Here is a 123015-nt window from a genome sequence, read left to right as displayed (position 1 = left end):
ACCTGCGCCTACGCATGCACCTTTCCTCCACACCTTCCTTAGAAGTTTTGTGCACTGGCAGCTCAGGTAGCGGGGCATATGGCAGCAAGGTGCAAGAGGGTCGGACAGAGAGATCAGTGGGCCGTGGCTAGCAGATTTTTGGGTTATTTTAACATTTTAAAATCAAGTTTCAAACTGCTAGGAGTTGACTTGTTTAAAAATGAGCAAGAGAAAGAAGCAAGGTATACAGTTTTAAGTTTCTAATGCCAGGGAGCAGGAGAGAAGAGAAGCCAAGTGGGTAAGAGACAGGAGTGCCGAAGCTGGGGCCTCCAGGCCTAGGCAGCCATCAGCTGTCAGCTGGGCCACACCCGGGGCCTGAGCTGGCTGTGGATGAAGAGTGGCTACAGGGAAAACCGGCCACTTGATGAGCAATCTTTGCTTTTTAATCTCCATTAAATATTGTTACCAGTTTATGGTTTGCAACATAGGTGTTATTTTAGATAGTATTTGATATAACTGCCTTTCTTTACATTTTAAAATGTATCCCTAGACTCGTGTTGTATTTGTTTCTGGCAACAAGGTCTCTAATAAGTGTTTCTGAGAAGGAATCCTCTTTATTTTTTATTTATTTTAAATATATTTTTATTGATTTCAGAGAGGAAAGTAGAGAAAGAGATAGAAATACCAATGATGAGAATCATTGATCGGCTGCCTCCTGCACACCCCCTACGGGGACCGAGCCCACAACCTGGGCGTGTGCCCTTGACCAGAATCGAACCGGGACCTCTTGGTTCATAGGTCGATGCTCAACCACTGAGCCATGCCGGCCGGGCAAAGGTATCCTCTTTAGACCTGTTCTTTTCAGTTGGGAAAGGACTAGGACCCATTCCTTGTTCCCCAGATGGGGTACAGGTTGCAACAAGATAACATAGTGCCAGTTTCTGGGGGTCCCGTTGTATTCCAAAGTATTTGGAGGGAATGCCATTATATTAATGGTAATATTGAACCAAATGGAAGGGAGTGTGAAGTCCACAATAGTTAACAAGATAAAAAAGATATCCTTGCCCTGACTGGTCTGGCTCAGTGGACAGAGCATCGGCCTGCAGACTGAAGGGTCCCAGGTTCAATTCGGTCAAGGGCATGTACCTCGGTTGCGGGCACATCCCAGTAGGGGGTGTGCAGAATGCGGCTGAGCGATATCTCATATCAATGTTTCTAACTCTCTATCCCTCTCCCTTCCTCTCTGTAAAAAATCAATAAAATGTATATTTTTAAAAAAAGAAGATATCCTAGAAATAAAGCAGCAGCAGCACTTTAGGCTCCACCAGGTGGTCCCCAGGGAGTGCGCATTCACTCTCAGAAAACAGAATGACTGCCTACCCACGACCCCCAGCGTCCAGGCGCCTGCGTCCCCTTTGGGACTAACAGCGCAACCTCAGGCAAGCTGCTTAATCACAGCTTCGCAAGTGGGAAGGTGAGAGTCGAACTAGATTACATTTCCTGGATCCTCTAACCTCCACACCTTTGGGACCAGAATTCCCCAGGAAGTAGAATCTGACCCTGCAGTGCTGTGGTCTGCTGTTGGGATGGATGAAAAGGAATCTTGCTATAATTACTGTATCAGTCTGCCCGTGCTGCCGTAACAATTGTTTTCTCACAGTTCTGGGTCTTAAAGTCCAAATTCAAGGTGTCATCAGGGTTAGTTCCTCCCGAGGGCTGTGAAGGAAGGACCTGTTCCAGGCCACTCTCCTTGGCTTGTGGATGGCCGCCACCTCCCTGTGTCTTCCCATCGTCTCCCCGTGGAGGTGTCTGTGTCCAGGTTTCCTCTCCTTGTAAGGACACCAGTCATACTGGATTAAGGCCCACTCTAGTCACCTCATTTTAATTTGCCTCTTTACAGGACCCTAGCTCCTAACAGTCACATTCTGAGGTACTAGTGGTTATTTCTCAACATATTGAGTGGGGAGGTGGGGGCACAATTCCACCCATAACACAGATTAGAATTTTTTTAAATTTCCACTCTAGGTCACTTATTTTGGGGGAGCAAGATAGGGGGTAAGTTGCAGGGACAGCCCTAAGGAGAAACCTGAGAGAAGGGAACCATGTGCTCAAGGTTAAAAGTAGCTCTCAACACGGGAAGGTGTTGCTGAGGAGACGGGTGGAGGCGTGTGCTGTAAAACCAGGTGTGGGTGATGCTGTGCCCAGGCTTGTCCCAAGCACCCGTCTTAGCGCTAGTTCTGTCATTGGCTTTGAAATGATGTGATGCTACATCCCACTCACATTTGTCAGCTGGCAACCCCAGTGCCAGATCCTGGGATTTCAGAGAAAAGGGCAAATTGTGATAGCAAGCTCACACCTGTGTGATTCAGTCACTGTCATTGACTCATCCGGAAATACCATGACATGGCCGTGTGTCCTAACATGTTCAGAGATCATCCCCCCACCCCACCCCCCAGCTTGCCTTTTTTTGTCCTTCTAGGTGACTTCTTTGGGCTTCCTGCAAAAGTGAGTCATTAATCTAAGGGTTGACATTCTATACCCGGCGGAGGCTCCTGAGAGCTGTGTTGTCAGGAATGTGGGATTAGATAAATGGGGCAGATAAGGCCGTGCCAGGCTGCCGTCCTGAGTGGGACTGGGTTGGCTTGCCCAGGAGACGGCTGACGCCCACCGAAGTATGTTGCCTCTGATGCAGACCGCTGGACTTGTACATCTCATGCATCATCAGTAAGTCTACATGCATGGTAGAAGCATGGAGCGGCTGCGCTTTTAGTGGAGTTAGAGCAATCGAATTTGGTAACCTAGGGGAATAGCTCGCCTGGGCAGTTACATTACTTTGATACAGAAATAAAAATGGAGGAATAAACTTCAAAGGTGTAAATGCATTTGGTTTTGAAACACTGTATTCCTATGTGGGGGTGAAGACCAATGAAAAAGGGACCCTTGAAGGTTGTAGAGTCAAGAGTGAATGTCACATCCCTCTGTCACACATTTATCTTTCCAGGTCTGGTTTTTGTGGTGTTTGCTTTTTTTTGTAAATCTCTGTATCCCCGGGACCTAGCACAGTACCTGCCACTCAGATCTTGACCCTCTGTCCCCTTCTCCTGAGACAGATTTAGAAGGCAGAATTATCCCTTTGGTTTGAACTATTTCACTATCTGAATTTAATTCCTGTCTCTTTTTCCCCCCTTTTTTAAAAAATGTTGACCTGAAACAAATTCCGGTCACTATTTTTTAAAAATATATTTTTATTGATTTCAGAGATGAAGGGAGAGGAGAAATAGAAGCATCAATGAATGATGCGAGAGAATCATTGATCTGCCTCCTGCACGGCCCCTACTGGGGATCGAGCCCGCAACCCGGGCATGTGCCCCTGACCAGAATCGAACCTGGGACCCTTCAGTCTGCAAGCTGATGCTCTCTATCCACTGAGCCAAACCAGCTAGGGCTCCTGTCACTATTTTAAAAACTGCATGTGTCAGATTGAATTGTATATATCAGAAACTTGTTAGAGCCAGGAGTTAATAGAATTGTGGCTGTGTTGTTTTCTCTGAATTGTCTCAAAATGGACTGTGGGTCTAGTAATTGGCAAGTCCTCTATTTAAAAATTTTAGGAAGCTGGTAAGAATTAACCCTTTATCCATTATGTACACTGAGCTGCATAAATTGGGATGTTTGGAGAGCAGGACCAACTTGTAAACCGTCTTGATTCTTCTCATTCCTGGGCTCAAGGCTGTCACATGACCTCCTCACTGAAGGGTTCCCAGAGCACCTGGCACGTGGAACTCAGTAAACACCTGCCATTCACTCATGTACAAAAGACACTTAAGACTAAACGCAAAGTCTAATACCAGCTAATATTTACTGAGCACTTCACTTACTATGGGATGGTATGGGCCTGGTACTGTGCCAAGCACTCGGCCCACATTAACTCATTGGAATCCTCCCGTCCCTGTGAATCAGGGGTTAGTAACACTTACAGAAGAGACACTCGGGGATCAAAGCGATTAAGGTGTTTGCCTAAGGTCCCACATTTGGTGAATGAGAAGTGCCCAGACTCGGGACCACGCCTGTCACCATTACACCTCACTGCTGCCTCTGGAAGGCACTCAGAGGCTCTGGGGAGACAAAGGGAACGCCAGGTATCCGGGCTTGGCTCAAACCTGCCTCCTTCCGGACTCCCCTGAGGTCCCCAGACCCAGGCCAAGGCTCTCTCTGCCAGAGTGCTCACCTCAGCCTTTGCTCCCCACGGGACCTGAGCACCTGTCCCGGCTTTCCTGAGGTGTGCTGCAGTTGCTGGTGTTTCCTCTGCAGATTTCAGGTGAAATGCACGCGGAGCCCGGTTTGCGATTTGTGTTTTGGCACCTGGAGAGGAGGATGCCTGGCCTGATGGGAACAAGCGTGCTCTCCAGCTCAGAGCTGTCACGGACACTTCCGGCTAGATTTCCCCTTCTAAGTGGACTTCCCCATCCCGGTGGGCTTTCTTGTAACCGAAGGACAGGGTCACGGCCCACGTACGATGATCAGTGTTCATGAGGAGACTTCTTGATGCAGGTCCTGAGCTTGGCAGGCTCAGCTAATCCTCTGAGAAGGGCTCGGAGGAAGATGAGCTACCCCCGCCCAAGCCCAGGTGAGGGAAGGGCGGGTGAGGCTGGCCGGGCTCCCCGGGACGGGATCCTGACCTCATTCCTGTGCTCGCAGGCTCTGTCCTTCGCCCTGGGGAGGGAGCCCCTCCTGACCAGAACGGCTGGCCCTCTAGTGAGAGGAGTGGGGCGACCAGCTAGAGGCGCGAGGGCTCTGCAGGGGGCGGCGGGGGCGGTCCCTGGCGGTCAGGGAAGGCTTCTCGGAGGAGGAGGACCGCGGGAGCAGCTTGGATGACACGGAGGGGCTCGCCAGGGGGCGGGGCGGGAAGGACTCTCCGGGAGGAGGGAGCCGTCGGCGAGGCTTTGGGCCCTGGGAGACCCCCACCCAGGAAGAGGTGCCCTCGGGGGGGGGGGGACTCTACCCCCAACCCCCCAACCCTTTAAGGCGGGGTGCCGGGACGCGACCGAAGGGGGCGGTGCCAGGGCCCCTCGCGGCCGCTGATTGGGCGCTGCGACCGAGCGGAGCCGCTCTACGGGCGCTGATTGGCGGGCGAGGGCCGGGCTCCGCCGCCAGGTGGTCCGCATGCTGGTTCCTCTGGCCACGTGGGGGCTCCGGGGGCGGCGGGCGGCGGGCGCCGAGCGGGAGGCGGAGGCGCGCGGAGCTGCTGCGACGGGACCGAGACGCGGCGGCCGCGGTGAGTGCGCGCCTGGGAGCCGGGAGCCGGGAGCCGGGAGCCGGGAGCCGGGAGCCGGGAGCCGGGCCAGGGGTCGGTGGGTGCCGGGCTCGGTCCTCCAGCGCAGAGAGGGGGGAGGGTCTCCGGCGCGAGGAGCCCCTCTGCTCCCTCCCTCCGTCACCTTCACCGTCACCTCACCTCTGCCCCCTCCCAACACCATCACCACCCGTCCCCCCGCCGTCCTGCCTCGCTCGCCCCTCGGTGGGTCCGGGGAGCCCTCGCCGCGCTCCCCAGGAATCCCACCATCGTGGGAACCTTGACCCCGCCTTGGAGCCCCCGCCCCGGCCCCTCCGTGTCTTGGCCCCACTTCATCCTGAAAACAGCGCGTTCCGCTCAGTGTCGTGTTTGGAGAGGCCATCCCCGACCCCCCGGAATTAGACAGCACCCCCTCCACCACACCCCTCACCTCCTCCTCCCTCCGCTGTATTTCCCTCTAATCATCACCCCCCCCCCCATGTTGTTGGTTTCCGGCCCCGGCCCCCACCCGGCCTGAGCGCCCAACCAGGCTGGGACTTGGTCCCCCTGGCCCAGTCCCGCTGGGAAATGGTCTCAGAAGAAACCATTGCACCCCAGGAGGTGGCTGCCATTATTTCCCCCGATTTACAGGTGAGGGAGGGAGCGGGGGCTGCGAGGTGAAGTGACTTGTCCAAGGTCACATCAGCCAACCTGGTGGGACCCATAATCCAGGGTCTTGGCCCTGCCCCTTGGCGGGGGGTTTCCATGTCTCCCCTCGTGGCCCAGGGCAGGTGGGGGGCTCATCTGGGCAGCTGAGGCAAAGGCAGTGGGGGTGAAGCTAGTGACTGAGGGGCCCTGGCAGCCCCAGACCATCTGGCAGTTAGAGACAAAGCTGCTTTTTTGCTGATGCCATCAGCCCCCCAGCACCTGAGGTGTTACAGCAGCTGGATAGGCTGGGACCCACCAAACCTGAAGGGGGACACCCTGCTCGGGGAGGGGAGTCAGAGAAGGGCACTGCCGGGGCCGTGAGGAAGAGCTCCGGAGACCTGGGTTTGCTTCCACACTTGCCCCCCCTTGCACCCGAGACCTTGGGCAAGTGACTTCACACCCACCCCCCCACCCCCCTCCGAGTGATCCTTTGCTAAGCCCAGACTTGGCAGGCTGAGGAGTGTCCCAGAATGCTGGAAAGGGGGGCCCTCCATCAGCGGTGGTACCGGGGAGCAGGGCCTCTGTCCTTGAACCCTCCGGGCAAGCCAGCCCATCCAGCCCCGTCTCCCAGCAGGGCCCCCCGGAACACCTCGGAGCAAAAGAAGAGCCCCTCCTCCTCCCAAAGGTGTCCCCTCAGAGAGGTGCTGGGCCCCCAGGCTCCTGTGCAGAACCTCAGAGAAAGCAGGTCTGGTCCAGAGAGGAGTGGGTGTTTGTGCCTGGAGCCCGCCTTGGTCCCCTGGACAGCCCCCAACTCCAGGCCTGAGGCTGACGTGCCCCTCAGGCTCGGAAGTGAGGGAGAGGAAGGGAGAAACGTCCAGTCTCCTGGGCAAGTTTCCAGGCGATAATGGATGGGGTGGGGTGAGAGGGCCAGTGACCGCCCCATCCCACTGCCTGGAGTGGGCATCCCCGAGAAAGCTACCGGGGGACGGAGGCTGTTCCCAGCCCAGACAGCCGTCTCCGGTGTGTGGGAAGGTGCTTGTCATAACCCACGTGGCTCCTCTCCATCCTGCATTGTCTGAGGGGCTGCTCAGCGCAGGAGAAGCGTGCTCCGTGTCTCTCCCTCCTCCATCCCGCCTTCATCTCTTCTTTTATCTTTCTTCTCCCTCGCGCTCTCCACTTCGGCAGCTGCCTTTTCATCCTTGTTCTTTCTCTCTCCCTTTCCCCTGTTCTGTTTTCGTCTTTGCCTCCTCCCATCCTCACGCCTTGGGGTACAGGGCATCCCAGCTGAGGATGAAGTTGAAAGACCAGTTAACTGGGAGCCCCCACCTCCCCACCTGGAATGGGAGCCACGTAGCTTTGGTGCCTGTTACACGTCTAACTTCGCTTTACTTAAACGTAAAGGGAACAAGAGGTCATGGACATGATGTAAAAGATGACCGGGATCAAAAGCGTGAGGATGTGCGGCCCGGGAAAGGGGCGAGCCCCGGAGGGAGGAGTCAGGGGGCTTCCCGGGGATGGCGCAGCTTTGTTTTCTGGCTCTGATTGCTGCCGGTGCCTCCATTCTGGCCTGAGCCTGGGGCTGAAGGTCATGGGCAGGCAGAGGTAGGGGCTGTTCCCCCGCTCCCAGCGCAGGGTGGCAATGTCAGTTCCAAAGCACCCGAAGCCCCTTTCTCCAAGGACCCCTGCAGGTCGGTAGAGCACCCCCAGGACGCACCCATTTCCTGCCCAGCACCCCGTCTGATCCCTCCTTTTTCCTGGCTGGAATTTGGCCCTCAGGCAGGCCTCTCCTCCTGCCACGCCCTCCCGGACTGGGTGACCTAGATCAAGTGTGGCCCAGTGCGAGGACGGCACTGCCAGTGGTCCCACCTCACTGTCTCCCAGCTCCCTCCTGAGCCTCAGGCCGTGGGGCCTCCATCCCGTGAGATGGCGCTTGCTGAGCATCAGCTCCGAGCCTGGCTGGCATCACCCGCGTGCCTGCTCCTCCCTTCAGTCCTCATTGACGCCTCACTTCATTCCAGGTGTGGGGATGAGGAACAGAGGCTCAGAGAGGTGAGGGGGCTTGTCCAAAGTCACCCAGGATTTGGACCCATCACTCTGACCCCAAGCGCAGTGATTACAAGTAGGCCGGTGACGGCCAGCTGGGATCGTCCCAGGGAAAACGGTGGGGCTGAGGCCTCAGGGACCCAGGCAGAGGCAGGCAGCCATTCCCGGGGTGCCTTTATTCCGTGCTCACCCAGCACCAGCTGCGGTCCGGCGCTCTGGTGGGGAGTGAGCGCTCTCCCTGCCCCCGGGGGCCCCCTCCCGGGGGTTTCCTCCTCTCCTCCACGGGTGGATCTGGGAGAGGGACCCCAGGAGAGACCAGAACCTGGGCTGGGTTGGGGGTGGGGCTCCTCAGTCCCCCGGGCACTGTCCACCTCCCCTGCCTCCTGACCCAGCATCAGTGCACAGCGTGGTGGGGGCTCGGGCAAGGGGCTGGAGTCAGGCTGAGCTGATGAGCCAGGGGCCTGTGAGGCAGCTCTAGGCATCCCCCCGAAGGCTACAGAGCTCCTGTCCGGGAACCTCTGTGGCTCCCCACTGCCACAGGACAGAGCCCGAGTTCCCTGGTCCCAGCCTGGCCCCCGCCACCTAAGGGCCCAGCTGCTTCCACTCTGTGCCTTTGCAGACTGGTCTCCCTGCTCTCACACCCCTCCTCTCGGCTGGTGCTACCCCCTCTCCCCCCCGCACCCTGCTCTTTGTCCAAGCCCAGCCCAGAGCACAGGGGTCAATGTCTGACCCAGGGCGTGGGCTGCCGCACCCCTTCCTTTAGCCGTTTCCCAGCCCTCACTCCTTTGGCTGCAGTCCGCTCCCCACCTGCGTTTCCCACCTTCCCCTCTGCTGGGCAGCACCCAGCATAGCCCATGTCTGTCTTATCTGATGCCTTTCTCCCCCTCGAGAATGTTGGCTGCGTGGGGGCGGGCACGGTTATTCTGTTCGGGTCTCTGTGTCCCCGGTGTCTCCCGTGCCCAGTCCTGGCCTGACACTGCACGTGCTCAGTAAGGGTTTGTCCAATGAAGGAGCTCACTGGCAGCCAATGAGAGCGCGGGCTCCACTGCCTGGGAACCAACCCTCTGCCTTGCCCTTTGCAGCCTTCTCTCCCGTGGGGCTTGAAGCTGAGCACCCTGGGCGCCATGCAGAAGGCCGGGGCGAGGGGCCGGAGGGCCTCTGACTGCGGCCCTGCCCCTCACCGACCCAGGTGCATCACCAAGTTTGCCCAGGTGGGTCTCTCCCCCTTCTCCCATGGGTGCTCTGGTGGGCGGAGACTGGGTAGCAGGTCCTGGGGCTGAGGAGGAGCTATGGGGAGGGCCTATCCTGTGTCTTCCCTGCCTGACCCAGGCTCGGGAATGTGTGTGTCGGCACAGATGAGAGGAGGCTTTGGGGGCTGAGGGGCTTGACCCAGACCACCTGCTGGGAAATAGCAGAGCCTGGACTCCGAGCACAGTGCCCTGTCACTGCCGCAGCTTACCCAGCAGAGCAGTGTGCGCTTGGGGGGGAATTTGGGGATGGGGGTCAGGAGCCATGAGCTTGACTTCCCTCCCTCCCTCCCTCCCACCCCCACCCACGCCCAAGCAGTACGTGGGTTCCTTCTCCGTGGATGACCTGGACACCCAGGAGGGCGTGTGGCTGGTGCAACAGCAGCTGTGGGCACTGAAGGTAGGAGAGCTGGGGAGGGCACTTCGCTGGTGGGGGTCCCGGCCTTGGAATGGCCCCTGGGACCATCCATCTGATCCCCACCCCCAACCACAGAGAGGGAGCAAGTGAGGCCCAGGGAGGGAGGGCCAAAGCCATGCTGAGCCACACCCAGGCTCCTGGAGCCACATGCCCTATGCCCAGGGACTCTCTCCCTTCGTTGTCACAGTGTCCCCAGGGTGGAAGCCACAGGTGGGAGATGCGGGGGATGGTCCTGGCTGCGGGGAGGTCTGCCAGGGTCAGTCACCCTGCCCTGGCTCCTGCGGGTCTTGTCCAGGGCTCAGTCCCCTGGCAGGTGGGAGAGTTGGTTAACCACCCCTAGTGACTGGTACTGAGGCTGGGCTGGGCAGGGCCTGAGAGGTAATACCTGCCCCCCAACAACTCTCTTCCACCAGGACTGTCCCCGACGCCGGGCCGTCATCCTGAAATTCAGCCTTCAGGGCCTCAAGATCTACAGCGGGGAGGGTGAGGTAGGAGCCCGGGGGGTGCAGGTGAGGACTGGGCAGGACAGGTGTCCTCCCTCAGGATGTACTTGCCTCCACCCAGGCCCTGCACTGCCCCTGGAGCCTCCCAGCTTCCCAGCCTGCTCAGGGCCTTTGGAGGCCTCTCTCCAAGGAGCCCCCCAAGGCAAGCTCAGCAGGCAACAGCTTCTCATCCATCTCACCCCTAATCCCGGCCCTCCAAAATCTCCAGGCAGTACCTCCTGGCCTGAGCATCAGGAACGACCCATGAGGTTTGGGCAAGTTCCTGGGCCCCTTCGTAGCCTGCCCAGTGGGCTGTGGCCAGCCTCTCATGACGGTGGAAGGGGGGCCAGACTCAGGCTGGAGGCTAGGGGGCCCCTGTTCCTTCGCCCAGCCTCTCCCGGTGCTAGCCAGTGTTTGTTGAGCACTGCAGGCCAGACAGTACACACTAGGAGGCTGGGTGCCACTTCCTAAGAGGGGTGCACGTGGTGTCCCCGAGGTGGGCACCGAAGGGGCCCCGTGTGCACCCACAGCCCCATCACAGGGGGGCTGTCTTCACCTGCCCAAGGCGTGCAGAGAGGGACGGTGGCAGAGCCAGGATGCAAACCCAGCTCATCCACCTCCGAGACCAGGAGTGCACCCCAGGGCCTGCGCCACTGCCTCTGCGGCCCTGCAGGCGGGAACGCTCTGCCCCTCGGGTCCGGCAGGTTGGCAGCGGGAGCAGGAGGTTTAAGCCCAGTGGCCAGGGAAGGATGAGGGTTTCGATTTGAGGCAGGGTTTGGGCAGGACTGGAAGGAGGGAGAATTCTTTACTCCCGGAGCTGGGTGGGCCCTAAACTGGGCACGCAGGCTGGAGAGCAGGCCCGGAGGCCTGCCAGCAGGTGTGGGGGGCACGCAGGGCTGGCACACACTGGGCTGGCAGCTGCAGGCCCGGTGGTGGGTCTGATGGAGGCTGTCATGCCCGCTGCCTCCCCAGGTGCTCCTGATGGCACACGCCCTGAGGCGAATACTCTACTCCACCTGGTGCCCAGCCGACTGCCAGTTTGCCTTTGTGGCCCGAAACCCACGGAGCCCGGCCAGCAAGCTCTTCTGTCACCTCTTTGTGGGCAGACAGCCTGGAGAGGTACCTGGGGCCCAGGCAGGGAACCACCACTGAGGCCGGGGTGGAGGGGTGCTGTGCATCAGCATGGGGTTCCAGGGACCGAGAGGCCATGGAGGGCTTGGCCATGCTGTCCTGAGCCCCCTCCAGACCTGGACCCATGGCCACACAGGCTCCTTCTATGGCTCTGCCCAGTGAGGACTCCACAAATCAAGTCAGTGGCCTCAGTACGCCTTGAAGACTAGGCCATGCACTTGGGGATTGAAGGTCCCCCTGCCACACCTTTGCTCCTGCTGTTCTCTCTCCCTGGGTGCCCCTCACCTTCTCATCCTGGCAAATTCCAACTTGCCCTTCAAGGCTCAGCCCATGTGTCTGTGCAGCCCCCTGTGACTCCTGTGGCCTGCCACTCCCTTCTGGGACCTCTGACATAAACCACACCCTGTCATCATTGGGCCTGTCCCTAATTACAGACACGGGAGTTCTTCCAGAGCAGAGGCTGGACCCAGGCTCCAGTGTGCGGCTCCATGGAGCGGGTGGGCGGACAGGTAGATCCCGGAAGTCAAAGCCAGTGTGACCGCCGTGAATGACAGCCTTGGCAGCCAGTTGTTCGGCCAGCTGAGGCTGGGTCTGGTTCCATCCCGCAGCAAGCACTGGCCATCACCCTGTATGCCCAGCCCGGTGCTGGCTCCTGGAGAGTGGCAGAGACATGGCCTTTGGTCCGGAGCTCACAATTCCAATGGGTGGGAATGTGTGCGGTGGGTAGAGTGCTGGGCCTTTGCCCGGGAATTTTTGTGCTTCATTTTATTAAAGGAGCACACGGAGGTGGGGATGAGGAAATGAGACCAGAGGTGCCATGCTCTGCGCAGGGTCACACAGCAGCTCCTAAGGGACAGAGCCCGGATCGGATGCCCGGTTCTGTGACTCCAAGGCCTGGGTTCTTAGCCAGCCCTCTAAGAGGGTACTGACCCAGTGCATGGGGTGGGGTGCATTTAGCCCAGGTATTCCCAGCTGCAAGCATGATGCCTGGAACAGAGTAGATGCTCAGGTAGGGGAGCTGCATGGTGGTGAGGTTTTGAGGGATAAGTAGGTGTTTTCCCACTTACGGGGAAGAGCGTCCCCAGCCAAGGGGTGGCATGCCCCTTTGGTGAGTGGGTTGATGCCTAAGGTGTTTGCCAGGAGACCTCCCTCAACTGAGCCCTCCCCGCCCTCCCCTCCCCTCTCTAGGTCCAGATCCTGCACCTGCTGCTCTGCCGCTCCTTCCAGCTTGCTTACCTCCTGCAGCACCCTGCGGAGCGGGCACAGCCTGAGCCCTGCCTGGGGCCCGCAGGGGATGTGCCCCTGAAGCCGCTGGCCAGCCCTGGGAGGCCCCCTGGCCTAGTCCGGGAGCCCTTCGTCCGTGACCAGCTCTCACAGAACGTGCGTGCACTGGTCTCCTTCCGGCGGCTGCCAGCAGAGGGGCCCGTGGGCAGTGGGGTATGCAGCACCCCAACCCCAGCCAGGGAGTGGGCAGTGGACAGGGAACTGGGTGAGGTTTGGGGATTACGTGGAGGTGGTTGCTGGACTTCAGAGGGAGGGGCTCGCCTGACCGGACATGGCTAGACCTGACCTGCTAACCCCTCTGGGCCCCTCTTGGTCCCCTAGAAGGAGCTGCTAGAGTTGGAAGGCTGTGGCAGTGCCCGCCATTTCCGCCTGGGGAATCCCTACTGCTCCCCCACTCTGGTGCGCAAGAAGGCCATCCGCAGCAAGGTGATCCGCTCCGGGGCCTACCGCGGCTGCACCTACGAGACCCAGCTGCAGCTGTCGGCCCGGGAGGCCTGTGAGTAGCCGGAGCACGCCTGCCCCTTGCGGGCCTGGGGCACGGCCTGTGCACCCGTGTGAGTCTGCAAGGCCTGGCCGGCGCCTCCGAGCAGAGGCCTGTGCTGTGACTGTGTGTCGTGCCCACGTGAGTGCGCCCCCGCCTGAGTGCCCGGGGCTCGCGGAGGTGATGGCGTGGCTGTGGATGTGCTTAACTGGTGGGGGGTGTGCTGGTGTGTGGATGTGCCTTTTGGAGGGCTGGATGTGTGGCTGCTGGTGAGGAGACAAGTGTGGGGTCGGAGGGCCTGTGGGGGTGAGGTGGGCTGGGTTAGGACGAATCAGTCCCTCCCTCTGACTTCTGGATGGCCTCCATAGTTCCTGCCGCGTGGGAGGCGTGGCCCCAAGGCCCGGGTGGCCCCGCGTGCCTGGTGGAAACTGAGGGCAGCCTGACGGAGAACATCTGGGCCTTTGCTGGCATCTCCAGGTAGGAGGGGCCTGGCCTGGCTGAATGCCCGGCCCCTTGGGGTGAGCAGAGAAAGAGGCGTGTGGGCCCTCTGCCCCTCAGGGCCCTGACATGTAGGTGCATATTCCTGTGCAAGGGCAGGGCGTTCCTGCTCTCGGGCCAGAGTCTCCAGCATCTTGGGCCTCAGTTTCTCAGCTGTAAAGTGGGGATAATAAGAGGACCTTCGTGGCAGGGCTGTGGGAGGATCAAGTGAGGTCATTCAAAGGACTGAAGACCTCAGCACCAGGGGCCAGCTCCCTAAATGTCAGGGCTTTAAAATGCTCCTGATCAGGTCTTGAAATTGCCAGTTAAGGACGCCCTAGAAACCTTTCTGAAAGGAAGGCTGAAAGCTTCCTGTCTGGAGGCCCTGTTCCTGGCAGGTACTTTGTTTAAGACGGTGTGGGCCCAGCCAGGTGGCTCAGTGGCTGAGCGTCGACCTATGTATGAACCAGGAGGTCACAGGGCATAAGTCTGGGTTGCGGGCTCTATCCCCCACTGTGGGACTCGCAGGAGGCAGCCGATCAATAATTCTCCCTCTCCCTTCCTCCTTGAAACCGCCAAAACTATATATGAATATATTTTAAAAGATGCTATGGGGCTGATACACCATTGCCTGGGAGCAACCTAAAGCAGTCCAGACGAGCGGTCCCACCTTCAGCCTCCCCCTCTGCCATCCCAGGCCCAGTGCCCTCGCCCTGCTGCGGAGAGACGTGCTCGGGGCCTTCCTGCTGTGGCCCGAGCCGGGCGCCTGTGGCCAGTGGTGCCTGTCGGTGCGGACACAGTGCGGCGTGGTGCCCCACCACGTCTTCCGGAACCACCTGGGCCGCTACAGCGTGGAGGTAGGGTGTGGGCAGTCAGCCCCCCACTTGCCCTCAGGCCCCTCTCCCTTTAACTGCTGAGCCCGCCTCACCCTCATTCTAGTCCCCCATTGGCTCTCTCTGGCCCCATCCCTTATTCTTTCCATCTAGCTCCTTCGTCAGTGTCCCTGCTGCCCCTGCCCCACTGGTCCACTCAACCCCGCCTCTCCCTATGGGCTCGCCCTCGGCCCCTCTCTAGAGGCCTTGGGCGGGTACCACGAGCAGAGCCTGGGGCTTCACATGCTTCACATTCTGTGGGAATCCCGGCTTTTAAGTCTGCTTTCCCACACCCTCACCCATCCCTTAGCAGAGGAGGAAGCTGACTCAGGGTAGGGGCTTGCTTAAGCCCAGACAGCCTCTGAGTCTCCAGGTGTGGAGTCTTGGATGATCACAGGTTTCCAGGGCCCAGGGTGGGCGGGGCCTTTTTAAATGTGCACCCTTACCTCCATGCTAAGTGCCTCCGTCCCGGCCAGGCTGGGAGGAGAGGAGGAGAGGAAATGGTGCCTGGCTGTGCTGTGAGCAGCATGGCGACCTCCCTGAGCTCGAGTTTCCTCCTCTCTGAAGTGGGGCAGGATCCCAGGTGAGGGGTTGGTTGGTGCCCGGCACCAGCCATGGGGAAGGGGACGCTGGGACTGAAGCCCCTCCCTCCCCCAGCACCTGCCCGCTGAGTTCCCCAGCCTGGAGGCCCTGGTGGAGCACCACGCTGGGACTGCGCGCAGCCTCTTCTGCTCGCTCGACATGGGCCGCCTGAACCCCGGCTACGAGGAGCAGGACTGTGGGCCCGAGGGCAGGCCTCCCCGGACACTCCGGCCCCTTGGCCATGCCAAGTCCGAGGCAGAACTGCAGGGCCTGGGCTAGGAGGCCGGGCCCCGCACCAACAGGCCTTGCCTCCCCCTGGTCCCTGGGCCTCAGCAGGCCACTCTGCCCTGCTTCCACCCCCCTGGTCAGTTCCATCCAGTCTCTCAGCCCCTTGGACCGGCCTTCCATCACGTCACTGACTGTGGCGGAGCCCTGAGATTGGGGGTTCTCACTCGACATGTGACCCCTGAGTCTGCAGGGGTGTAGCAGATCTCCAGGCTCCTGTGAACTTGCTGGGTGGCTTGGTGCTTTGCCCTCTGGGCTTCACTTTAGCTTCCTGGGGGGGGGGGGAGGGGAAGGTTTATTCCCAGTGGAGGGGTAGCCTGTCCTAAGGAGGGCAGGCTGGGGGGCCCTGACTGGGAGTCTCTGGAGAGCTCCTGACTGAGGCAGCCAGACACGGCGGGTGAGGTGCCTGGGGAGGCAGGAGGAGTGAGGTCTCACTTTGGGCAAAGGCCTGGGGTGAGCCACCCTCTCAGGAGAGACACAGAGATGACTCAGAGGAGCCTGTGGGCCGCCCCCTGGCTGCGCTTCTCAAGTCGTCTGGGGTGAGGGAGTCTTCCCTGGAGTTCTGAGGAGCAGGGTAGGAGGGTGCAAAGGCCAGGGTGGAGGAAGAGCCTCCATCTGAAGCCCGTGCGCGGGGTGGACACCTGTGTGCGGAGAGGGACGTGAGCCATCAGGGCAAAGGGTCGCAGTGCACCGCTTGGGAAGGCTGGTCTGGACTCAAAACCACAGGGTTGTGATTCCCGCTCACGGGGAAGGTTGCCCAGCCTCACCCACTCCCCCATGACACACACACAGTGCATTTCCTTTTGCCGGTTGACTAGGGGGGATAGCAGTGAGCTTAGAGGGCTTAGAGCCCAGCTCAGCTTGCAGGCCGCAGTGGGTTTGGTGGCTGCCTGGGAAGTCACCTGATGAGGGGATTGCCCTTAGCGTGGCGCTGACCGGCTGTCAGGAGCCGCCGTGCCTCCCTAGGCTAGTTCCACTGGGGAGGGGGTCAGAGCAGAGCCATCCAGAGTTAGAACTGGTGTGGGCTCTGCCAGGGGGGCTTGGCCTCAATGGACAGAGGGAGTCACGGACATGATTGTAGTCTACAGGACGGATCCCGTGCTGATTGGCAGGTGGACACAAATCTGCCAAGTTAGGGAGGAAGTTCACTGTGGGTGAATTTCTGTGTCTAAGGCGGAGGCCTAGTCATGAATCTGGGGCTGCCCTCTCCCTCTCCTGGGAGTTGGGTGTGACTGTTCGGTGCCTTGAAAGTAACAGATTCTGACTCCTCCCACGAATAGCAGCCCCCGCAGAAGAGAAAGGGAGGGAGGGTCCCCACATTTCCCTGGGAAGGAGAGGGGTTTGGTGACACGGTGCCCAGGATTATGGCACTGGAGTCGCACATTGAAGACCTGGTAACTGGCCCAGGCGGAGGGCAGAGCTTTGCCTGGGTGATAGATGTGCTTTGTTGTGCAAATTATCCATGTGGATAAGGTGTCAGGGATGTCCCAAAGCACTTGAACATTCCTCTTCACAGCATCTATTGTTCACGTGGCACCCACAGGGCAAGGTTTTAGACCCGTGTGTGCAAACACGTCCATGTCTTAATTGTAGATCAGTTTTCTCTCTTCCAACCAGCGCCACCTGGGTAGCCCAGTTCTCTGTACTGTATGTACTTGAAATAAAATGCATTTCTTCGGGTTGTCTGGTACAGACTTTTCCTTTGAAAGGTGATGTCTTTGTTCAGTTTTCCTGTTTTGTTTTTGTTTGCCAACATACCTTCAGATGGTGCTGAATGCAAACAAGACAGGTCTTGTTCTCAGAGGCAGAGAGAGGATGTCCTGAAGGGATCAGATCAGTATTTTCAAATCATCTCTCTCCTGCTTAAAAGCTTCAGTGGTTATTTCCTATGGGAAAAAGACCCAAGTCCTGTGTTCTGGTATCTTGGGCTTTCCTTCTGCTCCTGCACCATGCCACAGGACCTTTGCACAGCCTGGACAGGTCTTGTCCTCCCTGCCTTTTGCCTGGTGAGCGCAACCTTAGCATCTCAGCTCCTGTCACTCTCGGGAAGCCTTCGGGAGAGGGGTGCGGGTAAGGTTCCCTTGTTGGATGTTCCATAGAACTGATCCTTTAGTTTGTAATGACTAGTTCATTGATGGGATTTTTGTAGGTGGGAGGTTTGTTTTTGATGTCAGTCTCCCCCACTAAAGTAGACTATGGGCGCCAGGAGGGCAGGGATTGGGCTGTCTCCCAGCGCCCACCACGATGCCTGGCAGGTAGCTGATAGGACTGTGCGGAGTGGAGCCTCGAGGCGGCTGTTCTGGCTGGAGGGACTTGTGCCGAGCCTGGCAGCCTCTACAGCTAAAAAGATTTTGGCTCTCAAAGTGTTTTGTTTCTTAATCTTGAGGCTTAGAAAAAACGAGGGCGGCATTAGGACAATTTGCCTTGTTCCAAGGACTCTAGGGATGTGAGAAAAGCAAAATCCTGGTTGCCTGTCTCAGTAGGTAGGAGGGCGAGCGGCCCCTCCTCTTCTCTCTCTCAGAGGTGGAGTCAGGCCTGGCCTCCCGCGCTCCGCTGGGCAACCTCGGGCCAATGGCTTAACCTCTGCACCGGGGCTGTGGGCAGCGGAAGCGCCTGGCGCGGAGCAGGCAGGCAGCCCGCGTGCAGGCTTCTGGCCGGGGAGACACCGGTCCACACTCCCGGCGGCGGCAGAGCGCGGACAGCGCGTGCACGTTCTCGCGAGCCGCCACCTGTGACGCCACGTGCGTTGCTATGCAACCGCGAACGCCGCGGCAGCTTGAGGGCAAGCGGGCGGCTGGGAGCTTGGGTCCTGCGGCGCCTGCAGCGCGGATCCTCCACTTCCCCGCCCGGGCCGGGCCTCAGGGATAGACGAGCCCGGCCGCGGAAGGAGCAGCGGCCCCGGCTCCGGTCCTGCGACTCCCTCGCCGCCCCCTTCCTCCTCTCGGAGGCCCCGCGAGGCGTCCAGCCCTCCCTCCGCAGCCCTGTCCCCGCCACGAGGGCCCGCCCCCTGCGCCCGGCTCTCGCCGCGTCCCCCGCTCCAGGCGGCCCCGGGTCCCCTGCCGGGCGGTTGTCTGTCCCGACCGCGAAGTCCGGGCCGGCCCGGGGGAGCCCTGCCGCGGCGCGATGGCCTCGGAGTCGGTGAAGGTGGTGGTGCGCTGCCGCCCCATGAACCAGCGGGAGCGGGAGCTGAACTGCCAGCCCGTGGTGACGGTGGACTCGGCGCGCGGCCAGTGCTTCATCCAGAACCCCAGCGCCACCGACGAGCCCCCCAAGCAGTTCACCTTCGACGGCGCCTACTTCATGGACCACTTCACCGAGCAGATCTACAACGAGATCGCCTACCCGCTGGTGGAGGTGAGGGCGCCGGGAGGCCGCCCCGAGGACTGGCTGGGCAGGACCTGGGGCCACCCTGAGGGGTCCTGAGGGACGGCGCAGCCCCCACGCCGCCGGAAGGCCCTTCTGGACACCAGCAGGTTGGTCTGAAGACCCCTGCAGGCAGGAGAGAGCAGGAACCCGCCCACTGGGTCTGTGCCCAGGTCTCCAGTGCACCCAGGGCCAAGGCCGCCCGCACCCCATTCCTTACAGCCCCTTGCGTTCCTTCATTCCCACAAGAATCCAGCCTGCACGACCACTTGCCCCCACCCTCACCCGAGAGCTTCAGGCTTCTCCAACCCCCCCCTGCCAGCCACTTCCTCCAGCTTCCTCCTCCTCCTCCCTCCTCCTCCCCATCCCAGGCCTTGGCCTCTGCTTTCTCCCCTCCGCACTCAGAGCCCCTCTTCATCCTATGGGGAGGGAGGAGCTCTCAGCAGTCCCTGCTTCTGCTGCTTTGAGCTTCATAAGGGGGGGGGGGTGGCACTCACATTTCACAGATGGGGAAACTGAGGCTGGGTGGGAGGAGAATGGCCAGGCCCCCACAGGGCGTCTGATAGAGGTGGGGCTGGATCTGCACCTGCTGTCCGCCCAGCAAGGGCTCTTCCCTTTCTACCAACATCTCCCCAGCTGCCCGCGGAGCACTGGTTGAGATGTGACAGGTGGTTCCAGGTAAAGAGGGAAAGTGTGGGAAATGCTTTGTGCACTCGCCCTTGCTTGAAGACCCAGGAGGATGCCCAGAGGACGAGGGCCGCTCTCCCCAGGGGTGGTCCCAGGCTCTGGGGATGGCAGGCTGTTCCTCTCTGTCCCGGATTTCCAGGCTGAAGGGACCTGAGGGGTCATCTCGTCCAGTCTCCTCCCCATCGGATCCTTGTCCTTGACTGTCCACCCAGTGGAAGGGGCTCACTTTCCCCACAGCTTCCCAAAGCCCCCCCTTTGCTGCCGGGCTCCCAGAAGACCCTCGTACACTATAGCACATCTCAGTTCAGATGCACAGGTGTCCCCGGTAAAAATGAGGTGAGGCACACTGAACTGTGTCTAGTGGGAGAATACTTCATGCTGCTTCAGCTTTTAAGTGTAAATTAATTAAAATAAAGTAAATGCAGTATCTCATTTGCCCCAGGCATGTGTCTAGTGTGGCTGGTAGCTACCCCCCTGGATGGTGCAGGGGTATTTATGTTTATGCGGACTCTTGTCGGGGTCTGGGTTTGGGTCGATACGCGGGGCGCTGCACCATGTTCCTGGGACTTCGGGTGCCCCTGGCTCTGAGGAGCCCAGCTGTGGCCCTAGTTGGGTGATGGGTCTGCCACAGCCTGTCCCCCTCCGCAAGGGACCCATCCCTGTGTGCAGCCCTCGCAGTGGTCAGGGTTTCCTCAGACGAGGCAGAGCTGATGCCTGTCCAGTTCTGCCCATTAAAATGAGGCCTCCCTCCAAGGAACTGTGACTGGTGGCCGGTCTTCCTTCCCCAGCAGTCCCCCGGGACCGGAGCCCCACGCGGTCTCCGGGGCGGGTCTGTGCAGTGGAAGCAGGCACAGATGCCACGTGGGCCCTTGGGGTCCGGGAGCAGCTCTCTGGCCCAGGTTCTGACCCTGGGTTCCCCCCTCCTCACACGAGGTTCTAGAATTTGTGCCTCCTGTGTGAGGGCGGGGACTGGGTGTCCGCCTGAGTCATTGTTCTGTCCCCTGCCAGAGCCAGTGCCTGGCACGGGGAAGCCGGTGCCTACGGAAGGAATAAATGCATCTGAATGAAGAAGGACTTCAGGGTGCCACCCCGTCTGCCCTACCTTTCTTCTCAGCTGCTGCTTCCATCCCCCTCGCCCCAGCCTCTCTCCTCTCTGTCAAGCTGTCCCCTCAGCCTGGAATGCCTTCCTCTTCGGTCACCTGTCAAAACCCAAGCCTCCCCTTCAGTTCCCCCAGTTCCACTCACCCAGGAGGCTGTGCCTGGGTCTTCCCACACCGTCCTGTCCCCTCCCCCACACTCCCTCTCCTCGCCCAGGGCCTGAACTCCCCACATTACACTCCCCTCCACTTGCCTGTATGGGAATCACTCCCCCACAATCCAAGCGACCCAGGTGGACATTGAGTGAGCACCTCTGTACCCCAGCACCCCCTGCCAGTGCCTGCAGTGCTTCTCGGGTAACCCTCACTCAGCCTTGCAGGCGGTGCTGTTCTGACCCTTCGTTTCAGAGGAGGAAACCGAGGCTCCACGTGCCTGCGTACCAGCAGGCCAGGGGCACGCAGTCAGTAAAGGGGGGAGACTGATGTGAACCCAGGTGGCTGGACTCCAGGGCACACGCTCTTAACCTCACACAGGGACAGTCTCCTACCCCAGCAGGCACTGAACTTGAGGACAGAGCTGGGCCTCATTCGTGTCTCCCTGCCCACCCCCAGCCCAGGGACATCGAGGTGGGAGGCCCAGGAGGGGTCCCGGGTCAGCCCCTCAGACCTGGCCCTGGCCCTGGCCCTACACCAGGCCGCGCTGGGCCTGCTGAGCACCGGGTTTGGGTCCTCCCCCGCAGGGTGTCACTGAGGGCTACAACGGCACCATCTTTGCCTATGGCCAGACGGGCAGCGGCAAGTCCTTCACCATGCAGGGCCTGCCCAACCCTCCCACCCAGAGAGGCATCATCCCCAGGGCCTTCGAGCACGTCTTTGAGAGTGTGCAGGTATGGGCTCGGGCGGGCAGGGGCAGGGCTGGTGCCCGGGGCGGCGGGTCCCAGAGCACTTGTCACCGTGGGATGAACCGGGGCCTCTACAGCACGGATGAGCGGAGGCAGGCTCTGGTTTTCTAAATGTGATGGGAGAACTTAAAACTGAGGCAGTGACACCTCGCGGTTCCATGTTTTTCTCTTGCTATTTTTGGATTTTTAAAAAAATTTCATTTTAGAGAGAAGGGGGAGGAATAGAGAGAAACATCGATGCGAGAGAGGAACATCCATTGACTGCCTCCTGCACGCCCCTTACTGGGGATCGAGCCCACAACTTGAGCACGTGTCCTTGACCAGAATTGAACCTGGGACCCTTCAGTCCGCAGGCTGACGCTCTTTCCACTGAGCCAAACCGGCTGGGGCCAGCTTCCCTTTTTATTGAGCAGTTGCTACAGACCAAGCCTTGTGCAAAGCCCTTTAGTATCCTACTGAGCCCCCACCCGGGTCCTGCAGGTAACCATCGTCCCCATTTTCAAGAACAGGAAGCTGAGACTTGGAGCCTCTATGGGCTGGCTCAAGACCAGTCATCCCAGCCCTAGCTGGTTCGATTCTGGTCAAGGGCACATGCCCGGGTAGCAGGCTTGATCCCCAGTAGAGGGCATGCAGGAGGCAGATCAATGATTCTTTCTCATGATTTGTTGATGTTTCTATCGCTCCCTCTCCCCTTCATCTCTGGAATCAATAAAAAAATATTAAAACAACCAGTCCTCCCAGAGTCCAGGCTGCAGGTGAGAAGTGCAGGTGACATTTGATGCGCAGAGATTCCTGCACCTGGGAAATGGCAGCGTGGGGACCGGGACCCTGGTCCGCTGCAGAGCCCTCTGTACCTGCACCCGGGACTCATCTGGCGAGAGGGCTGCCAGGGATCAGCCCAGGGCCAGTGCGTGGTCCAGGCCTTACCTGTGGCCTCAGTTTCTCCACCTGAACAATGGGGAGGCCTCTCCCGTTTCTTTTCCTTTGAGGCCTGTGGAGGGAGCATTAGACAACAGCAATATGAGAATGATGTGACTCTGTGGAGCCTGGCTGCCCCCCGCCCGCCCCGCATTGCCGTGAGGCCGGCTGCAGGGGCTCAGGTTGCAGGGCCAGGTGAGGCAGCGGGTGCTCAGGTGTCTGTCTGTGCTCTCTGCCCACGCCCTGCAGTGTGCGGAGAATACCAAGTTCCTGGTCCGGGCCTCCTACCTGGAGATCTACAATGAAGATGTCCGTGACCTCCTGGGGGCTGACACCAAGCAGAAGCTGGAGGTGGGTGCGGACCTGGCATAGGCGGGCGGGGGCCGGTGGAGAGGGGAGGTTGGCATCAGGTGGTGGTGGTCCCTCAGAAATACAGGATAGGTGTCCTGAGGGCACAGGTGCTGGTTCAGACTGCGGTGAGGACTTGTGACCCACGAGGTGGCTGTGAGATTCAAGAGGGTGATGAGGGCGCGCTGCTCAGCAGAGCTGGCGTAGAGCAGGTGTTGAGTGTGTGAGCGGTTCCAGGCCATTGCGACTCCCAGCAAGGACCGTGGGTGTGACTGGCGGCTGCACAGTGGAATCCCAGGAAGGAGGCAGGGCTGATGCGCACGTGTTTTGTGCATTGTCCTCGGTCTCCCAAAAGGCTAGAACCGGAATGAAAGAACATTCTTTCCCAGCACATGAAGCCAAATTAGATGCTTTGGGGGTTCCATCAAGATGACAGAACTGCCCTGGCCAGTTTGGCTCAGTGGATAGAGTATCGGCCTGAGGACTGAAGGGTCCCGGGTTCAATTCTGGTCAAGGGCACTTAACCTCGGTTGCTGGCTGGATCTCAGGCCCTTGTTGGGGCGGTGCAGGAGGCAACCAATTGATGCATGTCTCTCCTCCGCCCTCCCACTCTCTCTAAACATCAGTGGAAAAGTGTCCTCAGGTGAGGATTAGCAACAATGACAAAAGGGTCCTTGCAAGATGACAGAACTGATCCTCTGGGCTCCTTAAACTCTGAGTGGGCCTGGGCAGGTCCAAGGAGGAGAGGCCAGTGCGGGGAGGTGCTGGCGGCTGCCCCCCAAGTCTGGTGCTTCTTATCTGACCAAGCAACCAATGGGGTCCAAAAGACCCACACCCAGCGTCGGGGGTCGGGGGTCGGGGGTCGTCCCACCTCCCTCAGAGGCAGAATGTCCGAGTTGGGGGAGTGCCAGTCATTAACGAACATCAGCCCTGGGAGGTTGCTATGGAGATTCCCATGTTACAGGCAAGGAAACTGGCCTGGGAAAGAGGGTCACTCGGTCCCTGGGTAGGAAGTGGCAGAGTCAGGGTTGGACATTTTCCATGACCCAAACGGCTTCAGTCTCCCCAGGCCACGTGCCTCCACAGCCATGGGGGTGAGCAGAGCCTGCCTGTCCCCTCGATGGCACAGGACCCTGGAGCCACCCATCGGGGGGGCAGGGTGTTTCTCTGCTCGGCCCCAGAGCCTTCTACTGGCCTCCTGACCCCCCGCTTGCCCTGGCTTCATTGGCGGGGCTGTGAGGGCCTCTCCGATGGGGGCCACTCCATGGCCCCGTGGAACAGTCAGACTCGGGAGCAGCTGTCATGCCATGGAAACGTGCCAAGTCTCTGAGCCGGAAGGACCCTGAGAGCTTCTAGTCAGCCCTGTCCTGGTACCGATGAGGAAACTGAGTCCCAAGGAGAGGCAGGGGCGTGGCCAAGGTCACATGGCAAACTGCTTGTTGTTGTACCTGAACTCGTGGGATGTGCGTGGTCAGGTGCTTTCCTCCCAGTGTTTTGGGGCCAGCAATATAGGAAACCCCTGGGGCAGTTAAGAAGCCAGAAGTTAGGTTCTAGTGAGGGAGGGGCATGTTGATTCACTCATCCAACAAAACCTTTCTGGGTGCCGGCTTCCCGCCCCATGCAGCAGGTCCACACAGGTGTGCACTCTCTCCCTCCCTGCCAGTCCCCACCCAGACCAGGACCCCGCCCCGCCCTCCTCTGCTCCTCCCAAACACAGCAGTGCGGTGCCGGTCTGTGCAGGAGCTCCAGCCGCCCACCTGGATCTTTTATGTCTTTTCTAGCAGCTGAGTCACTCCTCAGCCCCAGACAGGGGAGGGGGGAGAAGCAGCACAGGGAGTTGCTCCCACTGGTCAGCCTGAAAGGCCAGCCCTGGGACACGGCACAGGGGCCCTCCTCCCCTTCCTTGAACCCCGGCCCCTAGACTGGCTTGGTCACCAGGCCCTGAGAGGCCGGGGCTGGCAGCTACATGCGCTTGCCCCAGCTGGGCCAGGGGCCTCAGGCTTGGGGAGCCGGGCCTCTGGGGGGCCGCCAGGGACAGATGCGCTCCAGGACACGCCCCAGGGTGCTCTGAGCTTTGACCTGGTGCCTCGCAGAGAAGGCAGAGGGTTCTCATGTCCCCTCACAACAGCCTTAGGAGGAGGGGCCGCTCGTACCTTTATCACAGACGGAAACCGAGGCTGGTGCCTGGGTGAGAGCGGCCACCGGCGCATCAGTAAAGGGCGGAGACCGGACACGAACGCAGGTGGTCGGGCTCCACCGCACCGCGCGGGGCCTGATCGTTTTGGTAATGGGGGTTATTAGATCAGCGAGGGCCAGCAAGAGATTTTGGGGAGCAGAGTTACACCTCCTCCTCCCCAAACCATGAACTATCATGGAAACAACCCGGCAGTGGGCGGAGGAGGTCGGCCTCGGCGGGGGGGGGGCCCTCCGTCAGGCCCTGTACCCCGTGTCCCGGCAGCGTCAGGACCCCTCCTCCGTGGGGGTGTTTCCTGGCTCCGGATCCGGATCTGTGGCCCACATGTCCTGCCTGTGCGCCAGGCCCAGCCATGCCACAACCCAGCTGGTTGTCATGGCGACGGGGCAGCCCTGCAGCTGTGGAGCAGTTACCAAGGAACCGGGCACAGCTGGCAGCTGTCACTCAGCGCCTCCCCAGCTCCGCGGTGGGCGGGGCAGGAACATCAGGGAGGGATGGAGGGAGCCCGGGATCAAGAGGCGGGGGAACAAGCCTTCCTGGGTCTAAACATGGGGTGGGGTGACCCCTCCATGAGGGGTGCCTCTCTGCCCCCCTTTCTGCTCGTGAGAGACAGTGTCCTCACCTCTTCCTGACCTGTGCTCACTCCGCCCCTCCAAGCTCCCACAGAACTTTCTATCCGCTCCGTTCTCTTCTCAGTCCTCATGGGCCGGCAGAAGCAGGCTTTATTGTCCTCACTTTACAGGTGAGGAAACCGAGGCCAGAGAGGCAAACTGACTTCCCCAACCAGAAGCAGGTTCCCATCCCAGGCCTGTCTGACTCAATAGGACTGCCTTCTCCCTGAAGCCGGGGGCAGCCTCTCACCTAGACCTACTGTGTGCCAGGCAGCCTTCTAGGTTCTTCCAGGGAGCGTGGCAGTGATCGGAAAAGGCCGCTCTCGGGCACACAGGCGGGCGTGAATGCAGCCGCCAGGTGCCGCCGCCTCCCGCTGGCTCCACGCAGGCTCCGTGTGCAGGGTCTCCCCTCCCCCTTCTGTCCCACCGCCGCCCCCAGGCCAAGGTCAGCCCGTGTCATTTCAAGCGTTAGCTACGGCAGGATGCTCCAGGCTCTCCCGGCCGTCCCTTTGGACTCTTCCGCTGTCCGTCACCCCAGTGACGGCGGCCACCGAGAGCTGTGTGACCCCCAGCAAGCCGCGTCGCCCCCTGTGCCTCAGTTGTCTCTCCACACTTCCACAGGGAGCCCCCACCGAGGGGGCGGCAGGTCCCAGCGCCCCCGGGACCCTGAAGCTGCCCGGAGCGAAGCCTCTGAGCCTTCGGCGGCTCAGACCAGCCGACGGGCGACTTTTGTCCTGATTCACTCTGCTCTTGTCAGAGCGGTTTTGTTTCTTCTCACACTTGAGAAATATTGCGTTTCACAGCTCTGTGTCAGCAACAAAACAACTTGGCTGCCTGGATTGCAAGCAGGGAGCCACCGGAGAAATTAATTTACTCACTGCCATTGCGCGGAGAGCCACTTGAGCTGTGAGCCAGCGGGCGTTCTGGGCAGCAAGTGGCACTTCACCGGCATGATCCGGGGCTGGAGGAGCATTCCTGTTGCCTGGGAGCCGTGGCAGAGGGCACAGAGCCGGGGTGATGGGGCAGAGGAGGAGCACTTAGAGCCCTGGGGTGACTTCAGTGCCAGCCCTGGGAGCTAACACTCCCAGCCCGAAAACCTCCTTCACAACAGCAGCACTCGCAGCAGCAGTGAGGGCAGCGGCTGGCACTGAGGGAACACTTGCCGTGTGCCAGGCTCCGTGCCAAGCGTTGTATGGGCTTTAGTTTGCGGAATCCTCACCGTCTCCCTAGGAGATAGGTATCTCATACCCATTTTACAGATGTGGAAACTGAGGCTTAGAGAGGTTAAGGCACTGGCTCAAGGTCCCATAAGTAAGAGGCAGGGGTGGGTTGGAGGCTGGCTCCACCTGCAACAAACCCTCTGCCCAAGAGGGTATTTGAGGTGCTAATCGGGGCTTCGGGAGGGCAAAGCTGGTCTGAATTGGGCCCTTCCCTCCGGGCCCCGGGCCCCACCCGCCTCTGACCCGCGCCTCCTGCCGCAGCTGAAGGAGCACCCGGAGAAGGGCGTGTACGTGAGGGGGCTGTCCATGCACACGGTGCACAGCGTGGCCCAGTGCGAGCGCATCATGGAGCGGGGCTGGAAGAACCGCTCGGTCGGCTACACCCTGATGAACAAGGACTCCTCGCGCTCCCACTCCATCTTCACCATCAGCATCGAGATCTACGCTGTGGGTACGTGCAGCCGGAGGGGGTGGAGGGGGCCCGGGGGGCCTGAGCCGGGATCCCGCTCCTAGTGGCCAAGACTCTTCACCTCTCGGAGCCTCAAGGGCCCCACCTGACTCTGGGAAGGATGCTCACCCTGCTGGAGGGAGCACTGGAGCCCCTCCCGTGCTAGGACCCCTGCTTCCAGGGTAAACAGCCGCATCCACAGCAACCGTAGTCCTGGCGGCTGCGCATTGCTACCTGCCATGCGTTCTCTGTGCGTGTACCTGGCCATGGGTGGGGCTGCCGGAAAGGGCCTTACTCGTGGCCCGCTTCCCGCCAGTCCTCCACCAGAGCTGCAGCAAAACTAGGCCAATTCTGGTTTTAACCAGCAGGAAACTAAGGAGGAAGCCCCTACCCCTGCCCTGACTCCGTCTCATCTCATGTGGAACCATGTATGGTGTCGTCTAGAGGCAAAGAAAGAATTACTAGTAGTAGAAAGAGCAACAAGCCATCGTTTAATGAGCACTTGCTACGTGCCAGGCACAACCCCGAGCCCTCGCACATGTGCTGTCGGTGCAGGCCTCCCCACACCCCTCAGGGCCTTTGGGTCCCGCTTCACAGAGAGGAAGGCTGAGGCTCAGAGTCAAGTGAAGTTTTTTCCCCAAGTTTCACAGCCACCGAGGGACGGAATCAAGCTTGAACCCCCACAGGTCTGAGTCCTCAAAATCTGTGCTCCGAGCCCCTGCTGCCAGCCGGAGGGCAGGTGGGTCTGTTCCCTGGCACAGCCGCAAGTCGCTGCGGAACTGGGCTCGTCCTCAGAGGCTTGCGCTCTGTGCCAGGCCTGCGAGGACCCTGGAAAAATGTGCTGTCGGTTTACTTCACTCCTCCCAACAACCAGCGTTATGGGAGCTCTGGTTAGTCTCACTTTGTGGGTGGGAGAACTGAGGATCAGAGAGGTGCATGGCTCTGCCAAGGTCACACAGCAAGTGGGATGGGAACCAGGTCCAAGAGTCTCCAAAACCAATGCTTTCTGCCTTAAGAATACAACTCCCTGGTGACCCAGACACACACACACACACACACACACACACACACACACACCCCTTTGGCCTCACAGGCCATCTGTAGGAGCTGCTGTGATAGCCATAGAAGTCTGCTGCTCAGAGAATAGTCTACCTCCCAGCCCCTGCTTCCCGGAGTCAGATAGCCCTGGGGCTGATCCGGGCTCCACCACTTAGCAGCTGTGGGCCTTGGGCAAGTTAAATGCCCTTCCTGAGCCTCAGTTTCCTCATCTGTAAGAGGGGCACAGTCAGAGCACCTCCTGCATGGGGCTCCTGTGTGGCTGAAATGAGGCCCTCGGTGGGTGGGGTGCCTGATGGCCAACTGCCCTCATTAATGGGGGGGAGGGTTGCCCACCAGAGGCCCTCACCTCTCCGCCGGGTCTGTCTGCAGACGAGCGGGGCAAGGACCACCTGCGGGCGGGCAAGCTGAATCTGGTGGACCTGGCGGGCAGCGAGCGGCAGTCCAAGACGGGTGCCACCGGGGAGCGGCTCAAGGAGGCCACCAAGATCAACCTGTCGCTGTCCGCGCTGGGCAACGTCATCTCGGCCCTGGTGGACGGGCGCTGCAAACACATCCCCTACCGCGACTCCAAGCTGACGCGGCTGCTGCAGGACTCCCTGGGCGGCAACACCAAGACGCTGATGGTGGCCTGCCTGTCGCCTGCCGACAACAACTACGACGAGACCCTCAGCACGCTGCGCTACGCCAACCGAGCCAAGAACATCAAGAACAAGCCCCACATCAACGAGGACCCCAAGGACGCCCTGCTGCGCGAGTACCAGGAGGAGATCAAGAGGCTCAAGGCGATTCTGGCCCAGCAGATGAGCGCCGGCAACCTGCCAGGTGGGCGCCTCAGGACGAGCTGGCGGGAAGGGGCAGGGGACCCGGGAGAGAGGCTCTGGCCCTTGGTCTGCCTGCCGCCAGCTGAGCCGGAGAGACGGAAGCAACGTCCCATGTCCTCTCAGCTTCATGGAACCTGGCCTTGGACCAGTGAGGGAGAGCCCTGGGTGGTGACAGCCGGAGGTGTCTGCTCACTGATGCCCCAGGAGGAGGCCAGTGTGTCCATCCTGTCCCATCAGCTGGCAGGGGGGGCTCTGTCGCCGGCTCCCTGCCCCCTGTCTGCCCGCTGTCTCTGAGGCAGCAGCGTGATGCTGTGCTGCTCAGCAGTGGGGTGACTCACTCCCCGTCCAAACCCCACTCCCACTCGGCACCTTGTGATGGCAGCACTCACGCCCAGGCAGTGGGCTGTCATCTGCTGGTAGAAATCATGCCTGGCAGGTCTGCAAGGTTCCTGCAGCTGCAGGACGCCAAGGTTTCTTCTCATCTGAGAAGCCTCTGGGGAAGGGAGCACCAAGGAGCCTGAGTCCATCTCTCCATTCATCCAGCTCCCCAGCCACCTTCCTCTCTCTCCATCCATTCTGTACACCCCCATTCATCTACTCACCCATCCATCCATCCTTACTTACATCCATCCATCCATCCATGCATCCATGCATCCATCCATCCATCCATCCATCCATCCATCCATCCTTATACTTACCCACTCACCCATCCATCCATCAATCCATCCATCCTTCTATCCTTCTACTCACCCACTCATCCATCCATCCATCCATCCATCCATCCTTCCATCCATGCATCCTTCCATCCATCCTTCCTTCCATCCATCCATCCATCCATCCATCCATCCATCCATCCATCCTTCCTTCCTTCCTTCTTTTCCTTCCTTCCTTCCTTCCCCACCCACCCATCCATCCATCCACCCATCCATCCAAAGTTCTCTGAGCACCCCCTCCGTGTGGACCTGTGCTGGGCACTGGGGACACAGGTGAATCGGATCCAGGTTCTACCTCATGGTACCTCCTCTCCGGGGGAGGGGGCTCCAGGAGACCATCATGAGCTTCATCTGTTCTGTTCGCTGCCACACCCCCAGGCCTAGAGCAGGCGGTGCTCAAGAAATCTTCCCTAAATGACTGAGTAAAGTAGCACTTTACATAGACACGCTTCAAATAAGCGCAAGACTTTGAAGTCTTTAGAATGAGCCTGTGGTTGTCTTTGAGGAATGCTGCTTAGTTCCTGCAAACGGTGTGCACCTGGCTCACAGCCCCTCATTTCTGTCCCCCCAGCCCTGCTGGCCAATCAGGTGCCCCCAAACCCTGTCCAGACTGAGGAGAAGCCATTGTCCCCGCCTGTGATCCAGCATGACACGGAGGCTGAGAAGCAGCTGATCCGGGAGGTGAGACCCGGAGCAGGGGGGAGAGTGGGCCGGCAGGTGGGGCCCAGCAGGAGACCACTTCCAGAGTGATGTCCTTTCACCCCCCTCACCTTGGGGTCGGCACTACAGCCTCCCTTTTGGAGTCACACAGCGGGCAGAGATCCTGGGGCCATGACTTGCCCAAGGTCACACAGCCAAGGAGAGTCAGAGCTGGGATTTGAACTCGGGTTCCAGACTCCAGAGTCCAGTTCATCCCACATCAGTGGGAGAACAGGGAGGGGTGTGGGGTGTCTGCAGGAGCGCCGTCTCTCCGCACAGCAGGAGTGGGTGGCTGTGGGTTGGAGGAAGCCGAGAAGGCCTTCCTGGTAGTGCATGTGGCCTGTGCAAAGGTGCGAGGCCAGTTGGAAGGAGTTGTTCCCCGAAGCAGGTGCCAAGAAGCCCAGGTGGAGAGCAGGGCAGCTGGGGTGGGCAGTGGGGAGCCCCTAGGTGCCCATGTGACTGGGGTAAGTGGGGTGTTAGCCTCCCGGAAAAAGCTGTCACTTGGGTCCTCCTCCCACATGTGGGGTCCGAGGATCCCGGAACAGCAGGGCAGGTAACACCTGATTTGCAAATACGGAGCTGATCCCTGGGGTTGGGGGGCGGGGGGCACTTAACACATCCAGCCCCCAACTCCGGGCTCTGTTGGCTTCCGGGGTTCTTGCTAAAAGGCACTTTCTGAGGCCCGAATGTGATGGGGTTTGGCACTTGACAGTCCCCTGAGGGCCCTGGCTTTTTCTTGGTGGAGAACCCAGTGCCAGCAGGAACAGCTGCAGGGCCTGGGCCTGGACGTGTCTGTTGCTGGGCCTTTGCCCCTCAACTATGACCTCAGGTGGGACCAGCCCTGAGGCCTGGGAGCCTGGTCAGGCTGTGGGGGCCTGGGGCCCAGCCTCGGGGGGCAGGCCAGGTAAGGCCTGGGGGCCTCAGTCCTGTGGACTAGAGGGCTGGGGAAATGGACTGAGGGTCCCCAAGAGCGGCCCGTGGCAGGCAGAGGCTGTTACTGTTCGGGGAGAGGCCCAGCTGGACACTGTCCTGGCCCCGGGAAGGTGTGGGAGCTCAGCGGCTCTGTCTGCCTTCTCCCTGCTGGGAGCCCCCAGGGCAGGGTGAGGAGGCAGCCTTCAGCAGTGCCGAGCCCAAGCCCACACAATGAGAGGTCCCACTTTGGGGGTTCAGAGTGGGTCTGGCATCACAGCAACAGGTGGACATTGGTCACAAAACAGTGGGGGTGGGAAGGGTTGGCCAGGGGATGGGATGGAAGCTTCCTTCCCAAGAAGACCCATTGGGTGGGCAGGCACTGCCCCCTAGTGGTCACCAGGGAGAAGAGACGCTGTGCAGGCTCCAGGGTCCATCGACCTGGGGAATGGGGGTGCCTGCCTCCGCCCCAGGGGACAGCCCAGTGGACGCCACCAGAGGCCGCCACCACCAAGTCTGCTTCCTGACCCTCGAGTTTCTTCTGTGAGCCACACTTGGAGGAAGTGTTGAGAGGGCCTGTCCTCTCGTCCTCCCATTCCAGAACCCACTGGCCATGAACTTCCTCACGGGATTAGGGAGGCGGCCCCTGTGTGCAGTGGGTAGAGAGGGTGCAGGGTAGGAAATGACTCAACCACGAGCTGGAGGTGTGACTGTGGGCTTCAGTCTCCAGCCTTATGGGGCAGGATTTGAACTAGAAGATTCCTTGGGTCCATGCAGCTTTCACCGTCTGCAAGTCGGGTTCTCACGGGCTCTGTGACCTTGGGCAGGTTGCGTAAGCTCTTGAGCCTGTTTCTCAGCTCTAGGACGGGTATAATAGCAGCTTTCCTGCTGCTGTGAGGGGGGACATGCAGGGGTCTTATTGCTGGGGTTTGCACTCTGGCCCCCATTGAATCAGCGCTTTCGGAGCACCTTCTAGACACGGGCACTGTAGCTGGAGGCGCACATGGGATCCAGGAAGAGGTTTATTGCCTTTAATACTGGAAGTAATAGAGCGGGTTTTGTAAACTGCTGGGAATGGTCTCGAGCCGAGGGAGAAGTCCGTGATGTAGGAGGGAGACGGGGATTGAAAGAGTGAAGTCCTCAGGTGGGGTGACTCAGTGTCAGATGGTTCGTCCACGGTCACAAGAGAGGACGCAGAGCTTTGGGGCGGGCGGACCTGCAGGTGGATGGAAGGTGCGGGGCTGGGAAGGTGAGGACGTTCATGGCCAGTGGGCTTCAGAGTTCTCTGTGAAGTGAGAGACAGGACGTGGGCGGGGTACGGAGGGCTGGAGGGAGGGGAGTGGGAGGACTGGGTTGAGGACCCTTTGGTTAAAACCTATCCGTTGATGCGAAGAGGTGCTCATGATATATTGCTGTGTGGGAAAATAGACGACAAACACACACATGCATTGTTAACCGTTAAACATGCACAGGGGAAAGTCCAGGAGGGTCTTCAGCCATTAATTAACCCAGTGTTGGGTGGGCAATTTAATTCATTTCTGTTGGCTTACTTGTATTTTCTGGATCGCTTCGGGGGCGGGGGGGGGGAGGCATACTGAAGGCTGTGTTTTGAAATGGTGATAAAACACTTGCCCTCCTGTGCTCCTCTCACCCCCCACTCCCCCCGCCCCCCAGGAGTACGAGGAGCGCCTGGCCCGGCTGCGGGCCGACTATAAGGTGGAGCAGGAGTCCAGGGCCCGGCTGGAGGAGGACATCACTGCCATGCGCAACTCGTACGACGTGAAGCTGTCCACGCTGGAGGAGAGCCTGCGCAAGGAGACAGGTGCGCGCCTGCCCCGGCTCTGGGGGGCCCGCCTGCTTCCCGCCTCATTTTACTGCCTGGCGTTTATAGAGCACTTTGTACGCACCAGGGGCCGTGCTGTGTACTCCTCACAGCAGCCAGCGAGGTAGGTACCGCAGTGACTCTCATTGTATAAATGAGGCAACTGAGGCACAGAGAGGGTAAGTCACACAGCAGGTAGAGTGGAGACAGGATTCGAACCCAGGCCGTCTGGCCCCAGGGCCAGTGTCCTCACCCACAGCACTGCTTGTGTGGAGCCTTGGCCACAGGCTGGGGCCCTCGCCCAAGGCCAACCGAGAGTTGTAATGTATTCCCCGTGTTTCATGGGTAAGTCCTTTTCTAGAGTTTCTGCATTTTTTACTGTCTCCTCTCATTTTTTAGTCTATCTGTTACCAAAGCAACCATAGCCCATAATAAGCATTCAATCATTAGTAAGAACTTGAACCTTCCTGGAAGTTTTAGTTTATATATATGAACTATATATATAAAAGGCCCAATGCACAAAATTCATGCAGTGGGTGTGTGTGGGGGGTCCCTCAGCCTGGCCTGAGCCCTCTCGCAGTCCGGTTAGGCTAAGCCTTAGCGCTGCTGCGGAGGAGGTAGAGACTCCTGCCACCGCCACTGCGCTCGCCAGCCATGAGCCTGTGATGAGCATCTGCCCCCTGATGGTCAGTGCACATCATAGTGACCGGTCATTCTGCCATTCGGTCGATTTGCATATTAGCCTTTTATTATATAGGATATATATGTATATATTGTATATATATTATTATTGATTTCAGACAGGAAGGGAGAAGGAGGGAGAGAGAGAAACATCAATGATGAGAGAGAACCATTGATCAGCTTGCATATCCCACACTGGGGATCAAGCCCGCAACCCAGGCATGTGCCTTGACCAGGAATTGAACTGGTGACCTTTTGGTTCCTGGGTCAATGCTCAACTGCTGAGCCACACTGGCTGGGTGTTTTTTTCTTCTTTTTGACATTCTAGAATGTTCCACTTCATCACTATCATCCAAACACCTGTGGTGCCAAGCAGCCCAGGCTTCCTAGTACTCACCCAAACATTGTAAAATCCACCTTGTAATGATGACGATACCGGACACATCATCAGTTCTGTTATTGGGCATTGCTGTGTGCCAGGCCCCGGGTAGGAAGGTGCTCAGGGAGGAGGGACGCACTGAGTCCTCACGTTGCAAGTGTGCAAACTGAGGTTTGGACAGGTTCAGGCCACTGAACTAGGGAACGTCCGAAATGTCTCAGGGGAGCCAGACACAAGTGGCAAAGAAGCAGATGGGATGTAGGGGAGGTGGTCTAGTGCCCATGGCTGGGAGCGCCAAGGAGGCCTGTGTGATCAGAGTCCGTCCAGGCTGGCAGGAGGATGCCACGCTCCGTGCACACCCAGAGGAAGGGCGAGGCAGGGTCTAGCACTTTCTGCCCCTCAGAGAGCTCCCTCCTGTCCAGTTTGAAAGCTGTTCTCTGAGTGATTTTATTCGGTCTAACATTCATCCACAGTGTTCAACTCCCACGGGTCTAGCATATCCATCGTGTGGACAAGAGCCTTGAGCTGGGCACTTCAGCGGGGACCCCTTGGGGATTTGGGGGTGAAATCTGTTCATCAGCTCTCACCTGGGGTGGCAGTAAGACCCACAGGCTTGCTTGTTAAAAGCAGTCCCAAGGCAGGTGGTAAGAGCCCAGCACTTAACAGCTGGGGAGGGCAGAGAATGGAGAAACCTCAGGCTGGTTGGAAGGCTTCCTGGAAGAGGTGGGAGGAGACAGGCTTTGAGTTCTGCTGCGGGGGAGAGGGCTGGGGCAGAGATGGGAACCGATATCTGGGGGCCTGGGGGGCTCTGACTCTTCGGGTGGTCGCTTGGAGATGGTGGGTTTGGACCAGCTTCCAGGGAAGGCCTCCTCATTGCAACCTTTAAGGAGCTAAGGGAAGGTCTCCCTCTGCAGAGGCCGTCCTGAAGGCAGAGGTCCTCTTCAACGCCGAAGTCATGTCCAAGGCCGAGTTCGCCAGCGTGTCTGAGTACACACCTCCTCTCCAGTATGAGATGCCGGTGAGGCCTGAGACGCACTCCACTCCGCCCAGCGAGGGCGTCTCCAGGGCCGGGCCTCCTTCCCAGCGTGAGGACCTGCCCAGGGCCGAGACCGCCAAGTCCGAGAGCTCCTTGGGGTCTGACGAGTCGTCCACACCGGAAGAACCCTCCACGCCCGAGGCCTTCCCTGGGCTCCAGGCGCCCTCGAACCCGGAGCTGTCCTCTGTGCCCGCGGTGGAGGCCAAGAGCAAGTACTTCCTGGATGAGCTCAGCCCGGAGGCCCTGCTGGGGGAGGAGCCCTTCCCCCAGGAAGAGGAGCCCCAGCTGATGCCCCTGGAGCTGTTCCCAGGCCTGCACGACCCGTTTGCCGAGGTGGAAGCCAAGCTGGCCAGGCTTTCGTCCACGGTGGCCCTGGCAGACGCGCCCCAGGCGGACGTACCCAAGGTCCCCATGCAGGTAGCCGATGCCGTGCAGGACGCCAGGCGGGAATTCGGCAGACGGAGCTCAGCTGGGAGGGGGCGGTCCCCGGGCGCACAGGGATGGACGGCTCCAGCTGCGGCTCCAGCTCCGACCCACCATCTCGGTGGTGGCTCTGGCCCGTGGCCGGCTCAGGGCACTCCTGTCCAGGGGTCTGGGAGAGACAAGCGTTGTGTCGTGCTCTGTAAATGGGTAGGAAAGTTGGGATCAAGATAGAGGCTATGCCCGGTGGGCACTTGCTCCGCTGATGAAGGGACACCTGCAGGGGAGTTGGCTGAGTTGCCATGGTTACACTGAGCTTCCAGGCCTGAGAGAGCTGGAGGCGGCCTTGGTCACCCTCATGCTCTCGCGGGTTCAGAGCAGCAGGCTGGCTGGGTCTGCGGGGCTCCAGCTACCATTCGGGGACCACCCGGGGATCCGGCCCCGCTGCTCCTGCCGCCTTGTCTGTCCTCTCACTTTCCAACCCTTTTTTTTTTTTAATGTTGAAATGTTTTCCTTTTTTATTTTTTTCAAATATAATTTATTGATTTTTTTACAGAGAGGAAGAGAGAGGGATAGAGGGTCAGAAACATCGATGATAGAGAAACATCGATCAGCTGCCTCCTGCACACCCCCCACTGGGGATGCGCCCACAACCAAGGTACATGCCCTTGACCGGAATCGAACCCGGGACCTCTCAGTCTGCAGGCCGACGCTCTATCCACTGAGCCAAACTGGTTTCGGCTCCTTTTTCATTTTTTAAAATATTTTTATTGATTTCAAAGAGGAAGGGAGAGGGAGAGAGAGAGATAGAAACATCAGTGATGAGAGAGAATCATTGACTGGCTGCCTCCTGCAGCCCCCTACTGGGGATCAAGCTGGCAACCTGGACATATGCCCTTGACCAGAATTGAACCCGGGACCCTTCAGTCTGCAGGTTGACACTCTATCCACTGAGCCGAACCAGCTAGGGTGAAATTTCTTCCTTTTTTGTTTGTGTCTTTCCTTTCCTTGCCTTTTCTTTCCGTGGGTGTATTATGTGTGTGTATACAGAGCACAGGCCTTTGAGTCAGACAGAACTGGGTCCAGGTCCTGGCTGTGCCACTCAGTTGTGTGACCTTGGGCAGTTGCTATCTGGGCCTCAGTTTCTTCATCTGTAAAATGGGCTGATGGGTGCTTCCTGTGAGGCAGGGCAGGTAACGCTCCTGGGACACAGCAGGTGCCCTGTCTCCGCTCTCCTGTTTCCTCTCTTCCCTGTTCTCTCCCTTCATCTCATCACTCTTGTTCCTGCCCCTTCTCTCCTCGGTGACAGGCAGGAGGAGGAGGTGGTGGGGGTGGGGAGCTGCAGGGGAGGCCGGGGTGGGGCAGCAGAGGCTGACGCTGGCCCCACCGTCCCTCCTTCTCTCCCACCCGCCCCCCTGCAAGCACCCCTCCCTGACAGATGTCCCTGAGCTCAGTGACTTGGGGGCTGAAGCTGAGGCCGAGGGCGGCCTCCTGCCTGAGACAGTGAGTACCCTGGGCCAGCTGGCTATGCACTGGGAGGGACCCGGTCCTTCCTGTGACACTCCACTTGTCCCCTCCCTCTCCGGCCTCAAGTTTTTCATTCATAAAACAGGGACAACCCCCCCCCCCCCCCCAGCTCCTCGGAGGCGGCCATTGCAAAGCCATACACAAGCTGGCGGCACTGTCAGACCTCTTATTCACGGTTAATAAGAGGCCACTGTTCAGCAGGGATTTTCCAGCTTCCCTCTGCTCGGAACCCTTGTCTAAGGCAGAGGGGCCCAGTGTGCGTGGCGGGTGGGGCCCTGGGGCGCTGTCAGGGACCCCACCGAGGGCCAGGGGGGCGTTTTGAACACTGCTGCTCTCAGACCCCACCCTTTTCTGCTTAAGAAAGCGCAGCAGGCCACAGGGAACGAGAGGAAGGCTTTAAATCCACTTACATTTTTGGAGAGAGGAAGCTGCCCGCCAACCTCTGGACCTGCGCACTGGGTAGGAGCTGGCAGGTGGCTCGTTCTTAGCGGGCGGCAGAGGGGTAGCCAGGGAGCCCTACTGTGAGGTGACATTGACAGGGGACCCAAGGAGGGACAAGGGGCCAGGGGAGAGCAAATGCCAGAGTCCTGTGGCTGGAAAGGGCTTGACTTTCTCAGCAACAGAAAACGAGGCTGGAGAAACAGCAGGGTGGACGGGGTGGTGCGGGGAGGCCGGGGTGGGCACGGAGGGCGCGGCAGGCCATGGAAGAAACTGGCTTTTCTGCAAAGGCAGTGGGGACCCCTGAAGGGCTGTAACCAGGAAAGGGCTGAGGTCAGTTTGTACCCACAGAAGACAGCCCTGGCAGCCTCGGGAAGCCGGGAAGCCGGGAGGCGGGCGGAGAGGGAGGGAGCGGGTGCTGTGGGAATGGCAGCAGAGGGACTTGGTAGCTGCATTTCTGTGTAACGGGTGTCCCTAAGCCAGAGGTAACCCCCCTCCCCCATGTGAGGGCCACGATGCCCCGGGGGGGGGGCGGGGATGGAGGCCACCGTGAGCTTCTGTCGGGCTGCCTCCCTCCTCCACTGAGGTCTCTCTGTTTCTCAGGAGGCTGACCTGGGCCAGGAAGGGGACAAAGACAAGGTGTTGGCAGCAGAGCCTGGTGGGGGCCCCGAGGCCGAGGTCCCGCCCCTGCTGGCCACGACAAGTTCGAGAAGGGACAGCGTGGGCGTGGAGGTGGCGGTGCTGACCGAGGACGTGATGCCCATGGTGGACCAGCAGCAGGTGATCGCCCGGTAAGCGCCGCAGCGTGGGGCTGGCGGGACCCCTCACGGGGTGGGAAGGAGCTGTGCCCGGATGTGGGGTGCCCAGATTCTTCCTGACCCCCCACCGAGGCTGCACAGTCCCTCCTGGCCCTGGAGCACGCCCCGACCTGCTGTGAATGCCCGGCCTGCTCTGCTGCCGACCATCAGCTCTGAGGCGGGCGGTGGTCATGAGCCCGCGTCCCTTTGGAGCAAGGCAGCGTCTGAAACGCTTTGTGGCGCTTTGCGGGACAGCGAGGAGCCCCACACGAGCCTTTCCTGTGGTTCCCCACAGCCTGTTCTTTAGAGAGCAGAACTAGCCCTGGCCGGTTTGGCTCAGTGGGTAGAGCGTCGGCTGCCGACCGAAGGGTCCTGGGTTTGATTCCGGTCAAGGGCACATGCCCTGGTTGCGGGCTCCATCCCCAGTAGGGGGCGCGCAGGAGGCAGCAGATCAATGGTTCTCTCTCATCATTGACATTTCTATTTCTCTCTCCCTCTCCCTTCCCCTCTGAAATCAATAAAATACATTTTTAAAAAAATAAAGGGCAGAATTCAAACAAATTTGAACATTTTGGATATAAATATTTTTTTTAAATATATTTTATTGATTTTAGAGAGGAAGGGAGAGGGAGAGGGAGAGAGAGAGAGACAGAAACATCAATGAGAGAGAATCATTGATTGGCTGCCTCCTGCATGCCCCCTACTGGGGATCGAGCCCACAACCCTGGCATGTGCCCTTGGCCAGAATCGAACCTGGGGCCCTTTAGTCCGCAGGCCGACACTCTATCCACTGAGCCAAACCAGATAGGACTGGATATAAATATTTTAAAAATGTTTATACATGTCTCCGCCCGATGAAACATTGTGTGCTGGATGTGTTTCTGCTGCATTGAAAACTGAGGTGTGACGGACACATATGTGAGTGTCAGGCAGGCCACTACTGATTCCGTGTCTGTGTCCTTTGCGAGAAGATTGCCAGCGTGAGCCTAGGTAACATCCGGCGTCACAGTTACCACAATGTCCTCCTTGTGAGGACGACTCGTACAACTTATTCTCTGAACAGCTGTCCGACGTGCGGCACAGGGTTTTCACGCTGGTCTCTGTGCTGTACGGGGCATGCCCAGGAGTTATTTATACTGGAGGCTGGTGCCTGCTGACCACCTTCACCGTTTGGCCAGCCCCACCCCCAGCCCTCCAGCCTGATGGGTTCTGTGTCCGGGAGCGGGCTGGCTGGCTTTGCTTCTGAGAGTCCGTGTGTGAGTGGGAGCAGCGGCCTGGTCTGTCTGTCTGACTGACGGCTCTCGGCATGTGCCCGCGGCCGCTGGCTGTGGGGACCTCCCGGCCAGGGCCAGCTTTCTTCCCGTCGCCAGGCTCCTGGGAGCACAGCGGCGCCTGCGCTGCTGCTGACCATCAGCTCTGGGCGGCGGGTGGCGGGTGGGTGAGCTTGGGGTCCAGGGGAGATCCTCACCCTTCCTGTTGGGCACAGCCACCGCCGTGGTAGAGTGAGGTCCGGTAGGAACCCTGGTTCTGGCCCTGAACCTACGGCCTCGCCTCTCAGAGCCTCCGTGGAGGCCTGTGGGGAGCGGGGCTGTTGGGAGGATTCTGTGGGTCACACTGGACGGGTGATCAGTGATGTCACGCGTGCTTTCCTCCCACGCTGGCAGTTTGCAGCTGCTGGAGCAGCAGGTGGTCGGCGGGGAGCAGGCCAAGAACAAGGACCTGAAGGAGAAGCACAAGCGACGGAAACGCTACGCGGACGAGCGCAGGAAGCAGCTGGTGGCCGCCCTGCAGAAGTCGGACGAGGACAGCGGGGAGTGGGTGCTGCTCAACGTCTACGACTCCATCCAGGAGGAAGTGAGGGCCAAGAGCAAGCTGCTGGAGAAGATGCAGAGGAAGGTGAGGCCTCGCGGAGGCGCCACTGCCCCCCCCCCCCACGGCTCTAGGCGGCATTCACTCACCCTTTCCCCAGCATCTGTTAGTGCCCACTGGCCGTGCCCTGCTGTGGAACAGCCACAGGGTCAGGTGTGTGTCTGCTGTCCTGGGGCGTACTTTTAAAAATATATGTATTTTTTTCATTGATTTCAGAGAGGAAGAGAGAGGGAGAGAGAGAGAGAAAGATCAATGATGAGAATCAATGACTGGCTGCCTCCTGCACATCCCGCAACCCGGGCATGTGCCCTTGACCAGGAATCGAACCATGACCTCCTGGTTCATAGGTCAACGCTCAACCTATCTGTGACTACCCGTTGAAGGGATTTTTATTCACATTGGGGTGTTGGGTTGCGTTTTTAATGTCTGGCTCTATGCCCTTGTGCTGTGGGGGGGGGGGGGGTTGTCTTCTGAAATGCACTGACTTACATTTTCTGTTTCTGTGGTAGCTCTCTTCTGTTTACTTCATAACGACACAGCAGTTACACTCAAGAGAAATGAAAATATGTCCACACAAAAACTTGTACACTAACGTTCATAGCAGCATTATTCATTATAGCCCCAAACAAGCATAAATGTAAGGACTGCGGCATATTCACCCAACGGGATAATATTCAGCATAAAAGGAAGTACTGATACATGATACAACATGGTGAACCTTGAAAACACTATGTTACGTGAGAGAAGCCAGACACAAAAAAAAGATGACATAGTGTAAGATTCCATGATTTCATTCATAAGAAATGTCCAGAATAAGCAAATTCATAGACAGGAGGTGGATTGGTGGTTGCCTCGGGCTGGGGTTGGGAGAAGTGGGGAATGACTAGTGAGTATGGGGTCTCTTTGGGTGATGAAATGCTCTCACACTGATTGGATAATGGCCGCACACATGTGAATATACTGAAAGCCACTGAATTAACTGTACACTCGAAATGCCTCATTTCCAGCTTCGGGCGGCAGAGGTGGAGATCAAAGACCTGCAGTCGGAGTTCGAGCTCGAGAAGATCGATTACTTGGCCACCATCCGCCGGCAGGAACGTGACTTCCTGCTCTTCCAGCAGCTGCTGGAGCAGGTGCAGCCGCTCATCCGCCGGGACTGTAACTACAGCAACCTGGAGCGGGTCAAGCGCGAGTCCTGCTGGGACGAGGACAACGGCTTCTGGAAGATCCCGGAGCCCATGGTCATAAAAACCAGCCTCCCAGTAGGTCAGGAGCCTGGCTGGCCCTCGGCCCTCCCTCCCCTCCTCCACACTCTGCTGCCCTGCAGACTGACCGGGAGCCCTGGGCCTCGTCCTGCTGGCTGTGGGTGAAACAGACACGTGACCCCAAGATTCCAAAACATGGGGGACCTGAGAGAAGGGTGTGTGCTGAGTCAGACAGGTGTGGGTTGGAATTCGGGCTCCGTCACGCCCTGTGTGACCTCTTTGGGACTCAGTGCCCTCCTCTGTGAAATGGGGATTAATAACAGCACCTTCAAGGGTGCGGGTGGCTTAACATGTGTTAATACACGTAAAACCCTCAGAGCCACGCCAGGCACATCTTAAATGCGGGTGCCCTGCAGCATCATCGTGATCCTGTCATTTCACCCCACAACCATCCTGTGAAGGACAAGGCCCACTGCGCCTGGTTTACAGGAGGAAGTGGAATCTCAGGGAGCGTGCGCGCCTGTCGGTCACAGCATGAGGGGCAGGGCCAGGGGTGCACACGAGCTGTCCCCTGCAGGCCTGGCTCCACTTCTGTCTGTGCACTGACCTCTGTGACCTTAAGACGGCCACAGTCCTTCCTGGGCTTTGGTGCTCTCATCTTCACAACGAAGGGTGGGATAGATGGTCTTCAAGGCGCCTCCCCCTCCATCGAGTCTCAGAGTCTGGCCCGACTGACAGTGGCTCTTTCTGCAGCCACGCAGCTGGCTCTGCCCATGCGGAGAGCAGTAGCTGTTACGGCCCACAAGGCCCCTGCCAGTTCTCCCCCCGGGCAGAGTGTCGTCCAGGTCCCATGTCTCTAGTGTTGATGGCCACTGACACCATCTCTGCTGAGACTCCAGGCAGCTGCAGCCTTCCTCCCGCCCCCACCAACCTGCCGTGTTGCCTGGAAGCAGGGGAATGGCTTCTTTGGGGTCTGAGCCCCCCTGCTGTGTTTCCCAGAGGCATCCCTTTGCTTGGGCCGGGAAGTCCTCCCTTGGCCCCAAGCCTGAGCCAGGCCTAACGCCCCCCCCCCATGGAGAGAGGGTGCAACCCACCCTGCCCTTCTGCCCCCATAGCGAGCAGCAGACACTTCAGCTTTTGTTTTCTCGTAGCAGTTTCAACAGGGCTGCAGAACAAACCGGTCCGCAAAACCTCCGCAGCAGACAGCGGCGAACTAGGCCTGGTAAGACCCCCGGAGAGGGAGGGGGCGTGAGGGGGCTGGCCCCAAGGTGCATTACCACGGAGCTGGGCTTCCACTTCCATCCGCCCTGGGGATTCAAGCCGGGGGCTGGGCCGGGTCCTTCCTGTGTCCCTGTTGGCACCTAGACCTTCAGCCCCTCTGGCCCTCATTCAAAGCCACGCGTGGTCATAGCGACCAGGGGGAAGGAGATGGTTCGTGTCGGCCCAGCTGCTGGGGAAGCACAGAGGCGTCCGCTCGAATCCCAGGGCCAGCAGTCCAGTTTGGTTCCCTGGGCCCTGGCTGGTCTAAAGCTCTGATTGGCTGCTTTTGATAGCTTAACCAGATGAAAAAGGGCAAGTTGTTCCTGAAAAACCACACACACAACATCCTTACCCTGGGACCACTAAGGGTTATATTAGTCAGAATGCTTTTACTTCCAGTGATAGCTACCCAAAGCAAACAATCACAAGCAAAAAGGGGAATTGACTGGTGCATGTTAAGAGGACCAGTTTCAGGCATGGCTGGATCTAGGGACTCAAACAGTCAGGCTTCCCTTCATATTCTAGCTTTGGACTCAGGCAGGCTTTCTCCAAGTGAGAAAGGCAGGAAAGATGGCTGCTGGCAATTAGTGACCCAACAGAGAGACCCGGTCTCTTAGAGCGTCCTCACACCAATGCTTGTGTAGATTCTGATCTGTTCTTCTGGGCCTGGGCCTGCTCTTGGACCAATGACTATGTCCAGAACATGGAGTTCTGTGATTGGTCCAGTGTGGGTCACGTGTCCAGCTTTGTAGCAAGGGGTAGGTGGATGGGAGTGGTGGTATTAGGGCACTCTGAATGATCACCCCACCAGGACGATGTCAGGGGGAGAAGGATAGGTCCCTGAAGGAAGAGATTCAGGGTGAAGAAAAAAGTCCACGAGAGTGAAAAACAATAGTTCTTGGTGATAAGACTGGGACCCCAATTCTAATGATCAGAAACGTGCCCCTGAGCTGAGCACGGTATTGCCTCTTCTGTGATGTGTCATGATGGGTTTGGGTGTGTTGTCCTGGCCCTGCTGGAGCTGGCACGATGCTCTCTGTTGAGGTTTGCAGGAGGGAATGAGGCACTTCCCGTTCCCAAGGAAGGGGTGGGGGTGTGTAGGCTCGGCTGGATCCCACCCCAGGAGGCCGGGTCTGTAGCAGATACACCCGAGCGGGCAGAGGGGCCAGGGAAGCCCCATCCCACCAGGCTTGCGGAGGCTGCTGAGCCCTGGGTGAGGGCCCACGTAAGAGCTGCACCAATAAGGGGTCTTAACCCGTGAGGATTTGGGATCTCAGCAGGAAGAAGACCGCTACAAGCTGATGCTCAGTCGGAGCGACAGTGAAAATATTGCCAGTAACTACTTCCGGCCAAAGCGGGCCAGCCAGATCCTCAGCACAGACCCCAGGAAGAGCCTCAGTGAGTGCCCTGCCCACCTCTCGCCCTCCGGCCTCTTCCCAGAGAGCCATCTCGGCCCTCTGCCAACTGGGAGGGGCGTGACGGGTGGATGGAGTCAGACAGGCCTGGTCCTCAGCTATTCAATGCGGGGAGACACAGGACTAGGTAAAATGAAACGGGGAAACGGCCCAGCCCAGGGCCTGGCACGCAGTAAGTGCTCAATACACAGTCTCCCCTTTCCTCCTGGGGGAGACGTGCTATCTCATTCATCTGCCTCCCCTGACAGGCACTAGCCCCCCAACACTGGTCAGGGCCTGGCGTGGAGCCACAGGACTCTGGTCAGTGACCCGCTCCCTCAGCTGCCAGGACGTTGGCTTTCCCCTGAGCCACGGGGGCAGACAGGGTCACAAAAGCCAAACACTTTCAGAAACAAGAATTGAAAATCACTTCATTCTTCTGCTTTTAAAGACTATAGGATTTCCAGTAAAATACCCGTGAAAAGCACATCTCAGTCCTATATTGAGGTTATGTAATAGACAAAGCGGGTGGAGGTGAGGAATAAGGAAAGAAAGGTTGGGCAGGAAATAAACCAACATCAGTTGAGAACCTGGCACTGTGCCCATGCGGCAGATGAGGAAACTGAGGCCCAGAGAGGCTCAGCCAGGCGTCTCTGACTGAGCTCAGGGTGGCTGCAAGGAATGTCTCAGGCCGGCCTAAATCTCTGTCCAGCTGCTTTTGATTAGCTTAACGTTGTAAAAAAGGGAACGTTGTTCCTGAAAAAAAACACACACAAAACAAAACACACCACCACCAAAAAACTATTCTTAACCTAGGACCACTGAGGGGCTTTCTTCCAAGTGAGGCTGCCCTTCAGGAAGTGGTGGGGCTGGGCTTTGAACCCAGGCTTGTCCGGCTTGAGATCCCAGGCTGTGTCCCAGCCCAGACCCTTTGGACGCAGACATAGTGCTGGGTCTGAGGCCCCAACCAGAGCAGCGTCTTAGAACTTGGGGTCCTAGCAGTGGGACCAGGGCTCTGGCTGGGTGGGGGCTGGGCCAGGGGCTGCACCCACACCCTGAGCTGTCTTTCCACACCTGCACTCCTGGCTCACCATCGCCCTCCGTGCCTCTCCTCCACAGCACACCACAGCTCGCCGCCAGGCCTCAGCTCCCCCCTCGGCAACAGCTCTGCCATCCCGCCCGCCCAGGCCCCTGAAATGCCCCAGCCCCGGCCCTTCCGCCTCGAGTCCCTGGACATCCCCTTCACCAAGGCCAGGCGTAAGAAGAGCAGAAGCAGCTTTGGCGGCGAGCCTCTGTGAACACGGCTGCCTGCTGGGGGCTCCTGTGACTGCCAGGCCTTCCGGGGCAGCCCCCGCTGGGCCTCCTCCCTCCTGCCCCCACGGCGACAGGGGCGCTTGAGGGGGCCCTCGCCCTGGAGGACAAATTCCCTTCCCTGTTCCCCAGAGAGCCCACTTCTGCCAGGCGGGAGCCCCTCAGAGCTGGACCATCCTTGGGAAGGCCCACTCCAGCTCCCAGTGCCACGTCAGTATTGCCACCTACTCACCTGCCACGGAGCCCGCCACCTGTGCCCTCCAGTGCTGTTCGGTGCCTCCACGGGCTCTGCCTGGAGGCCTTCACCAGCGGCCCCGACAGTGTGGTCAGCAACCTCCCCGGGGATCGAGCTCAGCATGTCGGTGCTGGAAAACTGTGCCTCTGTCCAGTTGGCCCCCTCCCTGGGGGAGCCCCGCAGGACAGGTGCGCGAGGCCTGAGCAGCTGCCCCCTGCTGCCCGCTGCCAGCTGCTCGGTGGCCCAAGGAGACCGCTCCACATGAAGCTGCCCCAATAAACTGTCTTTCACCTACAAGCCCCCTTCCCTGGTTCTCTGGCAGCGGCACTGGGCCCCTCCCTGCCTGGAAGCTCTTCCTGGGCCAAAGGGTCTTAAGTAGCCGAGGCCATAAGGACACACAGGCCCCAGAGTTCCCACGAGGCCTGCAGGTGTGCGCTCCAGGGCTTGTTTCTGGGGAAAGCATCTGAAATGTCATTAGGCTCTCAAAGGACCTGCGGCCCAGGAAAGCAGAGCCCTTGTGAGGAAACGGGCTGCTGCATGCGGAGGCCCAGAGGAGGCCCAGGTTGGGTCTGCCCTCAGGGGCTGTGCTGGAACCGGGTGCCCTGACACGGCCAGAAACGAATCCAGGCCACCCCAGCAACGTAGGCCACACCCCTCCCCTTGTTCCTTGTAGCCCAGGCCTGCCTCATGGGAGGGGCTCATACTCTTGAGGGAGAAGTTTTGGCCTTTGGTGCTGTCCTGAGCCTCATTTCACTCTGAGTCTCATCTGTGAAACAGGGATAAACACCCACCTCCTAGAGTTCATGTGAAGGTAAAATGAAGTAGTTTCTAAAGTTCCGGTGCACAGCAGGTGCTCCGGGTCAGCCCATCCTTCCTTCCTCCTCTATATTAGTTACTGTGGCTCATGCCACAAACCACATGCTGGGCCAGGGAGCTCACATCCTGGAGAAGCTGGGGTGGGGTGGAGGGTGCTTAGGTACCTACTGAGGCAGGCTGCAGATACACTTTGAATAAGAGGCAGCCAGGTCTTCATGGGAACAAAGTCCCCTTGGTGAAGGGAGCAGCAGCAGGTGTTGGGGGGTGGGGATGGGGGTCTCCCATAAAGGATGGAGAATATCGGGGGAGGCTAAAGATGGGAATGTGGGGAGGAAGAGGGAGCTGCATGAGCAAAAGGCAGGAGGTGGGGAAGCTGAGGGTATGCTAAAGGTCGGAGGAGACCTGTTCCAGGTAAGCCCTGGGTAGGGACTAAGAGGAGCACGAGGCTGCAGACCTGAGAGTGAAGAGCCTTGGGGTGTCCGTGGGCTGTGGCTGACTCCTAAGCAACGGTTTGAGTTGGAGGTGGACTGAAGTCTTGGAGCTGCTTGTGGTAGCGTTCACTTAGACCTGTGATGGCCTGAGGCAGGTGGGAGGTGAGCCCTGCCCCTGATCCATGTAGAAGGGGTGGGAGCCAACATTACTGAGAGGTTGCTCAGCCTCGCCCTGCACTAGCGCCTTAACCCGCTCTAGTCCTCCCAAGAGCCCAGGCCTGTTCCGAAGGCACACAGATGGGTAGGCGAGCTGCCTCTGGCCATTTTATTTCCAGCCTAGAACCGTGGCCTGGAGAGGAGTGAAATCCCCGGGTAAAGGGGCTAGTGAGGGACAGAGCTTGGGAATGAGCCCAATTAGAGCTTTTTTGTCGCTGGGCTAGTCCACCGCCCTTTCGCTGCCTGCAGCGTGGGCCACCAGGCAGGGCAGGCCAGGCCACGCCAAGGACCCTGGGCCCGCAAGCCGCGGGAGTCTAAAGTGTCCCTGTCCCTGGTCTTATTTTTCCAATCTCTTCCTCTCTGGAGATGGTGGAGGTGGGGCCTGGTTCCCAGTCCCGAGGCTGTCCTGGACCAGAGAGAAACGAAAAGGTGGTCCAGGGAGGCCACTGTCAACACCACGCGGGGCCGGACCACTCAGACTAAGCGTCCTGTTGATTGGCCGGGGCTGCAGAGCTGTCTCTCTAGGATTGAGCCGTTTTCTTTAGGGAGGCGGAGCCTCGCGCCCCTTCAGCCAATAGGACTGAGAGGTTCCGCCTACAACGAGGCACTTCCGGTGGTGCCCCTGGCTCGGTTCCTATCATCTGAACCGCGGCTCTTGGAGCCCGGCCCCGGCGTACCCAGATCACTTCCGGGTGGAACTCCAGGATCCCGAGCCGCGATTGGCTAGATGGGGTACTTCCGGTGTCCAGGTGCTCTGGTTCCTTGGCAGGAGCAGAAAGATGGAACTTGGCGCCGCCGCCCGCGTTTGGTCCCGCTTGTGGCTGCTGCTGCTCCTCCCCTCGCTTGGCTTGGTCGGCGCCAGCGGTCCCCGCACCCTAGTGCTGCTGGACAACCTCAACCTGCGGGAGACTCATTCGCTTTTCTTCCGGAGTCTGAAGGGTGAGACGAGGGTCCGAGGGGGCGGCGGGTGAAAGTCTTGAGTTTGGAAAGGTCCCCCAGCCCGAGGGCAACGGCCACCCTCCCTCGCACTCGTTTTCCACGAGCGGGCCGCCCAGGTCTGGCCTGGCGCTTGGGGGTGAGGGGAGGGCTGTCGTCGTCTCTACAGCGGTGGTTTCCCTCAGCCTCATTGCCTCTTTTCTCCTTGTGCAGATCGTGGCTTTGAACTCACATTCAAGACCGCAGATGACCCCAGCCTGTCTCTTATTAAGTACGGGGAGTTCCTCTATGACAATCTCATCGTCTTCTCCCCCTCGGTAGAAGGTAAGGGCTGCGCGTCACCCCCACAACCGGGATGGTAGGTTCAGGACTGATCTGTCGCTTCGTTCTGGATCTTGGGGCATGTTCTGGGTCATGGGATGGGTCACCAGCCCTGGCCACAGCTGCTGCCGGTGAAGAGGAACGTGTTAACTTCTATCCTGGGCCAATCAGGGCACAGCTCCTTAAAAGACACAGCTGAGGATTGTAGGGTCAAGCGTTGCCACAGACCATGGAGCCTGGGGCCCTGCTAATCTGAGAAGTGAATTTTCTCTGTAAAGCGACTGATAGGAAAGATGGAGAACCCCCTAGCAGGGCTGGCCTGGGTGGAAGGAGGAGATGGCATGCTGTTAATAGGGCGTGCTGTAAAGAGGCTGTAGCAGTTGAACTTGTGGGTTCATAGTTCTCAGGCTGAAAAAGAGCCTGGCAATGATCTAGCCTGGCTCCCTGTTTGAGGCGGGGTGGATAGGTCTAGAACAGAATGAATATCTTCACTTCAGTATTCCTGTGACAGAGAGCTTACACTGCAGTCAACTCCACCATTGGACAACTCTGTTAGGTTCTTATATTAAATTGGAATTTGCCTCCTATTTCCGACTTTATTTGGGGTCGGGGAGAGGAAGGGGTTTCTTATACTCCTCAGGGCCTTAGAGAGTAGGGCTAATGCTTTGATTACAGGCACAGCCTTCAAGTAATCATAGCTGGTTCAGCTGGTTCTTCTCCAGACTAATTACCCCCGTTCCTTTGGCTGTTTCTCTTTGCCGAGCTTTTTGGGGAGCATCCAGTCATTCTCTTCTTTAGTGGCTTCCATTTATCTTTTTCTCCGAGGGCTCAGGTTGTCCCTGTCTGGGGTAAGACAGGATTGCCATTTCTTCCTTCAGCTGATGAAGTTCAGGAAGTCTTTCGTTTCATTGGCATCTACTTTATTCTCTGTAGTTCCTGTGAGGTTGGATTCAGCCAGATCCCTGAAGCATTTTTCTCTAGGCTCCCAACAGTTATCATGATTCCCCCACCTCCCCTGCAAAATGTGCCTTTGGTGTTGGCTTTTCGGAGGCAAGTGTAGTTGGGTGGAGGTGAGCCCAGGTTGTACAAATGAAAATCCTCAGGTGGCTGGGGGTGGGGGGGGGGGGTGGGGCGGGAATGGAGCCTTCAGCTGGTTCATTGGCGTTTGCCCAGTTTCTTCTGTGTCTGGAGCTCTGAAAGAGGTCCTCACAGCGACAGAGAGCCTGCCCCTGAGGAGTTCTTTCAGTCCATCTTGGAGGCGATAAGAATAAGGACCTGAAATGAGATGCCAAACCCTGTGTGGGGGTGTACCCGGTGGAGCGCAGGAGCCGTCTGCGTAGTGCTCAGGAGGTAGAGTGGGAGTGTCGCTGAGAAGGAGGGAAGCGGTGGCTGAGACAGGGAGAAGGTGGGTGGGAGAAGGTAGGTGTCAGAGAGCCTCACAGTGTTTCCCAAGTGACTTCCCGTACCTCCTTCATATTTACCATATTCCATAGCACCTGTGCTAAGTGTTTTTATTTAAACTGACTTTTTAAAACTAAAGTAACATTTTAAAAGGAACCCAGTAATGAACCCAGTATCGCCACGGAAATGGAGTCGGTGTCACCCTTGCCTTCAGGAGAAGGCAGCTATAAATAGGTTACCTGCAGTGCTGAGTTCTAACGGATTCTGTTCCCTGCGAAGGCTTTGAAGTCCTATCAGTCGCTTTACAAGAGGAGATGAGAAAGAGAGGGAAGTGTTAAAGCCCAGTATCAAACTGAGACACTCTCTCTGACAGAGGAACTCTCTCTTTGAGATTTGACGTTATTTAAAGCTCTGCCCCACATCACCTTGTCACCTTTTCTGTCCTTGGCAGAATGGGTCCCACACTTTGGGAAACATGGCCGCAGTCCTTCGGGCACTCCTGGGAGGAGGCTTGTACCTGCTGGTGGGGGTCAGGGTAAGGGTTTGGTCCCTGCTTCAGGGGCCCTTCTGTGGCCCTGGGACCACCGTTAGCCCTCTCGGGTGTGAGAACGCTGGCCTGGCTTCCGTTGCCGAGTCAGTGGTTCCTTGCCCTCTCTGGGATCAGGAAGCTTCCAAGTTGAATTCAGTAAAGTAATGACTACAGAAGAAGGATCCTCTGTACCCCCAAAACCTGGGTCCCTTTTTGTAGGTAGGGAAATGGGCTTACAAAGGTGAAGGGATGCCTAGATTTAAGCCCAGGTGTCTCCGTTTCAGCAGCGGCACTCTTGACATTTTGGACTGGATAATTCTTGATTGAGAGGGCTGTCCTGTGTACTACAGGATGTGTAGCAGCATCCCGGGTCCCTCACCCACTAGATGGCAGTACACACGCCCCTGGTGACAACCAGAGATGTCTTAAGGCATTGTCCCTAGGGGACCGCTGTACCGTAAGGAGCTGTTACTGAATTGTCTAAGACTGATGGCCTCTGTAGGAGAGTGATGATGGCTTTGTAAACGTAGTTCCCAGATACATGTTCTGTCTGAGCCTGAAGGAAAAGTAAGGTGCTTTGTTTTTGTTATTTATGTGAAAATTACCAAATTAAAGAGCATCATTCTCATATTCAGATCTTTACAGCTAGTTTTGGATGCTTATGGCAGACACTTGACCAAATTGACCAAAAAAGGATATAATCTCACAATTACAGATGTTAGAAATTAATGACCTTTTTTAGTGATCACTTTTTTTTTTTTTTTTTAAAGCACAGTATATGAAGTGGCTCTGTTATGGCTACAATGGATATAAACCTGTAGGATTTCTAGAAAAAACTGCACTCATGTTGGGCAAATGAGTACTAGCCTCAGTGACAGCATCATCCTTAGAGTCAAAAGTGCTCTTTCTGCCAAAACCGGTTTGGCTCAGTGGATAGAGCGTCGGCCTGTGGACTGGGGGGTCCCAGGTTCGATTCCGGTCAAGGGCATGTACCTTGGTTGCGGGTACATCCCCAGTGGGGGGTGTGCAGGAGGCAGCTGATCGATGTTTCTCTCTCATCAATGTTTCTAACTCTCTGTCTCTCTCTCTTCCTCTCTGTAAAAAATCAATAACATATATTTAAAAAAAAAAAAAGTGCTCTTTCTCAGACAACTTAGACTGAAGTGAAGTTGATGGGCTCTTGCAAACCATGTTAGGTGACCCCCAGAGTGGCTTTAAAAGTGCAGGCGATGAGTTTGAATGAAGTTGTTTCGTGAACTGAGTGGGAAAATGCAGCATTTCTAAACAAATATTTTATATAGAGGCCTGGTGCATGAAATGCATGCCCTGGCGGGGGTGGCCCTCAGCCCAGCCTGCGCCCTCTCGCAGTCTGGGACCCCTCGGTGGACATCCCTCTTACAGTCTGGGACCCTTCACTCCTTACCGCCTGCCTGCTCACTTCTCCTTAGCACTGCCGCGGAGGCGGGAGAGGCTCCCACCACCACCGCTGCACTCGCCAGCCGTGAGCCCGGCTTCTGACTGAGCGACACTCCCCGTGTGGGAGCGCACTGACCACCAGGGGGCAGCTCCTGCATTGAGTGCCTGCCCCCTGGTGGTCAGTGCACATCATAGCGACTGGTTGTTCTGGTCATTCGGCCGTGATGGTCGCTTAGGCTTTTATTATATAGACTAGAGGCCTGGTGCACAAAATTCATGCACGGGTAGGATCCCAAGGCCTGGCCGGCGATTAGGGCCAGTCGGGGCCTTCCAGCTGCCTACAGGGCCTTCCTTCGTTCTGTGCTGCCCCCTGGTGGTCATAGTGAGTGGTCAAACTCCTGGTTGATCTAACTCCCGAGGGGACAATTTGCATGTTAGCCTTTTATTATATGGATTATATAGATTAGAGGCCCGATGCACGAAATTCATGCAAGGGGCTCGGCCCCCGCTGCGGCGGCGGCTGCCTCTGCCTCAGCTCCCATTCGCCGTGGTTTCATCCAGAAGGTCATCTGGTCTAAGTAGCATATTATGCTTTTGTTATTATAGATGTAACTTGAAGAGTGTATAAATAACGTGACAACTATAATTGGTGGGTGTTTGACTATTTAATTTATACTTGTAAAAGTTGAATTCGAGCCATTATTTTTGGATCATTGCATTGGGAAAAATGGGAGAATTGCCCTGTATCAGGGCATATATGATAAACATTCCTCTCGTTTTGGGCCTCCAGAGGGCAATATTCTGTTATTGATTGTGGCTGGTCCGCCCCCTCCCCTTCCCTCTCTCCCCCCCCCCCTCCCCCCATGTCAGAGGAGCAGTGAGAGGAACCTTCTGGATCACTGAGTCTGGTACTTTTTTCAGATTTTGGAGGCAACATCAACGTGGAGACCATCAGTACCTTTATTGACGGTGGAGGCAGTGTCCTGGTAGCTGCCAGCTCAGACATTGGTAGGTCTGATCTCAGAAGTTCTGGTGCTTCCCCCGTTTCTCCAGGAAGCTTGGAGAGCTTTACAAATGGAAGCTGCCAGATTGTCCTTCATTGGGTGTCCTTGCCAGGGAGTGAGTGAGGGAACTACAGAGCCATTTAGTCCCTCCTGGCCTGTGACCAGAACCAATGAGATGTGGGTCCTTTTAAGGGCTGGGAACCGTTTTTCTCTGTTTTTGTCCCCCCCCTCCCCTCTTGTTTTGTGGTGATTCTTTCCTTAAAAATAGGAGACATGTAGGGAGAGCCTAATTGGGTAGAACACAAAGCATTGGACAAATTTTTGTTTTGTTTACTATTTTGGAAAATGTTAAAGATACTTAGAAGTAGGAAGAACCATGAACAACACCTGGCCATTCTTGTTTCACCTTTTTCAGTATTGACAGCTTTTAAGAACCACATTGCGGGGCGGGGGGGGGGGGGGGGGGTTGGTGAAGTGATGATGATGAAGAGAGAAACCTTGTAAGCGGGGCTCATTCAGGTCAGGTTTGCTGAGGTGGTACTTTGCTTCACAGGGGGTCTTGTGTGGAACCAAGGGCACTGTGTATTTGTGGAGGGAGAAGGCCAGGTGTTTGTTGTTGATTTTTACCATGCTGCCCGTCGCCTAGGAATCCAGCTGGTGATGCTGCAGGGCCCTGGGGAGGATTGGGAGAGTGAATCATAAGGATGCCAGGGCAAGTGACATAGCTCGGCCCAGGCCACCCCTAAGGGCTCAGCCAGGCACCTCTTGGGTCTGTGCAGGTGACCCTCTTCGCGAGCTGGGCAGTGAGTGTGGGATTGAGTTCGATGAGGAGAAAACAGCTGTCATTGACCATCACAACTATGACATCTCAGACCTTGGCCAGGTAATCAGACCATCACCTTCCAGGTTTAGTCCCATGTAGCACAGCTCACCCTAGTAACCGTGCGGGAGTCGGGAGGGACCCGTTTGGGGGGCACCTCTCCCTGACCACCGGCCTCCCCTCTGCTGTTGCAGCATACGCTCATTGTGGCCGACACTGAGAACCTGCTGAAGGCCCCGACCATTGTTGGGAAATCGTCTCTAAACCCCATCCTCTTTCGAGGTGTTGGGTGAGTGAGCAAGGAGAGGCCAACAGAAACCTGGGGGGAGTGGGGTCACTTTGTTTTGTCAGGAAACCTACCAGACTTGTGATCATTTGAGCGTATTCCTTTCTCCAGAAGATGCAGGTGGGATTAAGTCATAATGTAAGAGACAAAGCTTCATAATTACAGCAAGAGGAGAGCTAAGAGTTTGCCTATTAAGGAAGTAGGATTCACTCCTGCGAAGAGATGGCCCTTAGGGAGCCCCAGTTCTTGGGGTCTGAGTTGGGTGGTTCTCATTTCCTTCCCCAGGATGGTGGCTGATCCTGACAATCCTTTGGTGTTGGACATCCTGACAGGCTCTTCCACCTCGTACTCCTTCTTCCCAGATAAACCTATCACCCAGGTGAGGGGCCTTTGCAGACTCGAGACCCCATCTCCTGGGCCTGGTAGCGAAGTGCTTTTTTAGTGAAGAGGAGAACTAAGCAGGGAAGCACGCTGCCGAGGCTGGTGAAACGAGAAGCGGGGGAGGGGGAGTGGGCAGAGGTGTCTCAGGTAGGGCCTAGGTTGTTCAGGTCTAGCCTGCGGTCCTCTTGCGCTCGGGGCCCAGCGGCTGTCCTTGGCCCTGGCTCTTGGGGATGACAGCCTCATGTTGCTCCTAGTATCCCCATGCCGTGGGGAAGAACACCCTCCTGATTGCTGGGCTCCAGGCCAGGAACAACGCCCGGGTCATCTTCAGTGGTTCCCTCGACTTCTTCAGCGATGCCTTCTTCAACTCGGCAGTGCAGAAGGCCATGCCCGGCTCCCAGAGGTACATGCCAGGGGACTTAGAGGCCTGTGGTCTGGGTGATGGGGTCCGATGGGGAGGAAGAAGCCTTTTGGCTAAAAGCGTCAGAGGCTAAGTATCTGTAGGTGCGTTGAAATTACTTAAGGATTTGACTTTGTTGCTGTATTGGTGGTGCGGGCACTCCAAGCTAGTTCTGCCTCTCGGGAGCTCTTTGCAAATGGTGTCCTGGCTGTACAGGTGACACCCAGAGCAGCGCCACCTCACCTTTTCATTCCCGTGTTCCCACTGGGAAGGAGTTGGCTCTGGTGCTCCAGCCTCTGCTGTTTCCTCCTGCAGGTATTCCCAGACAGGCAACTATGAGCTGGCTCTGGCCCTCTCCCGCTGGGTGTTCAAAGAGGAGGGTGTCCTCCGTGTGGGGCCCGTGTCCCACCATCGGGTGGGCGAGACAGCCCCACCCAATGCCTACACTGTCACTGACCTTGTGGTAAGAGCTTGGAGAGGGGGGCCCGGAGGTTTTGGCCAAGTTGGCCCAGCTCAGAAGCATTTATGCAACACTGTGTTGGGCCTACGGGGCCTAAATGGGATGACGACGTTAACCTCTGCCCTGAAGGAAGCCACTTTGGGGGCAGAAAAACGGAGATCTTGATGGCGACCTTGTGGGAAGTGCGGGAGCAGGAGGGGCTTCTCTGACTCACTTGGCCAACAGTGGGATCACAGGAGAAATGCCATTAGAGTCGGGTTTGAGGCAAGAGACAGACGTGGGGAAAGGCAAGAGAGCAGTGACTGTGTAAGCAGGGGTGCCCAAGAGTAGCTGGCACCCCAGGGTGGAGCGCAGTTTGGGTGCAGGCTTCCACTGGCTTGTGAACAGGTGTGGATGGCAGGTAGAGGGGTTAGCCTGCCAGGTGGTATTTCAGTTACTGCCCGGGGGTGGGGCTTGCCCAGGTTTTCACAGCTCCTGGGAGTTCCTGCCGGATTTGTGATGGGGACTCAGTGCAGCTCTTAGGGTGGCAGCTTCCCTCCAGTCACAGGCCCCCTGGCTAACTGGCCTGTCCTCTCAGGAGTACAGCATCGTGATCGAGCAGCTCTCGAATGGCCAGTGGGTCCCCTTTGATGGGGATGACATTCAGCTGGAGTTTGTCCGCATCGATCCTTTTGTGAGGACCTTCCTGAAGAAGAAAGGTAAAGCCGTTCTCCCAGGAGGAGCTGCAGGAAGACAGTCCCCGCCTGCACTCTCGGGAGGCTGACCGAGCAGCACTCTGGGAACCCTCCTGGTTATGTGTTCATCTTCCCCAGGTGGCAAGTACAGTGTCCAGTTCAAGTTGCCGGACGTGTACGGCGTGTTCCAGTTTAAAGTGGATTACAACCGGCTGGGCTACACACACCTGTACTCTTCCACTCAGGTAAGCACAGGCCACAGCCCACTGCAGCCAGCGTGTCCCACTGGGCTGCTAGCGGCCGGGCCTGTCACTCTGTCCTCTCGCAGGTGTCAGTGAGGCCACTGCAGCACACGCAGTATGAGCGCTTCATCCCCTCGGCCTACCCCTACTACGCCAGCGCCTTCTCCATGATGGCAGGACTCTTCATCTTCAGCATCGTCTTCTTACACATGAAGGAGAAGGAAAAGTCGGACTGAGGGCCTTGGGACTCCTTACAGCACGGAGACCGGAGGGTTTTTAATAGGATTGGTTTCCCCCCCTTTTTTTATTTTTATTTTTTTTAAAGCCATGGGACAGTGGCATAGCCTTACCTCAATGGGAGCTGCAGCACTGAGTACAAAAGGAGTGGGGGTCCAGGGATGATTTTTATGTAAGTTTTTCCATCTCGTGCTGAGTGGTATTTTTCAAATGTGCAGCTACTCTCATTTCTAAAATAAATAGAAACATTACCCTCAAACTTCATCTGGCTCCCCCTGTACTTTGCTAAAGAGGGTAATGACTGGACACAAAACACTAAGTGGCCTCTTTTAATTTTGCCGAAGACTAGACTGTACTTTATGAAAATGATAGTGTTTCCAAACTTCTCAAGGGATAAAGTAAGGTTAATACACTGAGGCCAGTGGGGAATTGCTGAAATGGGAAATCTAAGGTAACAGCACTTGCCTTTATAACAGACACAGAATTGTTTGGTTTTCAAAAGAACCTTAAATATACATTCACTTGCTTTAGGCCAGCGGTCGCCAACCTTTTGGACCTTGCAGACCACCAATGGTCTGTGGACCCCCCAGTTGGCAACCGCTGCTTTAGACAATAGCCATATTCCTAAAGAGCATGTGCAAAATTATATGCGAAATCCCTTCCATTGTTGATCTCTGCCCACAAAATTATTTTTTCTTTATGGTATAAGAATCAGTCTTAAAGCCAAATAGTCCAAGGCACATATATATTCTGCAGTTGTAAATATGCATTTAATTCTTCACAATTCCTGTAAGAAATGCTAGTCAGGAGGAAACCGGCAAGTGGAAACCACCATGCTGTTCGTTCCCATTCCACTGGTCACTTTAGCTCTGCTAGACTCCATGCAATAGCTGGAGCGCACAGGCTCCTTTTCCAGGACTGCAGGTTTTTCATTCCGATATCTTAATACACTGACCTGTGCAAACGCTTGCCTTAGCTCAGAGAGCATGCTGCCGACAGCGCTGCCTTGGCCTGGATCCGTTATAAAGCGGCGTGCAGGTCCACCCCTCCCCAGCCCAGCCTCATTTAACAGCCCAGCCATCTACTCTTCAGAGGTCTGTGAAGACAGAACATGAGCGTAAGGTAGGGCTTTGTGGTCAGCATTTAACACCTGAGTATATCTTCTCACCTTTGTAGGCTAAGATCTTACCACAATTTTAGCATCCATACACATAGGGGCCAAGTGATTAGTGCTTTTTTTTTTTTTTTTTTTAAGAGTTAGGCCCTTTGACTTCATCCAGACCAGGGGGTTGGCAAACTATGGCCTATGGGCCATCCAGCATGCTGCCTATTTTTGTATGGCCTGCAAGCAAAAATAATTTTTAAAAACCATTTAAAAACGTAAAAAACAAGACTATTTAAGTGACACATGAAATTCAGTGTCCATAAATAAAGCTTCGCTATTGGCATGCGGCCACACCTGTTCGTTTCCATATTTAAGACTGCTTTGTGCTACAACAGCAGAGTTGAGTAGCTTCAGCAGCTTGGGTGTTTACTCTGGGGCCCTCTATAGGAAAAGTAAGAGAAATTTACGTAGATGCACCCACAATCGCACTGCTAGAGTTAATAGCTACAGACCGTGAACTTCACTCAACTTGTTCCTCCCATTTGCCAAACCAGATGCCTTCTTTTCCACTGACCAGCCCTCTCTGTGCCACCTTTTCTCCTGACTCTCCCCTCACACCTCAAGACACCCCTGCCCCCCCCTTCAGCATTCACAGACCATCACGACATAGATGCTGCCAAGTTCTTTTAGTAATTCACCAGCTACAACAGCCTTCATGGGGCTGCCCTCCAAGAGTAGAGGAGGAGGGCTGCCTGGCACAGCGCCTCATATTCCAGGTTGGCCAGAAATAACATCTTCATTTTTGTTTCCACACAGCTCTTCTCTGTAAGCCTGTCGGCCAACAGAGTGGCTGCTGATTGTTGGAGGAGCCAGCCAATCATCTTGTCTAGTTTCAGATTCTTCAGGGCTAGAGTATGTTCACCCCAGAGGCTTAAATGAAGCACGTTAGCAGCTACTCGGGCAGATGGTCTCTGCAACAGGAAGGGAAGCTGAGGCTCAGAACATCTGTGACAAAGTGTTGAGCCCACAACCCTCTTCGGAAAGGAATCCTCATTCCAGGTTCTTCCCTCCCCTGGTCCCAACCAAATTCTTCTCCGCTCTTCTCTCTCCTACACACCTTTCACTCTCCTGACATACTGGCTGCTTTCTACCCGTCCTCCAGACTTTCCCATGTTACAAATTTGCCTGGGGGCAGTGTGCTCCCAATGGGCCTCCCCATCATGGAGGGCCCACAAACCGCCTCCTGCTAGGAACAGTCTGGAATGAGCTGTATCTCATAGTAACTAGCAGCAGCAAGCACTACTGTGACCATGACAGCACACTGTGCAAGATGGGAGGTAAGTGGAAGAACAGAATCTGAGCCTGGGTCTGCCTCAGCTCTTTTCACTAAGCATGCCACCTGAACAAGACCTGCCACTCCACTGTGTGGCCTCTCATGTTAGCCTTTAGATTCCTTATAGTAACTTCAAAATGTCCAGATCTGCTGTCATACATGTCTTCACATCTACTGTCTCATTAGATCTCAGCCGTTTCCATAAACTACATCTCCAACAGACATTTCTTAAAAATGCATCTTTCTGCCCTGACTTGTTTGGCTCAGTGGATAGAGCGTCGGCCTGCGGACTGAAGGGTCCCAGGTTCGATTCCAGTCAAGGGCATGTACCTTGGTTGCAGCACATCCCCAGTGGGGGGTGTGCAGGAGGCAGCTGATCCATGTTTCTCTCTCATCTGATGTTTCTAACTTTCTAACTCTCCCTTCCTCTCTGTAAAAAATCAAAATATATATTTTTTAAAAATTCATCTTTCTCCCTCTGAGTAATGTAAGCAACTAAAGCCAAGAACAGTTGACTTGCTGGGTTCTAATTTGGTGGCTAGTTCCCCTATTCCAATTCATAGTAAACTTTATTTTGCTCTCCTATACTTGTTTTTTAAATCTCTGTAAGGCAGAAGAGTTGTTGGTCACTCTACATCAGGCAGGGGTGAGGAACCTTTTTATATTTTTAACATCATTCTCAGGCTACACAAAATTAACTTAAAAATTAGCCTGCGGGTGGGGGGTGGCAATGGTAAGATATGTACACATATAATACCTTAATAAAAAAAAATGAAAAAAAAATTAGCCTGCTATATTTATTTGGCCAAACATTTAATTAACTCACCCCTAATGCCTTGGCAGGGACAGTCCAAATGATTTTGCGAGCTGTATGCCCGTGGGGCAGATGTTCCCAACTCCCGCTCTAGTGCTTGCCCAAACACTGATATTTACTCTGAGGTTTCTACCTGCAAAATCCCTGCAAAACCTGGGGATGGCCTCACCTTGCTGGCCTTCCGCTGCAGCAGTGATCTCACCAGCTGTCTGGCATCTAGAGGCACCAACTCGGGCAGTGCAGGCAGCTGAGTCTCTTGGTAGCTTCGGCTTTCAAGGTAGACTCCACCCTCGCCGTAAAAAGGATTGGGGAGCCCGAAGATTTCATAGGCGAGTGCTCCCACTGCCCAGGCATCAGCCTTGCTGTAGTCAATCACCGCCCTGGGGCCAGGGCAGGCCGTGGACACCTGCTCGGAAAGCAATAGATGAGCAATCACGTTGCTGGCATTTCTAAGCTACTCATGCTCCTGCATGCCACCTGATTCATGGGCTAATCTGAACTCTGTCCTAAGGAACCTAGAATTTTGGTGAGTTGTAGCTCAGACCCAGAAGAATCTGCCTAGGCTGTCGACTTTGTGCTGACAAAACATGCATCTCCCAGGAACATTAGGGTGATCCAGACTAAAGCAAAGTGGCAGGAAAGGGACTGGTGCCAAATCATGGGTCATGAAAGCTGGAGGAGTTGAGAAAATGATGAGGCACGAAGTCTTGTTCTATCAGTGGAAACACCAGAGTCGCTGATGGTGCATGACATCTCAGCGGGACTCACCTCAGGAGCCATCAGGCAGCCGTTTCCACCCCGATCCACATTCCAGCTGGTGAACGGCAACTGCAGGCCGATGCGTTCATCAGCCAGGCAGCAACCAAAATCCGAGATTACCAGCCAGGGGCAGCCGTCTGGGGAAGGGACAGGAGGTAAGCGACTGCTTCTCCATCTTTCCTCTGAGAGACCCTCCTAGGAACCTACTAAAGCCACCATCAAGACGTAGGGGGGAGGGGCTAACAGGGACTCAGGGTTGGTACAGGAGAGCAGAGGCTCTCCAGAGAGCCCAATGGGAAGGCCAGCTACACGAATACAGAAACGCCTCTAGAAAATAAAGGCTCCCTGACAAAGCCCTCAAACAAAGAACTGGATAAAAGTTTGGATCAATCTAGGTTGGCCGGTGGTCTCAGTGGTTAGAGCGTTGGCCCATGCACCAAAGGGTGCCAGGTTTGATTTCCGGTCAAGGGCAACCAATTGATGTGTGTTTCTCACATCAATGTTTCTCTTGCTCTCCCTCCCCTCTCTCTCTAAAAATCAGTGGAAAAAATATCAAGTGAGGATTAACAACAAAAAAGTTTGGCTCAATCTAAATAATGAAGTCACTGGACCTGTCCCAAGGCTGAAGGACTGCTCATAATTTACTCAACAGCTGGTGCTTGGCTCAAATGACCTCTAAGGGCCCTTATTTGAACCTGAAAACCCAAATCCAAACCTAAGAATGAGGTGCATTAGGAATTCGTTATTTGTAAAAGGATTCACACAGACTTCCTTTAAGAAGCCAGTTCCTGCCCTAGCCAGTTTGGCTCAGTAGATAAGAGTGTTGGCCTGCGGACTGAAAGATCCCAGGTTCAATTCCGGCCAAGGGCACATGCCTGGGTTGTGGGCTCGATCCCCAGTAGGGGGTGTGCAGGAGGCAGCCGGTCAATGATTCTCTCCCATCATTGATGTTTCTATCTCTCCCTCTTCCTTCCTCTCTGAAATCAATAAAGAAATATATTTAAAAAGAAAAAAGAGAGAAGCCAGTTCATCTGGTAATTTAATTGCATATTTACTTATTTTAAATCTAGATCAAAAGTGACCAGATGTATGAACTACTTTACAGTATCCCCAAACAATTAACCATCCACCTTCTACTTGAATGCTTCCAGTGATGGAGGGTGGGGGAGACTCATTATTTCCAGAGGCAACTGGGCTTATATTTGGACAGCTTTCAGTTTGAAAATTCTTTCTTATATTGAGCTAAAGTCTACCTCTTTTTAATATATTTTATTGATTTTTTACAGAGAGGAAGAGAGAGGGATAGAGAGTTAGAAACATCAATGAGAGAGAAACATCTGATCAGCTGCCTCCTGCACACCCCCTAGTGGGGATGTGCCCGCAACCAAGGTACATGCCCTTGACCGGAATCGAACCTGGGACCCTTGAGTCCGCAGGCCGACGCTCTATCCACTGAGCCAAACCGGTTTCGGCTAAAGTCCACCTCTTTTACTTTAATCGAGAAAACTTCCACCACTAGGGTTGTTCTGTAAATGGGCAACAGAAAGGAACTTGGGAATGTTAATCACTCCACAAATCCCACGGAGAATGAGAGCTTCCACTTTGAAGGACAGATTGCGCATGTCTTGTGTACAGAGCTAAATATAGATACAGCTTATAATAGGACATAAAAACCAAAAAAGACCTATGTCCCCTGGAAAGCTGCAGTGTGGGCGGGCACCTACCTGCATCCAACTCCACAAGGATGTTGTCAGATTTTAGGTCTCTGTGTGCGACGCCCTGTTGAACCAGATGATCCACTCCTTCCAAGAGCTGCAAGATCATCACAGTGGCGAGGCGGGGGCTTGGGGTCTTCTCTCGAAGGTACTGGCGCAGGGTACAGGGGTAGCTGGTGGAGAGGGTGACGGAACCTCTATCATGCACTGACACTTTTTAGCATCTTATTTATTACTAGGATGATGGGCTTGCCTCTTTTTCCTGGAGCTTTTCTATTTCTTTTTGCCCCAAGTATCCTTTGTTCCCACCCACTATCCTGAAATTAGCAAGAGCCAGGCCTCACATGTTGAAAGTAATAGTATAGATCTCATTTCTTTAAATGTCCATGACTGCAGTGTTAAGGAGCACAGAGGGGGAGAAGAACTGTGTATGTTAAAAAACAAACAGCCCTAGCTGGTTTGGTTCAGTGGATAGAGCATCAGACTGTTGACTGAAGGGTCCCGGGTTCAATTCCAGTTAAGAGCACATGCCTGGGTTGCAGGCTCGATCCCCAGTAGGGAGCGTGCAGGAGGCAGCTAATCAACGCTTATCTATCATCATTGATGTTTCTCTCTCCCTCTCCATCTCTGAAATAAAAAAAACACACACACACACACACACACACACACACACAAACAAAAACAGATAAGGCAGCCACAGAGAAGGGACAACAGTCAAATGCATTAAAAGCACTAGGTGAACCCAGCCGTGTGGCTCAGTGACCTATGAAGAACCAGAACGGTTCGGTTCTTGGACAAGGCACATGTCCAGGTTGCAGGCTCAATCCCCAGTGTGGGGCATGTGGGAGGCAGCCGACCAATGAATTTTATCTCATCGTTGATGTTTCTGTCTCTGTCCCTCCCTCTCTAAAATCAATAAAAACATACATTTCTACTAATAGAGGAATATGCAAATTGTCTGTGATGCTGTCACAGTAACAGTAATGACCGAACAGCAGGCTGCGTGGGGTGACCAGGCTGGCAGGGGGGTTAGTGAGGGACGACCAAATGACTGAACAGCAGTCTGCGTGGGGTGACCAGACCAGTGGGAGCGGGGGGCAGTTAGGGATGACCAGGCCGGCAGTTGGGGGTGATCAGGCCGGCAGGCAGAAGCGGTTAGGGGTGATCAGGCTGGCAGCGGAGGGCAGTTAGGGGCGATCAGGCTGGCAGGCAGGTGAGCAGTTAGGAGCCAGTGGTCCTGGATTGTGAGAGGGATGTCTGACTGCCCATTTAGGCCTGATCCTACCAGAATTGGGCCTAAACGGGCAGTTGGACATCCCTTGAGGGGTTCCAGATTGGAGAGGGTGCAGGCTGGGCTGAGGGACACACACCCCCGTACACGAATTTCATGCACCGGGCCTCTAGTCTATAATAATCTCTAATAACAACGGCATAATATCCTAATTAGACCGGACGTCCTTCCGGATGAAGCTGGGGCTGCAAGGGAAGCCCGGGTCCTGGGTGCCTGCCAGCAGCCAGAAGGAAGCCTGGGTCCTGGGTGCCAAAGGGAAGCTGGTGCCGGCAGCTGGGGGAAGGAAGGCCTACCCTTGCACGAATTTCATGCATTGGGCCTCCAGTATTTTAAATAAAAGCACAAGGTGAAAAGTCTCTTCTAAATGAAGAGATTCTGTTTATGGAAACTTGCCCTTGGCATGGCCTTATCTCCCAAAGGACGAGGATCCTCTTCCCTGTGACCCTGGACTCCAGGTGCACAGAGGCAGGGAACAGCTCCCACTCACTCCAGGTCCTGCCATACTCCTGCCACTTACTTCTTCATAACGAGGAAAAGTGTCCGCCCGTGGCCCACGCCTTCAGGGTAAAGACGTGGGGGCAGCACATCTGGGTAGTCGACCAGGGCCCCTGGCAGCAGTGGGACAGACGATGTGAAGGCACGGAAGACCCGGATGATGTTAGGGTGAGGAGCCAGTTGCTTCGGACCTCCCTTAGATTTTCTGTTTCAGTCAAAAGGGACAAATGTATGAGGCCAGTAACAGGTAACAAGAGTTGGAAAGATAATCTAAGGCCACAGTAAATACTGCCATTCATTTATTCACCATTTACATTGAACATTTACTACAGATCTGCTATGTTCCAGATGCAGAGCCTGGTGTTAGAGAAAAAAAACCATTAAGATGACGCATCACATTTGATGAGCCCAGAGAAAAGCCAGTCCTTCTTTCCATCCATCCTTCGTCCATCCACCATCCCATGTGGCAGATACAGTTGTTAAGAGCACCTGGAATCAGACTAGGCGCCTGAGTTTGGATTCCAGGTCTGCCACTGTACATCCTTGGCCAAGTAAACTTGTCTGGGCTCAGTCTCAAGTGCAGGGAAAAGGTAGTAACATACCTCATAAGGTTGATAATACTTGTAAAGAAAGGACTAGAATCTCTGTGATTCCAAGTTCTCGCAATAACACTTGGTGTGGAGTATGAGCTCAATAAACCTTTGTTGAATGAATGAATGGATTCAGACAGTTGGGAGTAGAGCTGTCACCTACCTGCCCTCCCCACCCTCTTTCTCCAGGAGCCCCACACTCACAGCCTCAACCAAAGACGACTGGACTAAGGGTAATAAGCCTGGTCACATCTGAGATCCAAATGGCTGACAGGAAAAGGGAAGGGACTAGGTGGAATCTCTCTTTGAGGGTATGAATGCAGTGGAGCTGGTGAAAGGATGATGAGATGTGCTTGGGCCACTGGAAGCCAAGGAGGTGTGCAAGCCAAAGGCAGGCAGGAACAGAAGAGCCATGGGGTAAGAACTGAGGACACCGGGTGGCAGAGGAGAATGGAATAGAAGCCCAGAGACATCAAGACAATTCTCAGGGAGCATGACGCCTGCCCTGTCCTCAGAGCTGCCTCAGTTCCCGAGCTCTGTAGGTCCAGCCCATGTGTGGCTTCTGCTCTTTCTATTCACTGGGCCCCTGCTCTGTGCAATCAAGAGTCAAGGCATTGTCCCCTTGGGCCACTGGGGCTAGTGGCAGAATCAGGATCACAGCTGAAGGCTGTCAGTGCCACATGGGAAAGCTCTGCCAGCTGTCACGGGAGTCCAGAGAAGAGTGTGGCTGTGCTGGGGAGACATGTGCGTGTGGGTGTTGGAGCAGGACAGGAGGCTGTGGGGAGGGCAGCCCAATATAGCTAACTTCATGCAGAGACAGAACAGTCATGGAGGAGCTTGGTGCCTTGGGGAGGGCAGTAGGAATTCAGTATGGTGGAGCGTAGCCTGTAAATGGGACAAGATCCAAAATCAGGGGGGTCCTAGCTGGTTTGGCTCAGTGGCTAGAGCGTTGGCCTGTGGACTCAAGGGTCCCAGGTTCGATTCTGGTCAAGGGCACATGCCCAGGTTGTGGGCATGCAGGAGGCAGCCAATCAATGATTCTCTCTCCCTTTCTCTCTAAAATCAATAAAAGTATATTAAAAAAACACACACACAAAGAAATCGGGGAAGTGAGGTGGGAGAGGGCAATGGGGGAGAGGGGGAAGGAACATATGTAATACTTTCAACAATAAAGATTTATTAAAAAAAATAATCAGGTGGGAGAAGTAAGAGGAGCAGATGCAAAGGGCCAAATCTGAGATCCCTAGATGAGCAAAGGCTCAGCAGAATACACCCAGGGGCTCTCAGGGAAGAGTTTCTCCTGAGACCGCGTTAGATGTCACCTGTACTTTAGTAACAGACCTTCGGCCATATTCATCTAACCATTCAACAGACACTCACTGAGCTGAGGGGGAACACAGGAAACAAAACTTGGAAGTCCTGGCCTCAGAGAGCATCTAGCACAGCTGAAGAGACTGGGAATAAATAGACACACTCCTCTATGACTTACAGTCTGATGGTGGTAACTGTGATGAAAAGAAACTAAGGCACGGTAAAGGACTGGAGAGTGGCAGGGACTGTTTCCGACGAGAAGTCTGGGCAGGACTCTGCGGCAGGGACATCTTAGTGCTCACAGCACCCTGTCAGCAGGCTGAAGCTGACACCACAATATTAGCCCCCGAAGGCAGCTGACAGTGTGGTCCACTTTCCCCCACACAGGAATCAGGAGAAGAGGACAGTGCTGAGCCCACAGAGCTGCCAGACCCTCAGTTATACTGGCGCCTTCCAAGCAATGCAGGAGGTTTTCCATGTACGTTCCCTTAAGTCCCTATTTCTACCTTCCTGCTTCTGACAGAACTAGATTGATAAATCAATCCTCTAGTAAATCACCCGACGTGCAGCAGGCCCACCTCCTCCTGGTGGTCTGCAAATATTACAGTGAGCACAATTCCTGCTGTCATAGCTCAAACCTATAGACACGGGTCTTACGAGCCACCGTCCGCAAGGCAGCTGTCCACTGCTCCTCCGAGGGCAATGCTCTTTTCCTACTGCTTTGCCGAGCTAATGACTAGTCATCCTTCAAAAGGCACCACGAACTGCCCCTTCAAGAGGCCTTTCTGAATGGCCCCACCCTTGCCACGCACACACCACCTCTGGGTTCCCTCAGCACCTGAGCGTACACCATTCTAGAACTTACCACGCCTGACTGCTCCTGAGACATCTGGCTCCTGGGCCTCATGGAGAACTCTTGGGGGACAGGCCACTTTTTTATTTTATTTTAATCTGTCAGCACCATTAGGTGCCCTGCAGCTGTTAGAGGAATGAATGCTACCTCTGCTGGGGGCAGAGTTCAGTTGGTACAGACAGGTGGTGCTCCACTGGGCATTACTTAGGAAGAATCAGAAATCAGATCCATTTCCTACTTTCTGATATGGGCGTTTTGGGATGGCCCTCTCTCCTCACTCCAGTGTGCATGGGCAGGTAATCTACAATCTTTCCCAAGTTAATGACCCACCAACCGAAAATCCATCATTAACTACACCATTCAGTAAGCATTTGCTATCATCTGCATGTCGTGTCAGACACTGTGCTGAGTGCTGAGGACAGATGATGGTTTTGCTCTCAAAGAACTCACAGCCAGTCTGGTGGGCAGATGGGTGCTTACCTGTAAGTGATGTCTCCATACTCCCCGGCCAAGGCCACTCGACTAGCTGGGACTAGCTCCTGGCTCATTGTTCTAAAAATGGCTTCGCTGGAGGAGCCCGCCTGAAACAAATCCACAATGAATCCAGGGTTATACAGACCCAAGCAGAATGGCAAGTCCAACCCCTCCTTGTAATCCAGATCAGAACAGCTACTGCTTAGGATCGATTTTGACCGTCAAGATAAGCCCAGCCGGCGTGGCTCAGTGGTTGAGCATTGTCCTATGAACCAGGAGGTCACGGTTTGATTCCTGGTCAGGGCACATGCCCAGGTTGAGGGCTTGATCCCCAGTGGGGACCTGTGGAAGGCAGCCAATCAATGATTCTCTCTGATCATTGATGTTTTTATCTCGCTCTCCCTCTCCCTTCTTCTTTGAAATCAATAAAAATGTTTTTTATCGAGCTTTCTTTCCAATGATAAAGCTTCATTTTTGAAGTGTTGAAGCTGTTGCTCCCATTAAACTGTGGAGGAAAGGAGACTAAGGTAATTACAAACTTAGTTCTATGTTTTATAAGCACTTTGTTTGGTCTCTGCAAGGAAATACCAGTCATTTCCCATGAAATACAGATGTTTCTACCAACATAATATGTTTTGACTGAAGCAGCATTATGCTTTGGGCAGTATTACAAAATAGCTGGCAAGTGCTTTCTGTATTTAAATATTGTAAAAAGAAAATAAGTTATAATTGTTAAAAAGCAGAACTTTTGTTGCATTTTTTAAAATGTTGAAGTTAATTTGTATGTTTGTTTGGTCAATGTTTCCGCAGTATTTATTAAAACATACTTTTTATTCTTCAAATAAAAAAGTAACCATGTCTTTGTCAAAAAAAAATAAAAATGTGTTATTTTTTTGGGGAAAAAAAGATAAGACAACCTCTTAAAGTGGCAAGCCAAGGTTAGTCCCTCCTGAGAGATAGGGCAGAGGTGTCATCCATGCCAACTCAGAGGATGCTTCCCACACCTCAAGTCTTGGCAGTTCAGATGCCAGGGCAGGAAGAGATATCAGGATGGTCAGGGCATGGGACCCTTCCTCCTGCCATAGATGCCTCTGGTAACGACCAGACCTAGCCTCTAGGCTCCCTTCAGCAGACAGGTCAGAGCCTCATCAGCCCACTCTAGGTAAAGTTGTGCTGAGTCACAGAACAGCTTTCCCATCTCCCAGTAAGAAACAAACAACCAATAATACCCAAGAGGATGAAAATCACCTTATTCTCCTCTCTCACTATGAACAGCTCTCAGTACCCATGAAACTTGAGCAGCAAGAATATCCTGTAAGAATCAAGTCTTTTAGGTTTTCTGAGTGCAAAAGCTCTCACGCCCCAACCAGTGAAGTTTTGACGCAAAGGGTTCAGATGCTTGTTAGCTATTAACCCAGCTTGGAAGGGCAACAGTCTAATAACCTTCCTTCCCCAAATCAAAACAAGAAACTGCACTTCAGGGTCCAGCATGAGCTCATGGCTGTTTTCCACCTTAGACTTGGATGTATGCTCTGGGCAGGAGAAAGAACATCAGGTCCTGATGCATTTTCTAAGCCCGCCTATGTAATGGCAAGGTAAAGAAATTACTCTCAATAGACAGAAATCTGTTTTTGTGGGGGGAATACCGGTTAATAATGCGGATTTTTTTCCAATAAATGGAGTTACACATTGATATATATGTGACTTAAGATGTATGCTATTTGGTTGTATTGACAGCAGCTTCAAAACTTCATGTCAAATTTGTTGAAGGTGTTAACATCATAGATATTTTTACGCTTAATAATGTCGAATTTCGTGCCAAAAAGAGCATTTGCGGGAAGTTTTAATTCATTACTTTATTTGAAGAAAAGTGCTGCTGAAAGTTATCGTATACTTCAAGAAGCTTATGGTGAACATGCTCCATCTCAAGATACTTGAGAACACTGGTTTAAATGCTTTAAAAGTGATGATTTCGATGTCAAAGACAAAAAACGTCCAGGTCAACCGAAAAAGTTTGAAGACTAACAATTAAAAGCATTATTGGATGAAGATGCAGGTCAAACTCAAAAACAACTTGCAGAAAGATTAAACGTTGCTCAGCAAACAATTTCCGATTGTTTACAAGCAATGGGAAAGATGTTAAAGGAAGGAAAATGGGTGCCACATCAACTGAACTAAAGACAAATGGAAAACTGAAAAGTCATCAGTAAAATGTTGCTTCAACGGCATGAAAGAAAGTCTTTTTTGCATAGAATTGTGACTGGTGATGAAAAGTGGATTTATTTTGAGAATCCCAAATGCACAAAATCATGGGTTCATCCAGGTCAACCATCAACATCGACTGCAAGGCCAAATCACTTTGGAAAGTAGACAATGCTCTGCGTTTGGTGGGATCAGGAAGGTGTGGTGTATCATGAGGTTCTAAAACTAGGTGAAACCATTAATACTGATCGATACTGACAACAAATAATCAAATTGAACCACACTTTGATCGTAAAACGACCAGAATGGGCCAGAAGACATGGCAAGTAATTTTGCTTCATGATAACGCACTATCACACATTTCAAAACCGGTTAAAGACACGTTAAAAGATCTTGCCTCGCCGGAACCGGTTTGGCTCAGTGGATAGAGCGTCAGCCTGCAGACTGAAAGGTCCCAGGTTCGATTCCGGTCAAGGGCATGTACATTGGTTGCGGGCACATCCCCGGTGGGGCGTGTGCAGGAGGCAGCTGGTCGATGTATCTCTCTCATTGATGTTTCTAGCTCTCTATCCCTCTCCCTTTCTCTCTGTGAAAAATCAATAAAATATATTTAAAAAAAAAAAAAAAAAGATCTTGCCTGGTAAGTATTAACCCACCCGCCGTATTCACCAGACCTTGCTCCTTCAGATTACCACTTGTTCCGATCGATGGCACACTCACTTTCTGAGCAGCACTTTAAAACATATGAAGAAGTGGAAAATTGGGTCTCTGAATGGTTTGCCTCAAAACAAGAAAAGTTCTATTGGGACGGTATCCACAAATTACCTGAAAGATGGGGGGAAATGTGTAGCTAGCCATGGACATTACTTTGAATAAAGCACTTTTTTTTTTTCTCCGCGCCCCGCTCCCCCTGAATAAAGCACTTTTGATGTTTCTCTTGAAATTATTGTGTTTTCTTTGATTACAGAATCCACATTATTAACCTTTACACCTGGTATACTCAATATCCCAACACCTGGAGTCCTCCCAGAATTGACAGCAGGGAGGTGACAAGCAAGCCTCTGATCTGGAAGTAAGGTGGAGGGTGAGGCTAGAGATAAGGAGTGTGGCTCCTCCTTTCCAGTGAGGCAGGTCACGGGAAGGAGAAAAGATGGTGGTAACTGCAGTCCTGAAATGAACTAACTGATCAGCCAGGACTGCCAGCTGAGAAACCAATGGTTTAGGCACTTGTTACTCAAACTTTGTTTTACAACTAAGCTTTGGGAGCTTACTGACAGGCAGAATCTCAGGCCCACCCCAGACAGATCAGAATCTGTCAATCCCCAGGTGATTCGTGGACATACTACGTTTTGAGACACAGGGCTTCACACTCCTGAACTACATAAGCACCTGGACTGTGGAGAATCTGTCTTTTCCTATCTACTTCCTGGGAAAAGCATCATCAGGTCCCCCGAGACTGGCACTCTGAAAGTGGAATACCTTGTCCTGGTATTTCATATGCCCATTCTTACCCTGATGTTCCACATCATCTTGATGGCTAAGGGGAAAGCAGGGGGCTGCGGAGCTCGTGCCTCTTCTCCTGGTGGGATGACATCTGGGGCTCTCCCTGGAAGAAGCCGGAAGCTCTTTGCCACCTCCAGGTTCCGGGGCAACACAGGCATGGTGGCTTCATACACAGCAGCACTGCAGCCCTTGCCGATGGACTGCCCTATCAGATACTCCTCCAGCTGGAAGCCCTGCCAGCGTCTAGTGTCCAGTGGGTCAGGGAGCAGCTTGCTTTTCTGTGTGAAAATGGTCTGTGAGGAAACACACACACTGTGAGAGGGAGACTAGGAAGGCTAAGTAATGGGAAATGGGGGAGGGGAAGGATAGCGGGGCAAGGTCTTCAGGTCCAAGATTGGGAGCTGGTAAAAACACAACCAAAGTAGGTTTCACCGCTCAGCCGGGGCTCAGGCCATCCTGCCTTCCTCATTACTCAGAATAATTTTTCTCACACTCAGTCGCTTCACTGCATCAGAGACAACTCAACACTGAACATCGTTAGTTAAGAGGTCAGGACTTCCAATTTCTGCAGTTGACACCCGCCACTCCTTTGCTGCCTGTCAAGCCCCAGCACCATGTTGGAGGTTTCTGGTTATGGAGACAGCTCTCTCTGCAAAGACCTTGGCAGGCAGCTAGTGGATGGCTGCCAGGAGCTGTAGATGGGCAGGAGTATGTGGTCAACAGCACCCTCCACCTGTGAATGACCTCAGGTCACTTTTGCAGACAGGGGGTAAAATCAGGAGGGTCCCTGGAGCTGAGTCATTAAATCCTATCTCTACCTCTTAGGAATCTGGTGGATTCACTCTGTTTTCAGAAAGGAAACAAGAGTATAATTCTGATGGAAATAGATGGAAATGCAGGTGTTGGTGGGGATGCAAGCCCCCAAATCAGAGCCCTTCTGTACTTCAGGCAGGTGACATCATTTGAAGTCACCCAAGCTTCACCTCAAATCCTATCTGATCTGCTGATCCTTTCCATTCTGTGGTTAGTTACCCACCTCTAGACTTTCCTACTCTCACATCATCCCTTCACCTGCTTCTGAGCCAGATCAAACTACAATGCTTTCAATGTCACTCTCTCTTCTGTTCAAAAACCTAGCCAGTAGGTTACTCAGGACCTTGTCCTGGTATTTCGTATATTTGAAAACTCTTTCACCAGCTGGTCTGTGCACCACCCACATTTATCTTTCATACGCCACTCTCTGAACCTTTGCTCACACTATTCCCCTCCCCTTCTATTTCTATTGTATTATTTGCCTGGCTCTTCTCTACTCTTCCATCAAGTCCCAACTCAATCACTTCCTCCCAGTATAACTAGCCCTGACAAACCAGCCCACAGCAACCTTCTGGAGGAGTCCTAAAGCACTTAGTGTCTGTAAACTAATACACCTTGCACCGTTAAGTTTTACCTAAAATAAAAGAAAGTCTATCTGGTCTTGTCAACTCAATTCTACACTCCATGGAGCAGAAGCAATATTTTGTGGAGTAATCCTTTATCAAGTATCTGTTCAAGTTCCTGCTTTCAATTCTTTTGTGTTTACACTAAGAAGTAGAATTGCTGGATCGTATGATAATTCTATTTTTATTTTTTGGGGAAGCTGCCATGTTGTTTTCCACAGCAGCTACTCATGTACAGGTTTTTGTATAAACATAAGTTTTCATTTCTCTGGGTAAATGCCCAAGACTGCAATGGCTAGGTCATACAGTAATGCATGATTTTGTTTTCTTTTTAAAGAAACTGCTGTTTTCCAGAGTGTTTTACCATTTTATATTCTTGCCAGCAGCCCAGCTTCTCTGCATCCTCACCAGCATTTGGTATTATTACTATTTTAGCTGTTCTAATAAGTATGCAGCGATGTCACATTGTGCTTTCAACCTGCATTTCCCTAATGGCTAGTGATCTTGAACATCTTTCCATACGCATGTTTAACACCTGTATCTCCTCTGGGTCAAATACACTCGCATGTCTTTTGCCTATTTTGTAACTGAATTCCCCTCCCTATGCCCCCATCTAAATGGAGCAGCCACTCTTCTGTGACACCATACGGAACTTTAGTATTAGAGATGCCAGATCTGGTGATTTTTCCCCCCAAAGAAATCAAACACCTGAATTTAAAAACTGTCAACTAATTAAAAATTTTCAGTGAAGTGAGAGAAAAGGACGTGTAGAGGGTAAGCGTAGGAGGAAAGAGCTCCTCAGTTACAAAAAGCCTCCATAATTTTAAGCAGGATTATCAAGTTTCACACCCGTGGCTTCTGCCAGTTGAGCAACAGCAAAACACAAGGACAGTAGCAGGGGACTAGGTCAGATGTCACCTGTCATCCCAAACGAGCCAGAGCGCAAACATGACACACTCCAGTGCTGAGTAATAAGAACTGGGCGGGGAACCAGGAAACGGAGAGACACTGCTTGGTCCTGAACCAGCTGTGTCCTTGGGCAAGTCACTCCATCTCCCAGCCCCGCAGCCCTCCACTGTCAACTGCAGAGGCAGTACCAACTCAGTCTGCGGCTCCAAGCCCAGGCAGAAGACGGACTCCCTGGAAGAGGGAATTCTGCCCGCAGATGACCTTCACACTTGAACTGCAACGATGGCTGTTTCCTGGGTCTGCCCACCTACCCTTAAGGTTTCGGATTTGCCGGCCTCCAGAATTGCAGAGCCAATTCCTTAAAATAAATCTTTTTCTATAAACATATCCTATTGGTTCTATTTCTCTGGAGAACCCTGACTTATGCGGATTTTAGTAGGATAGAAACAGAGGTCTCTGAACTGTTTTTAAGCAATTTTTAAAAGCCTAAGAGCCCGCTGGCTGGTGTGGTTCAGTGCTGGAGCCACCATCTCCCAACCAGGAGGTCACGGTTCAATTCCCGGTCAGGGCTCATGCTCAGGTTGCGGGCTCCATCCCCAGCGCGGGGCGTGCAGGAGGCAGCCGATCAATGATTCTCTCTCATCATTGATGTTTCTCTCTCTCTCTTTCTCCCTTCCTCTCTCAAATCAATAAAAATATATTCCAAAAATAAAAAAGCCTAAAACCCCCTACATATCCACTCACTCTAGATAACTCCACACAGGTTAACTAAAACCGTTTGGTGTGATTTCTTCCTTTCTGTTCATAATTTCACTTTGGCTTCAGCTGCGTCACTAACTGTCTGGCTAAACTGTGGAGGCTCGGTGCTTAAGGGCACCACTCTTTACTAGCTGTTTTGAGTTCAAGCAAGGTATTTTGCCTGAGAACGCTTCCTTATCCATAAATTGTGGACAACTACCACCTCAGGGATAGAATGTTATGACTTGTCATTACATTTTAAAAAACTAACACAAAGCTATGAGCAATGGTGCAACAGTACGTATAATTAGCAGCATATCTCCCAAAGCAAGTTTGAGGAAGGGGACACAGTAAAACGAAAGTGAGATGCTGTCCCTCCACCAGAAGACCAGTAACACTCAAAACGAGCCTTATTTGGTGATTTTCAAGGAATGTCCCAGTCTGAGGAGGGAGGATAGATCGACTTAATTCAGGGCTCCGGGCACAAAATGCCCCCAGGCCCCGCCCCCACCCATCAGCGCCCCGCCCCTCCTAGCCCCGCCCCCACCAGCTGAAATCCGCTCCAGGCCTAACTGCGGGCCCCGCCCCGCCCCGCCCCGCCCCGCCCCGGCCTCTGCGGGCGCTCACCTGGATCTCCTGACACGCCGAGGCCGCCCGCCGGCCCTCCGCCTGCTTCTCCTCCACCAGGCCCAGCCCCAGCCCGAAGGCCAGAAAGACGGCCCGGCCGCAAGGGCCCGCGCCGCCCCGGGCCCGCACGACGAACTGCCGCTGGAGCCGCGCCGCCAGCCCCGCCACCGACTGGCGGAAGAAGCGGTAGCGGTCGGGCAGCCCGAGCCCGAGCCTGCGCGGCTCCGCGCCGGGTCCCGCGGCCTGGCCCGGGCGCTCTCCGCGACCCCGGGCCGCCGCGGGACCCGGCCACTCAGGCCGTCCCCAGCCGTAGGTCGGGCCAGGTTTGGCCGTGAAGCGAAGCAGCAGCGCTCGACCCAGCTGCAGGCCCCGGCCCAGCGCCTGTCGCACCGCCATGGTAGCGAAGCAGGCGTCCGGCACGCGAGTCACCACAACAACAACAAACTTCGGGGGGCGGCGCCTCTGCGCAGGCGCGTGCGCGTGCAGGTGGCGTCGATGGGCGGGGTCACGGGTCCGGCAGTTCCAGCGCTGAACGCGCGAGGGCGCTGTGCGCGAACCTGGCGCTGGACAGTTTCTTGCCCTTTTGCACTTTAGACCCGGTGTGGTGGTGTTGCATGTCAGGCAGGTCCTGAAAGAACATTGCTGGCCCAGGGAATCTGGAGTATCACCCACCAGACTCTTTACTACTGTTAATTTATTTAATCTTCCCACCGAGGAGATAGGAATATCATTTTTATAGATAAGGAAACAGGCATTTAAAGGGCAGTGACAGTCAGTCACAGTGTCAGAGCTGAGGTTAAAGTTCATGTTGCCTTGCCTACTGAGTCCTTCCCCTCCCCAATGCCCTTAGACACCCCTCTACAAGCCCGAAACCCTTGCTAGTTTCTTAGGACCCCAAGAGAAATATCACCCAAAGGCCACATTTTTTTCAGATGAGTGAGCTGAGTCCCCAAGATGTGGGGGGACTTACCCGAGTGATACAGCTTGTTAGTGGCACATCCTTGTTACCCAAACCAGCTGTTAGGAATGGCTGATAAAGGGATTCATTTTCTTTTTTCTTGTTTGTTTGTTTTTTAATGGGAATTTTCAAGCATACACAAAAATACAATAGTATAGTGAACTCCATGTACCCATTAACCAGCTTCAACAATTATCAATAAACTAGAGGCCCAGTGCACAAAATTCATGCGGGGGGGGGGGTCCCCTCAGCTCAGCCTGCACCCTCTCCAATCCGGGACCCCTTGGGGGATGTCCGACTGCCGGTTTGGGCCCTTTCACAATTCTGGACTGCTGGCTCCTAATCGCTCACCTGCCTGCCTGCCTGCCTGGTCGGCCCTAACTGTCCCCCCGCCTCCCCGCGCCGGCCTGGTTGCCCCTCACGGCCCCCAGCTGGCCTAGTCGCTCCACACAGCCTGCTTGTTCAGTCATTTGGTCGTCCCTCACTAACCCCCCTGCCGGATTGGTTGTAGGCAACCATCTTGTGAGGGCATGAGGGTTAATTTGCATTTCACCTCTTTATTATATAGGATGGTCATTATTTATTCACCTATAAAAAAACCCCACATAGGCCCAAAATGGCAACACTCCTGCTAAAAACCCATGATACCAAACCCAGATTTAATACCCAATCTAACTGCAGTTTCAGCCTCTCCCAGAAACATAACCAACATGGAATTTTCTGGTCAAGCTCAGTAATCTGTTACTTAGGCCCTCTCCATCTCCCATAGATAAAGGTGCTGTGAGCAAGGGGTGTCTCTGAAAGGAGTCACTCACACACGTTTGTGTCTTTCCACAATGCCAGTTTTATTAGGGGAGACCCCACTAAGCCAACAGTCGCACGCAGGTTACACACAGAAAAGGGGGAGCTTACATGACAGGAACCAGCAGACTGAGCATCTGGTGGGAAGTCCTGCATTCTCAGGTGGAGAGGTGGCGTCGGTCTCAAGCCAGGTGGCTACAGTGGCAGCGTGAGTCTGGTGGAGTGGAAGTCCAGCAGGGCTTTGAGGGTGACCCATCGTACAGCCCAAATTCCTAACTAAAAGAGAGTCATGGGGCCTGGCCAGCGTGGCTCAGTGGTTGAGCATCGACCTATGAACCAGGAGGTCACAGTTCGATACCCGGTCGGGGAACATGCCCAGATTGCGGGTTCAATCCCCAGTGTGGGGCGTGCAGGAGGTAGCCGATCAATGAAATCTCTCTCATCATTGATGTTTCTATCTCTTTCTACTTCCCCCTTCCTCTATGAAATCAATTAAAAATATTTATAAATAAAAATAAAAGAGAGTTGTGGTAGGTAGTCCCTTCCTAGGCCTGTAGCTTCCTTGACAAAGGTCAATCTTTACCTTAAGTGAGCCTGTCTATTGTCTTTTTGCATCTAGGATAACATACCTTTGAAATATCAGAGTAATCTCCTTTTCCAGACCCTCAGGGCATGACCAGTGCGCCAGAGCAGAGACCACAGACTCGTCCTTGTTAATCTTGTTTCCTGCATACCATCTCCACATGCTGTAAATATTAATTACTAGCTATCCTGTATCCACCAATGTAAAAGAAGTATGTGTCTCTCCATTTTGCTTTTTATCCAATCATAGAGATTCCCTCCCCCGCTTTGCTTCCTCCTGCCTCCTTAGTCTACCACCAATGGATTTCATATAACCCTTCTATATCTCCTCCTTTTATTTCAATGTATGAAATAAGCTGCAGCCCTAGCCAGTTTGGCTCAGTGGATTGAGCGTCGGCCTGTAGACTGAAGGGTCCCGGGTTCTATTCCAGTCAAGGGCACATGCCTGGGTTGTGGGCTCAATCCCCAGTAGGGGATGTGCAGGAGGCAGCTGATCAATGATTCTCTCTCATTATTGATGTTTCTATCTCTCTCTTCCTCTCTGAAATCAATAAAAATATATATTTAAAAAAATAAAATAAAATAAGCTGCAAAACTGCCATTCTCCAGAGCATTTTCTCAATCCATTTTTCTTCCCGGCAATTGTCATTAGTTTGGCTCAAATAAACTCAAAAATTCTAAACGGGTTTGGACATTTCTTATGTGGACACACAGGCACATGGAAATCAGATATTAATTTTCTTTATTGATCTCAGAAAATTACAATTTAAAATGCTCTGTTGAGCCCTAGCCGGTTTGGCTCAGTGGATAGAATGTAGGCCTGTGGACTGAAGGGTCCTGGGTTCAATTCCAGTCAAGTGCATGTACCTCAGTTGCAGGCTCCTCCCCAGCCAGGGCCCTGGTCAGGGCTCATGCAGAAGGCAACCATTTGATGTGTTTCTCTCACATTGATATTTCTCTCTGTCTTTCCCTCTCTCTTCCACTCTCCAAAAAAATCAATGGAAAAATATCCTCGGGTGAGGATTTTAAAAATCCTATATAATCAAGAGCTAATATGCTAGTTAGACCAAACAGCCAAGGACCTTCCAGACAAAGCCGGGACTTCGAGGACCAAGCCCCTTGCACGAATTTCGTGCATCGGGCCTCTAGAAATAAAATAAAATAAAATAAAATAAAATAAAATAAAATAAAATAAAATAAAATAAAATAAAATAAAATAAATAAAATAAAATAAATAAAATAAAATAAAATAAAATGCTCTGTTGAAATTGTCCTTTGGAGAAAGATAACAAAGAGAAGTTAGCAGAAACTTCACAGTCCGGTGACCACAGGCTCACTCCTGGAAACTTAGTTGTGGCAAAGGTCTCATTTAAAGTTTAAATCTATTCATCTGCTCTGTGTTCTTATCACTACAGCTCTTCTCTTTAATGTCTACTGAGAGGGAACAAGAGGTTGTCTGAGATCTTTAGTTTTCAGTACAAAGATTTTCTTTACTCTTCTAAGGAATGTAACATTTTACCAGGAGGCTGGTGATGATGACTTACTCATGAAAGGAACATTGAATGGATTGTTTTGAGTTAAGGAGTGCATTTGTTACCAGCCTTTGGATTTAGTCCCTGAAGGTGCAAATAAACTTGCCAGACCTGTGATTCTTAACTCACCCACCTGTTGTTGTAGTGTACCCCCATCTTACAAAGGACGCCTCAAGAAGTCGAATTATGGAGTCATTTATTAAAAGCCAGCGGCATATGAGGGAGCCATTCAGCACTCCAAACCTCGCAGCCCTGAACAGCTTGCCACATCTGGCTTATATTGGCAGAATATCACAAAGGTATTGATTAGATCTTTGGGTCTGGAATGAGGAACCTGTTTCATGCAGAGCATTTACAGAAGCGAAATTAGGCAAGTTAGTTATCTAAAGTATAGTTTTTGGGGCTACAGATCACTGAATCAACAGAAACATTATCTGGGACCACCGGGACAATTTAGAATAATTGTTCTGTCCAGATTCTGGGACCACTGAGTCAACAGGAATGCACTATCTGTAGCTACTGAGGCAATTTGGGGTCTGTTCGGATTCCGGGACCACTGAGTCAACCGAAACTTGTTATCTGTAGCTACTGAGACAATTTAGGATAATTGAGCTGTCCTGGTTCCCAGAAGAATGTGCTTCAGTGACCAGTGAGATCACAATCAGTGGGATATTCAAACCATCATCAATGAAGTATTGGGATAGCATACATACGTTCAGAAAATCAAAATAACTTTCTATTGTTTTAGCAAACAAATAAGTACAGAAGCCAAACAGCAGTTTCTACCTGAGATGATTGCTACCATACTTCACTGTGAAACCAAAATCTCCAGAGCGATATTACTTAACCCTCCATTGTAGGCTGTGTAGTTTCTTGTTCAACAGGGAGCACTGGACTTCCGGTCAAGATGGCGCTGGACTGGTTCACCTCTGTAGATAAATCTAAATTTCTCTGACGGGTCTGAACCAAGCACAGTACGAGGCTGGATTCTTTGGCAGCCGTATGGGTGGAAAGGGCAAGTTCATTACTACACAGAGATGCTTCCCGGAGGAATTGCTGGGATTCTGTTCTCCCTGCTGGGGCGGAGGTACGGTTTACCATAGAGGAGCACCCAGCCAGTTTTCCTGGGACCTATGGCCCTGACTCCACTTGTGCCCCTCTGTTCTCTGGAAAGGGAACCCCATGGTGGCACCAAGTCTCAGGTCTCAAGAGATGGCCTGAGGCTCTCTGATAACATCTTCTGTCTCTTCAGTGCTGTCCCAAGAAGGGCAAGTTGGGGTATGGTATATGGTTTTCTGCTGAGGTATCTGTTTATACTGAAGACTTAATATTCTATAGGAGAGTGTCACTCATCCCTAGATCATTATTATTATTATTATTTAAATATATATTTTGTTGACTTCAGAGAGGAAGGGAGAGGGAGAGAGAGAGATAGAAACATCTATGATGAGAGAGAATCATTGACCGGCTGCCTCCTGCATGCCCCCCACTGGGGACAGAGCTTGCAACCCGGGCATGTGCCCTCGACTGGAATCGAACCCGGGATCCTTCAGTCCCCAGGTCGATGCTCTATCTACTGAGCCAAACCAGCTAGGGCCCTAGGCCCCAGTGGTCGGCAAACTCATTAGTCAACAGAGCCAAATATCAACAGTACAACGATTGAAATTTCTTTTGAGAGCCACATTTTTTAAACTTAAACTTCTTCTAACGCCACTTCTTCAAAATAGACTCGCCCAGGCCGTGGTATTCTGTGGAAGAGCCACACTCAAGGGGCCAAAGAGCCGCATGTGGCTCTCGAGCCGCAGTTTGCTGACCACGGGACTAGACCATTATTAAACATCCCCAGGTACCAGGCAGGCTTTGATAGGCTCAGCCACAAGAATTAGAGAATGGAGGGGGGTTGCTGGCGAGACCACAGGGGTCTCCCTGCTCTACACTCTGCTCTGTGGGCACCCTTCTGTCTTCATTGTACCTTCCTTTACTTTCCAGGCAGCGAGACTGTGTAGTTTTCATAAAATACATAAGAAGCATCACTTAACCTTCCCCAAAGGATACGGTGTGTGGGGGGGTGGGGGAGTGGGGGGGAAGCTGATGCTAATGTAAAAATGGAAAAAGACAAGGAAAAAACCCACACCCGCCAAGGGCATTTTGACCTTCTCGTCTGGCACCGTTTCAATACCCTTTGTCTCCTCCTGGCAGGAGACAGACAAATTTTCCCAGGGCAGCAACATCCTTTATCCACAGCCCATTTCAGACACGCTATCTCTGAATTGCCAGCAGAGGTGGAAGGAGATTTTGCTAAAACTGTTGACAATGCAAAGCCGCCGCCAGATGAAAATCCGACTGCTTGAAAGGCCGGGAGCCGTGTTTGGAGGTTCCAATCAGACAACAGGGGGCAAAGTGTGAGATTTCACGGGACGAACTGCCTCTGTTTTGCCGGGAGAAGATGGATGAAAACGTGCTGGTGGTGGATTAGGGCGATTGTTGTTGAGAAATTCAGTCTGTGGTTCCATCGGCTGCCCTGCAGCGATTATTCGAAGTAAAAATAGGGTTCTGTGATCTGCTGCCTAAAGTCCGTCACAGGCTCTTTGCCCCTGCCAGTGCCCGCAGGGTGAAGACTGAGCTCCTTAGCTTGGCACAGAAGGTCCTTTACTACTTGGCCCTGGCATCTTTCTTGCTGTCTGTCTCCCCTGCCTTTATGGTCCAGCAATGCTGAATTCCTGGCAGTCTTCCCAAGCATCACACTGACACCCTGTCTTTCTTTGCCTCGCTTTTCCCTTGCTTGTCCACAAGTAACTAATGTTGTTAATATTTTGTGCCATCTTAATTTCTCTGGGTTATATATGAGAGATAGATAACTTTTGACTTAGAATGTCAGACACCACTATCCCAAATGCTGGAAGCAGCTCACAATTCAAAGGAAAATCTTTGAAAACTTGGTCTATTGATAGTGTTGAGAAATGAGCAGAGCACGTGGGAAGATGACTCATTCTGTCTTGATTTACCTCTTAAAAGAATCTTTTAAAAAATATATCATTATTTCAGAGAAGAAGGGAGAGGGAGAGATAGAAACATCAATGATGAGAGAGAATCATTGATTGGCTGCCTCCTGCACATCTCCCACTAGGGATTGAGCCTGAAACCCACGCATGTGCCCCTGACTGGAATCGAACCCAGGACCCTTCAGTCCTCAGGCTGACACTCTATCCACTGAGCCAAACTAGCCAGAGCAAGGATCCTTATCCATACTTGAGGTCACCTCCTCCAGGAAGCCTTCTTTACCCTTTCCTAGATCGAGCGAGATGTTCCTTCTCTGGTTCCCTTTCTAAAGTGTGGGTTCTGTAAGGACAGGGACAGTGATTTTTAAACCTTTGATCCCCCAGCTCCCAGCACAGGGCCTTCTGAGTCCCTAATCCTTGCTGGGAGCCATCTGGGAACACAAGCCCTCAGTGGGCAGGCTCACTCCTAAGGAGGAGGAGAGAGAAAGGGGATGGGCTAGCCTTTTGAACTCCCAGTCACCAGACTCACACCTCCTTTCCGACAGTGGGACAGAAGGAAAACCATAGGAATGTTGAGTAGCTCACCCCCCACCCTCAACAGAAGCACCCACTGCATTTGTGCTCTGGAATTCACCCTATTATTGATAAATGAATTTCCTTTCTAGGACTTCTTTCTTTGTGTTCCCTTTTTGTGTGTGGGGGGTTTTTTTAGATTAAAAAGTCCTTCAAATAAAAGGTTTAAAAAACACTATATATATATATATACACACACACACACACACATACACATACTAGAGGCCCAGTGCACGAAATTCGTGCACGGGTAGGGTTCCTAGAGGCTGCAGCTGCTGGCCGAGACCTCCCTTCCCCCTGCCCCTCCCCAGCTGCCTGCTGCTGGCCTGGGCCTTTCTTCCCGTGGTTGGCTGGCTGCCCGCCCCACCCCCCCTCCCGCAGTTCAAACTCCCGGTCGAGGGGACAATTGGCATATTAGGCTTTTATTATATAGGATGCTCATCATGAAAAGCAACCACCTCCTTTTCTTTTCTTTTTTTTAAATATATTTTATTGATTTTTTACAGAGAAGAAGAGAGAGGGATAGAGTTAGAAACATCGATGAGAGAGAAACATCTATCAGCTGCCTCCTGCACACCCCCCACTGGGGATGTGCCCGCAACCGAGGTACATGCCCTTGACCGGAATCGAACCTGGGACCCTTGAGTCCGCAGGCCAACGCTCTATCCACTGAGCCAAACCGGTTTCGGCAACCACCTCCTTTTCTAACTTCTAAGCTCAGAGGCAAAAATATTTTACTCTTTTAGCTATTTTTTTCCTTCAGATCTCTAATACCTCTTTATTTGGCAGCCTGAGCTATTTAAGGCACAAAGCTGACCACGTCATCCTGCTGCCTGAGACTGATGGCCCGCTTCCCCTAGCCATTCTGCCACGCTTACCTACTCTTCCGTTTTCTTTACTGTTCCTTGCCCATGTGCGTTTTCAATGTTTCCATCTCTAGAGAGCCCAGCCCCTGGTATTCACGCCTTTGTGCAATCCCCTCCCATTGGCTGTGGACTGGACCTTAAGGACTTGCTTCTAAGGAACAGAATTTAGCAAAAGTTATGGGCTGTCACCTGCATGGTTAGGTTGCAAAAAGACAATGTGGGCTTCTGTCTTGCTCACCCTTTCTCACTCTCCTGCTCGCTTCTTCATAGGAAAGCCAGCTGCTATGTGGTAAATTGCCCTGTGGAGAGGCCCACATAGCAAGGAAGTGAATAGCCACAGCAACAGCCCACAGGAACTAAATCCCGCCAACAACCATGAGAGTGAGCTTTGAAGTACATCCTTCCCCAGTCTAACCCTCGGATGAGACAGCAGCCACCAGATGACCCAGCTCTGCCCAGATCCCTGACCTGCACAAACTGTGAGATAATAAATTTCTGTCGTCCCAAGCCGCTAACTTTTGGCATAATTTGTTACACAGCAATAGATAACTAATGTATCATTATGCCATATATATATTTTTTCTGTTCAGTCATAGAGTTTTCAATTCCCCCCACCACCTTAATGTCCCCTTCCCATACCCCTCAAAAACGAACAGACTGGGTATTCCTTCCATGCCTGTTTCTATGCCCATATAATCATGTTCACAATAGTATGTGTGTGGGAGACCTACGGGGCCACCCCTCATTCTTGAACAGTGTCTTCTGGCTTCATATCTGACACAGGCACCCCAAGCACCCAGTGTCGGTCAGAGTTGTGCCCTCTTCCCTGCCAAAAGGAGATCCTAAAGAATCTTGTCGTTTACATAAGCAATTAGCAGCAGCTGGCAAGAGCAGCGGACATCTGCATGCTTCTATTTCTTCCCATGGGAACCTGGGACTCAGCTGTAGGGTCCTAAACCCCACAGAAGGCTCTGAGCAACGGAGCATGTGCTGCTCTGAAATCTTAGGTCTTCAGAGCACGGGGACTGCAAAATAATTTCTTCAATTGATTTTATTGTTGAGAGTATTACAGATGTCCCCCAATTCCTCTCCCCCTTAGCCTCCCTCCTCCCAGCCCCTGCCCCACCCCAGGCCTTGTGCGTATATTTTAAATAAACATCCCAGCCCCTCTCCAGCCAAAGGAGTGTTGTTCTTCCCAGGGACATTAGTCAAACAATTTCTGGCGAATTGCCTTTGGCAGTCTGTTTCCAAGAAGCATATAAGAATGCTGGGCTTAGTCCGTTAGGCAGTCCTCCTTCTTTGCCCCTCCCCAAGCCCTGTTTCCTAACACGGGACCCTGGCTGGAACCTCCCCTCCTCAGGACTGCCCTGCCCCTTCCTAGGCCAGCTCCTCTCCTCCTGCGAGTGCTCCCAGAGCTCGTTCTTCCCCTTGGGTGACGTGAAGTTCTAGAACCATCAGCTCTCAGTTCCCACAGGTACAGCCAGAGCCGTGGAGGGCAGGGGTCTTATCTGTCTCATCATTGCTACCTCCCCAGGTTTGGCCCAAGCCCCAGAACAGAAGGCACTTCATAAATAATTTGCAAATCAATGAATAGATCGGCTATAAAAGACGGCTGCCTGTTTGCAAAAATCAAATCCATGTTCAAAGGACCAAAACGTGTCACCTTTTACAGCTGCCCTGAACCAAGAGCTTCCTGAGGGCCCAACACTGGGCTCTTCTTATGTGCATGATCCCGTTCAACCCGCACAGCAGCTCCATGGAGGGGGGGGGGGGCGTCCCCTCCACTTTAGATGACGACAGCGAGCGAGCGTCAGAGTAATGAAATCACTCGCGCAAAGCCACACGGTTTGGAGGCTGCCCGACTCCAAATATTTAACCATTGTGCAATACCATTTGGTTCTTATGAAATCAACTTTAAAAGTTTCGGAAGTTTAAAAAATACAGATGAACAAAGAACCCATCTAGATTCCCACTGAGCAGAATTTTAACTGATATCAGCATCGTGGTCTCTTTAATCCCAGCATTCTCTTGTTTTCTTCCCCTCTCCCCCCACCCCCATTCTGAGACCACCCAGAAGGGTGCACAGAAGACCCGGCAGTCATGGCTCAGGAAAGGCAGAGCGGGGTGCTGCATCTGCCAGATGGCACAGGTGGTTGGGGTGTGCTGTGAAGCCAGTCCCCCCAGACACATCTGTAGCTGCTCCGGATCCGGATCCGATCGGAGTGGGGGACTCCCGGGAAAGGGCAACACTTCCTGTGCTCCCAGCAACGCGCTTGCCTAGAAGGAGGAAACCGGGGCTCTGTTCTCACCCTGGGACTCAGGCAGCTCCTCCAGGAGGACAGCCACTCAGAGCTGTCACCCTTAGCAGGTCGGCCTGGCTCTGTCCCTTATTCAATCCTCACCTGCCTAAGAGTGTGTGTGTGTGTGTGTGTGTGTGTGTGTGTGTGTGTGTGTGTGTGTGTGTGTGTTGCAGCCAGTGCACCAATGGAACAGACCCTCCTCACACCCCAGAAGGTGGCATAGCCCCCACTGTACCCACCTTGCACTTGGGACCTGCCTGAATCACAGTATTTCTGTGCAATAGATCTGTTTACACCTCTCTCCCCTTGTCAGAGTGCAAGTTCCTCAAGGTCAGAGACTTTCTTATACATCTTCTCTCTGCAGTATTTGCCATATAAATGGTACTCAGATACACGAAGGCAGCCAGACATCAGCGGTGGGAGAAGGGAAAAACACTTGGAATCAGGCAGACCTGGTTCAAATTCCAGCCTGCTACCTATTAGCTGTGCAACTTTGGGCAAGTGACTTAACCTCTCTGAGCGTGGATGTTTGTCCATTGGTAAAGGGAGGGCAGCATACTCTGAGCTTGATAGGTGAGGACACGGAGAGTTAGACCCAGCTGGGGGAGGGGGAGGGTCATCTCCCTTCTGGAGACACAGGGCCAAGAAGCCCAAGAACCTCATCTCGCCACACGGAGGGGCACACAGCGCCAAGGGCCCATTTCCTCTCCCCGCAGACAGCGGCCAGGTCTTCGCACAGAGACAAATCGCCTGTCCCTCCCAGGAGCTGCGGGCAATGATGGAGACGAGCACATGTGCTCTCCCGATGTTTATAATTAGAAAAGTCGCTCAGAACGGGATAGAACTTGGGAAGACTAGTGGGGAAGCAGTCCGAACTTGGCCTGGATTTTAGCGAGGCCCAGCAGGAAGGAGGGGAAGGCATGGGGTTCTCTGGTCTGGGTGGCAGGTGGGTTACAGGGAGGGGCCATGACCCAGGCTGGAGTGAGACCCTCTGTCACTTCCGTCGAAGACCCAAGTGCTTGAGGATCATTCGCAAAAGTCATCCCTGCCCAGCCCCTGTGGGCTCGGGGCCCATCCGGCAGGGGTCCCAGGTCCGTGAGAAGGTCTTCATGAGGCATTCCCGACGGCTGGCTCCTGAAGCACTTGTGGGAAGCCAGGCTCTCCCGGGCGGTGGGCGTTCTCCATCTTTCACTGGATCTTCTGCAGGTCCTCAGGCCCAAAGGAGGCAGGCAGCAGCTCCTGGACTGTCCTGACAACATAGGTACCGTCCGGCTTGGTCATGTAGACGGCCCAGTTGGAGCCAAACTGGAAAAAAGGCACAGCTAGTGTGAGGGAGGCAGTGTGGCCGAGGGGTTAGGGCAGACCTGGGTTTGAGTCTGGCTCTACCTCTTCCTTTCTAATGTTCCTCTCCGTGCCTCAGTTTCCTCATCTGTAAAATGGGAGTGACAATTACACCTGATTCACAGAGCTTGAGGGAAGCGCCAATGAGAGATGGCATGTTAAGCGGTTAGTACAGTGCTTTGCACATTGTTAATGGGCAATAAATGTAATTATGGACTCACCCAGGGCTTTATGAGAACAATATCGAACCCCTGGGCGGCGTCCTCCTGCCAGGACAAAGAACAACCAATACCTGCTTCCCTTCCTCCCGGCATCTCGTTCACTCCTCACAACCAGGAGAAGGTGCACCCCGGATACTGCTCCTGAGTGATTTCATCCTTTACCCTGGGAGGTAGGTGCTTTATTACCCCCATTTTACTGATACGAAAACTGACGCTTAGCAGGGTCATGTCAGCAAAGCAGAATTTTAGCCCAAATCTGTTTCTACATGTTTCCTTTACACGATCAGGTACTACCCTTGCTTGTGACCTTGGCCAAATGACTAAGCTCTTTGGGTCTCAGTGTCGTATTCTGTGAAATGGTTTCAGAGACAGAAGGTAGCAGGCAGGAAGATGGAGAGTGAAATCGGCTGTGGTATAAAGGAAAGAGACCTGACGTGGGGATCAACAGACGGAGGCCTGCCTGGCCGGGTGGTGTGATAATCACAGGTGATGGGCTGTGAAAAGCACCTGTATGCAGTGCCTGGCACATAGTAAATGCTCAGTTATTGGAAGCCGTTCCTGTTGATTGCTAGCGTTTGCTCACGAACGCTCAGGTTTGCAGCCTGCTGTTTCCACGCTTCTGTCTGAATCTCCAACTTATTACCAGGCACAATCAGCCTTGTGGCTTTTTAAAAATTAATGTGCTCGGCAGGCTGTGCCTGAGGGTGTGGGGGAAAGGGAGTTTTACGGATGAAAGTTGAGTGAGTTTAAGTGCCTGGTCCCTAGTCCCCAAGCTTCATCTCGTATGATTAGCATTTTGTTTTCCGAGTTGCCTCTCTCCCCTTAGGCCTTCTCATTTGCTTTCTCTCGTTTGCCAACCAGCAATTGGACCAACTCAGGCCTCAGGAGCCAGGGAGCTGCCATCCTGATGTGGTTTCCTGATGTGGCCTTGGGCTTGCCGGGGAGTTGGGCAACCATTTCTGCCCCTCCAGAGTGCGATGAAGTCCACACTGTGAAAACAGCGCCTTCGTGGTGGCATTCTGCACCTGAACTCGGGAAATGCCTTCTGCTAACCGTGTCTGCTTTGCAAAAACATGGAGCCTGCATATTTGACAGATGCCTTGAGACCCCAAGGCACAAAAGCAAAACGGAAACAACCCATCTGCCCCCAAATATAAACAATCGCAACAGCAGGAGCCTGGCGGAGGAGCAGCTCCTGTTCTGCAAAGCACCACCATGTCTCCTCCAGGGCCGAGAGGAACTTGTCCTGTTTGCCAAACCATAGGGGAAGGAGTCAGCCGCAAGGAGCAGGCTTCGCAGCCGGTCTGCTCCTGATAATGGCTCGTCTCTGCTGTGGTCCAGCGGTGATTGCCAGCTCCCCACGACCCGCACCGTCCTTCCCAGGTCATTTCACTTCTCTGAGAAACGGGGATAAGGACCCACTCCTCCCGCCTAGGCTGGGGGCAGGGATTACCTGAGATGCTGCGCTTAGTGGGGCTGATGATATCACATCAGAGCTCAGGGGTCTGTGGAATCTTGAAGCTGGTGGCTTTAACCTTTTGGGATTCTGGAGGACACAGACCTTTCTCAGAGTCCGCGGAAGGTCCTGACTTCCTTTTCCCCGAATGCACACGCACATGTCAGAAACATCCACTGAGCCTGGAGTAAGAATCCAGCCCTTTGCCCTGGCTGGTTTGGCTCAGTGGGTAGAGCGTTGGCCTGCAGACTGAAGGGTCCCGAGTTCAATTCTGGTCAAGGGCATATGCCTGGGTTGCAGGCTCAATCCCCATTAGGGGGCATACAGGAGGCAGCCAATCAATGATTCTCTCTCATCACTGGTGTTTCTATATCTCACTCCCTCTCCCTTCCTCTCTGAAATCAATAAAAATATATTAAAAAAAGAAAGAATCCAGCCCTTTGTTTTTAGAGTTGAAGAAATCCAAGCCTTCCGTCAAGACGATCTTTATAAAAACTACATTGGCTTCCTTAAGTCCCTTCTTTATTATTATTATTTTTTTTTTACCAACTTTTGTTTTAATGTCCTAATCCTATATAATAAAAGCCCAGTGATCGAATGGCAGAACTATCAGAACAGCTCGACCAGTTGCTATGACATGCACTGACCACCAGGGGGCAGATGCTCAATGCAGGAGCTGCCCCCTGGTGGTCAGTGCACTCCCACAGCTGGAGCAGCCGCTCAGAGGGCAGGTCACAGCCACTTGACTGACCGGGATGAGCAGCGCTCCCACAGCGGGCGATCCCCACAGGCCATGCCCCCCACCAGTGCACGAATCCTGTGCACCGGGACTCTAGCATATACATAAGAAAAGGCTAAGTGACCGACCATATGTCCATCTAACCATCTGACCGACTGGCTGGTACATATGACGTGCATTGGCAATTTAAATGTTGATTCACACATGTGCGATACATGTAAAGCTCTGGCTGGCCGAAACCGGTTTGGCTCAGTGGATAGAGCGTTGGTCTGCGGACTGAGGGGTCCCAGGTTTGATTCCGGTCAAGGGCATGTACATTGGTTGCGGGCACATCCCCGGTGGGGGGTGTGCGGGAGGCAGCTGGTCAATGTTTCTCTCTCATCGATGTTTCTAGCTCTCTATCCCTCTCCCTTCCTCTCTGTAAAAAATCAGTAAAATATATTAAAAAAAAAAAAAAAAGCTCTGGCTGGCGCCAATCGCACACATGTTTTAATTTTATAATACTATATAATATATACTATTTTGACATGTAATTTTTTGCAGTAATGTAATTACCGCACTAATCTCTCTTCTAATTAATTTTCTTTCAATGTTCATGAATCCGTGCACCCAGCCACTAGTATATGTATATATATAAAAGGCTAATATGCAAAGTGTCTCCTCAGGCGTTCGACCGGGAGACCGGGAGTTCAATCACTCACTATGACGTGCACTGACTACCAGGGGATGGCACAGAACAAAGGAAGACCCCAGCCGGCAGCTGGCAGCCAGGGAAGGAAGGCCCTGGCCAGCAGCCGAAAGGCCCCAATCAGCCCTGATCGCCGACCAGGCCTAGGGACCCTACCTGTGCACGCATTTCATATACCAGGCCTCTAGTATATATATAAGATGTACCACTTTAACCATTTTTAAGTGCACAATTCAGTTCCTTTTATTCTTGGAATAAAATATACTCTCTGTCCCATGGCCTACAAGGCCGTGTATGATCTGGCCCTGCCCATCTCTGGCTTCATGTCCTACCCCCTTATTCACAGTGTCCTAGTCTCCTTGACCTTCTCATGACTTGTCAGATTCACCAAGTGATGGGCATTACGCTTGCTGGTTGCTCCGCCGGAAATCTTCTCTAGACCTCTGTCTGCTCCGTCTTTTCTCATTGTTTGTACCCCGCTCAAATGTCATCTTCAAAGAGAGGCCCTTCCTGGCATCTAGACCAGGGTTTGGCAAACTTTTTTCCATAAATGGCCCAATGTAAATATCTTGGGTCTTTTGGATGTGGACGAAAGGGGCCACATGCTGACCTGACAAGTTCAGGGGAGGCCTGCATGGCGGTCTTGCAAGCTCAGAGACCTAAAGTAACCACAAAGGATGGTCTGAAATGAAACTTTAACTAAACGCAGTTATGGTGGGCAGTTACATCCTAGGCCAGTATCTTCACTGACAAGGCCAACCCTTACCTTAACTGAGCCTGTCTGTCTTTTTGCATCTATGATAACATACCCTTGAAATGTCTGGGTCACTTGTAACTTCCCTTTTTCTGGAGCCCCTGGGGCACAACCAAATGTGGTGGGCGCCAGGACAGATGCCACAAATTCCTTCATTATCATGTTAATTGTTCCTGCACCCACCTAAGTATGTGTCCATCATTTCACTTTTTATCCAATCCCAGGGGTTTCCCTGTTTTGCTTTCTCCCGCCTCTCTAATCTATCACCAATGGATTTCATGTAACCCACCTATGTCCCTCCTCTGATGGCAATGTATAAATACAAATGTAACCCGCCATTCTCCGGAGCATTATCTCAATTCGTTGAGGTTCTGCTTCCCGGCATATGTCGACAGTTTGGCTCAAATAAACTCACAAAAATTCTTTACAGGTTCCAATGTTTTTTTTTTACGTTAACACGGGTCATAAGGTCTGTGTTGTAATGGCTCATCTCTGCTGTGGTCGGGTCAAAGCAGCCATGCACCATATGTGAATGAATGGGCGTGGCTGTGTTCCAATAAAACTTTATTTAGAATAAATAGCTGTAGGCTGGATTTGCCCATGGGCTATTGTTTCCTGACCTCTGGCTCTGACCTAGAGTATTACCTGCTGCCCCTTCTGTCACTCATGACTCATTTTTCTATATATTTTTTCCTCCATAGCCACATCCTCACTCTCAGAAACTCCACTGTTTGTTTATTTTGCTCCTTGTTTATTGTTTGTCTCCTGCACTATAAACTCTGTGAGGGCAGGACCTGGCCTATGTTTTCACGAGGGGAGGACACCCACTCAGAGAGTATCTGTTGAATGAAAGAATTACACCCAATGATTCGAGAGTAGGCTCAGGAAGGCCTTTGAAATCAGCCAGCCAAGCAAACAGGGCAGTAGCTGTCTTCCGGCAGCTTGGCTTCCCTCCCACAGCCTGGGGAAAGCGGGGAGGCGGTTTACATTCCAGAAAGAAAGAGCTGCTTACCTCTCTCATGACTTGCCTGCAGGCCCCACATGGTGAGATGAAGTCATCTTGCAAGTCACTGGGGAAGGAGAGAGTCACAGACAGGTCAGTTTTTCCTGAGACATGAGGACAATGGCGGAGATTCAGGCCCCCTTCAGGGTAAGTCAGGCTGCCAGGCAGTTCCTGACTCAGACTGTGTCCTAGAGGCTGGGATGCAGAGCTTGGAGGCTTCCCAAGTTGCAAAAGCGAGGCCATGGGCAGGGCCATTCTTTCCATTAGTGCATTTAATAAACATTTAGTGAGCACGTACTGTCACCCACACCCTAGGACACAAAAGTTAAGGAAAATTGGTCTCTGGCCTTTAAGAGATTGCTCAGTCCAGTAGGAGACAGAGAAAACTGCCATTTTACGCAAAATGCAGTAAGAGTGCATGGTAAGAAGGAGACAATCTCTGCCTACAAAGGGAGAGAGATTATTTTTTAAAATATATTTTATTGATTTTTTACAGAGAGGGAGGGAGAGGGATAGAGAGTTAGAAACATTGATGAGAGGGAAACATGGATCAGTTGCCTCCTGCACACCCCCTACTGGGGATGTGCCCATAACCAAGGTACATGCCCTTGACCGGAATCGAACCTGAGACCCTTCAGTCCGCAGGCAGACGCTCTATCCACTGAGCCAAACCAGTCAGGGTGAGAGAGAATATTTTACAGAGGAGGTGGCATTTGGCCCAGTCCTTGGAGGAAGTGTAGAGTTTATAAGTCATCATTAGTGAGCACCTACTCTGCTCTGCATCAGGCACTCAACATCCATTATTTTATTTTATTCTTGGTACAACCTGAGTGTCAGAATGACCATGTTACCTGCAAGGAAATGAAGCAACAGAGGTGCTATTCTGAAGCCCTGGTTTTTCTGTGTTGCAAGCAAAGAAAATGGTATGTGCAAAGCCCCCGAGACATGGAAGAATAAAATGCACGTGAGTAGCAGGCTTAATCCCCATCCCTGGTCAGGAAGCATGCAGGAGGTGCCTGGTCAATGTGTCTCTCTCACATCCATGTTTCTCTCTCTCTGTCTCTCCCCCTTCCTTCCACTCTCTCTGAGAATCAATGGGGAAAGTATCTTCAGGTGAGGATTAACTCCTCCCTCTCCCCAGATGCATGTGACTCAAAGAGAAGACTGAACTTGCATCCGGGAACTCCGATAAGAGGAGTTTACAGCAAAGGGGTTGTCTCTCAGAACTAAGACGCCTACAGGCAGTCTTGCAGCTCTGACCAGGACAAAGGATGGTGCTTAAAGAAAGTGGATTTAACTGTGGGAGCCTCCAAGCCTGCTGGAGCCCCAGAGGTGAAGCCAGCAGCCACCATCATCCTTGTTCTTCTAGACCCACAGCTCTGTGACATCTCTGAAGATTACAGAATTCCAGAGCTGGTTCTTGGTCAGTTCCTCCTTTTGATAAACATGTGTGACTTTGATCAAGTCATTTTAACTCATGCGGGCGAGGCTTGCTTCTTTGCCTGTAAAATTGGGGGATTAATGTCATCCACTTTGTAGGAATTCAATAAAATGAGACGGTGAGAGAAGACTTTGTAAACTTCAGAATGCTATGCAGATATTGTCATTGCCTATACTAATTATCAAGCAGGTATTCCTTCATATATATAAGCTCTGTTGTAAATTTTGTACCTTATCACATACAGTTTTATTATATACTACGTGCTCTATATAGTAGTTGATAATTAATTCATCTTATGATATATTAGTAATTGTCATATTGTTTAATATGGCCCTAGCCGGTTTGGCTCAGTGGATAGAGCGTCAGCCTGCGGACTGAAGGGTCCTGGGTTCAATTCCGGTCAAGGGCATGTACCTCGGTTGCAAGCTCCTCCCCAACCAGGGCCCTGGACAGGGCGCTTGCAGGAGGCAACCAATCGAAGTGTTGCTCTCGCATTGATATTTCTCTGTCTTTCCCTCTCTCTAAAAATCAATGAAAAAATATCCTCGGGTGAGGAAATAAATAAATAAATAAATAAATAAATAAATATTGTTTAATATGTGTCCAGAATGTACCAGGCACCCTGCAAAGCACTTTCTAGGCATTATTTCATTTTAACTTGACAAATATTTATTGAGCATCTACAAAGGCTAGACACTATTGTTGCTGGGGATACAGCAGTAAACAAAACAGGCAAAATTCATTGCACAATGGAGTTTTGTTTTTGTTTTGTTTTAATATATTTTATTGATTTTTTACAGAGAGGAAGGGAGAGGAATAGAGAGTCAGAAACATCGATGAGAGAGACACTGATCCAGCTGCCTCCTGCACACCTCCTACTGGGGATGTGCCCGAAACCAAGGTACATGCCCTTGACCAGAATCGAACCTGGGACCCTTCAGTCCGCAGGCCGATGCTCTATCCACTGAGCAAAACCGGCTAGGGCTGGAGTGTTTTTTTAAAAAAATATTTTTATTGATTTCAGGGAGGAAGGGAGGGGGAGGGAAAGAGATAGAAACATCATCGATGAGAGAGAATCATGCATCGGCCGCCTCCTGCATGCCCCCTAGTGGGGATCGAGCCTGCGACCCAGCCATGTGCCCTTGACTGGAATTGAACCCGAGGACCCTTTGGTCCGCAGGCTGACGCTCTATCCACTTAGCCAAACCAGCCAGGGTGCACAATGGAGTTTTTGACTAGTGAGGGGAGCCAGCCAGCCAGCCAGCCAGCCAACCAACCAACCAACCAACCAACATGTATCAAGTGGAGATGGAGGTAGATGTTATGAATTGAATAAAGCAGCTGAGAGGAGAGAGAATGGTATGGTGGTTTGCTATTTTATTTAATCATGATGATTCCCTTTTATTTTATTTATTATTATTATTTATTTAATTTATTTTTTAAATATATTTTTACTGATTTCAGAGAGGAAGGGAGAGGGAGAGAAATAGAAACATCAATGATGAGAGAGAATCATTGATCAGCTGCCTCCTGCACGCCCCCAACTGGGGATCGAGCCTGTAACCCGGGCCTGTGCCCTGACTGGGAATCGAACCATGACCTCCTGGTTCATAGGTCGACGTTCAACCACTGAGTCATGCTGGCTGGGCCATGATGGCTCCCTTTTATGTTGAAGATTCAGTTAAAGAAGGGTTCTGCTCTTTGAAAAGTTGGGTGCTCTCTGAGCACATCCCTCCCAGCTTCAGAACTAAAGCCTGTGGGAACGTGAAAGGGCGGGGACCCCTGCCAGGACGCACACTGAGCCACATGAACCCTAGTGATTAGCAGGTGGCAGGTGTTGCAGCCAGAGCCTTTCATACGCTCTTGAAGGTTGGACTCTTGTTAATTTTTTCTTCATTCCACACATGTTGACCTAGAGCCTGCTCTATGCTAGGCAGGCATGAGGAGGGAGCAACAAAGACCAACTGGAGAATCCCTGTCTTCAGGGATGTTCCCAGCCGGAAAGGGAGATAAATCTGCACATGTAAATCCATAACATGGACAGACTGGTTAGGACTCTGGGACAGGTGCTCTGAGTGAAATCCAGCCTCCCTTCCACGGCCTGCTAAGGCCCTGTATGATCGGGCCCCTGCTAAGCTCACCACTTCCTTTCTTCAATCTTGTGACATGCAGAGCCAACTGTCCAATGGCCAGCTGGTTGGACAAGGTGTCCTGCATTAGGGTTTCCAAGGGGGGTGGGATAAACGTGAATTCCACTGGGAGGCTGGGTTGGGCCTAGGGTTCAAAAATCACAAGATGGTGCATCCAGGCAGCATACCTCTAGGGACTGGGAGACAGCCTGAAAATAATCCTGGCTTACACCTAACATCGCAGTTCTCTGTGCCAGTCACTCATTTAATCCCCATCAACCGTATAATATAGGGGCCACGTGGGTACTTTTATTACCCACATGCTCCAGATCATGAAAGGTGATGTGACCTGCCCAAGGTCACAGAGCTGGTAAGTAGCAGAACCAGGACGTGGACCCAGGATCTGTGGCCCCTGCCTTTGGTAGTTTTGTACTTTGCAGAAGAAATAATGATAACGTTAAAACAATAGTTTCAATGTACTGCACACTCTGTGTCAGGAACTTCACTGAAGTCCTTTCCTGAGTCCTCACCGCAGCCCAATGGGGAGGTGTTCTCCGCTTTATAGAGGAAAAGCCAGGCTCAGATTGCTGAAGCAACCAACGTGCTTGAGGTTGCTAGTGGAGCCAGATTTGAGACCAGGTCTCAATAACACCCAAGCCTTCGGTTTGATGTTGTCGCCTTTTAAATCTTCACCGGAGGATATTTTTCCCCCCATTGGTTTTTAGAGAGAGTGGAAGAGAGAAGGAAAGACAGAGAGAAATATCGATGTGAGAGAAAATATCGATGTTGGTTGCCTCCTGCACGTGCCCCAACCAGGGCCTGGGCCAGGGAGGAGCCTGCAACCTCGGTATGTGCCCTTAGATCAGAATCGAACCCAGGACCCTTCAGTCTGCAGGCTGATGCTCTATCCACTGAGCCAAACCAGCGAGGGCCCCAAGCCTGGGTTTTTAACCATTACCCAACATTCCTGCCAAGAGTAAGAACTGAAAGCTTGAAAGGTATCCCAGAACGAGCTGGGTGTCTCGGGACAATCCCTCCACGCGTTCCCGAACTCTCTCCCTCTCCTGCCCGTGCTGGTGTGGAGGGTTTCCTGTGGTTTGTGCTGACCTTGGTCACACACGGAGGCCAGGCTTATCAGACTCGACCGGCTGGAAACTTATTGACTTTGATGACTGCAGCTGGGACCCCAGTGGGCCAGGCTTATCTCCTCATTAGCAAAATTCCATTCTGGGCTCGGCTCTCTCTATCTTACAGACCTCACGGGGGGCTCCCAGACTCAGCTCACGGGTCGTCCATGCTAACAGGGGAGCTTCCATTCATCCTCTAAGTCCATGCTCTCAATTGAACCAACGATTAATGCAGTAATGACTATTTCTGGCTCGGGGATGCTGGTGCAGGCTGAATACCCGGAGCGGAGCAGTTGGGTACTGGGAAAATGCAGGTTTTATGTAAATAGGGATATTTGCTAATCGTCGCTAGCAATACCCAGTCATGTTTAAAAGTAGATAATGAACAAGAGAAAAAGGCTTTCGCTGGGAGCATGCTAAACAGAGCAAGGCTCCCGGGCCATTAACCTTTTGTTGACTTTGGCCTCTTTTCCCCCAGAATGTCATTATTTTCTTGGATCAGCTGTGAAATGGAGTGATTTTCCACCCCTCTTGACTTTTTTTATAAAGTGTAATTCACATCCTGATCTCTGCTTATCCACACACAACGTTCCCGGCACAGCCTCGTGTATTCCTCCCAAAGCCAAGGGGAGCCAGGAGAGGCCCTGGGCTCGGGAAGGGCTCTGGAAGCGTTCCCTTCTCCATAAGTGGCTGCAGTTACTCAGGGAAAAAACCTTTAACAACCTGGTCCACCTCGGGGCCAGACAGAGGCCAAGTTTAGAATTTTATAAAAGGAATGGGGGCGCTTTCTCTCCAGGGAGCAGGCCCATGGCATTCCCTTGGGCCTCTCCGTCCCCCATAGTCTTGTGCACCCTAACTTCGAAGGGACCTCAGGAGACTTGCAACCAGGGGAGCAATGGGCATTACCAGCTCAGTCCCAGGGAATGTAACCCTAACCTCTAAGGGGCCCCGTGATATTTTTGCTATGGTCAATAAATTCCTGCTTTTCTAAAAATAAAATAGCCCTAGCCGTTTTGGCTCAGTGGATAGAGCGTCGGCCTTTGGACCAAAGGGTCCCGGGTTCGATTCTGGTCAAGGGCACGTACCGTGGTTGCAGGCTCCTTCCTGGCCCGGGCCCTGGTCAGGGCTCGTGCAGAAGGCAACCAATCGATGTGTTTCTCTCACATCAATGTTTCTCTCTCTCTCTCCCTCTCTCCCTAAAAATAAATGGAAAAATATCCTCAGGTGAGGATTAACAACAACAACAACAACAAAATAATAAAAATTAAACAAACAAATAAATAAAATGAATGGAGGCTTGTTTCTATCATGCATCCCTCGTGGTCCTTGCTCTAGGTCCTTATGTTTCTGCCAGAAAGGTCCGGTAGCTTCACCACGATGGAGAGATAATTCACTCCTGCGCATGACCCACGCAGCCAGATGTCCCGAAAGACCAACACTCGGTCAGCCATGCAGTCTACCATGTCATTTTCCAGGCACATGAGCAATTTGCCATTAAATCAGAAGCATAATGGGGTCCACGTTCGTGAAAGAGCTCATTCATATGCTCAAGTCCCAGAGCCACTGAGTCTGGGTCCAGGGCTGAGAAGACCTGAAGGAGCTGCCCTTGAGGGTATGTGTGTGGGAGCTTGGAAATTTACGTCCAGGGCCTGTGGAGGGTGTTGATCAGTGCTTTTGTTAGCCAGAATCCGGGCTGGAATCTGACGAGGTGGAACCATGCCTGGGTCTACCTTGCTGCCACCCCACCAGCTGGTTTTGTATCTGGTGCTTAGCACCTACAGATGAGTGTTGTCAAGGGCAAGAGTCCACTTGCACGGTGACAGGTCCCAGTGTCAGCTCAAGGAGAGGAGGGAACAGTGTTTGACCTCCTGGCACAGCATGGTGCAGTGGAATGAGCCCTGGGGTGAGACTCTACAGATCGGGTTTTGTCCTGGCTCTGTCACTAATTCCCAGGAAAGTTGTTTAACCTCCCTGGGCCTCAGTTTCTTCAGCTGTGAAATGGGGGTAAGTGACAGGTCTAGGCAGCCAGGTAATTTTTTGGTCCCTCTGGCTTTAGGTTTCTATGCTGCTTTTCTATTGCATCTTGGAGAGATTCTGTTGTACTTTGTGCTGAAATTAGAACACAAAGACACCTGCCCTTGTCGTAGTTGCCTTGGTTATACACCTGCTCTGCAGTCTCACCGAGGTCAGAGTCCATTTCTTGTTTAGCTCCTTACCCTCAGCACTCAGCCCACAGTCCTCTACAGTGCCTGGCACAGAGGAAGTATGGAATAAACATATGTCAGATGAATGAATGGAAGAATAACAGGTGCACGTTGGCTGAATAGATGAATGAATATGGCTGTGACCCAGATTTCCCACTCACCTGGCAATAGCAATTGCCCTGAAATCTTTGTATCCTTCTGAGATGGCCTTCTGGATAGCGGTCCGTTCAGCACAGATGCCCAGCGGGTAGCAGGCGTTTTCTACGTTGCACCCTGAGGAGAGAGGAGAGCCCAGTGATATTTCGGGCAGAGTCACTTTCTATTGCATGTGCTGAGTGAGAGGCTTGCCCCATTCCAGTGCAGGGAGGGACCAGTTACTCCAAACAAGGTGGAGAGAAGAAGAGGGCAATTTGCCCTGGCCGGCTTGGCTCAGTGGATAGAGCGTTGGCCTGCGGTCTGGGAGGGTCCCGGGTTCGATTCCAACCAAGGGCATATGCCTGGGTTGCGGGCTCAATCCCCAGTGGGGGGTGTGCAGGAGGCAGCAGATCGATGATTCTCTCTCATCATTGATGTTTCTATCTCTCTCTCTCCTTCTCCCTTCCTCTCTGAAATCAATAAAGAAATTTATGAAATAAAATAAATAAATAAATAATTTTAAAAATCTTTAAAAAAAAAAAAAAGAAGAGGGCAGTTTGACTCAAACCACTGGGAGACTCCGTGACCGACTGGTACAGCGTCCCTTCCCAAGAACCTCCCACTCTTATCACCTTACAGAGCCCCCATCTGGAAGCACAGCCAAGGAGCAGGGGCAGGATAACAGAGCAGGTTAAGCCAGCCTCATCTCCCCAGCAGCTGAGCTTAGGAAAGTGAGCACAACCCCAGCCCTGAATCTAAGAGACAGAAGCTATGGGGTGGGGATGGGGGTCGGGGATTCTGATTCAAAGACTGGGCCTGTGCAAAATTTTTGGTGCTGGTTACCAGCTATCAGCCAACTTCTCTCTGAGCTGCATTGCAAAACAAACTGTCAAGATCAACAAACTAACAAACAAAACACTGGCAAGGCCCGGCTGGCGAGGCTCAGTGGTTGAGCGGCGACCTATGAACCAGGAGGTCACGGTTTGATTCCTGGTCAGGGCACATGCCCAGGTTGTGAGCTCGATCCCCACTGCTGGGCATGCAGGAGGCAGCCAGTCATGATTCTCCCTCATCATTGATATTTCCATCTCTCTTTCCCTCTTCCTTTCTCTCTGAAATCAATAAAAATATATTAAAAACAAAAACACTGGCAAGCTTTGCAAAAGGTGTCTGTGATTGCACAGGTCTTAAGGTGATCCCCAGTTCTCCAATGGGAGATGGGGTGCTAAGGTGGCATAGCCCACAGTCAGGGAGTCCTCCCCGTGTCCCTCTCAAGGGTGTTCCAAGGGGACAATGGACTAAACAGGTTGGCTGATGAAACTCCCCATTTTCAAGGAAATGAGACCAGGAGCAAATGGCACAGAGTCTGGGCTTTCCCTGCCCATCGGGATGTGTCGCTCTTCATAGCTTACCTTCCTCCTTGAGGCAGAGATGCTGTTCCCCAGTATTCATTTCCTCCTTTCTTTAAGTAATACAAGTGACTCCCATTCCAATAACCAGACCACATACCCAGGCAGCTAGAGACTATATTTCCCAGACTCCCTTGCAGCGTAGTGTTGTCATGTGACTAAGTTTCTGTTAATGGGATGTGGCCCAAAGCGATGAAACTTCTGGATCACATTTTTTTTGTCAGGAGATTGCTTGTCCACTACTTCCTTTTCCCCTCCACAAGCTGGCAAGGGGCGGGGCACCTTTGACCACAGGGTTTATTGTCACAGGGATGGAAAAGCAACAAGACAGAAGGAATTTGGAGCAGAGTCGAGTTGCCTCTTTACTCTGATCAACTGCCTACTCTGAGTTGTTGTGAGAGAAAAAGAGATTTGTCGTGTTTGCGTCACTGTACGTTGGGATTTTTGTTACAGCAGCTTAACCTATTCCTAATGCAGAAATTTATGCTGAAAGTGAGATGCAGCTTTAACAAAAACATCTAAAATATGTGGCCTTGGCTTAGCAGGTGGCCAATGTGAAAGAACTACAGACAGCCAGGTGGGAAGCGCTGCACTTGCTACTCGGTGACGTATTATTTGAAAAGCCCTACCCTTCGATAACCTGGAAGGCAGACGATATAATCTGCCACTAGGATTTCTCCACTTGGCAATGGGAATCAGCCCTGTGGCCAAGATCTGATTAAGGGGATCATCTTCTCATCTGTTTCCAGTGCCTGGGGGTAACTACCACGAAGGTGAGGCAGCAGGTGTGGGCCAATCAGGGAAACCAGCTAGTAAAAAAAAAAAAAAAAGTTGACAGGCTTAAAAACTATGCCCAGAAAGGATTGTTGGGTGTGGAACTACTGTGTGAAAGTGATAGGAAAGAGACCAGGAGGTTTCTAAGATTTTGACAGACTTAGAGAGCCAGAGAAGGAAGCCACAGGTCTGGTCTCCAAAAGTCTGTGATTGTCCGGGCCCTAAGAAATCCCTGGCCCCCCAAACTCCACCCTCAGAAGTGAGCTGAAAGCTGTGTGCTCCCAAGGAGGGGAAATCCTTTCTAACACTCCTTTCAGATGTGCAGCCAAGAATGATAATGGTCAAGGAGGAAGTTCTCAGAGGGCCACAGGGGGTCCTGTGGCAAAGACTGTTCCCAATGTTCACGCTCCCAATAGAATCCATTGGAGTTTAGCTGGGCAAGTGGCTACTCAGCTGGAGACTACATTTCCCAGCCTCCTTAGGAGCTATATGTAGTCCAGGAGTTTTAGCCAATGGGATGTGAGGGGGTGTGCGACTTCTAGATGATGTTTTTATGGGAACATTGCTTGCTGCCCACTTCCTCTTCCCTTTCCCAGGGGTAGAAACATGGATGTGATGATGTGTGCCAGTTTTGAACACGTGGATTAAGACACCACTCTAGGGATGGCAGGACAAACCAGAAGGAATCTTATCTCCTGAACAACCTTGCAGAGCAGAGCAGAACAGCCCATATGACCTGGGCTCCAGCCCAGCCTGGTCTGTTAGATGAGAGAGAAACAAGCAGCCATCTTGTTCTAGTCGCTGTATTTGTTTCATCGGCTTATTCTGTTCCTTCTCTAGCACACTCCCTTTTTTTTAAAAAAAAAAGTTTTTATTGTGCTTATTTATTTAAATATATTTTTATTGATTTCAGAGAGGAAGGGAGAGGGAGAAAGCGATAGAAACATCAATGATGAGCGAGAATCATTGACTGGCTGCCTCCTGCACGCCCCACACTGGGGATCGAGCCCACAAACCCAGGCATGTGCCCTGACCAGGAATCGAACTGGTGACCTCCTGGTTCACAGGTCGATGCTCAAGCACTGAGACACACTGCCCGAGCTCACACTCCCTTTTTCTAAGTCTGAGTCTTCATTGTGATTATGCAACGTTTTTCTCTTCCTGTATTCATCCAATTTGAAAATTGTTTGGTCATTATCTCTTCAGATATTTTCCTCATATAGTTTTCATTATGTACTGGACAAGTTAGGAGGAGTTCAATTAATCATGTAACTCATTAACCATTATCATGAGTCTCAGGATCAGGGCATTCAAAGTCCCGCTGCTGGAATGGAATGGCTGTCACTAGACAGCTTGCCCCCAGGGCGAGTGTGTGCACGAACAGTTGTGTAGGGAATGGCTGTGCAGTGTTGGCTGGAGGCAGGTTTGGGATTCTACTTTGGGGAAGAAGGCAGGCGTGTATACTGGTCACGAAAGGATGGACTATAGGGAGCATCTATTATTTTGACAATTAGCACCTCTTCCTCCTTTTTTTCCTGGGAAAGGAGCTTCACCTCATTCTTTAGGATGTTTCTCTGTCTTTCCCTCTCTCTAAAAGATCAATGGAAAAATATCCTCTGGTGAGGATTAACAGAAAAGAAAAAAAGAAAAAAAAAAAAAAAAAAGAGGAAGACAGCTCTTGGCCGTATACTACAATCCTGAAAGGCTAGACAATTTTGTTTTGTTTCCTTAAGCCCAGAAAACGTGTCAGTGACCTATCCAGTCAAACCAGCTTTATCCCTGGTATTGCCTTGGCTTACTCTGAAACACACAAGGGAGGCTGGGATGGTGCCAACTGAGAAATCCATAACGATAAGATTGAGCCAAATAGTGCTGTGATGACGGTGCTATTGTGACTAATTGCTTTCCTTTGTTTTTGTCTTTTATTGCTTTTCTTTTGAGATGCAGGGAACTGTTTCTCTCGTTCCCCACCTAGTTTTCCCAGCCAGCTTCCTGATACTCACCTGAAATGATGGTCCTTAAACATGCCCTCCCCGCTTTGCTGACCTTGACCGGCACTCCCTGGAGCACGTTATCTGCATTATGTCATTAATCCTTTTCACAACTCTGACAGGCAGATACTATTATAATCCCATTTTACAGAAGGTAAAGATGGGCTGTGGCAGGGAGCCAGGACTCACATCCAAGCCTGTCAGAGACAAGGACTGTTCTTTTTCGCTGGCATTTCAGTGAGGCCATGTTTCAAGGTGGTTTGGTGCTTAAGGCAGGGCTGGGGCCAGATATTATCAAGACATCAGCAAGGAAGGAAGGTCACCAACAGCGAGGTGGTCCTGACCCATTCACGCAGAGAAGAGAGCAGTGCCAGAGAGCACGGTGCCCACTCGCTCTGCTGAGATTAGCGCGGTGGTTCTCACATGCAGGCATGTGGGCATCAGCATCTGAAGGGCTTCTCGAAGCAGATTTCGGAGCCCCACCCCTGGAGTTCCTGCTTCACTAGGTCTGGGCTGGAGCCCAAGGATTTACAAGTTCACAGGAGGTGCTGAGTCTCTGGGGGGCTGGGGCCACCTCTGAGAATCAGTGGACTAGAGAAATGTCACGTCCATGTGCTTGAAGAAATACTACACTCTCTCCATGTTCCTGCCTCCCTCTACACCACAAATGCAATGCAGTTTGATGTAGGAATTATGTTCTAACTCAACTGTAGAGTTAGGGTGGGAGGTTAGGGAAGCTCTTCTTTGTAATGAGGTACTTTTGAGTGACAGTGGAGAGGGCCAAGGGATGAGCCTGTAAGGAGAGGCGGTGCTTTGATTCCCCTGGAAGTGCTATGGGAGGGGCGGGGCCGGCAGTAGGCCAACCACTGTGGAGAGGGGTCAATATGAGGCACCCAAGAGTGGTTGTGGAGGAGGAACGGAGTGTAGGGAGGGAGTCTGGAGGGCTGGGCTGATCTAGGGGAAGACAAACGAAGGATCCGATGTAAGGGTTAAGCCAAGGCAAGCTGGACTCAGCCATTAACGGGGACATCCTTAAAGGTCTCTATTTATCTGGTTTGTTCCTCCCAGCATTCATTATGGATGATCCAATGAAGTGGCTTTTCCCCTAAATGACAATCGCATATAAGAGTGCTGAAGTCACTCTAGAGAGAGGAGCGAAGGGAGAGATAGATGTGTCCCAAGGGCATGAGCTGAGGAGCAGAACCCTCCCTTCCCTGGGGTGGAGCCAGCAGAGAGTAGACCATAATTCTCCTCTACTCGATGCCCATCTGGCATTCCACAAACACTGGCTGAGCCCTGCCATGCGGGAGGCCCAGGGCTGACTCCATGTCCCTGCCCAAAGCTCCTTCTGCCCCGTCTTAACTTCTCTTTGTGTCCTCACCCCCTCGGAGCTCTTTCTTCCCGGTGAGCTCCTCTCCCCGCAGCTCCCCCACAGCAACCACAGAAGGTAATTCTTGTAGTTACCAATTACCATCCTGGTGGCCCATCTGTGAGGGGCATAAGGCCTGGCCAGAATGGGGGTAATAGAGAGAAAATGCTCATTACGAGATCCTGACAGCAAGGCTGTCTTTGCAGCCAGAATTGCTTGGACACCAGCTGCCTCTGAGGGTGGAAATTCCACAGGCCGGTCTTTTGTGCAGCTGGAGAGTCACAGAACTGGGCAGACTTGTCCCTCTAGCAGCTTTTTAAAATATATATATTTGGCCGAAACCGGTTTGGCTCAGTGGATAGAGAGTCGGCCTGCGGACTGGAAGGTCCCAGGTTCGATTCCGGTCAAGGGCATGTACCTTGGTTGCAGGCACATCCTCAGTAGGGGGTGTGCAGGAGGCAGCCGATCGATGTTTCTCTCTCATCGATGTTTCTAGCTCTCAATCCCTCTCCCTTCCTCTCTGTAAAGAATCAATAAAATATATTTAAAAAAATAAATAAAATATATATATTTGTTTTATTGATTTCAGAGAGGAAGGGAGAGGGAGAGATAGAAACATCAATGATGAGAGAGAATAATTGATCGGCTACTTCCTGCTTCCTGGGGATTGAGCCTGCAACCCGGGCATGTGTCCTGATCGGGAATTGAACTGTGACTTCTTGGTTCATAGGTCGAACACTCAACCACTGGGCCACAGCAGACAGGCCTTTCCTTTATTTCTAACTAGAGGCCCGGTGCATGACATTCGTGCACTGGGCGGGGGGAGGGTCCTTTCACAGTCCGGGAGCCCTCGGGGGATGTCCAACTGACAGCTTAGGCCCGCTCCAGTGAGAGTGCACTGATCACCAGGGGGCAGCTCCTGCATTGAGCGTCTGCCCCCTGGTGGTCAGTGTGTGTCATAGGGACCAGTCATTCCACCATTTGGTCTATTTGCATATTACCCTTTTATTATATAGGATTTAGCTCATCCCAGGCCTGGTCCATTTATCCCATACAATAGCTCTCAGATCTTTCCTTCCTCTTCATTTTACCTGGTACTGTTCTAGTCTGAGCCATTCATTCACATGTTCACTGAACCTTAAATGAGGACCTATTTTATTTATTTATTTAGAGAGAGAGAGAGAGAGAGAGATCAATTTGTTGTTCTACTTATTTTTGCATTTATCAGTTGCTTCTTGTATGTGCCCTGCCTGGGGATTGAACCTGAAAACTTGGCATATCGGGACGATGCTCTAACCAACTGAGCTACCCAGCCAGGGCTGAGGACCTATTCTAGGTCAGGCAATGTGCTGGCACTGTGGACAGGTGAGCAAACAAGATCGACATGGGCCCCTGACACTCCTTTCTCTGGCCCAACCCTCCTTGAGTACCTGTCAGACTAATTGTCCACAAACACCAGTTTCATGTTACTCTTCCTTGACTCCCTATGTCCTACCTCATCGAATCTCAGTATCTCTACTTGGCCTTCAAAAGTCCTCCACAATCCTCCAAATCATCATATCCTCATTTTATTATTGTTGCCATAGGAAGGCGAGTGGCAGCTGCAGGCGTTATGCTGACCTGTGCTGTCAAAGTCTCTCCAGGTTGCTTGCGCATGCAGTACCCTATCGTCACTTCCATCACACTGTCAATAGCAGCGGGAGAAACAGCCACCATGTGTGACCTTCTCATTGCCAGCCAGAAACGGTGCCAATCACGTTATAGGCATTAGCTCCTTTAAAGCCTCACAATCCGAGGTGAGATTCAACACTGTCAGTGACTGAGGCAGACGGGCACCCACAATCAGGGAGGACCTTGGCTGCCATACCAGGCCAGGCAAGCTCGCTCTGATCACAGCCATCCTGAAAAGCGGCCATTATGATCCCCAGTGTACAAACGTACACTGAGACGCAGAAGGCACAAGGGCCATGCCCGGGGACACACCGCTGATCAACAGAAGCACCAGGATTCAAATCCGGGAGCCTCTAACTTCAGAGCCTTCTGCCTATCGGAGGAGCTCCCTCAATCCCCAGGGCACAACCCCCTCTCTAGTGATACGGGGTCCTTCCCTGCCATTTAAATAGTCCACGCTCCTGCTCCCCTCACTCATTCACTCCTACAATCATTGGCTGTGGGTGTACAAGAGGAGGGGACCTCCCTGGGCGCAAGGACTATGCCGGTTCTGCTCACAGCGCTATTCCCAGCGCCCGGTACATTACCCAGCACATAACTGGTGTTTGGCAAATGCTTGTTGAATAAATCCACGAATGAAAGGATGAAGAGAGGATGTGGAGGCATTGGGAGGAATCAATGGGCCTGGTGCCATGGGGCCGTGCGGGTTGCAATGCTGTTTGTGGTGGTGGTTAATGTTTAATACTCATCGGAGCCACCAGGCCAGCCTGCATTTCCACATGATTCTTTATTCCCTCCGGAGGAGCAGGCGTGGGTGCAGGGGAACTCTGGGCTCCAACCCCAGCTCTGTGGTCTTGGGCTTCTGCTTCCTTCTCTGCTAAGTGGAGCTGTAATAACTGCCTCGAAGGGTTGTAGGATAACACTAGCAGCCTCGGTCCTTTCACATACCAGCCCTCACTCGAGGTTACTTTTCAAAGATGTTTAAGACCCAGGTGACTCATGAAACCCCCCACGCAGAACCTCAAAAGACAAGAAATAACGTAGGAGAGCCCAGAAGGGGCGCTGCAGAAGGGGCGGTGTGAGCTGAGCAGCAGTGGGAGGAGTGGCTCACACCTGCCCCGGGGCCGCGGGGGGGGGGGGGGGGGGGTCACTGATTAGATAGATGTACAGTGTGGGCCTCCGGTCCCTTACACAGCTGTCGCCAAGCGGGAGGGGCATTCTAGGCAGCAGGCGGGGCAGTTCCCTCTGTGCCAATTGTCACCTGCCCTCCGAGTGGTGGTGGAAACGGCAAGGGTGGAGGGGGCATGGCTTCCCGGCCCCCTCCACACCACCTTCCCCACGGCCCTAAAAGAGAGCGCCCCTCGCTTAGCAAAAACAAGTCTGAATCTTTGTTCAAGTGAGCTTTTCTATCAAACCAACGAGCCAAAGAAAAAGAGCTTAGTGCCAACTCAGATTCCTGTGCCCACCTCCCCAGACTGGCATTCATTGCTGGTCACTCAACACCCCTCCCTCCCTGCCCCCCACTTCTTTCCTCCAAGACCCTCTGCACCCCATTCATTAACAAGTCGCACCCACCTGGATTCCTTGCGTTGCCTACAGCCATCTCCCAGCACGGAGGGTGGCAGGAAGAAATCAGGATTTGGGGGATCCTAGCCCTGGCTTCCACCTCCAGAGCCCCGTGTGACCTTGAACAAGTCATGTCCCCTCTCTGGGCCTCAGTTTCTTCACTGAGACATGGGCATTCCACCTAGGACGCTGGTGGGAGGTGGGGACTTGCTGATGGAACTTGTGGAAGCCCCAGCAGGTGCGGGACCCAGAGGAGGGCTCAGACAGCACCCTCCCTCCCAGCACCCAGGACTGCTGATGCTCTTGATTCGTGCCTTCCCCTTCCAGCTTCCTTCCCCATCCCTCCTCCGCCTTCCAGTCTTCCAAGCATGGAAAGCGCCTAGATTTGAGCAGCACCTTCCTGCCCACAGCCTGGGACATTGGGCAGGGCAGGGGCGAGTGGCATTACAGGGGAGGCTCAGCCAAGAGGGGGCAGCGCTGGGCTCCTATCTTCTGGAGCTTCCCACCCCTTCCCGCTAATCCTCCTCTCACCCCGCCCCCCCCCCCCCCCAGGCTGTCTCGGAGGGGTACCCGGGACGATCTCCGGGGCCCTTACCGGAGAAGATCTTCCCGTCCCAGGTGAGCAGGGCGGCCCCCACGGGGAAGTGACTGTAAGGACAGTACGCGGACTTCTTGGCCTCCTGGGAGCAGAGCAGCAGCCGCTGGATGTCCTCGGGGTCCAGGGCGCGGGCAGGACGCTCCTGGGCCATGTCGGGCCCGGGGTTCGGGGTTCGCGGAGCAGACCTGGGAGCTCCCGGCTCGGCTGGGCTGGGCCCCGCTGCCAGGGGCTCCTCCCCCGGGGTGTCTCCCTGCCCAGAGGCTCCCAGACGCACCTTCGGGGATGCGGGCGGGGCGAGCTCCGGGAGCGGAGCCGCAGCGCAGCCCCTGGTTCGGAGCCAGGGGGTGTGGCGTGTGTCCGGGTGTGGAAGGACGTGACGGCCCACACGTGGCTCACACTGTCCCCGGGGGGCCACTCGCACTGTAACACCCGGGTGGGGGGTGGGTCCGGGGGCTGGTGTCGCTGCGCAGCGGGTGACCGAGGGCACACTCCTGGGGAAGGCGCTGCGGTGGGTGGGAGGGAGGGCTAGGAAGTCCTGCTGGTTGAATGACATTTTCTCTCCTTCACGGAGGGAAGGGATGAAGCTGAAAGGGCAGGGCCGGGGCAGCTACACTGGTTTCCTGAGCGAGGAAGTAAGACCAAACTATTTCTTCATTTTCACCTGGGCGGGGTCCTTTCAGCGCGTTCCTGTCTCAACCCAGAATTGAAAAGGATCTCAGCAGGCCCTGGATAGAGCATCGGCCTGGGCTTGATCCCCACCCAGTAGGGGGCGTGCAGGAGGCAGCCCATCAGTGGTTCTCTCTCATCATTGATGTTTCTATCTCTTGATTTCCCTCTCCCTTCCTCTCTGAAATCAGTAGAAAATACATATATTTAAAAATATATATACACGCTAATAAAAGGGTAATATGCTAATTAGACCGGGAGACCTTCCAGGAGACCGGCCAGGCAGGTGAGCAGTTAGGAGCTGGCAGTCGAACATCCCCTGAGGCGTTCCAGATTGGAGAGGGTGCAGGTCAGGCTGAGGGACACCTCCCCCCGCCCCTGCATGAATTTCGTGCACTGGGCCACTAATATATATATATATATATATATATATATATATATATATTTTTTTTTTCCCTCAGCTGGAGGGAACCTCTGAGATCATCTTTCAGGCAAAACAAATATTGGGGTGGTGGTAAAAGAAATGGGTTTCGCCGAAACCGGTTTGGCTCAGTGGATAGAGCGTCGGTCTGTGGACTGAGGGGTCCCGGGTTCGATTCCGGTCAAGGGCATGTACATTGGTTGCGGGCACATCCCCGGTGGGGGGTGTGCAGGAGGCAGCTGGTCGATGTTTCTCTCTCATCGATGTTTCTAGCTCTCTATCCCTTTCCCTTCCTCTCTGTAGAAAATCAATAAAATATATTAAAAAAAAAAAAGAAATGGGTTTGCATCCTGGCTTCACCATGTTCCACATGTACAGCTGTAGGCAGGTTACTTGACCTCTCTGAGCTAGTTTCCTCTCTGCAGTGGGGATGATAACCCCGGACAGTGAGCCGAGGTGTTTTCCCGGGGTCGTGTCTTTCGATGCCGAAGAATGAGCTACACGGACGGGAAGATTTAAGCAAAGTGTGGAAAATGTATTACAAGCAGATTCCGACTCCCCATAAGAGGAGGGGGACCCAATAATGGGCTGCCCGTTAAAACCTTGTAGTCCAGGGGTATATATTTGCCACAGGCCTGCTTCTATGTCTATATGTGTCATCACCTGATTGATTCCCTCAATTGTTTTTGCCCAGCAGTGGACCTAAATTTTCCCTGTTTCTGTGTGTTCTTTCTCTGTTCCTGTGCTGAGCTTTTTCTGTTTCTGTGTGTGCATACATTTTGTTTACTGCAGGCCCTCCCTTGGTTTCCCATGCCTCCCACTTTGGGTGCAGAAACGTTTTATTATTTCTGCTTGGTTGGTTCCTGTGGTTAGGCTGGCTCAAACTGCCATGTCTGCCCCTGCCTATGATTCACCCGCCTTTGTTTTCCACTGGACCCCTGCCCTGCCTGCCTGCATTTCAAGGTAACCCTCTCAGGAATAGTGATGCGTTTAGCAGACCCTAGTTTGAGTTGCATTTCTGCCATTAACCTTGGGAAGCCATAAGACCTTGGGAAGTTAATACCACCTCTCTAAGCTCAGTTTTTCCATCTGTAAAATGGCTGCACTAATGGTATCTGGCAGAGTTAGGACTGAATGAGATAATGTGTATAGAACAAACATGATTGGAGGATCCTGAGACATCATGATGTGCCCACTCTTTGTGACTCCAGGAAAATTGGGTTATTGTCATTGAGTGACTTAGGAAGGGCAGAACACCAGTTAGGGTGTCCAGAGGCATCCAAATGTCCCCAGACCCTCAGCAAGGATTGAATCAGTGGCTTCTCTGAGGGAAGGGCAGGGGGTGGGAGGAAATGAGGCAACATCTCCATGTCCTGTATGCTGACATCTCTGTGTCCTGCTACCTGGCTCCTGTGTCCTGAGTTCTTAATCACACAGAGACTGAGCTGGACCTCCGTAGAGTTGGGCAAGTTTGCCTCATTTCCTCCTTCCTTCCCCAAACCCATGCCCTTCAGATTTCTCCACCTTCTTTCCAAACATCCATCTCTCAGAGAAGCAGCTGGTTCTGCCTCCTGCTGTTGCATGTTTCTCCCGGATGTGTATCTTTATTTATATATATATATATATATAAATTGATTTTTTACAGAGCGGAAGGGAGAGGGAGTTAGAAACATCGATGAGAGAGAAACATCGATCAGCTGCCTCCTGCACACCTCCCCCTGGGGATGTGCCCCCAACCAACGTACATGCCCTTGACCGGAATCGAACCTGGGACGTTTCAGTCCGCAGGCCGACGCTCTACCCACTGAGCCAAGCCGGTTAGGGACCGGATCTGTATCTTTGACATCTAGACCAGTTTCCTGGATCTGAGGCAGGGCTGGCAAAGAACCTGGGGGGATGCCCCGCCTCTATCCCAGCACTGTCCAGGCATCCTGAAGGCCCCTCCCCCTCAGATCCAGGAAAGAAAGTGAAGGATGTTTGGCTCCATGTGTGCCCACTCAACATGGGAATAATTCTAATAATCTCAGCCAAGTATAATTACAACTGGGAAGAGGATTATAGGGCCCTGCTGGCCGGCCAGGCCTGTCAGACACCTCAACATGCAGTCCTGTTCCTGTCCCCTGCCCTGTCTTGACTCATGCCTTCTCAGCCCAGCCCTATCCAGGCTCCCTAACCAGGGGAACTTTGATCGCCTCCAGGCTAATAGTGGCCCTTGGCACCTTCAGAGCTCTTTACCTTCACAAGGTCATAAATGGGGACAGTGCCCATTGCAAACCCAGCGATATGTAACTTTAGAGACAGCGGTGGTTCTAGAATCTGTACAGAAGGGGCTTGGGCCATCTGGATGGAAGGGGAGAGTGGGCCTGGAAACTTGTTTAGAGCTAAGTTATAGACCAATAATACTAACAACATTTTATAAACATTGCTTTAATCTCCTATCTGCGGAAAATTAAGACATTCATTGTCCAGCTCAAAGAATAGGAATATCCAAGGAAGATGTTTTGAGTGGTGGTGGAGATTGTCAAGGCTCTAAAGCGCCTCCATCCCCACCCCCAGGCCTTTCCTCAGTGAGAAGATCCACCAGAGTCTCCGTGTTAGAGCTCAGATACCACTCATTTGCTTACTAATTCAAGGAACAGGTATTCATGATAGCAGCTCACTCTAATTTAGAGCTTTCCACGTGCCAGGGCCAGTGCTAAGTGCATGATTTGAATGATTTCATGTAATCTTCACCCAAAGATAGATACTGAAGAAGTTTGTTAAAATCTCTAACTCAGCTATTCATTTTATATGAGTGTGCGTATTGTGTGTGTGTATAATATTTTCATGTATTCCTATCAGTTGTTGCTTTATATTTTTGAAACTATATTGTTAGATGCATTTATGTGATTGATCATTATATCCTTTTTTAAAAATCCTCACCTGAGGATTTATTTTTTCCATTGATTTCTAGAGAGAGTGGAAGGGAAGGAGGAGGAGGATAGGAGCAAAAGATATTTTGGGACGATGCAATAAAGTGATATGAAAATATTTATGATTTTTATAGGTGACAAAGTCACAAGCACTGCTTATATTTCTGTAACTTGTTGTCAACACTTCTAAATGACAGGAATGCTAAATTTTAATTAGAGGTTAGTGAAAATAAAGACATTTTTTTTCCTTCCAAGTTCATGGACACTGGGAATTTTATCCAATGACTCAACACAAGAGACCTTGCCTTATTTTTCTTTTTAAAAAAAAATATATTTTTATTGATTTCAGAGAGAAAGGGAGAGGGAGCGAGAGATAGAAACATCAATGATGAGAGAGACTCATTGATTGGCTGCTTCCTGCATGCCCCATACCAGGGATCCAGCCTGCAACCCAGGCATATGCCTGGTTCATAGGTTGATGCTCAATCACTGAGTCACGCTGGCTGGATGGCCTTGTCTTATTTTTAATCTTTTAGTCCTTTGTTGTAAGTGACCCTATTATAAATGACATATTACTGGCTTATAAAATCTTTTCTGAGAGTCTTTGTCTTTTACACTTATTGTAAAACTGTCCCATTTATACTTATTGTAATTATTGTTATATTTTAGTTTGACTCCTGCCATCTTATTTATTAATATATCAGTTAGAATTAGATTTGACTTATAGAAAACTCCAAATATAGTGGTTTAAATAAGATATCTCTCTCTTTTAGTCTAAGACTCCACAGTCATCAGGGAGTTTCCACCTTCTTAGCTTGTAACTTCCATCTTCAAGTTCATCTTATGACCCTAAATGGCTATTGAAGCTTTAGCCTTCACAAACTTATTCCAAGCAGCAAGATGGAAGAGTGGTGGAAGAATATAAAGGATGTGCCTCTACTTAACATGTCATTCGCTAGAACTTAATTGTGTAGTCTCACCTAGCAGCAAAGGAAGTTGGGAAATGTTTTCTATTGGCTGGGCACATCAATGACCTGAGTAAAATCAAGGTTAACTTATTAGGGAAAAAAAGGACAGTGCATTTTAAGTGACTATTAGCAGTCTTTGTTTTAATCTTCCCACCACAGCTCAGTGCCCATCTGTCAGCAGTGGCTCTGAACCTTCACTAGTCCACCTGATCTGGAGACGACTAGCCTGCCACCTGGTGGCAAGTTGGAGACACTGGATTCCTTTAATTATGGAGGCAGCATCAATTTGTCCTCAGTGGGACAGGCATTTTTTACTAGCTAAGGGTTTGCATTCTCTGCCTGTCATGCTTCTGCCAGCAACATCATTAGCAGATTTACTGAGTAACTTATTCACAAATCATCATAGTCCAAATAGCATTGCTTCTGACCAGAGACTTCATTTTTCAGCCAAAGAAGTAAGTAAATTGGCAGGTGAGCTTGAGATTTATTGGTCTTGCCACAGGGACTTATCACCAGAACCATCTATCTTTGTGGGCTGGTGACATGGCCTACTGGGACTCAGCATCATCTAGAAGACAACCTTGTATGAACCAGAAGTGTTGGTCTAAAGTTGGCATCTGCTGTGAACCAGCAGCCAATGCAAGGTGATGTTTCTCTCTTTTCTAGAATCCATGGATCAGGGAATCTTGGGTTGGATAACTTACAACATTTCTGCTCCCCTCCCCAAGACTTTGGGTTCTGCTAATTTAGAGGTCTTCGTATGTAAAGAAAGGCTATTTCCACCAGCGCACAGCACAGAGTCCCACTAAGTGGAAATTGAGACAGACAAACGGGCATTTCCAACTCATCATGCCCACAAACAGGGGGAAAAGGAGGAGTGTGGTCCAGGGTTGGCTGAAGTGACTGATTCTGGTGATCAAGGGGGAGTACATTTGCACATTGGGGAACAGGGAGAAGTGTGTCTCTGGATCCCGTGAAATCCTCTGGGTTACTTTCTACTTTCACAGCAACCCAGTATGAGCAGGACAACCATGGGTTCAGTTTCCTCTTGAATGAAGCTCAGGTGATCCCATTGGGTTAAAACCTCTGACCATGTGAGGTTCTTACTGAAGGCAAAGGGAAAATGGAATGGCTAGTTGAGGAAAGCTCTGACAAATGCCTCATGACCCATGGCAGAAATGATCATTTATAGCCCTTATTTTGCTATGTCATGCATATATATATTGACGGTGCTAACTATTCTTCTTTCTTTCTCTACCATTTATATAGGGTGGCTTGTTGCTGGTAAACTTTATGATTTTAGTGCATGGAATATAGAATATCAGGCAGACTCCCGGAGGTAGGAGCTGGATACAGTAACTGTGGAACTTTGGATTCTCTTTTCTTTTCTTTTTTTTTTTTTGAGAAAGGCTAAGAATGTTCTTGATGGAGATACATTTGCATTAGGTTGGGCGGTAACATGCTGTTGTTGTGGTTGCTTTTGGAAGTTTAAGATGGAAAGTAGGATGGGCATGGATGGTGAGGAACTAAAGAGTGAACTGTAGCAAATACTGAAGACTGAGCCTACCCAGTACCCCTCCAAACCTCCTTCCACCATAACTGCTTCTGCTTTAGAGGCTGGATGGCTGCAGAGGACATTTCCAGACTCTCTTGCAGCTAGGCTCTCCATGTCACCTGGCTTCTGCCAGGAAGGTGCAGCTGAACCAGAAATGGCAGGTAGAACTGAGTGCTGGGAGGAGGTGGCCACGTGGCTCTTCTGGATGTGTGGTGGAGGATGTGTTTCTGCTCTCTCGAGGCGGCTGTGGTGGAAGCCCTAGTGCCAGATCTGTTCTGAGTTTCTTGGTTCAGAGCAGGAGTGTCAGCCCCTTCCTACCTTGGCAGCTTTCCCAATACAAGTTGGACAGGGAGGTTCCTGAGTCAGCAATGGTGGCGGAGGTTTCCCTGCAGGCTAGTTTTGCAATGGCATTGCCGGGTTATTCCTGGAATAGAGTCTGCTTCTCACCCCTTCTGAAACCGACCGAATCACCTTTTAAACCTGGTGGGTGGAATATTTTGTCTGCAATGGAACCCTGACTAATTCATTGTACTTAAGTTTTGTGTCTTTTCCCCTTTTTTTAAAATGCAGATACTCTGGACATACACTGTTATTTTAGTTTCAGGTGTACAACATAATGATTTGGTTTTGTATCTATTGGGAAAGGATCACCACAATAAGTCTAGCTAACATCCATTACCACACATGGTTACAAATCTTGTGCCCGTGTGATGAGAACTTTTCAGATCTACTCTTAGCAACTTTCGAAAATGCAATACAGTTTTATGAACTCTAGTCACCATGCTGTATATTACACCCCCAGGACTTATTTTATAACTAGGAGTGTGCACCTCTGGACTCCCTTGGCCCAATTTGCCCACCTCAACCCCCACCCATATCTGGCAACCACCAATCTGTTCTCTCTGTCTATGAGCTCACACGCCTGGCTTTCTCTCAGCCCCACATTCACTCTGTCACCATGCTCTGGGGAGAGCGTCAACATACTAAAAAAATTTTGAATTCAGCTACTCCTCCCCACCTTCACCACTATAACCCTTGTCCAAGGCACCACCAGTTCCTGGCTGGACCTCTAACTGGGTCTCCTGCTTCCTCTCTTCCTCTCTCTTCCAATTATGTTCTTTAAAAAGTGGCCTTAGCGAGCTTTCGGAAATGCAAACACTCCAGAAGTTTCCAATACTTAGAAGGGAAGCCAAGGTCTTCACCAGGATCTATGTGGCCCCGCCCACCTCTCCAGCTTCCTGCCCTGCCGGCCTCCTGTCACCTTCCAGACACATGGAACCTGCCAAGGTTGTTCTCACCAATGGGTCTTTGCACAGGCTGCTGTCTCTCCTGGGCCTCTCTTCCCTGGCATCCTCAGATGGCGCCCCCTCTGAGAGCCTTTCCTGGCTGCATCTCCTCCATCCTCTCTCCCTCACTCCGTTCACTTTCCTTCATCCCTATCTGATAACACTCGTTATGGGTTTCCTGTCTGTCTGTCTGTCTGTCTGTCTGTCTGTCTAGAATGGCAGATGGAAGTCTATCTTGTATCCTGGGCACTAGACCAGTGCCTGGCACACAGTGGAGGTTAAAAACAAAAACAGGTGGAAGGTAGGGAGGAAGCCCCCAAAGTATAGTTCAGGGCGAAGTCAGGGGCCTCAGTAAAGACCTGAGTTGCTCTATTGAGTACTTAACCTTAAATAGCTCCCTGTTGGGGTCACCTGGCCTCTGCCTGAACTTCCTTTCTTCCCCCATTTTAGAGTAGCCAGGCTGAAGCCCACCCAGGCAGCCCTTACCCTCCCCGCTCTGCAGCCGCCACAGGCCAATTTAAAGCGACCTCACAGAATCCTCTAGCATCAATTCACTTCACACTTGAATAACTAAAGAAGCCAACAAGGAGGGCTTCACAACAAAGAAACTGGCTCCACATCATCTGATAATAATAATAACTAGATGCTAGTGAGCTAGTATTTTGTACCAAACACAGTTTTAAGTGCTTTCTGTGCATTTTCTCATTCAATCTTCAGAAACACCCCTTGAGGTCATCATATCAGTAATTGATCGCTGCGTTATAAACCACCTTAAACTGAGCGGTTTAAAAGAACAACCATTTTATTTGCTCACGATTCTTGTGAGCAATTTGGGCTGGACTCAGCTGGACAGGGCCCCGACTCCATGACAGCCAAGAGGCTTTCTCCTCTGGACAAGAGGACATCGTGGCCACAGCACTCACACCCTGTGCCACCCTTGTGCACAGAGCAGCTGACCCCAATCCAGCTTCCCACCCAAAGCTTGGTTTATTTTCATGTAAAAACAGAAGGGAGCCTGGGTCCTCTTTCCTGACGTTGAGGGACACACACAGGATTGTCAGGTAATGACTTCGGTGTCCAGGCCAGAGAGCTGACCGGCTTCTAAAGCCTTCCTGTGCTTCACTTTCGAGAGGAGGAGACAAGGCCCAGAAGAGGCGTGGCCAAGGCTGCACAGTGTTCGGGTGACCGAGAACTTCTGGACAGTGCTCCGCACCAGTCCCAGAGGAGAAGGGGTCCAGGTCCCCTCCCTGGGCAAGGCACCAGGAATGCCTGCGGGCAGGAGAATGGGCAGCCAGGGCACACTTTGGGAAGAGGTGAGCTGGGGCAGGGAGGAGAGATGAGGAGAGACCACTCTGAGCTCCAGTTGGGAGCGCAAAGTGGGGGTCAAGAGGAGAGGAAGGTGAAGGCAGCAGAGAGAGGTGGTGGCCTGAGGGGTCTGGGAGAGGATTCAGAAAGGGGCTTGGGTCTTGGCTTTGAGGGTGGAAAAAAAGAGCATCCTCCTGACTGGTCACAGCTGAGTCCTTTAATTCTATAGGACCCCTACCCTCTCCCCAGCCTCTAGGAAGCTGGCAGACAGCACTCGTCAGGAACCAGAGCCACCAGCCTCTGCAGCCCTGATGTAGCAGGGACACCCCTTGGCGTGGAGGGTGCATCACTGGACCAGCAGTCAGGAGACTTGGGCTCCATCAAGTCAAACGTTTTTAAAAGTATATATATTTTTATTGATTTCAGAGAAGAAGAGAGAGGGAGAGAGAGACAGGAACATCAATGATGAGAGAGAAATATTGATTGGCTGTCTCCTGCATGCCTCCCACTGGGGATCGAGCCCACAACCCAGGCATGTGTCCTGATCCAGAATCGAACTGTGACCTCCTGGTTCACAGCTCCATGGCTCAACCACTGAGCCACGCCGGCTGGCTTTACTAAGCACCTACTATGTGCCAGGCACTGCCCTCAACAGGCAAAGTGTCTGCCTCATGGAGCTTCTATTCTAATGGGGGAGATTGCTATTGAACAAGGAACCAATCACATGCTCAAGATCACTTCAGATAATGACAAGCACTGTGAAGTCAACAGGCAGAGAAGTGCGACAGATGATGCCCGGGTGGGCCAAGGTTAGTTTGAGTTGTGTGTGAGGGTAGGGGTGGGAACAAGAAGGGCCTCTCTGAAGAGGTGACATTGAGCTGAGATCTATGTGTGAGAAGGAGGCAGCCAGACAAAAATCGGCGGGAAGTGTGGTCCCAGCACAGGAAACGCCAAGTGCAAAGGCCCTGAGGCAGAAATGAGATGGAAGTGTCGGGCGAACCTGACTGGGGAGGGGGAGGAGGCAAAGTCTAAAAAGAGGCTCCTTCCCTTTGCCATTCATTGTCTGTGGGATTTGAATACATCTCATTTCCTTGTTTCGCCCCTAAAATTTGGGTATCTGTGAGCTGAAATAAACCTTTCTTGGACCTATTTTTATTTTAACAGCTTTGCCCCTCCCGCCCCTCCCTGTCGTTAATCCTAACCTGAGGGTATTTTTTCCCCCATTGCTTTTTAGAGAGTGTGGAAGGGAAGGAGGGAGAGGGAGAAAGAGAAAAACATCGACTGGGAGTCGAACCTGCAACCCTTCGGTGCGTGGGCAGATGCTCTAACACTGAACACACCAGCCAGGGCTATTTTAAACGGCTTTTGTCCAGAGGAGAGGACATCGGTCTGGGAGTCAGAAGACCTAAATTACGGCCCCAGATTTTTCAGTAGCAAGCTGTGTGACCTTGGACTGATCCCCTTTCTTCTCTGTAAACCAGGGATTGGACCACACATTCTAAGGGCCTTTCCAGCTCAGACTTCCCAGCACCAGGAACTCCCGTAAACTCTTCTTGATCCTATTGATTTCCAGCCCACACGTGGCTATGCTCAGCTTACGTCGGCTCCTTCTCCCGGGCGGTGCGGTCTGGAGATCTGCATACAGCAGATAAAAACACAAGACAACCCGACGTGCATTAGCAGGCGCGGTCAAATGCACTGTGCAGCTATTAAAAGAAGAATGAGTTCAATTTCCATCCTCGGGGCTTGAGGGAGGCCCATGATGTGAGAATAAAGCCAGTTGCAGAATGTGTCTGAGAATGACTCCATTTCTGTGAAACCAAAAGGCAAACTCTCTGTGGGTGTATATGTGGCTTGTTTACATCGCACATAAGGAGACTGGAGTGAGAGAGTAATCACCAGTTGGTAACATTAGTTACCCAGGACTGTGTGAGGGTGGAGAGTCTGGGGGATGGGAGAGCAGAGGGGGCTAGAGAAGAGTCATTAGTTTTTCTTACATATCTGCTGTTTCGCTGGTTGCAAATGTATTGCTTTTATAATCTTGGAAGGAGAATTTAATACATCTCTAAGGAGTCAAACCACCAGGGGGTCCATCCTCACAGACACCTCCTTGTCACGGACAGCAGGCCCTGCCCCGCGGGCAATGCTCAACCCCATGGTAAGCCAGCCCCGTGTGTGCGTGCGTCCCCTAAGGACCGGAGGTCCAGGGCCCACCCTGTGTCCAGGCCCGCGTGTCAGTGGACTTTGGCAGAGGGGTTGATGTGAAGCAAACCCCGAGTCTTCTGCCCTTTGGGGACTGTGTGAGTGAGTGTCCACTGTGATCTTATTGGGCTGACCCTCTCCCCTGTTTCAGAGGCTGCCAGTGGTCCCCTCTGAGGCCAGCTGTCCAGGCATACGACATCACAAGCGTGATTCCCACACGGGAAGCAGGTGCTCCGGGCAGCTCTCCCCCAGGCCTGCGTTAGAGCTGCAGAGGCCGCTCCGGCTGCAAGCGTCTCCCGGGGCCTCCCTGGCCATGTCTCTGACTGCAGACGTGGATGCGCCACTCAGCCCTCAGGTCCGCCCTGGGGCAGGGGTATGTGTGTGTGGGGGAAGGAAGGGGGGGCTTATTGTTTGAGCTCCACAAGCTGTTTCCTGGTCATGTCATCCTCCCCTCCAGGAAATCCCCGCAGATGTCTGTTTAAAACCTCCCTCGCTGTCTGTGCTCATTTCCTGGGCAGTGGGCTGCTTCCTCTAAACAGGAGCCTGAGACCTGGATGTTACTGAGCCGCCTCCCCCAGCTTCCTTGTCTTAGTGCCAATAAGAAAGCACCCTGCCCCTGGCTCCTGTATGATTTTTGATGCTTTTCAAAGTCCCCACGAATTCTATTCCATTTGAATGGTCCCTAGGAAGAACCCTCTGAGGCAGGAATGCAGGGATAATAGAGAAAATGGAGGTTTAGAGCAGTTTAGTGACCTGCCCACATCCCGAAATAAAGAAAGGGTCCTGGCCAGGTAGCTCAGTTGATTAGAGTCTCATCCTGATACACCATGGTTGTGGGTTCGATCCCTGGCCAGGGCACATACGGGAATCAACCAATAAATACATAAATAAGTGGAACAACTAATCGATGTTTCTCCCTCTCTAAAATCAATAAATAGCCCAGCCAGTGCGGCTCAGTGGTTGCACATTGAACTATGAACCAGGAGGTCACAGTTCAATGCCCAGTCAGGGCACATGCCCGGGTTGCAGGCTGGATCCCCAGTAGAGGACATGCAATAGGCCGCTGATCAATGATTCTCTCTCATCATTGATGTTTCCATCTCTCTCTCTCTCTCCCCCATCCTCTCTGAAATAAATAAAAATATATTAAAAAAATAATAAAATAAAATCAATCAATAAACTTTTTTTTTTTTAAAAAAGAAAGAAATGGCAATTCCAGGCCTTTGCCTCTGAGACCAGCTCACTCAGCCATTCTCCATCATCAGAGGTATCCCCTTCCCACTGAAGGTCCCCCAAGAAATAGGCGTAGTAGACCAAATTTCATCTAGTGATCCCACTCCCAATTGCAGCTGAGTGACCAGGGTGGATTCATGATCTGGGGTGACACCCAGAGGCTGGGTCGACCCATCAGCCTCAGGTTCTAGCACTTGAAGGAAGGCCTGAGGCTTTGGTCAGACTGAGGAGGAGGCATGTGGAGCCGGGCGCAGAGCCATGTGCTGATGGAAGGCACAGAGGGACAGGTGCTGTGAACAGGGAAGAGGGCTGCTCCATGGGGAGGAGACTGGGAAGGTGAGTGAGAGGCAGCCAGGATGGAAGACCGGGTGGTCCCAGGGAGGGAAAGGGCTCGGGGACTCCTGGCTCTCATGAGCAGGCTGGATGTGCCTCAGTCAGGCCCTGTAACAGACCCGGAAGCTTTTTCAGTGACCCCTCCTCCCTTTTCCAGAGCTGGGGGCCTGATGAGAACAGTGACAGCAGGGCCAGGGCTTTCTCAGATTCAATGGACAGAAAGCGCAGCTGACTTAAGCTAAAAGCACAACTTACTGGCTCAGTGAACTGAAAACTCCAGGGACAGATCTGGGCAGGCCTGTTGGGATTCAGGGGCTCAAGCAATGTCATGGGACTTTGTCTCGCTCTCTCCATGTCCTGCTCTGCCGTCCACTGGGCAGGCCCCCTTTCCTCATGGGGGCAAGATAGCTGCCAGTGACACCAGGCATACGCTCCAGCTCTCAGCAGCTCCACCAGAAACAGAGTGTCTCTTCCCAACAGTTTCAACAAAGTCCCAGAATTCAGTTCCGTTGGTTCTGATCATGTCACACGCTCATCCTGGAGCCGATCTCTGGGGCTGAGGAGGTGGGATATTCTGATTGGTCAGGCCTGGATCACATGTCCTCCCCTGGAGCCCATGTGTGTAAAGTCATCTCTGCTAGAACCCCAGGAACCAAGAGTGGGGAACTGTGGTTTCACCAGGGGCATCAAGGGCAGTGAGTCACAATAAGAGTGTGTTGGTCAAGGTAAGCTCTGTGCTGCTGCAAGCAACCCTTACTGTCAGTGGCTAGCACAATAACATTTTATTTCTTGCTCCCATTGGTGGCAGTGGTGGGGCTCAACTTCATGTGGCCACTCAGCGTCCCAGGCTGGTGGAGGTCGTTGTCATCTTCAACATGAAGGACATCCAGCAGGTAGGCAGGAGGATAAAGCAGAAGTTACGTTTTGTACAGCCCAGGCCTGGCAGTGACAGTCACATGACCACGCCTCAGTGCAGAGGGGAATGGGAGAGTTTAGATCTGTACCAGGAGGGAGAGGAAGCAATCTCTACCATGAAGTGGGGGAGGGATGGGTACTGGGCAGGCAAAAACAAGGTCTGCCTGAGCATCCCAGCACAGCAACTCCTCTAGCCTTCTTGTCAAGGGTTCCAGCAGGCAGCAGTACTGGCTCAGTCTTCCTTTAGGATGGCTTGAATTCCAGCTTCCCTTTAATTCCTTGCCTGCCCCATGTCCTTCCCACTTTTGAGCAGTGATTAAACTCAGTCATTCCGGATCAGTCAACAAACCCATGTGTGCTTTATGGACAGGCAGGCAGTGGGGCAAAGGGAGAGAGAGGACAGTTCTGGCTCAGAGACTGGCCAGATTTGCATGTTAGCCTCTTCAGTCCTTTTCAGCTGTCCTTTACTGGGGACCAGCTGGTCCCTAAGCCAGTAGCATCTTCCTCTTCCCCATAGCCTATAGCTAAGGGCAAACAGGGCTGAGGGAGAGGGGAAAGCTGACTCATCCCTCACAAAGGAATGACATCCTGCTTTCTGAAGACCTTGGCTGGGGATGCTACCTGCCAACATTGCAGCTAACAGCAGCTTTTCACCCATCTATCCACCCACCCCTAGGTGCTTTACTATGTGCCTGGCATTGTGCTGGGTGCTATGGTGAAAAGGATGTACAGAAAGCATAAGATATTGGGTCGGATCTAGCGTTAAGGCAATCAGGCTTGTATCAGTTGAACAACTAGAGACAGAAATAAGACAACCTGTGGTTGAATCTGTTACCATGATTTAGAGATGAATGGGACTGTAGGCATGTAGGCACCCCGGGGCAGGAACAAGCAACATATTTAGTGTCTCAGAGACCAGGCACCTGATCTCGTAATCCCGAGTTGTCAGTTAGGTGGTGCATTTGTTAAGATGATAATAACAAACAACAATAGCACCTCTCACTTATTGGGTGCATCAAGCATTGTTATAAATCAGTTACTCAAATGCACCACCTTACTTCTTTCTCCCAATAACTGAATAAGGTCTAGACTCACCTGTCCCTGTTTTTACTGATGGAAAATCAAGGCCTTCAGAAGTTATACAGCCATCAGGTGGCAGAGCGGGGACCAGCATCCAGGTCTGACTAAGGCCCAAGCTCAGGTTGGACGGCCTGCGTGTTAGAGCCTGCAGCTGTCTGGATGGTCCTTCGCTGCCCAGCTGCACATCTGGAGGGTGGTTGGCCGCCGCCAGGAGCTGCTCTGTATTTTGAGTGTCAGCCCTGTGCCGGGGGTTGGACTAGTTCAGAGAGTGGGAAGGCCTCATCCTACGGACAGAGGCCTCAGTTTCCCACCCTGGCCTCATCTCTCAGGCTGCTGATTTGCTCCCTAAGAACAGCCGTCTGTCTGAGCGGGGCGCCTAAGGATAGTTCTTCAGCATCTCAGGGCAGAAGCTTGGCAGAGGGAATGCTTCTCCACCCACTTACTTCCCTGTTTCATCTGACTCATTCATTCATGTATTCATTCAACAGACTGTCATTGAGCACCGACTCCCTGTCCTGCCGTGGTCAAGGTACTGGAGGGGACGGGAAAATGAAGATGGGTCAGTATGAGAGACGAGACACTTACACAGCAACAGTCAACCCGGGTGTACTAGTAACACGAGGACG

The 123015-nt window shown here is 53.0% G+C and overlaps 5 protein-coding genes and 1 pseudogene across 9 annotated transcripts; 3 read left to right on the top strand and 3 right to left on the bottom strand.

The window, feature by feature from the left end:
• Window positions 1-9063: 9063 nt before the first annotated feature.
• On the top strand, window positions 9064-15369 carry SH2D5 (SH2 domain containing 5). Of its 2 annotated transcripts, none has more exons than XM_054721265.1 (9): window positions 9064-9150; window positions 9506-9586; window positions 10018-10092; window positions 11059-11205; window positions 12406-12654; window positions 12823-12997; window positions 13351-13459; window positions 14157-14316; window positions 14989-15369. In XM_054721265.1, exons 1-9 carry the CDS (start codon window positions 9064-9066, stop codon window positions 15190-15192), a joined length of 1287 nt encoding a protein of 428 aa, XP_054577240.1. In that variant the 3' UTR covers window positions 15193-15369. The 2 variants fall into 2 exon arrangements, with proteins under 2 accessions (XP_054577240.1, XP_054577239.1); XM_054721264.1 differs by having other exon boundaries at window positions 9503-9586.
• A 2629-nt stretch (window positions 15370-17998) lies between these two features.
• Window positions 17999-45852, top strand: KIF17 (kinesin family member 17). 3 transcript variants are annotated; one of them, XM_054721346.1, is made up of 16 exons: window positions 17999-18552; window positions 21086-21232; window positions 22415-22516; window positions 26800-26989; window positions 28415-28867; window positions 30151-30260; window positions 32862-33009; window positions 34984-35522; window positions 36948-37028; window positions 37413-37511; window positions 38094-38281; window positions 39952-40183; window positions 41164-41422; window positions 42516-42583; window positions 43899-44019; window positions 45135-45852. In XM_054721346.1, exons 1-16 carry the CDS (start codon window positions 18322-18324, stop codon window positions 45311-45313), a joined length of 3147 nt encoding a protein of 1048 aa, XP_054577321.1. In that variant the 5' UTR covers window positions 17999-18321; the 3' UTR covers window positions 45314-45852. The 3 variants fall into 3 exon arrangements, with proteins under 3 accessions (XP_054577321.1, XP_054577320.1, XP_054577322.1); XM_054721345.1 differs by having other exon boundaries at window positions 42513-42583; XM_054721347.1 differs by lacking the exon at window positions 37413-37511 and having other exon boundaries at window positions 42513-42583.
• Window positions 45853-47754: 1902 nt separating this feature from the next.
• On the top strand, window positions 47755-56395 carry DDOST (dolichyl-diphosphooligosaccharide--protein glycosyltransferase non-catalytic subunit). The gene is made up of 11 exons (XM_054721521.1): window positions 47755-47963; window positions 48174-48284; window positions 52549-52635; window positions 53411-53514; window positions 53646-53740; window positions 54023-54116; window positions 54373-54521; window positions 54834-54981; window positions 55556-55676; window positions 55791-55897; window positions 55981-56395. Exons 1-11 carry the CDS (start codon window positions 47804-47806, stop codon window positions 56128-56130), a joined length of 1326 nt encoding a protein of 441 aa, XP_054577496.1. The 5' UTR covers window positions 47755-47803; the 3' UTR covers window positions 56131-56395.
• Window positions 56396-56862: 467 nt separating this feature from the next.
• On the bottom strand, window positions 56863-74745 carry PINK1 (PTEN induced kinase 1). 2 transcript variants are annotated; one of them, XM_008148130.3, is made up of 8 exons: window positions 74287-74743; window positions 70585-70869; window positions 66878-66978; window positions 63666-63848; window positions 61867-62030; window positions 60152-60279; window positions 59553-59789; window positions 56863-58207 (listed from the first exon to the last, which is right to left on the bottom strand). In XM_008148130.3, exons 1-8 carry the CDS (start codon window positions 74680-74682, stop codon window positions 57950-57952), a joined length of 1752 nt encoding a protein of 583 aa, XP_008146352.1. In that variant the 5' UTR covers window positions 74683-74743; the 3' UTR covers window positions 56863-57949. The 2 variants fall into 2 exon arrangements, with proteins under 2 accessions (XP_008146352.1, XP_028011228.1); XM_028155427.2 differs by lacking the exon at window positions 59553-59789 and having other exon boundaries at window positions 74287-74745.
• A 10951-nt stretch (window positions 74746-85696) lies between these two features.
• Window positions 85697-107775, bottom strand: CDA (cytidine deaminase). The gene is made up of 4 exons (XM_008148131.3): window positions 107511-107775; window positions 98162-98273; window positions 91109-91166; window positions 85697-86202 (listed from the first exon to the last, which is right to left on the bottom strand). Exons 1-4 carry the CDS (start codon window positions 107662-107664, stop codon window positions 86086-86088), a joined length of 441 nt encoding a protein of 146 aa, XP_008146353.1. The 5' UTR covers window positions 107665-107775; the 3' UTR covers window positions 85697-86085.
• Window positions 105257-105365, bottom strand: LOC114233984 (small nucleolar RNA SNORA44; annotated as a pseudogene).
• Window positions 107776-123015: the final 15240 nt, after the last annotated feature.

This window comes from Eptesicus fuscus, chromosome 9 (assembly GCF_027574615.1).
Source record: "Eptesicus fuscus isolate TK198812 chromosome 9, DD_ASM_mEF_20220401, whole genome shotgun sequence".
NCBI lineage: Eukaryota > Metazoa > Chordata > Mammalia > Chiroptera > Vespertilionidae > Eptesicus > Eptesicus fuscus.
Note: the sequence above shows the minus strand (reverse complement) of the source record. Positions and strands in the feature narration are given on the sequence as shown.

Coding starts and splice junctions, on each gene's coding strand:
- SH2D5 (XM_054721264.1), top strand. CDS start 9,064: ATGCAGAAGGCCGGGGCGAGGGGCCGGAGGGCCTCTGACTGCGGCCCT. Junction 9,151..9,502: donor GCATCACCAAGTTTGCCCAG/GTGGGTCTCTCC, acceptor CCCACGCCCAAG/CAGTACGTGGGTTCCTTCTC. Junction 11,206..12,405: donor TGGGCAGACAGCCTGGAGAG/GTACCTGGGGCC, acceptor TCCCCTCTCTAG/GTCCAGATCCTGCACCTGCT.
- KIF17 (XM_054721345.1), top strand. CDS start 18,322: ATGGCCTCGGAGTCGGTGAAGGTGGTGGTGCGCTGCCGCCCCATGAAC. Junction 21,233..22,414: donor ACGTCTTTGAGAGTGTGCAG/GTATGGGCTCGG, acceptor CACGCCCTGCAG/TGTGCGGAGAATACCAAGTT. Junction 37,029..37,412: donor GCGGCCTCCTGCCTGAGACA/GTGAGTACCCTG, acceptor TTTCTGCTTAAG/AAAGCGCAGCAGGCCACAGG.
- DDOST (XM_054721521.1), top strand. CDS start 47,804: ATGGAACTTGGCGCCGCCGCCCGCGTTTGGTCCCGCTTGTGGCTGCTG. Junction 53,515..53,645: donor ACATCTCAGACCTTGGCCAG/GTAATCAGACCA, acceptor CTGCTGTTGCAG/CATACGCTCATTGTGGCCGA. Junction 55,677..55,790: donor GACCTTCCTGAAGAAGAAAG/GTAAAGCCGTTC, acceptor CATCTTCCCCAG/GTGGCAAGTACAGTGTCCAG.
- PINK1 (XM_008148130.3), bottom strand. CDS start 74,682: ATGGCGGTGCGACAGGCGCTGGGCCGGGGCCTGCAGCTGGGTCGAGCG. Junction 66,979..70,584: donor AGATGATGTGGAACATCAGG/GTAAGAATGGGC, acceptor GATTTGTTTCAG/GCGGGCTCCTCCAGCGAAGC. Junction 58,208..59,552: donor TGCAGCGGAAGGCCAGCAAG/GTGAGGCCATCC, acceptor TTCCTGTTGCAG/AGACCATCTGCCCGAGTAGC.
- CDA (XM_008148131.3), bottom strand. CDS start 107,664: ATGGCCCAGGAGCGTCCTGCCCGCGCCCTGGACCCCGAGGACATCCAG. Junction 91,167..98,161: donor AGGGCAATTGCTATTGCCAG/GTGAGTGGGAAA, acceptor CTCCTTCCCCAG/TGACTTGCAAGATGACTTCA. Junction 86,203..91,108: donor GCAGGCAAGTCATGAGAGAG/GTAAGCAGCTCT, acceptor CCTTTTTTCCAG/TTTGGCTCCAACTGGGCCGT.